This window comes from Lynx rufus, unplaced genomic scaffold (genome assembly GCF_022079265.1).
Source record: "Lynx rufus isolate CCGP_SWC_20201006 ecotype Redwood Valley unplaced genomic scaffold, mLynRuf1.p SCAF_4, whole genome shotgun sequence".
Classification (NCBI taxonomy): Eukaryota; Metazoa; Chordata; class Mammalia; order Carnivora; family Felidae; genus Lynx; species Lynx rufus.
In genome coordinates, this window is record NW_025814856.1 from 162,641,740 (window position 1) to 162,782,353 (window position 140,614).

General features: G+C 48.6%; 4 protein-coding genes across 10 annotated transcripts; all 4 read left to right on the top strand.

Moving 5' to 3' along the window:
• The first annotated feature begins 22,299 nt into the window (after positions 1-22,299).
• Positions 22,300-52,261, top strand: ZNF398 (zinc finger protein 398). Of its 2 annotated transcripts, XM_047096288.1 has the most exons (6): positions 22,300-22,557; positions 27,768-28,163; positions 36,049-36,175; positions 36,724-36,837; positions 46,878-46,991; positions 48,068-52,261. In XM_047096288.1, exons 1-6 carry the CDS (start codon positions 22,534-22,536, stop codon positions 49,219-49,221), a joined length of 1,929 nt encoding a protein of 642 aa, XP_046952244.1. In that variant the 5' UTR covers positions 22,300-22,533; the 3' UTR covers positions 49,222-52,261. The 2 variants fall into 2 exon arrangements, with proteins under 2 accessions (XP_046952244.1, XP_046952243.1); XM_047096287.1 differs by lacking the exon at positions 22,300-22,557 and having other exon boundaries at positions 27,254-28,163.
• Positions 52,262-58,784: 6,523 nt separating this feature from the next.
• On the top strand, positions 58,785-86,239 carry ZNF282 (zinc finger protein 282). Of its 3 annotated transcripts, XM_047096562.1 has the most exons (10): positions 58,785-58,878; positions 59,071-59,201; positions 59,611-59,866; positions 62,191-62,610; positions 71,421-71,547; positions 72,087-72,206; positions 74,032-74,151; positions 75,408-75,521; positions 76,985-77,098; positions 83,507-86,239. In XM_047096562.1, the coding sequence occupies exons 3-10, from the start codon at positions 59,702-59,704 to the stop codon at positions 84,271-84,273; spliced, it is 1,947 nt and encodes a 648-aa protein (XP_046952518.1). In that variant the 5' UTR covers positions 58,785-58,878; positions 59,071-59,201; positions 59,611-59,701; the 3' UTR covers positions 84,274-86,239. The 3 variants fall into 3 exon arrangements, with proteins under 3 accessions (XP_046952518.1, XP_046952516.1, XP_046952517.1); XM_047096560.1 differs by having other exon boundaries at positions 59,071-59,866; XM_047096561.1 differs by having other exon boundaries at positions 58,801-59,866.
• Positions 86,240-92,630: 6,391 nt separating this feature from the next.
• ZNF212 (zinc finger protein 212) lies at positions 92,631-108,795 on the top strand. Of its 3 annotated transcripts, none has more exons than XM_047096168.1 (6): positions 92,631-92,756; positions 93,056-93,165; positions 103,653-104,037; positions 104,170-104,296; positions 105,882-105,971; positions 106,735-108,795. In XM_047096168.1, exons 1-6 carry the CDS (start codon positions 92,733-92,735, stop codon positions 107,589-107,591), a joined length of 1,593 nt encoding a protein of 530 aa, XP_046952124.1. In that variant the 5' UTR covers positions 92,631-92,732; the 3' UTR covers positions 107,592-108,795. The 3 variants fall into 3 exon arrangements, with proteins under 3 accessions (XP_046952124.1, XP_046952125.1, XP_046952126.1); XM_047096169.1 differs by having other exon boundaries at positions 106,738-108,795; XM_047096170.1 differs by lacking the exon at positions 93,056-93,165 and having other exon boundaries at positions 103,648-104,037.
• Positions 108,796-116,066: 7,271 nt separating this feature from the next.
• Positions 116,067-134,051, top strand: ZNF783 (zinc finger protein 783). Of its 2 annotated transcripts, XR_006965265.1 has the most exons (8): positions 116,067-116,189; positions 119,461-119,862; positions 119,950-120,076; positions 120,241-120,369; positions 127,804-127,932; positions 128,979-129,071; positions 130,875-132,025; positions 133,046-134,051. XR_006965265.1 is itself a non-coding variant. In XM_047096828.1 (7 exons), exons 1-7 carry the CDS (start codon positions 116,166-116,168, stop codon positions 131,711-131,713), a joined length of 1,743 nt encoding a protein of 580 aa, XP_046952784.1. In that variant the 5' UTR covers positions 116,067-116,165; the 3' UTR covers positions 131,714-134,051. The 2 variants fall into 2 exon arrangements, 1 of the variants encoding a protein (XP_046952784.1); XM_047096828.1 differs by having other exon boundaries at positions 130,875-134,051.
• The last annotated feature ends 6,563 nt before the right edge of the window (positions 134,052-140,614 follow it).

The following is a 140,614-nucleotide window of genomic DNA, read 5'->3' on the forward strand; positions in this document are numbered from 1 at the left end:
TTAGATAGATTGATTTCTGAACGTTGAACCAGCCTTGCATTCCTGCCATAAACCTTACGGGGAAGACCTGTGGAGGGTTGAAATGCTACTCATCTTACAAGCCGACAAATCAGCCTGCCATAGTTTCATAGGCGTTGACAATAGACAAAATTCATGGGTCATAGGCAGCTTGAGATTTATGTTCACATCGTTCATGACCTTGTCCTCAAGTCCCATGGGAATGATATGGGGTGGCCCAGGTGGATCCTGCACACATGATGGCTTTGTGTTGCAGGTGAGGAACCCAAACCATGGCGTTCCCACTCTTACAGTGGAGCTGTTAGCAATTTGCTCGACTACTCTGATCATCTCTCTTTTATTGTTAATAACTACACTAAATGTAGTTATTAAAGTACTTGGATTTAGATCTTTTTTATTATTAGTCTTCTGCTTTTCCTCTCTGCCTTTCGTTTCTCTGTTTTCTCTTCTGGATTATTTGACTTTGTTTTAGTATTGCATTTTAATTTACTTATAATTTTCACTGTGTCTTTTTATTGTTTTTAATTAATTTATTTATTTTGAGAGAGAGAGAGAGAGAGAGAATCCCAAGCATGCTTCACACTATCAGCGCAGAGCCCCGTGTGGGGCTTAAACTCACAAACCGTGACATCATGACCTGATCCGAATTCCAGAGTCTGGGGTTTAACTGACTGAACCACCCAGGTGCTCCTCACTGTATCTTTTTATATTCTATTTCGTAGTTGCTTTAGGAACTCTAAAATACGCATTTAATTTTCTTTCACCGTTTTTAAAAGTTTGTGCATTTATTTTAAGAGAGACAAAGAGAGCACAAGCAGGAGAGGGGCAGAGAGAGAATCCACACGCCGTCAGAAGCAGTGTCCACACGCCGTCAATGTGCAGAGCCCAATGTGGGGCTCAGACCCATGAAACTGTGAGATCATGACCTGAGCTGAAACCACATCAGTCCCTTAACCGACTGAGTCACCCAGGCACCCCTAATTTTCTTTTACTTTGTTAAAAGAGCAGCTTTATTCAGATATAATTAGTATACCATACAATTTTCCCATTTAAAGAGTACAGTTCAATGACTTTTAGTCTATTCACAGCTTCTTCCTTTATTCTTTCTTTTTTAAATAATAGACTTTTTAAAAGTCAGTTTTAAACTCACAGAAAAATGAGTGTTAAATACAGAGTTCTCATTAGTCCCCCACCTTCCCTCAATTTCCCGTATTAAAACAAGCATGCAGGATTTTCAAGATTAAGAAAATCCAAGGAAACAGAACTGCACAATGACCTATATAAAATTCTAACTGTAGAAAATTTAAAAGTCTGATTGTCTCAGAGCTGATTGGACTGACTTGCAATGTTATTATCAATATAAGAATATTACATGTCTCCCATCCTTTTGCCAACATTGTTTTCAAGATTTTATTTTTAAGTAATCTCTGCACCCAACATGGGGCTGGAACCCACAAACCGGAAATGAAGAGTCACATGCTCTACCAACGGAGCCAGCCAGGCACCCCTGCCAACATTTTTCATTTGCTCTGACATCCATTTCATGTAATCATATTTTAATTTTGTTTTGATTTGCATTCATTTCACAAAAATTGATTGACACTGTGTTGTTTTCTAAATAGAAAAATTTATCCACATAATTGTAGATTCACGTGGGAGTATAAGAAATAATACAGAAACATCCCATGTTTTACTTGTACGCATTTGTATGTGTGCGTTTGTTTAATTTCATGAGGCTGTAGGCTTTTCTATGCACTAATTTCTTTTTCCTGCTCTGTAAACTCTTCATTTCCTATTTGGCAATTCACTGGTGGATCCTAGAAAACGATTTTACCTATTTAAATAAATTTCATATCACATCACAGTCACATCACAAAATCCAGTGATTTTTCTCATATTTTTTTTATTCAGTAGCTTGACTTATTAGGTTTTATAAAATGTATATATTGAGATGTATTCATTTTTGTCTTTGAATTTCTTAGAATTTCTCTCTATACAAGAATTTGTCTTTGAATTGTCTTAGACACTCTCTACATATAAGGTAGGGTAACAAATTACGAAAAGGAATTTTTTTTTCTTTGAGTAAACTCATTGGCCATGTGGAATTATTGCAGGATATGGTGTTAGATGTGGATATGGAATAGTTTTTATTTGTTCTATTATCCACTTTTACCACGTGGAAAGCCTTTGTCCTGTTTTAGTGAAATTCACTTTATGCCGGTAACTAGAAGTGCTCATGAGCCTTTAAAGCCAATGGAGGGGTACCTGGGTGGCTCAGTCGGTTAAGCAGCCAACTTTGACTCAGGTCAGGTTCGTGAGTTCGATCCCTGCGTGGGGCTCTGTGCCGACAGCTTGGGCCTGGAGTCTGCTTTGGATTCTGTGTCTGTCTCTGTGCCCCTTCCCTACTCGCACTCTTCTCTCTCCCTCTCTCTCAAAAATAAATAAACAGTAAAAACAAAATTTTAAGCCAGTGGAGCCCCTTCTTCTTTATGAATGTCAAGGACACTCACTGACTTCCTTAGTGGTTCCTCTATTTCTCCAGCCTTCTGCCTTCTCCTGCTGCCGGTGAGCTTGGCCGGGTCAGCTCCACATCTTTACTGTTGTCATTATAGCCAAGGACTATTTCTCCTAAAGCTGCTACCAGGTCCTCAAAGTTAGGGGCATATATATTTTTTCCTGGAACGATTACAGTTTTCAGTCTAAGTAAGGTCTGTCCTCTGAGTTTACCGTGTCTTTTACTGGATACTCAAATGATATTCCCAGGGGACCGGAGAAGCGAGCACCTGAGGAACACCACCATGTGTTACACACTTGCTGTGTACATGACAGCCCAGTATCTTGATGTCTCTTCCACGTGTTCAGAAGGAAAGAAATCACGAAGAGGCACGGATGCAGCTATTTTTGTCAAATTCTGCTTACTTTCCTAAACTATCCATTCCAGGTCAGCCTCTCTGCTCTCCACGAGGAATGAAGGTTTTCCACTACATGGCCTGACAAGAATCTCGCCCCAAGCTTTAGGCCATCCCAAGACAACACATCTCCGTTCCCCAGAGTTCTTTCTGGCTGACTTCAGGACGTCCTAACCCACAAAGAAGCCAGCTATGGTGGAAAGACCTTGAATTTTAGAGTGAGACCTGGGTTTGGGTGTTGGCTTTACCATTTGCCATCTTTGTGACATCAGGCAAGTCATTTGAATACCTGTAACTTTGGTTTCCGTATCTGAAGGGTTGCTGTAATAATTAAGTAAGGGGGGCGCCTGAGTGGCTCAGTTGGTTGAGCATCCGACTTTCGGCTCAGGTCATGGTCTCGCAGTTTGTGGGTTCGAGCCCCGCGTCGGGCTCTGTGCTGACAGCTCAGAGCCTGGAGCCTGCTTCGGATTCTGTGTGTGTCTCTCTCTCCCCCTCCCCTGCTCAAGCTCTGTCTCTCTCTGTCTCAAAAATAAATATAAACATTAAAAAAATTTTTTTTTATTTTATTTATTTTTTTTTAATTTTTTTCAACGTTTATTTATTTTTGGGACAGAGAGAGACAGAGCATGAACAGGGGAGGGGCAGAGAGAGAGGGAGACACAGAATCGGAAACAGGCTCCAGGCTCTGAGCCATCAGCCCGGAGCCTGACACGGGGCTCGAACTCACGGACCGTGAGATCGTGACCTGGCTGAAGTCGGACGCTTAACCGACTGCGCCACCCAGGCGCCCCCCAAAAAATTTTTTTTTAAATAATTAAGTGAGATAACATAGATAAAGCACTTTCACCACAGTATCTAGCATTCATTCCTCCTGGCCTTGCCTCCTTCCCATCTCCCTCAGCTTTAGATTGTCTAGTATGCTGATAGGCACCTCTTTCACCCTACGTGGAAGTCTCCTCAGTTCCCTTTTCTCAAGTCTTCTTTTCTCCCCTAACCTGAATCTCTTGATCCTGTGTTATTTCCCCACGAATGATTCAGCATAAAGCCAACCTAACAGGCAAAAAATCTTACAGAGTCAAGTCGCCTTTGACATTTCTTAAGTTGCTCCTAAAGTACGGTATAAATGGCTTTATGCAGTTCTGCACAGCATTTCTTACATACACCGATGTTTCAGAACCACTGACTTAGATCAAGGGAAGGAAAGAAAGGAAAGCCCGTTTATAGATGTGTATGCATTCAAACCATTCTGCCTCTAAGATAATCATCAAATCTCTGGAGGTAGCAAAGCAACAAATGGAGAAAATGAAAGTGTTGCTGCTTGCCTATTGGGCCTACTCCATTCCACATTAATATTAAATTTCTATAACCTTAACAGAGTCATTAGACTTGTTTAGTTAGAGGATTACCCCACCTTATAAGCACACGGGATGTGACTTAAGAAGTATCTATCACGGGGCGACTGGGTGGCTCAGTCGGTTGGGCGACAGACTTCGGCCCAGGTCATGATCTCATGGTCTGTGAGTTCCAGCCCCACATCGGGCTCTGTGCTGACAGCTCGGAGCCTGGAGCCCGCTTCGGATTCTGTGTCTCCACCTCTCTCTGCCCCTTCCATGCTCATGCTCTGTCTCTGTCTCTCAATAATAAATAAAATGTTAAAAAAAAAATAAAAAAAAAAGAAGTATCTATCACATGGGGGCATTATGAGGGCGAAAAGCTACAAAGTATGTGCTTATTCACACAGTGCTTGGCATATAGTAAGCATTTAATATAAGTTAGCAATTGTTTTTATCATCTTCTTGAAAAGCTTCAGATAAAGAACCTAAAATCCCAGAACCAGATGGAAAACTGTCTTTCTCATTTCACTGAGAAGCATCATATGCACTTAAATGAAAATACATGATGAGTCCCTTTTAAATATGTGGTTAGGAGAAACCAGAGACTCCAAAAAATCATACATATACTCACAAGAGGAGGAAGAATCTTACCTAGAATTACCTATACTATTCTAATGTTTTATTTCTACTTTTTCTTTTGAAGGCCTTACTAAGCCAGGATCTGTTTAAGTTACTAGAATTCACTGTTCACTGGGTTTTGTTTTGTTTTGTTTTGTTTTTTTAGTGTTTATTTTTGAGAGAGAGAGAGAGAGACAGAGCATGAACAGGGGAGGGGCAGAGAGAGAGGGAGACACAGAATTGGAAGCAGGCTCCAGGCTCCGAGCCATCAGCCCAGAGCCCGACGCGGGGCTCGAACTCACAGACCGTGAGATCGTGACCTGAGCTGAAGTCGGACGCTTAACTGACTGAGCCACCCAGGCGCCCCTCACTGTTTTTTTTTTTTTTTTAATTTCTTTAATGGTTATTTATTTTTGAGAGAGAGAGAGACAGAGAGACAGAGCATGAGTATGAGCAGGGGAGGGGTAAAGAAGGAGGGAGACACAGAATCCGAAGTAGGCTCCAGGCTCCGAGCTGTCATCACAGAGCCCGATGCGGGGCTTGAACCCACAAACCATGAGATCATGACCTGAGCCGAAGTCGGATGCTTAACTGACTGAGCCACCCAGGCACCCCTATTCACTGTTCTTGTTTCCAGTAGGTGCTAGAAATGAGGTGGCCCGGGTACATTAACCCCCAAGGAGAAAACACACTCTAAACTGCAGCTAAGATTGTAATGTTATATTTGTCAAGTTTGAAGTCTGAGTTGAATCGCCACTTATAGGCAAACAAGGTTGTTTTCTCCTTAATAAGCAGGAGGCAAAATCCTGTTTTCCAAACAGGAATGAATGGAGGAATCTGTGTTGAATCTAGAAATTCAGGGCGAATGTGACAGTCTGATCCTCAGTCACACATTAACAGACCCCTGTCATAGTGTTTTGTTTGGAGACCATATTAGCCATGCCTTATTTGCCATAAGGGGCAAAAATGCATCACCTGGTAGTCAAATTACCCTTTCCTTTCTTTAAAAATTTTTTTATTACATTTCTTTATTTTTGAGAGGCAGAGAGAGAGCACAAGCAGGGGAGAGGCAGAGAGAAAGGGAGACACAGAATCCAAAGCAGGCTCCAGGTTCCGAGCCGTCAGCACAGAGACCGATGCGGGGCTCAAACCCACGAACCGTGAGATCGTGACCTGAGCTAAAGGCACACACTCAACCGACTGAGCCACTCAGGCGGCCCCCTTTCCTTTCTAAAGATCTGACACTGCTAATCTTACATTGAGGAAGCTCTTCTGGGAGTTGTGGTGAACATAAAAAAAAATATGTGAGTTCAAGACTCTCTACCTGTTATAGTCGAAGAAAACGTAACAATAATACAGATAGGGAGTTCCCGAAATAACTCCCTCAGATCCATATATGAATTTACAAAATGTGGATTTGGAGAAAGAGGTCATGTGGAAGCACTGGGACCCTGTGGTTGCCTCATCATCTTGTTGAATTAAATGACTTTTGTTGTTCTGGCTGTGTTTTGCTCTGGTGATGTGAAAATTTCTGTTTCCTGAATAATGAAACTTGGACAGAGAGAGGTCCCTTGGGACTTGCAGCACCCCAGATATGATCAAAAGTTTCCTCTGATAAATCTCGTGGTAGCCTGTGCTGTACCAATGCTGAGAATCCCACAAGTGTGCCAATTGAGTAAATACTTTGTGCTGTGAAAATGCCAGTGATCCACAAGGATCCCAGAGATGATACAAAATGCTTCCAAAGGGAGGCTGAAGTATTGAGTCATTGTTTCTTTCACAAGTCTTCTTCAAAAAATGTGAAGGATTTGGGCACCTGGGTGGCTCAGTCGATTGGACCTCTGACTCTTGATTTTGGCTCAGGTCGTGATCTCACAGTCGGTGAGTTTGAGCCCCGCATTGGGCTTCACGTTGACAGTGTGGAGCCTGCTTGGGATTCTGTTTCCCTCTCCCTGCCCCTCTCCTGCTCACTCTCTCTCTCTTTCAAAATAAACAAACATTAAAAAGATATATATATTTTTTAAATGTGAAGGATTGGAGAAACAAAACCAAAAAACTGAGAGAGGGGAGGGCCTTTTTAAAAATTTTCTTCTAATGTTTTTATTTATTTTTGAGACAGAGAGAGACAGAGCATGAGCATGGGAGGGGCAGAGAGAGGGAGACACAGAATTCGAAGCAGCCTCCAGGTTCTGAGCTGTCAGCACAGAGCCCAACACAGGGCTTGAACTCACAGAGTGTGAGATCGTGACCTAAGCTGAAGTCGGACACTTAACCAACTGAGCCACCCGGGCGCCCCGAGGGGAGGGCCTTTTTAAGCAAGGCATCAAAACCAAACCAAAGTGTTCACCAAAACACTGAAAACCTTTACACAAAAATTTTAAATTTTTATTTGGCAAGATGCAAAATGGCAGACGTCTTTACTAGGTAAAGTATATATAACAAGAAAAACAAGTGTTTAATTTATATAAAGAATTTGTGCAACCCAATAAGAAAATATCAACAACTCATAGTGAGGGGAAGACGATGGTGGAGTAGGAGGAGCCTAGGCTCATCTCGTCCCACGAATACAACTAAATAACTATCAAATCATCCTGAATACCCCAGAAATTGATCTGAGGTCTGACAGAAGAATCTCCACAGATAAAGGTAGAGACGAGGCCACATAGAAGTGTGGAGACATGGCTTGGGAGAGAGACAGATCCTGACCACTGTGGTGGGGAAAGAGCCACAGTCATGGAAAAGAGTGAGAGACGCATAAGCGCTCAACGGAACACATGAATCCCCATAGCAATTGGCTTGGAAAGCGAGAGGGCCTGAGTTTTGTGAGTTCTTGCAACTCAGTGGGGCTTAAAGCTTGGAGTTTTAAAGGTTAGCGTGATTGGCTCCGTGAGCTTGGAGGACACGGGGCTGCTCTTGGAGAGAAGGCAGGGCAAACAGCCCATAGACCTACAACATGGAAGCAGTCAGTGAGCACCTGGGGCACACAGTGGGGAGGTTAGTTGCTTATCTTGAAGTGCGTCCCAGAGAGGCAGCGTTCATGGAGAAAGCGCTCTGGAAACAAAGAAACTAGGCCTGCACAGTTTACGTCTTCTGCTCCTCGTCATAAGCACAGAGCACAGTGGCTGACACTCACTACTTAACTTGCTTACACCAAGCCCCGCCCCCTCATGCTGTGGTGGAACTGCCCTTCCCATTTACACTTGCCTCGTTACCAGCACAGTGGGTCCCAACCCCAGAAGACAGGCCTAAACCCCTGCCAACACTGCACTTACTGACCCAGGAGTTTTGCAAGGCTTGGTTCCAGCGGTGGTGATCACAAGTCTCATTTCAGAAGAGCACACCTAGTTAAAATGCGCCACATTCAGGCCACAGACTAAACACTGCCCACAAGAGGCAAAGAGAGCCTCTGCAGACTGGCCTGAAGAACCAAGCAGCCAGGACACAACAGCAGAGCACATGTAGCACATAGCGAAGACACTCCCAGCCCTACACGACACTGCAGGGCACTACAGGACCTCTCCTAATAAAGGCATTACCCTCAAGAACGGGGGACATAGCTGACTTTCCTAACACAGAGAAACACACACAGAGACTTAGACAAAATGAGAAGACAGAGGAATTCGTCCCAAATAAAGAATATGACAAGGCCATGACAGAGATCTAAGGGAAACCGACATAAGTAACATGCCTAATGGAGAATTTAAAGCAATGATCATAAGGATGCTCACTGGACTTGAGAAAACAGTGGAGAAATCAGTGAGACCGTTAACACAGAGATAAGGAATAACATAGCAGAGATAAAGGGCTCAATAAATGCAAGGAGAAACATGCTTGATGGAACGAACACTAGGCTGGAAGAAGGAGAGGAACAAATCAGTGATCTAGAAGACAGAGTAATGGAAAGTAATCAAGCTGACAAAAGAGAGAAAAAATAATTATGCAAAATGAGAATAGACAGGGAAACTCAGTAACGTATCATGGAAGTCCCAGAAGAAGAGAGAGAGAAAGGGGGCAGAGAATTTATTTCAAGAAATAATAGTTGAAAACTTCCCTAATCTGGGGAAGGAAACAGATATCCAGATTCAGGAGGCACAGAGAACCCCCAACAAAATCAACAGAAGCAGATCCACACCAAGATATATTGTAATTACAGTGGCAAAATGTAGTGATAAATAAAAAATTATTAAAAGCAGCAAGACAGAGAGGACAGTTACATACAAAGGAAACCCGGGGCGCCTGGGTGGCGCAGTCGGTTAAGCGTCCGACTTCGGCCAGGTCACGATCTCGCGGTCCGTGAGTTCGAGCCCCGCGTCAGGCTCTGGGCTGATGGCTCGGAGCCTGGAGCCTGTTTCCGATTCTGTGTCTCCCTCTCTCTCTGCCCCTCCCCCGTTCATGCTCTGTCTCTCTCTGTCCCAAAAATAAATAAACGTTGAAAAAAAAAATTAAAAAAAAAAAAAAAAAAGGAAACCCAAAGGCTATCAGTGGATTTTTCAGCAGAATCTTTCCAATCGAGAAAGGACTGGCATGATATATTAAAAGTGCTGAGTAAAAAAAAAAAAAAAAAAAAAAAGAGAGGTTAGAGTGGGAGAGAGCCAAAGCATAAGAGACTGTTAAAAACTGAGAACAAACTGAGGGTTGATGGGGGGTGGGAGGGAGGGGAGGGTGGGTGATGGGTATTGAGGAGGGCACCTTTTGGGATGAGCACTGGGTGTTGTATGGAAACCAATTTGTCAATAAATTTCATATATAAAAAAAAATAAAAATAAACCACAATTTCTTTATCCATTCAAAAAAAAAAAAAAAAAGTGCTGAGTGGGAAAAACCTGCAGCCAGGAATACTTACCTCAGCAAGGCTATCATTGAGAACAGAAGGAGAGATAAAGAGTTTCCCAGATAAACAAAAACTAAAGGAGTTAATGAGCACTAAACCACTCTACAAAAAATATTAAAGGGGACTCTTTGAGTGGAAAGGAGGGACCAAAAATGACAGTATGAAGGTAGGAAACACAAAAGCAGTAAAATAAAATATTTCTGTAAAAAAATCAGTCAAGGAACTCACAAAATAAAAGGATGTAAAATATGATACCATATTCCCAAAAAATGAGGAGGAAAGGAGGAAAGAATGGGTTCAAACTTAAATGGCCATTAACTTAATATAGACTGCTATATGTAGAAGATGTTGTATACAAACCTAATGGTAACCACAAATCAAAAACCACTAATACATATACAAGAATAAAGAGAAAGAAATACATATAACTAAAGAAAACCAGCAAACCTTGAAAGACAAGAAACATTCACAGAAAATCTTCAGAAACAACCACAGAACAAGTAATAAAATGGCAGTAAATACATATCTATTAATAATCACTTTGAATGTAAAGGAATAAACATTCCAGTCAAAAGACATAGGGTGACAATGGATTAAAAAACAAGATCGATCTATATGCTGCCCACAGAAGAATCATTTTAGACCCAAAGATACCTGCAAGTTGAAAGTGAGAAATGTTTATCATGCAAATAGATGTCAAAAGAAAGGTGGAGTAGCAGCAGTACTTGTGTTGGACAAAATGCACTTTAAAACAAAGACTAGTGGGGCACCTAGGTGTTGAGCGTCCAACTTCGGCTCAGGTCATGATCTCCTAGTTTGTGGGTTAAGGCCCCACATCAGGCTCTGTGCTGACAGCTCAGAGTCAGGAGCCTGCTTCGGATTCTGTGTCTCCCTCTCTCTGTGCCCCTTCCCCACTCACGTTCTGTCTCTGTCTCTCTCTCAAAAATAAATAAACAAAAAATTTTTTTTAAAGTAAACACTATAACGACTCAACTTGGAGGCACTCAAATATGTATGTTAGTAACAAAACTAAAAGAACTGATTGATAATAATACAGTAATAGTAGGGAACTTTAACACCTCACTTACATTAATGGACAAATCATCTCTTTCCTTCTTTTGAAAAAAAATTTTTATGTTTGTTTATTTATTTATTTATTTATTTATTTATTTATTTATTTATTTTGAAAGAGAGACAGAGCATGAGTAGAAGAAGGGCAGAGAGAGAAAGAGAGGGAGACACAGAATCCAAAGCAGGCTTCAGGCTCTAAGCTGTCAGCACAGAGCCTGATATGGGGCTCGAACTCATTGACTGCGAGATAATGGCCTGAGCCGAAGTCAGATACTTAACCAACTGAGCCACCCAGGCACTCCATTTTTTTTTTTTTTTAATTTTTTGGGAACAGAGAGGGCACAAGTGAGCAAGGGGCAGAGAGAGAGAGAGGGAGAAAGAGAGAATCCCATGAAGGGCAGACAGAGAGAGGGAGAGAGAGAGAGAAAAGTGGGGCTCACCCAATGCGGGACTTGAGCTGACCCAAAATGAGGCTTGAGCTCACCTGATGTGGGTCTTGAACTCATAAAACAGGAGATCATGACCTGAGCCAAAGTCAGATGCTTTACCAGCTGAGCCACTCAGGAATCCTAATGGGAAGAGCATCTGAACAGAAAATCAACAAGGAAACAACGTGTTTTTTTAAAATGTTTATTTATTTATTTTTGAGAGAGAGAGTAAGAGAGAGAGCAGGGGAGGGGCATAGAGAGAGGGAGACAGAGAATACCAAGCAGGCTCTGCACAGTCAGCGTAGAACCCAATGAGGGGTTGGGGGCAAGCTCACAAGCCATGAGACCATGACTGGAGCCGAAATCAAGCCAGATGCTCAACTGACTGAGACACCCAGGCATTCCAAGGAAACAATGGCTTTGAATGACACACTGGACCAGATGGGTTTAACAGATATATTCAGAACATTCCGTCCTAAAGTAGCAGAATACACATTGTTTTCTGGTGCACATGGAACATTCTCCGGAATAGATCACATACTACACCACAAAACAAGTCCCAACAAATTCAAAAAGATTGAAGTGACACCATGCATCTTTTCGGACCACAATGCCATGAAACTAGAAGTCAACCACAAGAAAAAATCTGGAAAGACCACAAATACATGGAAATTAAACAACATGCTACTAAGTGAATGGGTCAACCAGGAAATAAAGAAGAAATAAAAAAAATACATGGAAACAAATGAAAATGGAATCACAATGGCTGAAAACCTCTGGGACGTAGCAAAAGTAGTCCTAAGAGGGAGGTTTATAACAATACAGTTTTATGTCAAGAAGCAGGAAAAATCTCAAATAAACAACCTAGCCTTATACTTAAAGAAGCTAGAAAAAGAACAACAAACCTAAAAAACCAGAAGGAAGGAGATAATAAAGATTAGGGCAGAAATAAATGATATAGAAACTAAAAACAAAACCAGTAAAACAGATGAATGAAACCGGGAGCCGATTCATTGGAAAAATCAATAATATTTAGACAGACTTACCAAGAAAAAAAAAGAGAAAGGACTCAAATAAATAAAATCACAAATGAGAGAGGAGAAATAACAATCAACACCACAGAAATACAATCACAAAAGAGTATTATGAAAAGCTATATGCTAATGAATTGGACAACCTAGAAGAAATGGATAACTTGTTAGAAACATAAAAACTACCAAAATGGAAACAGGAAGAAATAAAAAATTTGAATGGACTAATAACCAAGAAATAAATTGAATTAGTCCTCAAAACACTCCAAACAAGGGGCGCCTGGGTGGCGCAGTCAGTTAAGCGTCCGACTTCAGCCAGGTCACGATCTCGCGGTCCGTGAGTTCGAGCCCCGCGTCAGGCTCTGGGCTGATGGCTCAGAGCCTGGAGCCTGTTTCCGATTCTGTGTCTCCCTCTCTCTCTGCCCCTCCCCCGTTCATGCTCTGTCTCTCTCTGTCCCAAAAATAAATAAAAAACATTGAAAAAAAAAATTAAAAAAAAAAACAACACTCCAAACAAACAAAAGTCCAGGACGAGATGGCTTCACAGGCGAATTCTACCAAGCATTTAAAGAAGAGTCACTGGGGTGCCTGGGTGGCTCAGTCGGTTAAGCATCCGACTTCGGCTCAGGTCATGATCTCACAGTTCATGGGTTCGAGCCCTGTGTCCGGCTCTGTGCTGACAGCTCAGAGCCTGCAGCCTGCTTATGATTCTGTGTCTCCCTCTCTCTCTGCCCCTCCCCTGCTCACACTGTCTCTCTCTGTCTCTCAAAAATAAATAAATGCAAAAAAAAAAAAAAAGAAAAGAAAGAAGAGTTACTACCTATGCTTCTCAAACTATTCCAAAAAATAGAAAAGGAAGGAAAACTTCCTGATTCATTCCATGAGGCCAGCATTACCCTAATACCAAAAGCAGATAAAGACAGCACACACAAAAAAGAAAAGTGCAGGCCAATATCTCTGATGAACATAGAAGTAAAAATCCTCAACAAAATATTGACAAACCAAATAAAAAAATACATTTAAAAAATCATTCACCATAATCAAGTGGGATTTATTCTAGGGTTGCAGGGGTGGTTCAGTATTCACAAATCAATCATGATATATCACATCAATAAGAGAAAGGATAAGAACCATATGATCATTTCAATAGACACAAAAAGCATCTGACAGAGTATAGCATCCATTCATGGTCAAAACCCTCAGCAAAGTAGGTTTAGAGGAAACCTGCCTCAACATAATAAAGGCCATCTATGAAAAACCCACAGCTAACATCATTCTCAATGGGGAAAAACAGAGCCTTTCCTCTAAGGTCAGGAATAGCACAAGGATGTCCACTCTCAACACTTTCATTCAACATAGTACTGAAAGTCCCAGGCACAGAAATCAGACAACAAAAAGAAATAAAAGGCATCCAAATTGATAAGGAAAAAGTAAAACTCTCACTAGATGCAGATGACACGATACGATACTATATATAGACACAAAAGGCTCCACCAAAATACTACTAGAACTGAGAAACAATTCAGTAAAGTTGCAGGATACAAAATATACAGAAATCTGTTGCATTTCTATACACTAATAATGAAGGAGCAGAAAGTAAAATTAAGAAAACAACCCCATTTACAACTGCACCAAAAATAGTAAAAAACCTAGGAATAAACCTAGTCAGGGAGGTGAAAGATCTGTACCCTGAAAACTATAAAACACTGTTGAAGGAGATTGAAGTATCCACAAAGAAATGGAAAGATATTCTATGCTCGTGGACTGGAAGAACAATATTGTTAAAATGTCTCTATTACCCAAAGCAACCCACAGATTTAATGCAATGCCCATCAAAATACCAACAGATTTTTCACAGAACTGTAACAGAGAGTCCTGAAATTTGTTTGGAAACACATAAGACCCCAAATAGCCAAAGCAATCTTGAAAAAGAAAAGTAAAGCTGGAAGCATCACAATTCCGGTCTTCAAATCATTAACAGAGGTGTAGTAATCAAAACATTATGGTGCTCGCATAAAAATAGACACATAGATCAACAGAACAGAATAGAAAACCCAGAAATAAACCCTCAACTATATGGTGAATTAATTGAGAAATTAGTTGGGAAAATTGGACAGCAACGTGCAAAAAAATGAAACTGGAACACTTTCTTATGCCATACACAAAAAGAAATTCAGAATGGATGAAAGACCTAAATGTGTGACCTGAAACCATAAAAATTGGAGAAGAGAGCAGGCAGTAACTTCTCTGACATCAGTCCTAGCAACTTTTTTCCTAGATAGGTCCCCTGAGGCAAGGGAAACAAAAGCAAAAATAAACTATTGGGACGACATCAAAATAAAAAGCTTCCACACAGCAAAGGAAACAATCAATAAAACTACAAAACAACCTATGGAATAGGAGAAGATACTGCAAATGACATATTTGATAACGGGTTAGTATCCAAAATATATAAAGAACTTATAAAACCCAACAGCCAAAAAACAAACAATCCAGTTTAAAAATAGGCAGAAGACATGAACGGAGATTTCCTTAAAGAAGGAGTACAGATCGGGGTGCCTGGGTGGCTCAGTTCGTTAAGCGTCCCACTTCAGCTCAGGTCATGATCTTGCAGTTTGTGAGTTTGAGCCCCACATTGGGCTCTGTGCTGACAACTCAGAGCCTGGAGCCTGTTTCAGATTCTGTGTCTCCCTGGCTCTCTGCCCCTTCCCCTCCCCCCCTTCTCAAAAATAAACATTAAAAAAAGAAGAAGAAATACAGATGGCCAACAGACACATGAAAAGATATTCATCATTGCTTATCGTCAGGGAAATGCCAATCAAAACTAGAAGGAGATATCACCTCACACCCATCAGAATGACTAAAATAACACAGGAAACGTCAGATGTTGGCAAAGATGTGGGGAAAAAAAAGAACCCTCTTTCATGCTTGTTGGGAATGCAAACTGTTGCAGCCTCTCTGGAAAACATTATGGAGATTCCTCAAAAAGTTAAAACTAGAACTATCCTAACGATCCAGTAATCACAGTATTGGGTATTTACTCAAAGAATACAAAAACAGTACCTCAAAGAGATACATGCACCCCTATGTTGATAGCTGTATTGTTTATAATAGACAAGATATGGAAGCAGCCCAAGTGTTCATTGGTTGATGTGAGCTAGGTTTGTGTGTGTGTGTGTGTGTGTGTGTGTGTGTGTGCGTGTGTGTGTGCACAATGGAATATTATTCAGCCTTTAAAAAGAATGAAGTCTTGTCATTTGCAATGACAGAGCTAGAGAGTATAATGCTATAATGCTAAGTAAAATAAGTAAGACAGAGAAATACAAGTACCAAATGATTTCATTCATATGTGAAATTTAAGAAACAAAACAAATGAGCACAGGGGGAAAAAGAGAGAGAGAAGCCAAGAAACAGACTGTTAACTATATAGAGAATAACAACAAAAAAAAACATATAGAGAACAAACATGCTTACCAGAGGGTAGGTGGGTGGGAGGATATGTGAAATAGGTGATGAGGATTAAGGAGGGCGCTTGTCATGATGAGCACTGAGTGATTAAAATAAAAACTTGAAAAAAGAGAAAATACCAACAAGCCAGAAAAATGCTTAAAATGTGAACAGTTCAGAGAAAAGGAAATTCACAAGGCTTTTAAGCTGATGATGTTCAGCTTTACTCATAATAAGAGAAATAAATACAAGTAATACTAAATGAGATCTCACTTTTTACTCATCAGGTTGGCAGAGATCAAAAAAGTTCAGGATACAGTGGATTCACGTGGGGAGTGAAACAGATACTCTTATACCTCATGGATATTTACCTTTATGGATATGACCTCTACAAGTTGTTGATATACTTCAACATTTTATGTATACATACCTTTTGACCTAACAAACATTTCCACTTCTAGCAAAGTTTCCAACAGACATTATTATACCTATGCACAGAGAAGTATGTTCCAGGATATTTGGGACAGTATTGCTTACATTAGTAATATTGTCTAATTAGATTAGAAATAACCTCAGTGTTTCTCCATAGGGGATTGTTGTCAAGTAAGGAACTGTTGGTTCTGGGGTTTATCCGATTTGTAAATTCACAAGTTAGCCTGCTATAGTTTCCAGAGACAGTGGAGAAGACAGGAGACTCCTGGGTCAGAGACGAGGGACTTCATTACTCACAGAGCAGCAGAGAGCATAAGCTTCACGTTCCCATCAGTTCGCCCATACGGACAACTCAGGTGGCTCAGGTGGCTGCTGTACACAGTGTGGTTCTGTGTCACAGCAGGGGGACAGCAAGCTTAGGAAATTCTCAACGTAGAGTTGCCAGAGTTAGCAAGTAAAAATACAGATGTCCATTAAATTTGAATTTCAGGTAAACAACAAATAATTTTTAGTGTAAGTATCGCACAGTCCACACTTGTTGTTTATCTGAAATTCAAATTTAACTGGGCATCCTATATTTCACCTGGCAGTCCTATCCTAATCTTATGAGGGTGATACTAGCATACATGTGCAACTTCTTTATTTTTATTTTAATTTTTAAATTTTTAAGTGTTTATTTAGTTTTGAGAGAGAGAGAGAGCACACCAGCAGGGGAGGGGAGAGAGGAAAACAGAGAATCTGATCAGCATAAAGCCCAACGTGAGGCTCAAACCCACGAACCGTGAGATCATGACATGAGTTGAAGTTGGATGCCCAACTGCCTGAGCCACCCAGCTTCTCCTACATGTGCAAATTCTGACCTGGGGGAAGACAGTATCTTTATTATCCTAATGAAGAAATAAATATGCCTTCTCCCCCAGAGGGAGACACTACCCCTGTTTCACAGATTATTTGCCAGACAAATATCCTGGAAAAACTTGTCCGGGATAAAAGGTGTCACAACACATGTAGAGACACGTAAAATTTCACATAAACTGAGGTGTAAAAACGGCAACATCTACCTCATGTGGTTGATGTAAGGATTCAATTAGATGATTGTCTAAAGTGCTCAATAAATACGAATCACCAGTTCAATGTTAGTTTTTTGTTTTTACAGATAGGTTTTTTAAAAATATCCCTTTTTGAAAAGTTTATTTTGAGAGAGAGAGCGAGCGAGAGAGATAGGAGCAGAGAGAGAGAGAGAGAGGGAGAGGGAGAATGCCAAGCAGGCTCCATGCTGTCAGTGCAGAGCCCAACGCAGGACTCGAATTCACAAACCGTGAGATCATGACCTGAGCCAAAATCAAGAGTCTGGCTCTTAACCGACTGAGCCACCCAGGCGCCCCTCAATGTTAGTTTACTGCCTGTTTGGTAATTGCTGTTTTTAATTCTTTCCATCCTCTTTTGTCGCTTCTGTGAGTTCACAGCTTGCAAGCCTCTCTCATCACGTGCGTCTGCGCTCTCCTCCCCACGATCCCACATTTTCACATCTAGCAGCACTGCCCCATTTGGAGTTCTCTGGACGTCCCTTGCCGAGCACACCTCCAGGACTTTGCATTGCTGGAATGACTGTGTTCCCTTCTCAGGACATCTGGTAACTTCTGTTTTTCCTTCAAGACTCAGCTGTCAGGTCACCTGCTCCAGGAAGCCTTCCCGGAAACTCCCTGAAACACAGAAATACTACAGCTACTGCAGTACAAGCATTTCGTGTTTGTATCTCTTGTGGGTGGAATTACGGAAATTTTCATCTACAACTCCAGGAATCTGATCACTGCACAGTTGCCTGGTCTTTCACGTATGCCTAGACGAGAGCTACATGCACTTGTACCAGGGGTGTGCTGACCTTTGGTTTTGGACTCAGAGCTTGACCAAATTCTGCCATCCGGGCTTGGCCATTGCAAGGTGGAATAGCTGAATACTTGCTCGGTGTCATTGCTGGTGTTCTTAGACCTGTACTTGAGTCATGACCGTACAATTGGGTAGATTTCTATCATGTCCCATTGGCGCTTCGATCTTCAGTAGCATGAATATGGCATGTCACTTGTATTTATTGTTAATATATCTGAATATCTACTTTCAAGTTAAGGTATTCTAAATTCTTGGTAACTTAGAAAGCTAAATTTGGTGATGTCCTTTATATGTTGTACTGCTAACGGTCAGTTGAAGTACATATGATTGGATTTTTAAAAAATGTTTATTTTGGGGTGCCTGGGTGGTTCAGTTGGTTAAACCTCCGACTTCGGCTCAGGTCATGATCTCGCGGTTTGTGAGTTCCAGCCCCGCGTCGGGCTCTGCGCTGACAGCTGGGAGCCTGAAGCCTGCTGCAGATTCTGTGTCTCCCTCTCTTTCTACTCCTCCTCTGCTCACGCTGTGCGTGTCTCTCTCTCAAAAATAAACATTAAAAAGATTTTTAAAAAATGTTTATTTTGAGAGGAGGGGGAGGGACAGAGAGAGAGGTAGACAGAGAATCCCAAGCAGGCTCTGCACTGTCAACGCAGAGCCCAATGAGGGGCTCGAGCCCACGAACTGTGAGATCATGACCTGAGCTGAAGTTGGACATTTAACTGACTGAGCTACCCAGGCCCAGGCGTTCCTGCCCCGATAACTTTAGAAAGAACACTGTTTTCTTTTTTGAGCCTACAGATGTTTATAAAAATATAAATATGAACACAGGGCAAAATAATACATTAGATTATATCATAATTCTAATTGCTGTGGAATTCTTTGGTGCAGTGGCATTCATAACACTAAATAAAATCTGTAGAAGGGCTCCTGGCTGGCTTGGTAGGTAGAGCATGCAACGCTTGATATCTGGGTCATGAGTTCAAGCCCTATGATAGGCATACAGCTTACTTAAAAAGAGATAATAAAATAAAATAAAATAAAATAAAATAAAATAAAATAAAATAAAATAAAATAAAATAAAAATACTTTATAAAAAATACGTAGAAACTAATGTCTGCTTACTTAATTCCATTTAGTCTGTGAATCTCAAAAAGCCCTATTTGGTAATTTTTCACATATTAGGAGGATAAATTAAAAACAGAATGTCGGTGGGGGGCGGTGCCTGGGTGGCTCAGTTGTTAAGTGTCTAACTCTTGATTTTGGCTCAGGTCAGGATCTCACTGCTCCTGAAATGGAGCCCTGAGGCGGGCTCTGCCTGCTTGGAATTCTCTCTCTCTCCCTGTCTCTCTTTGACCCTCCCCAACTGTGTTCTCTCTCTCTCAAAAATAAATAAATAAACGCTAAAAAAAATAATAAAAAGCAGAATGTCAATATGGCTACCTCAAAATTTCACGAAGACAAAAACTCACATACAACAGATGTATGGTAAATCACCTTTTTTTTTTTTTTTTTTTAAGTTTATTTATTTTGTGTGAGAGAGAGAGCACCGCTCAGGAGGGGCAGGGGTTGGGGGAGAGACAAAGTCCCAAGCAGGCTCCATGCTGACAGCCCGGGGCCCAACATGGAGCTCAAACTCACTAACCATGAGATCATGACCTGAGCTGAAATCAAGAGTTGGATGCTTAACCAACTGAGCCACCCAGGTGCCCATGATAAATCATCTTTGCGTCATGATTAAAAGTATAAAGACAGAATGAAAAAAAAGAATTTTTAGATAAAATGAGACACCCAGAATACATTCGTTCTCCCTAAATAACGAACTATTCAAGAATGGTTTTAATAAGATAATACCTCATGGTTTGGGATCTGTGAAGGCTAATGCTTTTTAAAGCTTGTAGAAACAATTGCAATAGAGTAATAACCGTTTCTGCATTTGAAGAGAAAGGATTTTTGAGATTTGCTGAAGCTATGGATTGTAAATATTGATTTATTTTAGAAAACATTCCTAAAAACTGTTGCTGGATTTACATTTTGTTATACACAAAAAGGTTAATGAGAATGTTAAATATGCTCCCAAAGTATATGGTGTGACCTTTGGACACAAGGTTGGAAGAATCAACCTTAATTTTTAGTTTGACAACCAAGAGGATTAAAGATTAATTCAACCATGTTTCCACTTTCCTTACTTGGTGAAAGATTCTTGTGTCTCACACAGTGGATCTGACTTTGAGAAATATTTATGAAATATAAAATCATACAGACCAATGCATGAAATTATCATTGACTACAGGACACATACGGTAAAAGGCTATGAACACAAACACACTGTAATTTGTTTACACCTTTCAGTTTTATATTCATAAAATGGTCATAGCTTAAAAAGATGTAACAAAAAATGACTGGCTGCAAGCAGAAAGACTGTAGACCACTTCCATAATTTTTCTTCAGCCAGTAACAAATTATATGATATACAAGAGATTGTGAGATTGTCAGTTCATATACGAGATATTTAAACAAGGTGGAATAACAGCTATTATGCTTTTCAAAGGTAATGAATAAGGCCTTAATTCTGTATTTCCCAAAGAACATTACCAACATAGCAAGACTTACTAATAACCAATGGTTAATTACATAGAAAGCAGTTTGCTTGTTGGAACTTGATGCATAAATTGATGTGCCTTAAGAGTGTAAGTATTTCCTGCATGATTCCTGCTGAAAAGATCTTCCTTTGATTCTACTCCAGGGAAGATGCTGAAATTGGTATGCATACAAGATAAGCTACAGATGGAACTTTGATTATTTTCTTAACTTGAAAGGTAATTAAATCGCTCCATTGTCACATTTCTAGATCCAAACTTTAAGGACAAATTCATTTCTGGTCACTGTGTATAGTGGCAAGAACAGACAAAAATATTACAACTTAGAATCTAAATAAATGAGTACAAGCATCTTAAAACCTGCTTCTGAAAGTATCATGCCTTTTCTTGAAAGTGCACAAAACTTTAGTCAGTGAAATTGCTTCAATGGAATGCTGTCATTGCCCAAGAAATTATCAAGGCCAACAATTAAAAAGGAACAAAGTCTTTACCATAATCAGTTCCTCTTAGAGGAAGAAACACATAATTGGTGGCAATATTACCATATTATACTGGCAGATGTAGCCTTGCTACTCCTTGAAGCCCAGTTGAAAGTATCTTATTTGGTGATGTAAATGAACCTGTTTATTGGCCATAAGCATCCAGCAGTCGCCAGGGCTGAGAAGTTACTGTTCTTGCCTTACAAAGCCAAACTTTAACATTTTAACTGCTACGCTTTTAATAATAAAACCATAAAAACTGAGTTTCCAGGGAAGTTCGTATTTTTTTTCTTTTTTAAAAGCTCACTCTGTTATGGCGACATTCTCATTTAGGGAATAGCAATTTTTAATTTTTAACTATCAAACATTCACCACTTGACCAAAATAGATTTTCAGGTGTAGCTCCAGTCTAAAGATAGTTTGTATGCTCAAGAGCAGGTGCCCCAACGGGATGGTTCTCATACTTTTGTGATTTAGTGTTATTTAACCGTTAGGGGCATTGACTTGATTCATTTGTTGAAATACAGGCTCGGGAGGATTTTCATTCACGTCGAGCATGTTCGAACTGAGGGCTGTGCTAGAAACTCAGGATTGTGTGGTTGTCTTAACTGTAACACCCACGACCTCCATAATAACACTCGGCTCTCTCCTGTTCATCAGCACAGACGCAGCAAATCGCAACCTCAATAATCCGAGACTGCAGACTTCACTTTTGGTCCTAACACAGGCCACATGAGACGTAAGCCGCTTCACCTTGTTAGCCACAAGTGCTATGTCTGCAAATGACGGACGTCTCTTCGTCGCAGATTTGTGCCTCTCGGTCACTCGTCGTAACGCACCGGCTCGCTCCGGCCGGTCTGGCTCTCGCACTCCGCCGATCGCCACCTTTCCAAACTGGGCTGTCTTCCCGCCGGTGCGCCTCCCGTCGTGCGGTGCCCGCTAACCGGGCCCTCAGGAAGAAAGGCGCTCCCGGGAACGAGCCCTGGGTTGGGGCTGGGTCCTAAACTCCTCTCTGATAGATACAGCCTCTGGGGGTAAGCGAGAAACCAGAAGCCTCGGGCGCCGCACCGCCACCGCCGGGGCGGAAGTGGCCGCCGGGGCCGGCAGGGGGCGCGCTGCGGCGGCGGGCGGGCGGCGCGGGCCTGCGGCGCGTCTAGGCCGGAGCCGTTTCCAGGGTGCGCTCGGTGGCCACAAAGCGCCAGCTGAGGGGCCGCTGCGGGCCGAGCGCCGCTGAGCCTGCCCGCCTCCTGAGCTTCACCGGCCGGCCGCCGTGCCTCCGCTGCGTCCCGGCGCCCCGAGCAGCCGCGCGAGTCCGGGCAGGGAAGGCAGAGCCGGGCGGGCGCCGCCTGCGGAGAGACCCGGGGCCGGCCTGCGTGGGGCCGCGCGCGGCGGCGGCGGCGGCAGCAGCGGCGACGACGACGACGACTCCGGCCCGGGCCGGACAGCGCAGGGCCATGGCCGAGGCGGCCCCGGCTCCGGTAAGAGCGGCCCGCGCGCCGAGCGCTGCGAGCCCGGGACGGTCTGGGCGCCTAGGGCTCGGCGCCGCGGACCCGCGGGAGGGGAGGAGGTCGGGTCGCCCGGCCTGTCAGGCGCGGGGCCCCGGCGCAAGGGCGCTCCCGGGGTCCCGCCGGCGGGGAAGGGCCTGAGGCGCCGAGTGGGGACACCGACGCCGAACTCCGGCCCGGGACGGCGGCGCCCCCTTCCCCATCGTGCGGTCCCGGCGCCTCGGGTGCGAGGCCCGGGGCTCCTCCTTCCCATTCGGACGTTTAGAGCCGAGAGCGCGTCTTCCGCTAATGAAAGAGGAATGAGTGAAGAGGGGCTCCTCCCGCTCGGTGTCAGCCCCGCCAGACGCGCGGCGGGCAGGAAGCTTGGTTGGGTGTTTCCATCGGCGTTCTCCGGCTCCGGCAGCCGTCCGCACGGAATCACGTTCGGGGCCGTCCGCCGGAGCCCCGCGCGGCCGCGGATGCGGCGGGGACGGTAGCCCCCGGGCGGGACGAAGGACTGCGTGAGCGCCGGGGTCCCCAACGCCCGGTAGATGACAACGCGCGCCACTCTAGGCCCTCCGTCTGTGCTGCTGAACGACTGGTGCGGTTCCGAGGACCAGATAGCCTTATACGTGTTTATTCGTCCCGCGGCTATTTCCCGCAGGCCGGCAGCGAGCCAGGCCCTCTCCCAGTTGCTAGGGCCGCGGAGGTGACCAACGTAGTCCCTGCGCACAAGAGCCACGTAGAAGGAGCAGGGACCGGCCCAGTAGCATAGGACTGAAACGGACGCCGTGCATTTTGTCAGCCAGGAAGCCTTTGGTCGCCCCAAGGAGAGCCGTTTTAGTGAGTCAGGAAACAGAATGGGCAATGGAGTGCCTGGAAAGTGAGGAGGAAAAGAGGGAGCAGGTAGCAATGGGGTGGGGAGTAGGGTAGAGAGGAACGCAGTGTCTGCCCTTGGATCTGTTTTCCTTTTTCCTTTTTTTTTTTTTTTTTTTTTTACCAGGGTAAAGATGACCAAGCCTCAATGCCAACCCTATTTAATAGAAATAAAGTGGAAACTACATATGTACCTTTAAATTTTCTGGTACTGGCATTTAAAAAGTGCAAATAGATGAATTTAATTTTAATATATTTTATTTAATCCAAAGCATACGGAATATTTCAGTGTGTAACCAATATTGAGAATGTTTTTTGTGGGGGGCAGGGGACGCCCGGGTGGCTCAGTCGATTAAGGATCTGACTGCTGGTTTTGGCTCAGGTCATGATCGCCTGGTTTTGTGAGTTCAAACCCTCCCCCCCCCCCCCCCATCTGACTCAGGCTCTGCCCTGGCTGCATGGAGCCTGCTTAAGATATTCTCTCTCCCTCTGCCCCTCCCCCACGTGCACTGTCTCTCAAATAAACTTAAAAAAAAAAAAGAATTTTAGAATTTTAGAGCACACACTAGTCGGGGGAGGGGGAGAGAGGTAGAGGGAGAATCCCAAGCAGGCTCCATGCTCAGTGCACAGCCTGAGCCAGAGGCAGACCTGAATCTCAGGACCCTGAGATCGTCACCTGAGCCAAAACCAGGAGTCAGATGCTCAACCCACTGAGCCACCCCAGGTGCTCCCAATATTAAGAACTTACTAATGAAGTTTTCCATTTTCCCCCCTCATACTAAGTCTGCAGAATCTGGTGTGTATTTTAAACTTCCAGCACGTCCCAGTCACAATACCCACATTTCAAGTGCTAATAGCCACATGCGGTTCCCATTTTGAATGGTGCGGGTCTGCCTTTACTGAGAAGAATTAGGAGACGTTGAACTACTGACCATAAAAAAGAGAAAAGAACAATGTCCCTAAAAGTGTGGAAAGCGTTGGCATTCAGAGCATAAGTGGAGAGATTAGTTTTAAATAGGATGCGTGCAACCTTTTCCTGTGGTAAGGAAGGAAGAAAGCATGGATTAAGCTACTGATGAGTTTGAAGTGAGAAGCCAGTGTAATAGGAGAAAGTTGAGAGAGTTGCAGGCTAATTACTCTTTCTTCTCAAAGTAGGAGGCCATGTTGTCCCCTGAGGTTGAGGGGGCCTGCAGTGGACAAGGGTCTCACTGCCCCACGTGTGCCCTCTGCACCACCAGCATCAGCATCACCCGGCAGCTTGGTAAAAATGCAGAATCTCAATTTGCCTCCCAGGCCTGCTGAATCAAAGTCTGCATTTTTATTTCTTAGTTTATTTATTGTAGAGAGAGAACGCGTGCGCGTGCAAGCGAGCAAGCACGAGTGGGGGAGGGGCGGAGAGATGGAGAGAGCGAATCCTAAGCAGGCTCCACACTGTCAGCACTGAGCCAGATGCGGGGCCGATCTCATGACCTGAGCTGAAATCAAGAGTTGGACGCTCAACCGTCAAAGTCTGCCTTTTAACAAGATCTGCAGATGATTCTCGGGCACGTTAGTTTGAGAAGCGCTGTACTAAAAGTTTAAGGGGTGTGCGGGGGGGTTGCAGTGGCTACTATATGGAATGGGAAGAAAAGCGTAGGGGGCACCAGACAATGTTGAGTTCCTGCTGAGCTTAGAGACCACTGGTGTGGGGTGACACCAGTTTTCCCTGTCGTGTGACTTCCTTTAGTAGGGTTTACCAGCTTGCTTACAGGAACAGAGAAGGAACAGTTAGACTGATTCAGAGCTGGAGCAGGTGAGGCAGGACAGAAAGGGGTTGAAGGTGGTTGAAATGATGCACCAAGGAAGGAAACAAAGCCTGTAACGGGCTGGGAAGCCAGGAGCAAATGGCTTGGGCAGGGGTTTAGTGGGATTGCAGAGCAGGTGGTGGGTGAGCTGGAGAGATGGGAGGTTGTGGCCAGGGAGCGGGTTGTCAAATTCATAGAGTCGCAAGGCTTTGTGGAGGTCATTCTGGTCCAATCTCCCCTATGTTGTAGGACCTTCCTTCCTTCCTTCCTTCCTTCCTTCCTTCCTTCCTTCCTTCCTTCCTTTAATTTTGGAGAGAGAGAGAGAGACCATGAGCTGGGGAGAGGGGCAGAGAGAGAGAAAATATTTTAATGTTTTATTTATTTTTGATAGAGCGCAAGTGGGGGAGGGGCAGAGAGAGGAGAACAGAGGATCTGAAGCAGGATCTGCACTGACAGCAGTGAGCCCGGTGTAGGGATCGAACCCAAGAACCGCAAGATCATGACCTGAGCTGAAATCGGATGATGAGAGAGAAAATCTTAAGCAGGCTCCATGCTCAGCGGGGGCTGTGTCTCATGACCCTGGGATCATGACCTGAGACAAAAGTGAGAGCTGGACACTCAACAGACTGACCCACCCAGGTTCCCTGGAATTTCTTTTTTTTTAATATACATTGTATTTCACAGCATTTTCAGTGATGGGGCAGCCTGGTATTTTCTTGGAAAGATCTAGTTTCAAAAATTATTTATGTAGGACAGAGTTTGCCTGCCTGAAAATTCCATGTTGGTTCTAGTTCTGCCCTCTGGAATAAATGCAATATAATATTTAAAATATTAAACATTAAAAAATGGGGGCGCCTGGGTGGCGCAGTCGGTTAAGCGTCCGACTTCAGCCAGGTCACGATCTCACGGTCCGTGAGTTTGAGCCCCGCGTCGGGCTCTGGGCTGATGGCTCAGAGCCTGGAGCCTGTTTCCGGTTCTGTGTCTCCCTCTCTCTCTGCCCCTCCCCCATTCATGCTCTGTCTCTCTCTGTCCCAAAAATAAATAAAAAAACGTTGAAAAAAAAAATTAAACATTAAAAAATGATAATGTTCTGGGGGCACCTGGGTGGCTTAGTCAGTTAAGTGTCCGACTTCAGCTCAGGTCATGATCTCATGGTTCGTGAGTTCAAGCCCTACATTGGGCTCTCTGCTGCTCTGCTCTCAGCGAAGATTCAGATCCTCTGACCCCCTCTCTCTTTGCCCCCCCTCCCTGCTCTCTCGTACATGCACCTTCTCTCTCAAAAATAAATAAACACTGGGGCGCCTGGGTGGCTCAGTCGGTTAAGCATCCGACTTCGGCTCAGGTCATGATCTCGCGGTCCGTGAGTTCAAGCCCCGCATCGGGCTCTGTGCTGACAGGTCAGAGCCTGGAGCCTGTTTTGGATTCTGTGTCTCCCTCTCTCTCTGACCCTCCCCCGTTCATGCTCTGTCTTTCCCTGTCTCAAAAATAAATAAACGTTAAAAAAAATTTTTTTAATAAAAAAATAAATAAACGTTAAAAAAAATTTTAATTAAGGGGGCTCCCGGGTGGCTCAGTCGGTTAAGCATCCGACTTTGGCTCAGGTCATGATCTTGCGGGTCTGGGGGTTCGAGCCCTGCGTCGGACTCTGTGCTGACAGCTCAGAGCTTGGAACTGCTTCAGATTCTGTGTCTCCTTCTCTCTCTGCCCCTGCCCCTCCTGCACCCTGTCTCTCTCTCTCTCTCTCTCAAAAATGAATAAACATTTAAAACATTAAAAAAAATTTTAATTGAAAAAAGTCTGTTCTGGGTGGCGCAGTCGGTTAAGCGTCCGACTTCAGCCAGGTCACGATCTCGCGGTCCATGAGTTCGAGCCCCGCGTCAGGCTCTGGGCTGATGGCTCGGAGCCTGGAGCCTGTTTCCGATTCTGTGTCTCCCTCTCTCTCTGCCCCTCCCCCGTTCATGCTCTGTCTCTCTCTGTCCCAAAAATAAATTAAAACATGGAGAAAAAAAAAGTCTGTTCTGTCTAACGTTTTAGAACCATCAAATATTTGAAAATATGTTTTCTCCATACTCAATACTCTCAGCTTTTTAAAGTACAGAATGGTACGGTTGAGGTTCGTAAGCAGCGTGGTGGACAGGGCTGGAGCATAAATCAATAACGGATTTATCAGAGGGCAGTGAGTTCAGAGGAACCTAGAAAGATCTGGTGCACGTAGGCCTTTTCCAGAAATAGAGGATGCAGCAGCAACCCGAGCCTCTGGACAATTGGCTCTACAGCGTAACACCCCAGGGGATAGGCCAGGCTGGTTCTGAATCCAGTGTCCCTCACTGTCTGACTTCATTCATCCCTGAACCGCCAAAGCAGTCCTCTTGGCTTTTGCTGCTGACGAGCACCATAAAGATGAAGCTTTTGCAGGCAGTGCTAAAACTGTATTTAGATGAATCACAGCTGGTTAACCAGCTAACCAGTCCTTCTCTGATTTTAGTTTGGCTTAGGGTTCCTTCCAACACTCAGTGTCTTGTCTCCTCTCTCCACCGCGTACAGACTTCTGAATGGGACTCTGAATGCCTTACCTCCCTGCAGCCCCTTCCTCTTCCCACGCCCCCGGCAGCAAACGAGGCCCACCTGCAGACGGCAGCCATCTCCCTGTGGACCGTGGTGGCAGCCGTGCAGGCCATTGAGAGAAAGGTGGAGGTCCACAGCCGGCGCCTCCTGCACCTGGAAGGACGGACGGGGACGGCGGAGAAGAAGCTGGCCAGCTGTGAAAAGACAGTGGCTGATCTCGGGAACCAGCTGGAGGGCAAGTGGGCCGTGCTGGGGACCCTGCTGCAGGAGTACGGGCTGCTGCAGAGGCGGCTGGAGAACTTGGAGAACCTGCTGAGAAACCGAAACTTCTGGATCCTGCGACTGCCGCCGGGGATCAAAGGGGATATCCCAAAGGTAATTCCCTCGCCCCTTCTGGGTGGAAAGTGGTACCACTAGTCCGTAGACTAGGAGTAAGGGATCCTGTTGGCCAGTCAGGCTAAAGGAGCGATTAAGTTGGGTTTTGTTCATCTATTTGGGAAACATTTCACATTCCATTTAGCTGTCATTTGAATTGAAGTGTCCGACTGAAGATTAGAAACCTCTTTCCAATTCAGAGTTGGCTACCTGGCAGATAGATTTTGTTTTTCTCTTCAGCTTTCTCCTGCCCTTTATCTCCGAGTCCCTTTTGTCTTTGTTAACCTGTCTGCTTCATTGTTGGTACGGAAGCTAAATTAAATATCATTTCAATCAGCCCTTATGAATTTGTTGGTAATTCTGGTGAAGAGAGGAGTATGGGGAAGAGCTGGTGAGTAGATGGTTTGGGGCTCTCCGTAGGCCTAGGATTGGCGAGATCCTGCCCTTTAGTACCCTTTACGGAAGTATGTTGTGGGGCTAGGGCCCGGCCCTTCTGGAGGGAGTGGCCCATACACCAGAAGAAAATAAATTTCATTCTTAATCTATGGAACACAGCCTCAAGGCATCTGGTTTTCCTGAGCACATACTGTCTACTGAATATCTATATCCTGGAGGCACAGCACTGAACAATTCATGTAAGCTTCCCTGGAGCTTAAATTTTAGTAGAGAAAGACAGAAAATATAAACAGACAAGAAAATAAATCCATTTAGGTGCGAGTAGATTAAAAAAGTGCTATTCAGTGATTTAGTTTTTGGTGGGTTTTCAGAGCAGCTCTCATAAAGGTGCTAATATTTAGGCTGAGACTGAATGACAGGAAGGATGCAGCTGTGAGAAGATCTGAGGAAGAACTTTCTAGGCGATGACGATGCCCCGTGCAAAGTCCTGAAGACAAACAAACGTGGAACACTGAAGGCAAGGGGAAACCCATTAGCTGGTATGCGGTGAAAACAGGCCTGTGCCTAGAGAAATGGATGAGGTCACGTTATTTAGGGCAGTGTTTTTCAGCACTGACTGTACATAGGAATCACCCGAGGGCTTTTTCCATTTTGGTGGGCATCACACCTAGAGATTCTGATTTAGTGGGTCCTGGATGAGGCTAAAACACAAATCTTAACATCTCCGTGGTGGGGTCTAATGTGCAACCGGGGCTCTGAATCACTGATGTAGGGGTCTGAGACCAAGGTAAGGAATTGGTTTTATCTTGGGTATAATGGAAAGAAATTGAGGGTATTAAACAGAGGAGTCCTATCTGGTTGATATTTTGAACAAATCACTTTGGCTGCTCCGTAGGAGACGGATCACGTTGGTAGGAATAGAAGCAGGGAGAAAACAAGAGGCAGCTGCAGTGGTGGGAGAGACGAGAGTGGCTTGGGTGAGGGTAGCCGTGGTGGAGACGGATAGTGGGCAGATTCCGGACTTTTGGCGGAGATGCTGGGTAGAAGTCACGGATGGGAATTTGGTAATGAAGAATGAAGAACAACGATAATTTTAAATTTAGTGTGTGATAATTTACGTAGAACTTGTTCTAAGTGCTTTGGTTATTTTCATAGGAACCCTAACTTGCCCAAGATCATTTAGTTACTAAATATAAGTAATAGAGTAGTATTGCAACCCAGCTGGCTCCAGAGCGTATGCTCTTAACCACCTTAGGTTTACTGACTGTTAGGCTTTTGGCTCCAAGAACCCGATGGATGGTGGTGACATTTACTGAGATGGGGATTATCTTGAGGAGTGGGAAGGAATTAGGAGCTCTCTTTTGGCAGCATTAGGTTTGAGGTGCCCGTGATACAGTCAGGAGAGATGTTAAGTGGTCCCCGCGGCTCAGAGAGGAGTAATATTTGGCAGTCATGGGTGCACAGACCCTGTTGAAAGTCCTGAGACTGGAGGTGATTGCCTCAGGAGAAAGCATGGCGAAGCAGGGAGAAGAGTCCAAGGACCATGCTCCAGGGGCAGACAGAGCTGGCAAAGGAGACCAAAAGGAGTGGCCAGCGAGATGGAAACAAGATAGGAGTGTATGTGGCATCACAGGACGAGGAGGGAAAGCATTCAAGGAGAAAGCTGTCATTTGGATTGCATGTCACTGAGAGGTCTAGAAAGATGCAGACAGAGTATGATTTGGCAACACAGACCTTGCCGGAGACCTTGCTAAGACGCGGGGCCTAGAAGTCTGGGAAGGGCAGGTTGAAGAGCGAGTGGGAAGGGAGAAAAGGGAGAGAATGATGACCGATGCCTCTTTCCAGGTTTGCAGGGAGGGATATCAGAGTCAGCATCTGGTAGAGAACCTTCCCCAGTGTGTTTTACTTGTGTGTCTGGAGGGGAGGGAGGGGAGTTCTTTGGGATAATTTATACTTAGTATTGCCATAAGATTAGTAGAAAAGGTAAGTTAAAGTGTGTACCCATTGTCTTACCTAGATAAATGGATAACGTTTAAACTCTCCATCTTAAACTCCAAAATCGTATAGAAGACAATGTGATATTTCTTTAAGATATCTTCATGAAGTTAGGACATATTAGAGATTTATTAGCTTTAAATATGGAAGTAAAATTTGCGTCTTTGCTTTGTTGAAAATACTCTTCTTATTCTGTCTTTACTTTATTTTTATGTTTGTTTATTTCTTTTTGAGAGAGACAGAGAGAGCTGGGGAAGGGCAGAAGGAGAGAGAATCCCAAGCAGTCTTCTCGCTATCAGCACAGAGCCTGACTCAGGGCTCAAACTCATGAACCATGAGATCATGACCAGAGCCAAAATCAAGAGTCGGACACTTACTGACTGAACCCCTCCCCCCCGCCCCCGCCGCCAGGTGACCCTGTCCTTACTTCTGAGTGCCAAGTTCAGAATAATCTTCCCTCAGTTTTCTTCTTATTTTCAATTTTAAACTGTGGTAAAATGTGCACAACCTAAAATGTACCATTTTCGCCACGTTTAAATGCCCAGTTTAGTGGTACTCAGTACATTCACATCACTGTGCAACTACCAACACCATCCATCTCCACAACTTCCCAAACTGAAACTCTGTCTCCATTAAACGCTAATCCCCCAGCCCCTCTGCCCCGGCCCCTGGCGCCCACCATTCTGCTTTCTGTCTCTGTGAATTTGACTCTTCTGAGTCCCTCATATAAATGAGATCATACACTATTTGTCCTTCCGTGACTGGCTTATTTCACTCAGCACAATATCTTCCAGGTTCACCCATGTTGTATCAGCATTTCCTTTTTAAGGCTGAATACTCCACTTCTCTCAGAATTTTAAAGGCATCGGTCCTTTGTCTCATAACATCGAATGCCATTGATGATAAACCTTAATACCAAATCAATTCCAAATTAATATTTCAGCATTAATTCCAAATGAACACCAAATCCGTTTACAAGAAATCTGTTCTCTAGAATCTTCCCATTTGTACTTGGTTTTTTTTTTTGTACTTGTTTTTCTTTTTTTTTTTCTTTTTTCTTTTTTTTTTTTTTTTTAATTTTTTTTTCAACGTTTATTTATTTTTGGGACAGAGAGAGACAGAGCATGAACGGGGGAGGGGCAGAGAGAGAGGGAGACACAGAATCGGAAACAGGCTCCAGGCTCCGAGCCATCAGCCCAGAGCCTGATGCGGGGCTCGAACTCACGGACCGTGAGATCGTGACCTGGCTGAAGTCGGACGCTTAACCGACTGCGCCACCCAGGCGCCCCTGTACTTGTTTTTCTAAAACGTGTTGAGGGTGTGTCTTCGTGTAGGTCTTTTAACATTTGTGTCACACACTTGGTGTTATCTTTCATTCGGAAGATGGGTGTCTTGTTCGGCTCTGGAAACTTTTCTTCCATAATCCTATTTTTAGAATATTTCATCCCCATTTCTCCTGTTTTTTCTGGAACTACCATCTGACTCATGGTGGGTTGTGATCTTTGTCTCTAACTTTCCCTTCCTATTATTCACCTTTTTCTTTTTTTTATTTCAAAAGAATTTTTTTATGTTTATTTTTGAGAGAGAGAAAGGGCGTGAGCGGGGAAGGGGCAGGGAAAGAGGGAGACACAGAATCTGAAGCAGTCTCCAGGTTCTGCGCTGTCAGCACAGAGCCCGACAGGGCTCAAACTCATGAACTGTCAGATCATGACCCGAGCTGAAATCAGACACTTAAGCGACTGAGCCACCCAAGCACCCCCTATTCACCTATGTTTATTTACCTTTGAGACAGAGAGAGAGCGTGAGTGGGGGAGAGGCAGGGAGAGAGTGAGACACAGAATCTGAAGCAAGCTCCAGGCTCTGAGCTGTCAGCACAGAACCCGATGCGGGGCTTGAAGGCACGAGTCATGAGATTGTGACCTGTGCTGAAGCCGGTCGCCCAACCGACTGAGTCACCCAGGTGCCCCTCACCTTTAAAATTTTTTTGTAAAGTTTGTTTATTTATTAAAAAAAAAATGTTTAACGTTTATTTGTTATTGAGAGACAGAGACAGAGCACAAGCATGGGAGGGGCAGAGAGAAGAGGAGACACAGAATCTGAAACAGGCTCCAGGCTCTGAGCTGTCAGCACAGAGCCTGACGCGGGGCTCGAACTCACAAACTGCAAGATCATGACCTGAGCTGAAATCGGACGCCCAACTGACTGAGCCACCCAGGCGCCCCATATTTATTTATTTATTTAGAGAGCACATGCATGTGCAAGTGGGGGGAGGGGGAGAGAGAGAATCCCAAGCAGGCTCCGCACTGTCAGTGCAGAACCTGATACTGGGATCAAACCCACGATCCGTGAGATCCTGACCTGAGCTGAAATCAAGAGTCAGATGCTTAACTGACTGAGCCACCCAGGAGCCCCTTGTTCACCTTTTTAGAGTTTCATCACCTTCCTTTCCAGACTTTCTCATTTTTATTTTAAAAATTACATATTTAGGGGCGCCTGGGTGTGGCTCAGTTGGTTGAGTGACCGGCTTCAGCACAGGTCATGATTTCATGGTTCGTGGGTTCGAGCCCCGCGTCGGGCTCTGTGCTGACAGCTTGGAGCCTGGACCCTGCTTTGGATTCTGTGTCTCCCTCTCTCTCTCTGCTCCTCCCCCACTTATGCTCTGTCTCTCTCAAAAATAAATAAACATTAAAAAAAATTACATATTTAATTTTCAAGAATAGTTATTTCTATCTCCTTTTTTTGAAGCAACCTGAATTTATTTAAATGGATGTGATATTCAAATGTCTCTGGGAATATGTATTAGAGGCTTGTTTGATTTGTTCATTGTTTTTTTGTTTTTTGTTTTTTTTTTTCATGTTTGTTTATTTTTGAGACAGAGAAACACAGAGAATGAATGGGAGAGGGTCAGAGAGAGGGGGACACAGTCTGAAGCAGGCTCCAGGCTCTGAGCTGTCAGCACAGAGCCCGACGCGGGGCTCAAACTCACGGACTGTGAGATCATGACGTTAGCCGAAGTCGGATGCTTAACCGACTGAGCCACCCAGATGCCCCTGTTCATTGTTTTCTCTTCTAAGATCGTTTGTAGTGTTTGTGTATCCTCACAGCATTATTTTTTTTAATATTGAGTAAACCTAAGTTGTGTATCCATAAGTGACAGGCTCAATTGATTAATAGGTTAATGACAGGAAGCTGGCATGTCTCCTCGGCCACCGTGTGAGTCTGTTTAACCAAAAGATCTTTCCTTTACAGCAGAGAGCTGCCTCCATTGATGCTAGACATAGTTGGGCTTTGCTTTGAGGTGCCCTGGTGAGGAGCAAGTACGGGGTGCAGGGACCACCCAGAGACCAGGAGGGAAGTGGTACTCTGTGTCGTCACATGCCCTCTGGAAGTGCATGCTGTCTCCAGGTGGGCTGGGCTGTTAGATGTCCTTAGAGGTGATGTCTGCCGTTTCAGCTCTGGGGTAAACGCTGCCGCTTCCTCCCTCTGCCAGGGCAGTGGAGGGGTCCCTGCTAGTCCCAAGATAGACCTTCAAACTGCAACCCATAATCACTTTTCTTCCCACTCATTCATTGTCTCTGCCGGCTTTGAGCTTGGAATTCTCTGGATTCTTCAACTGCAGTCTGTCCTTCGCGGAGTAGCGGAGCTGTGGCTTCCTCCCACACCCTGGACCCCAGCGCATGCCCATCGTTTGGGTCTCGGTGCGAAACTCATCAAAAACTCTGGTCTAGTGATGGCTTCTCCTTATTCTTGGCACTGCTTTAGATTTATGGGGCGTCTAGATGGCTCAGTTAAGTGTCTGACTTCGGCTTAGGTCATGATCTCGTGGTTCATGAGATCAAGCCCTGCATTGGGCTCTGCGCTCCCAGTGAGGAGCCTGCTTTGGATTCTCTGTCTCCCTCTCTCTCTGCCCCTCCCCTCCTCTCCTCAAAAATAAAAAAACATTAAAAGAAAAAAAGATTTAGTCCCTGCTGATCTTATTTACTGTCATTTCAGGAGAACTCAGGGAGGGAAGGAAGATACATATGTGTTTAGTTCATAGCCTTGAACCAGAATCCCACCCTGATCCTTTTTTTTTAATCACTTTTTTGTCATGTGTTTTTGTTGTAAGGTATCACAAATCTTTTGTGTAGTGACATTAGATACAATTATGTCATCTACACTTGCCCTCACCCTGGCTTTAGGTGCTGAGCAAGTGTAAAGAAAGTAATTTAAAGTTCTAGCCCCTAAAGAACAAAATTTCTAGTTGGAAAATGAAGCAATTAGAAAATAAACCCAGTTGCCTCATAGTATTGCATAGACCTTTGACTCTTAATGAGTATGTTAAGTTTATGAAAATAAATACGTATGGTTTTCATTGAATTTTTTAATTTTGGGAAAAAAATGTGTGTGTGTGTGTGTGTGTGTGTGTGTGTGTGTGTGTGTGTGTGTATAGTAGATACCAGAAATGTTTCTTCTTCTCTGATATTCCTTTTTCCATAGTATCCTGTTTTTATTTTATGGGTGGTGTAATATCTCTCAAATCTTTGTGGGAATACTAGTTAGGAGGTGGTGGTGGTTTGTTTTTGTTTTTTAAATTCTGTTGCCTGGGTATTTGTTTCCTTCCACATTTTCCTCCCTTATTTTAGTCTTTCTTGTTCAAGTGGCCGACTTTGCTAAATGGGCATTGACACTTAGTGCTTAGCTTGTATTTCAGAATTTAACTACAGGAAGCTGTCCGGTGACAGGAGGGTGAGCTAGCCTTATGATCAGCTAGATGCCAGAATGAGGCGATAGTGCCCGTACTAGGTACCTTAAATTCCCCAGGCAACTCTTATACTTCATTACAGAAGAACCTTCCAGTCTTTACCTAGGGAAAAGTGCCTAGCTTTGGACGAAACGTTGCCAGAGGGTGGGGGGATTCTGTTCTGCGTATGACCATTCCCTACATGAAGCCCGAGCTCCCAACTCGGTAGGCTTCATCATTGTCGTCTGAAAGTAATCTCCAGTTTTCCATGCTTACATGTTTTTCCTGTTCCCATTAGGCCTGTTAATAACCCACCAGAGCCCCATCTCTTCTGGACTCATCCCAGCCCTATTATAGCTCGATATCCAAAATTTCTGGCCCATGTCTTCAATTTGAATGTGACCATATGCTTATTTTGGGCAGAAACCGTATTTTTGTAATCTTGGCACTTAGGATAAAGCTTGTACGTAGTGGGTATTCAGAACATGTTGTATTGTGTGAATTATATACTGCTTTGCATCTGTGCCTCTCTCCGTGAGGGACTGTTTACAAGTCATGTGCTCCAACCTCCCAAAACTCGTCGCTCTAAAGTTTATTGCCTTTCTCCTTGAAAACATCTTCAACTCCTAGAGGTCGGGTCTGTGCCCTGTTTTTCCTGTATCCCTCCTGCATCCCACACAGTCTTTGTGTGACAAGTAGGCACTTAGTAAGATTGGCTAAATGACTGAATTGCAGTGGGAGGGACTAACTCCAATATGATTATAATTTCAGGTGCCTGTGACATTTGATGATATCTCCATCTACTTTTCCACTCCAGAGTGGGAAAAATTAGAAGAATGGCAAAAAGAGCTTTACAAGAATATCATGAAGGGCAACTACGAGTCTCTCATCTCCATGGGTGAGGCTAAGTTGGCGCCTTTTGAATGAGGGGACCCCAGCTCCACGGGGGCTTAGAGCAGTCCCTTTCCCTCCAGCGGTCCTCATTTTCCCTCTGTCCCCACACACTTCAGATTCTAGGTGCAAGTGAGAGATTTCCAGTTCACCCTTCCCAAGTAGGAAATCATAATCTCTCCTGCCAGTTCATCAGATGGAGAATGAAGCTCAGGGTTAGGGGTCTCCCAGTTGCAGTGGTTTCCATAGGTGTTCTTCACTTTGAAAGGGCCTTGTTCTCCCCCTTGAGGCAACTGTCCCTCTTCCTCAGTGAAAGTAGCAGGTGGGCAGTGCTAAAGCGGCACACATGCCTTTCCCATCACCTCTCCTCTCGTGTGCGTTCCCAAGAGATGTCATCCGTACAGGAGGGGAATGGAAGGGGAGGAGCGCTCTAGAATCTGAAACAAGTTCCCTGGGACTGTGGACCTCAGAGCCTACAATTCAGCCTTAATGGCAATTAGTTGTCATCCTCATTGAGCTCTTTGTCATACCTCCTTTCCCTTCTTCCTCTCCTAGATTATGCCATGAATCAACCTGATGTCTTATCTCAGATTCAGCCAGAAGGAGAGCATAACACAGAGGAGCAGGCAGGACCAGAGGAGAGTGAGATTCCCACAGACCCCAGTGAAGGTAAGTAGGAGAGGAGATGATCCCCTCCTTGTCTCCCCTTCCTGGTCAGAGACGATGGCTCAGAACTAAGTAAGCAGGGCTTGGGGCTTCTAGAGCCTCTCCAGTCTCAATCAGCTAGACTGTGAGTAATGCCTGACCCTCAGACACTTAAATAGGAGGGAGTATTAGAGATTGCCGGTCCATGGCCTGTCCCCACGACTACCGCACCTCTGAGGGCTATTCATGGTGTTCCGTGACTGGTTCCCACACCTAATTATCTGGTAAAATTAACATCCTTAGATGGCAGGGGAAGCGCTAATGCTTTCCTGGAGGGAAGTGGCTTCAGTGAATATACACTGGGCGGGTCAGAAATGATGGGGGGCGGTGGGCGTCCGCAGGGTCCCTCGGAGATGCACTTAATGGGCGGAGCCCAATGATGGCCATCTGGGCAAACTTCACCTGGTTTGGGAGCCAGCTGTCATTAATGAGCCCTCCCTACTTTATTTGGTTGGCAGCTGCCTGCTGTTGTGTGCGAAGACTGCTCAGCCACGTACAGTTGTAGTGTTTGTCTCAAGTCCCACCTCTGCGGTCAGAAAAAGCTCACCATTTTGTTCTTTGTTGGACAGAAAGCTCACAGACAGTTCATCCTTCAGACCACTCTATTAGATGAACTTTTCTTGGAACCCACCCCCTCTCCCGGGCACTATTTTTTTTTCTAACGTTTCATTATGAAAATTTCTAAATAGAAAAGTTGAAATAATTTTACAGTGAACACCTAGATACCTACCACCTAAATTCTGTCACTGACAGTTTACACGTATTTATCCATCTCTGCATCCCTATCAATCCATCCTATTTTCAGTGTATTTCCAGTTCAATACACACATCAGTACATTTCCCCATAGGGGCGCCTGGGTCATCTCAGTTGGCTTGGTGCCCAACACTTGATTGCGGCTCAGATCATGATCCCAGGGTTGTGGGATTGACCCCGCACTCAGTGTGGAGCCTGCTTAAGATTCATTCCTTCTCTCCCTCTCTCCCCCCTCCCTCCCTCCCTGTCCTCCTTTTCTTCCTTCCTCCCTCTGCCCCTCTCCCCTGCTTGAGTTCTCTCTCTCTCCTTCTTAAAAAAAAAAAAATTCCCCATATGTAGTTCAGTATGAATATCATTAGCCTAGAGTTCAATATATTTTTTTAAGTTTATTTATTTATTTTGAGAGAGAGTACGAAGAAGAGCAGGGGAGGGGCAGAGAAAGAGAAAGATAGAATCTTAAGCAGGCTCCGCACTGACAGTTCAGAGCCCAACACGGTGCTCGAACTCACGAACCATGAGATCATGACCTCAGCCGAAACCAAGAGTTGGACACTTAACCGACTGAGCCACCCAGGAGCCCTGAGTTTTTTATTTTTAAATGTCTGTTTCTTTATTTTGAGAGAGTATGTGAACAGGCCAAGGGGCAGAGAGGGAGAGAGAATCCCAAGCAGGCTCCACGCTGTCAGCACTGAGCCCAGCTTGGGGCTTTATCTCCCAAACTGAGATCATGACCTGATCTGAAATCAAGAGTTGGACATTTAACTGACTGAGCCACCCATGCACCCCAATAGTCTCTGAATTTTGAAGAATGTATATATCTGCCACACATTATGTTATTCTACAGTCTCTGTGGGTGGTGGTATTAAGCAATCAAACAGGTTGAATTTGATGAACCTTCATATCATGGCTCTAAGTAATGAATCTAAAATCGTATCACAAAGATGGGTGACTCGATTACAGAAATTATTGGAAATTATGCCGTAGTTGATGTTATTGGCTATCTAACATAGTTTTCAACCAGTATAAATCAGGGTGTCATCTTATTTTTGAGGATGAATGGAAAAGGTGTAAATAATTTGGTTTTATAATAATATATGAAAATTTCATTTAGTTGCCATTTTGTCTATTTTTACCATGGCTTTTTTTTTTTTTTAATGTTTGTTTATTTTTGAGAGAGAGAGAGAGAGCGCAAGTAGGGAAGGATCAGAAAGAGGGTACGCAGAATCCGAAACGGGCTCCAGGCTCCGAGCTGTCAGTACAGAGCCCAACGCGAGGCTCAAACTCACGAACCATGAGATCATGACCTGAGCTGAAGTCGGATGCTTAACCGACTGAGCCACCCAGGCGCCCCTTATCATGGTTTTTAAGGCATGGTTTTTTGTGGGTGGTCAACCAAATGTATTAATACGCGTTTACGGAAAATTAACAAACAGTGTAAGCATTGAATTTCTTTAATGCTCTGGTTTGATTCCGTACAGTTTTAGCTTACATTGGTGATTATCAACCTAGGTACTTACTAGAACTTGAGGACAGGCTTCATATTATTTGGGCAGATCAATATATAGCATTTTTAAAACCCCCTCAGATGTGTCTCTACTTTAGAATCCTTTATATTTCCCCCCTTATAGATTTAATCATATATTCATGCCTTTTCATTCATTTAAGCCTATTTTCTTTTGGTTGCTGAAATTGTCAACTTGGCAAGTGAGATGATTTTTAAATGGTTTCCTGTGTCTTTCCAGTACTGCCTCAGTACTTGTTTTCTTAAAACAAAAATATGCTCCAGTCTATTCTGGGGGGTCCCCAAGGCCACCCCCAGGTTCGGTCCTTCACTAGGAGGACATGCAGGATTCAGCATAATGTCATGCTTAGGGCTGAGGTTTATTACAGCAAAAGGATACAGAGCAAAGCCAGCAAAGATAAAGGGTGCCCAGGGCAAAGTCTGGAGGGAACCAGGGGAACCTTCCAGAGTCCTCTCTCAGTAGAGTCTCACAGGACACATGCGGTTCCTCCAGCAGGGAGTTGTGACAACATGCACAGCATGTTGTCTCCCAAAGAAACTTAGAGACTTAGCATCCAAGGGTTTCACTACGAGCTGGTCACATAGGCATCCTCTGCCTAGCATATTCCAAAGTTCTGGACTCCCAGAAGGAAAAGAAACGTTCAGCATAACCTCCACTGCACAAACAACTAGGCCAGGCGAAGCCCTCCTAACATTTGGGGGAAGTTTCCAATTGGTGTAGGGACGTAAACCTTGCAACAGGCGTTTCTGACGACAGGCAGGCTCAGGCTGTTGCCTTAACACAGGCCCAGCAGAGTTTTCTGCTCCTAACACACACACAAAATCCCGATTCCTTTCAGTGGAGAATAAACTGGTTATTAGGGTGCATACAAATACTAGGCAGAGGTACTCATTCTAGGCCACTTTAGTGACATAACTAATAAAATATCTTTTTGATAGATTATTCTCCATTTAGGTTTTGTTGTTGTTGTTGTTTTAAAGTAATCTCTACACCCAGCATGGGGCTTGAACTCACAATCCTTTGGTCTCATGACCCTGAGATCAAGAGTTGCATACTCTAGACTAAGCCAGCCAGGCACCCCTCTTCCCTTAGAGTTCTAACCATTTAAATCCTATTTTCATCTTGTTCTAATGGAAACACTAATCATTTTTGTTTTGTTTGTTTGCTTTTTTACTTTTGTGCAAGCAGCTTTTCTTCCATAAAGCAACATATTTTTAAAAATCAATTTTAGGTGTGCCTGGGTGGCTCAGTTGGTTAAGCATCCAACTTTGCCACAGTTTGATCTCAAAGTTTGTGAGTTCGAGCCCTGCATCGGGTTCTGTCTCCCTCTTTCTCTCTCACTCTCTTTCTCTCTCTGCCCCTCCCCCCTCCCCCTGCTTGCACTCTGTCTCTCTCTTTCTTAAAAATAAACTTTTTAAAACTTTTACTTATTTTTTGAGAGACAGAGAGAGAGCATGAATGAGGGAGGAGCAGAGAGAGAGGGAGACACAGAATCCAAAGCAGGCTACAGGCTCCGAGCTGTCAGCACAGAACCCAACGCAGGGCTCTAACTCATGAACTGTGAGATCATGACCTGAGCCGAAGTCAGATGCTTAACCATCTGAGCCACCCAGGCACCCCTAAACAAATTTTTTTAATCAATTTTAACACATTGTATAATTTATTATTGTCAGTGTATTTATATTGGAATAATTGATGGACTTCTAGAAACCTTAATCTTCTGAAATAATTTGGATTTTATCCATATTTCTCATAAAATAAAGCCCATAATGTATTATTGTATTACATTTTAGAGCTTTAGAAAGAACTGTGCGTTATAATAAAAATATGTAGCTAGAATGGATTTGAGGATAGTAATGGTACCATGCGAGTCCCCTTCCTTTTTATGGCCAAATATCTTGGAATTAATGTTACATTCTGTCCCTACACCATCATCTGAATCCGATGAAGGGAAAGAGAAATTGTTATACCTCCCTAGGGAATGGTCATGGATACCTATTGATATGTTGGATAAAATTCCATACACTCAGTAGAGAAGAGTGGTGAATGGGAGAATACAGAAAAATATAATCTTGAGATTTTCTGAAGTTCTTCTTTAACTCTATTATTAGGGCCAAATGCAGATCAGCTGTGTGTGTGGGGGGGTGCATGGCCATTATTTGGTCACTAACGGTTTGAATATTGAACTCCCAAGTTTTTGCAATTCTTTGGAGAAAAACTACCCAAGAAGTTCCAATGGAATAATTACTGAAAGTCCATTATCTTTGTCCTTCTAGTTCAGAAGCCATGAACTCAAGCAATGATTCTAAAATGACCCAAAAGTAAAACAAATTCGTTTCTAAGTCTTACACTTCTGGGGAGATCTCCTTGGTCATGGTTTCAGGTGCATTGCCATTAGCCTCTGTTGATGCCTGTTGACCCTAGTCCAGTGAGGCCATCGTTTCCTATACAAACTCAGTGATTAAGGCACATCCCAGTATGATACCCCTTAGATTTAGCTTTATCCTGCTTGAAAACAAGAATCATCCTGGGAATGATAAAACTCTGAGGTTTTAACTCACACAAATACTTAACACATTCACCTGGCAACGTTTCCGTTCCATACCTGTTTCACAAAAAGTTTAAAACAATTTTTAATGTTTATTTATTTTTGAGAGAGAGATGATGGAGTGCAAAAGGGGAAGGGGCAGAGAGAGAAGGAGACACAGAATCCGAAGCAGGCTCCAGGCTCCCAGCTCCCAGCTGTCAGCACAGAGCCTGACGCAGGGCGCGAACTCACAAGCTGCGAGATGGTGACCTGAGCCGAAGTTGGACGCTTAACCAACTGAGCCATCCAGGCGCCCCTCACAAAAAGTTTTAAAAGAAAATTTTTATATTTTTACCAATGGTTGTTTCACGTATCAAGTATTGTTTATTGTCTCCTTAAAAAGTCAGATCTGTGTACCATTTTTAACTCAGTTTATAACACCTTTGTATATATCCCAAAACCTCAAGGTTCCAGCTCCTTTTCAGACAGCATGGGCCCTTACCTGTTTCACACACACACACACACACACACACACACACTCACTCACTCCCACACACACTCCAATTTCCTCATAGTTAAAATAATATTTAACTGGTGTAGACATTAAATTTTTATATTTTCTTGTGATCAGCTTTTCTATTTTTAACTACCTCTCAGACCTAGAACCTCAGCATTTTTTGACTTCCTCCTCATTGCTATTCAGGTTTTCTCTATTCTCTGGCTTTTCCAAAGCCTGCTGCTTGCATGAACCCACGATTTGACTTTCATTTTATGTTTCTGTAAGTATCCACTGTTGGGGCTCTGCAGGCCTGTGAGGAATTTGCTCTGAAAGTTGTGGTGGCCCGGCCGGCAGCTGCCACACTGTGACCATGCAGGTTTCTGTCTCAGGCCATCACAGTATTCATGTTCTGCTCCTTTCATTTCGGGTCCAAAAGGTTCTCCGGCTACACTCCCACCACTCCCACTCCAGCATAGGACGTACCACAGTATTCTTTGCATTCTGTGACTGGAGTGCCGAGACCGAATTATTTAACAAAATCAGTATGTCCTTAGTTGTACTGATCTAGCTAAATGACCACAGGAACTTTTAGCATCATTATTCCACAGGAAAGGTTGGCTTCCTACGATTTCCCAAGTTCAGTGAAGATATACTTAGCCAGTGGGTTTTTTTTTTTAATTTTTTTTAATGTTTTTATTTATTTTTGAGACAGAGAGAGACAGAGCATGAGCAGGGGAGGGGCAGAGAGAGAGGGAGACACAGAATCCGAAGCAGGCTCCAGGCTCTGAGCTGTCAGCACAGAGCCTGACACGGGGCTCAAACTCATGGACTGTGAGATCATGTCCTGAGCCGAAGTCGGACGCTTAACCGACTGAGCCACCCAGGCGCCAGTGGGTTTTAATAAAGTGGAGAACTGGGTTGTTTTTTTACCCTTCCATAACTTTTATGGTTAGCTGCTAACAAAAGATTGGACAGAATCCAAATACCCATCAGTAGGGGACTCTTGAATAAACAATGGTATAGCTACCTAGTACAGCTCTAGAAAGGAATGAGAAAGATCTCTGTACATTATGTTTTATCTTTATTTTTGAGAGAGAGAGCGTGAGCAGGGGAGGGGCAGAGAGAGGGAGAGAGAGAGAGAGATACCGAATTAAAAGCAGGCTCCAGGCTCTGAGCTGTCAGCACAGAGCCTGACACGGGGCTCAAACTCATACACTGTGAGATCATGACCGGAGCCGAAGTCGGACGCTTAACTGACTGAGCCACCCAAGCGCACTACCTTGTAATTATTTTATATAATTAAAAAAAACAATTAGAATTTAAAAAGCATAGGCTGACATAATTAAACTATATAATTCATGTGTGACATAAATACATAAAATAGATTTCTTTCAAATGGCTTTAAAACATAATATTTGAGGTGCCTGGGTGGCTCAATTGGTTAAGCATACGACTTCGGCTCAGGTCATGATCTGGTGTTTCATGGGTTTGAGCCCTGCATTGGGCTCTGTGCTGACAGCTCAGAGCCCGGAGCCTGCTTCGGATTCTGTTTCCCTCTCTCTCTGCCCCTCCTCACTCATGTGCTGTCTCTATCTCTCAAAAACAAATAAACATTAAAAAAAAGTTTTTTAATAAATAAAACATAATATTTTAACTATATATCCCTAGAGGATATATAAAAGAGTCACAAAATAATCTCAAATCGAGTTCATTATTTTTGTTTATAACATTGCTATTATTTTGACACACGTCTTCAGATAAAGCAAAGATTATATTAATGTCATTAGGAACCAAAATTTTCAAGGTAAGGGAGAAAAGATACAAGTATAAAATGAAAGGATTTAATGAAAGCCGTGTAATCTTACATGAATCATGAATATGAATGTAAACTCATGACATTTTTTCTAAAAGGTATGTATTTCAATAGCTGTGTCCATTGAAAAGAGAAGTAACAACAACCTGTTAACTGTTGGCATCCTCATCATCCAGATTGCGGTCTCTAAATTCTGTTTCTCGGATCAGTGATTGTGTGCGTGGAACAGGAAATGTCCAGGATGAACCTGGGATAGTCTGTCATGCCAGAAATGGAAGAAACTAGATGTCTCATGATATGAAAAGACATGGAGCCGCTCTGAAGAGGCTCCCATTGGCCAAAGAAGGCACAATTTGAGCAATGGATTGAAACTCATCAAATATATTACACACACACCCCCCCCCGCAAAAAAAAAAAAGTCAAAACCACTTGAATCACATTTAGAGGTTTCTAAAGCACTGTTTTAAAAGTCTCGTAGTTTTGTTTTTTTTAATTTTTTTTTTCAACATTTATTTATTTTTTGGGACAGAGAGAGACAGAGCATGAACGGGGGAGGGGCAGAGAGAGAGGGAGACACAGAATCGGAAACAGGCTCCAGGCTCTGAGCCATCAGCCCAGAGCCCGACGCGGGGCTCGAACTCACGGACCGCGAGATCGTGACCTGGCTGAAGTCGGACGCTTAACCGACTGCGCCACCCAGGCGCCCCAAAAGTCTCGTAGTTTTGATGAATAGTTCATCCTCTGGATGTCTGTAAAAAGACCCTCTTTGTTACACCTAGTCTGTCCCCTCCTGCTCTTTTCCATATATGTGTGTGGGTATAAAATCTGGAAGAAAAAAAGATATGGTTGGACTATGTTTAGTACATTTCAGCCTGTAGTTTAAAGCAGGAAGTTGGAAAGGCAACCTGCTGTGCGCACTAGAACCTGTATTTTCCTGGTCTTGCTGCATAACCTGAGAGTCTTTGGGGCCTTAGTCTTGTCCACCTCATATTTCTGCTTTAGGCACACCAAATTTCAGTGGACTCTAACTGATTTTAAAGGCACTGGGCAGAACAGTGAGTTCTGCTCATTTGCTACAAATAAAACCAGAACCTACCTACAGGGCTTTTTTGAGAAATAGTATAGTTTGAATTTGCTCTCTGTACCTTCTCAGCTTGCCAGCTTGTCCTTTTAGGCCAAAAAAGGCCATATAGGTCTTGGCTCAAATAGCAAGCACAGCTGTTTCTGTACTGACCAAATGAGGCATGTTATGTGCAAAGCGTTTGGAGGCTGTTCTTTTTTTCTTTCCAGAAGAATCCACTAGGCCTGAGGGACTTGGAAATACTATTCTTCCCTCTCCTGGGGGTTCAGGGAACAATGAGCTGTATCATTTAATAGGCAAAAGTAATATGATCTTGGGGCACCTGGGTAGCTCAGGTGGTTAGGTATCCAACTTCGGCTCAGGTCATGATCTCGCGTTCCGTGAGTTCAAGCCCTGCATCGGGCTCCACTGACAGCTCAGAGCCTGAAGCCTGCTTCAAATTTTGTGTCTCCCTCTCTCTGCCCTTCCCCCGCTCACACTCTGTCTCTTTCTCAAAAATAAACATTAAAAAAATATTTTTAGGGGCGCTTGGGTGGCTCAGTCGATTAAGCATCTGACTTTGGCTCAGGTCATGATCTCATGGTTCGTGGGTTCAAGCCCTGCATCGGGCTCTGTGCTGACAGTTCAGAGCTCAGATCCTGGAGCCTGCTTCAGAGTCTGTGTCTCCTTCTCTCTGTCCTTCCCCTGCTTGCTCTCTCTCTCTCAAAAATAAATAGACATTAAAAAAAATTTTTTTTTAATTTTTTAAAGTACTATGATCTTTTAGAGCCTAGAACTGAGAATCTGAAAAGTATGTTTCTGAGGAGTCAGATCTGTGTTTAAATAGGCCTAAGTTTGTAATTCTGGGAATGTATTTGTTTTTTAATTAACATCTAAGAAAAACTTGTTGGTCAATCTTGTTTCTTCTGCCTTTTTCCTGCTACATTTTAAAGCAGACCTTTGATAATATGGCATTTCACCATACATACTTCCTTACTGGCAATTTATTTAACCTCTGGGGGCCCTCTCTATCGAAATGGAGGAAATATTCCCTACTTTATTATTTCATTACAAAGCTGTGAGAGAAGGTGAAAACATTTTGGAAGTTAGCGTGCTAACAAAATGAAAGCACTACTGATTCTAGATTATGTCAGGGTGTCCTCTCCAAGGCAAAAACTGATTTGTTTTAAAATGAAAGTAGTGAGGGACACCTGGGTAGCTCAGTCGGTTAAGCGGGCAACCTTGGTTTTGGCTCAGGTCATGACTATCTCACAGTGTGTGGGTTTGAGCCCTGTGTCGGGCTCCCTGCTGGCAGTGTGGAGCATGCTTGGGATTCTCTGTCTCTCTCTCTCTCCCTCCCTCCCTCCCTCCCTCCCTCCCTCCCTCCCTCCCTCCCTCCCTCTCTCTCTCCCCCCCCTTCCTCCCTCCCTCCCTCCTCACTTGCCCTCTCTCTCAAAATAAATAAACTTAAAAAGTATTCTAGAAATGTGGGTGTGCCTAGGGCACTCATACTGTATTGAAAAAAAATGAAAATAGTGAATCAAGGGATGCTTGGCTGGGTCAGTCGACAGAGCATTTGACTCTTGATCTTGGGGCCACGAGTGAAAGTTTACTAAATAAATAAAAAAAAATAGGTTTCAGTATACCATGTAAAAATACATAAATCAGGTTCTCTAGATGTATGCCTTTTTTTTCAAAGGCTGGTTTAGTTTTGGTTTTCCAGTTGGAGATAAATATTTGGGCAAAACATAGTGTTCAACAAGCCAACCCGATCATTTTCACTTTTGGAGTCAAGCTCTGAAGGCCATTCTCTTTTCCCCACAAATAGAGCCTGGCATTTCAACATCAGATATTCTGTCTTGGATCAAACAAGAGGAAGAACCCCAGGTTGGGGCCCCACAGGAGGCTAAGGAGAGCGACCCGCACAAGGGTGCCTATGCCGGTGAGTGAGGACTCGGGAGATGCCCCCGTCCAGATTCTGCTCAGGCCAGGACTGACTGAGGAAGCAGCAGGTGGGGGGCGGGGGGGGGGTGTTGTGGAGGCAAGGACGGGGAAGAAGACTGGGGAAAGGGGGAAAAGGACACACTCAAGTAGGTGAGAAATAATGAAATCAAAGTAAGATGAATTTTACGTGTGAAAACACACCCTTTTAAGTGTAAAGACAAAGTCGATTTGTTAGAGGGAGAAAGATAAGTGCCCACAGGATGGACCAAAAGTAGGAGGATGAGGAAAGACCGAAGACCATCTGAGGATTGTGTAGAAAGGATAGAACAAAAACGGGGGGAGGAGATGAGCCATAGAGACAAGAATGTCCTTGGAGAGGCGCAAGTGTTGACAAAGCTCTCCCGTGGGACAAAGTGATGGCAGAAGCAGCAAATAGCTTCCTTCCCAGAGATTTAGCACCATCTGTATTTTGCCATCTGAATTGTAGAAGAGAATCCCAAGGTCAGAAGGAACCCATTCATATATATGACTTGATGCAGCCTGTTTTAAATATCTTTATGCCCTGTGTTCCATTAGACTCTAGGAAACAAATAAAAAATACCAGTTGGTGCTCTTCCAGATATTTATATCGGACACCCCCCCCCCCCACGCCCCAGGACTGGGCATGCCCACTGTTAAGTCTCCAGGGTGAGTGGGGTGGATGACTTCTATAAGAGAAATCAGGAGTTTGGAGAAGATCCATTAGTTTCGTTTAGGTGTTTAGTTGCGGCCTCTAGCCAGTTGTGAAGCCGGAATTGGGCCTTGCGAGATTGGCGTGACATGGTCGGGTGTGATTTGGGAAGATGGGAAGAGATGGATGGAGGCTACAAAAGGGAGGGCAGAATGAGCAAAGATTCAGAGCCAGAAATGTGGACTGGATTTTCAGGCAAAGTAAAGAGAGCTAATAGTCATGAAGCATTTATCTGGCCGACCGAAGAGAAGTAAGAGTAGATGAATGTGTCATTTTTAGGCCTTGTACCGGGAGTTGCCATCAGACGGCTGTTGACAGGGGTGACCCTGAGTCCTTTCTTTCAGATGAGGAGCTTGTCATCAAAGCTGAAGGCCTTGCCCGAGCCTCCCTGTGCCCCGAGGTTCCCGTCACCTTCTCTTCTCCACCACCGGCAGCGAAGGACGCTTTTTCCGATGTGGCTTTCAAAAGCCAGCCGTCTGCGTCCATGGCACCTTTTGGACGTCCAGCCGCCGACCTGGCCGAAGCCTCTGAGGGACAAGTGACTTTCACGCAGTTGGGCAGCTACCCCCTGCCGCCTCCGGCCGGGGAACAGGTATTTTCATGCCACCACTGTGGCAAGAGCCTCAGCCAAGACATGTTGCTGACCCACCAGTGTAGCCACACAGGTGAGCACCCCTTGGCCTGTGCCCAGTGCCCTAAGCACTTTCCCCAGCAGGCCGACCTCAGCAGCAGCTCCCAGCCCCACGCCAGTGACACGCCCCCCACCTGCCCGCACTGCGCCAGAACTTTCACTCACCCGTCAAGACTCACCTACCACCTCCGGGTCCATAACAGCACCGAGCGCCCCTTCCCCTGTCCCGACTGCCCCAAGCGCTTCGCGGACCAGGCCCGGCTCACCAGCCACCGGCGAGCGCACGCGAGCGAGAGGCCCTTCCGCTGCGCGCAGTGCGGCCGGAGCTTCAGCCTGAAAATCAGCCTCCTGCTGCACCAGCGGGGGCACGCGCAGGAGCGGCCTTTCTCCTGCCCCCAGTGCGGCATTGACTTCAATGGCCACTCGGCCCTGATTCGCCACCAGATGATCCACACGGGCGAGCGCCCTTACCCGTGCACTGACTGCAGTAAGAGCTTCATGCGCAAGGAGCACCTGCTGAACCACCGGCGGCTGCACACGGGCGAGCGGCCCTTCAGCTGCGCGCACTGCGGCAAGAGCTTCATCCGCAAGCACCACCTCATGAAGCACCAGCGCATCCACACGGGCGAGCGGCCCTACCCCTGCGCCTACTGCGGCAGGAGCTTCCGCTACAAGCAGACGCTCAAGGACCACCTGCGCTCGGGCCACAGCGGGGGCTGTGCGGGCGACAGCGACCCCTCTGGACAGCCGCCCGACCCCCCGGGGCCGCTCCTAACTGGGCTGGAGACTTCTGGCCTGGGCGTTAACACCGAAGGTCTAGAGACCAGTCAGTGGTACGGGGAAGGGAGCGGAGGGGGAGTTTTGTAAATCTCGCTCCTTTCGCGGTTCTCCGTGCCCGCTGGCCCCTGGGCCCTCCGCGGTGATCGCCGTGTGGCACGTCCGTGAGTTTGGGATCTTACACACTTGACTACAGACACGCCGGAATTTGGAACTTGACAACATTACAAGAACACCACACTTTGAAACCCAGAAAGACCTGGAAAGGGACCCAGCATCCCGATCGTTTCAAAAGTATTACCTAAGCAGAAGTTGTATAAGAATGTTAGGTACGAATGTTGCAGAGAGGTTAGGAAGCAAGATTTGTCCTCTGGTAATCCATCACAGGGTCGTAAGGTAATAATGATTGTGGCTCTAGGTAGGAAGAGCCTCCAAAGTTCGAAGCCCATCCTGAGGCATGAGAATGTCTCACCGAACCTCTGGTTAATTCCTTGATGGTGAGATGGTTGTTAGGAGGGAGTGCTGGAGCCTGGGTCGCGTGCGCCCCTTCCTGATACCAGCTAAAACCTGCTCCTGTGCTGATGTACTGCCTCTCCCGAGATGAGAATTCAAGACTGCCTTCCTAGGTTTCCTAGATTAATTCTTCTAATACGTTTTGTTTAATATCGGGGAAGCAAGAAGCCTGACTTTAAAAGCTTCTTAAGGAGAACAGTTCCTAACTTTGAATAGTTTGATTTGAAGAGTTCAGGCTCTTATTGGCATTTAAACTGCTAGGAGCCTTTGTGGAGGTCCTGGTTAAAAAAGCGGGAGCAGTGTCCTTAGCCCCAGCTTTAAAATCTAGAGAGCCCAGAGAAATGACAGAACAGCCTGAAATTTGTGCCTGAACCATGACATAAAAAGTTATGTCAGATTTTCCTTATTTCCAAGCTAATAAGCTGGTTTTTCCGTTCCTGCTGTCTCATCTTCTTGACAGTCATCAGCAGAAAAGATCACGGCGCTTTCCAGAAGCGTTACGGAGTTTCAGAAAGTGCCCGTGGCTCTCAGCTTTCCTTTCCTCAGTAGTGAGATGATGGTGCTCTCCTGCAGCTTTCTTGAGTTACCCGTGTCTGCGCGCCCCTTCCGGCTCTCCCCATTGGCAGTGGGCAGACTGAAGGGCTTTGTGGGTCCCTGAGCACCAAGCACCAGTACAGACAAGGACAGCCCCTTCTTGCCTGTTCTGCTTTTAGGGACCTTGGCTCCCATGTGCTCAAGATCATTCAGTCAGAGGAGGGCATCGGAGTGTGGTCCTGCTACTAAGTGGCTTTGCAGTGGGACATAAGTCCCTTTCCCTGTACAGACTGCAAATTTTCATCTGCAAAATGATGAGGCTGGTGGAAGGAAAAAAAGTGAAATTAACAAAGAAACTAACAAAACTCGTGGTTCATTTCTTCTGCCAAAATTCTATCTCTAACTCTGGCTTCTCTCCAGGTGAAGCCAAATAAGATCCCCCCAAATCCAAGCAGAGACGTTCTTGTTGAAACTTGACCAAACTCGATTTATTTTATTCCGGCTGGGAGCCTGAGGTGGGAGAGACTGCCCTAAGTCTTGGGCTGTAACGCTGTTGATTCCTACCCTCTCTTGTTTCCCCTGAATCTTTCTCAGATGCCTGGAAACAAGGTCTGCAAGTACTTAGGACAGTTTCTTGATGAAATGATAAGGGAGGCACCCATTTTTCCCTTATCACCTAGCCCAGCCTTCACCCAGCCTAGCTATGCATAAACACACTAGGAAAAAGGTTTTGCCCTGGCTAGCTTTGCTCCTGGGAAGGCTCTGTCTGAACATGCTGCCCTTAGAGGACAATTGCATTTATGAAACATCTGCTCTGTGGCATTCACAATACCAGGGATCGCGGGAGACCTAAGAATGAGTGTGAGACCCGATTCCCTGCCATAACTTATAGTCTGAAGGCAATGAGAAAATCCAGTGTAGAACAAACCAGGACAACTGATGAAAAGAACCCCAGCATATTGGGATTAGTGCTTTCTAGTTAGAATCTAGACCAATACTATAGGTAAATGTAGGGGCTCTGGGGCTCCCAAAGCCAGGGTTCCAGCTTCACTGGTGACCTACTAGGAACTTGGTGTGAGATCCAGCTCTGGTTTGAACCTTGTCTCCTCATTAAAGGGGACAAGAATCAAAGCACTACCTTTAGGTGGTGAGTTCCCTTTTCTGGAAGGATTTGAATATTTGCCTGGGTGTGCTAGAAAGGGATCCCTACATTAGGTGTGGTGCTGGTCTAGATAACGTCAGAAACTCTCTACTCAAAGATTTAACGAGGGTACAGAGCTTGTTAATGAGAGAGACCTGTGGGTTGAAATGCTACATATACATCCCACAGTCTTTTCTGCAAGGAACTGTAGTCAGCAGGGACCCACACTCTGGCAAGAAGTTGAACACGGTTCAGATATCAATGAGGTGGTTCAAATGCCATGGCAATAGCCATGAAGCTGAATGACAGGGAATGGGCAGGGCCATGCCAGAAAGATGGAAGTCCGTGTTCTAATCCTCAGCCCCATACACACCAGGGGTTTTCAATTGTGCGTTCTGGTCTCCTTTCCCTGCACCGATCCTCTAACAGGTAGAACTCCGGGCCAGCTCTAGAGTTTGTTTGCTTAAGATTCCTGAGCGGATGCATAAATGTATCGGTGGAAAACTTAAGTCCAACAGAAAGGTTTCAGAGTGTGGAGAAACTTGGTCCATCGAGGGCTCTTGAGAGAGACCATTTAACTGCAGTTGAAGTAGCTGAGGATTGGTTGTCATGACCAGGCAAGATAGGAAAGACGAGAACCCAGAAATGTGCTCTCCGTCAGTCTGCCCCTGGGCTAAGAGGTCTGTCACGTACAAATAGGCATATCCACTTGGAGTAGATCCAGATACTGACTCTAACCAGATTCACTCTTTGCTTGCCAAGTTTTTCATCGTCACCATTAGATGAGCCTCTGTTTCAGCCACAGGTGTGAAAATAAATGGAAGTTGATTGCTTGTCTAGAAAGTGAAAGAAGACTCTGGTCCTTTCTGCTGGATATTTTTTTTTTAATTTTTTTTTTCCAACGTTTATTTATTTTTAAGACAGAGAGAGACAGAGCATGAACGGGGGAGGGGCAGAGAGAGAGGGAGACACAGAATCAGAAACAGGCTCCAGGCTCTGAGCCATCAGCCCAGAGCCTGACGCGGGGCTCGAACTCCCGGACCGCGAGATCGTGACCTGGCTGAAGTCGGACGCTTAACCGACTGCGCCACCCAGGCGCCCCTCTGCTGGATATTTAATATTGGAAACACGGTAGCTGGGCTCTGGCTAGAGCAGTGCTTTACGTAAATAAGACTGCAAGGTTCCAGTGGGAGACTGCTGGGCTGCTTTTTGGAGCGTTTTGGAAAGACTTGGGTGACCATGCCCATCTCAACCAGGATGAGATCGGATGGCTGCTTACTGGGGAATAACAAACGTCCACTGTCTCAGTCCGCAAAAACTTTGTTGATAATAAAGGACCCGGGTTCCTTTATTCATAACAAATGGGATGGAGAACCCAGTTTCTGCTCAGGTTTTCTCCGAGGAGAGTCAGAACGCCCTGGTCCTTCCCCCCCACCTTCCACCCCATATTGAAGCTTCTTAGACAACAAAAAGCTGTCTGAGGGCTGCTCAATAGCAATGAGTCAAAGCAAGTCTTTTCCCAAATGGCTCTTATAGATGAGGAACTCTGTTATCATCAGATAGGTTTCTTCTGTGTGTTTGGTGGATGCTTTGACCCTGTTCCGTTAACTCTACAAACTCACAGGGTCTATACATAGGACATCCTTTGAGTAGGGAAGTACCAGGTTCTTTAAGCAAAAGAACCTCAAGTTAGGTCAAACTGGCAGGGAGGGGAGGAGGGGGAGGGGGAAGTGCACAGCGCCTTAACTGAAGGACACACGTGGGTTAGTAGAGCTTAATAGGCACAGACTCTGAGTCAGACCTGTATTCAAGTCCTAGCATCATCAGAAATATCATAACATATGCTATGTAACCATCATGAGCCTAGTTTCCTTATCTGTAAAATGGAATGACATCTAGGTCTCAAGAGGGTTTGGGGCTTAGAGGAAAAGGAAGCCTGTGTGAAGTGCTTAGCTCAGAGCCTGCCAACACAGGGGTCAGTATGGAAACTATCCAGAAAGGTTACGGGACCGACTGGAGAGACGATCCTAAGTCTGGGCTGCTCTACGGAAGCATTTAATTGCGTGATGTCTCAGCTTTTTGACTGCTGTCTTTTGCTTCTGTTTAACCTGTTCTTGTATTCTGTCTTTCCTGTACCTCCTGGTTCCCACAGGTTTCTGTGTACCTTGACCCCACGTGGCTCTGATTCTTTTGTTTTTCCTTCAGATTCTAAAGCCTGCGATGTGGCCCAGCTCCCTTTTCTATACCAGGTCACACAGGTTTCCAGCCAACCCTTGGATTGGCTGCCCTTGGGCTGCACGCTCATCTTGGTTCAGTCAGCTGTGGTCAGGAGGAAATGTCCTGTGCTTCCTGCACCAGGGTCTGTGGGCCTGGGAATGGGCAAACGGTGGCACAGGGTTGTATTTCTGGCACCACCAGGACAGGGGACAGTCTCTGTTTCAAAGATGTCTACTTCATTAGGACTTTAAGAGACCAGAGCTTATTGTCCCTACCATAAGGGAACTAGAAGGTACTATTTATGTATCTTGCAACATGAGCAATCTCTTACCTTCTAAGGTGTTAACTCCTCCCTTTCTGGCCCCGCTCTAGTTTCTTTTCAAATGTGTAACTCTGGCCATGATCCTATATATACGCATACACAATGACTTCTGTCAGCTAGGTCATGTTGTCTCTTCAAAACAAAAAAGTATTTCACCCCTAGGGCCAATCAACCACTAAAGGAGGCAGAGAGATACGGCCCAATCAGAGAAGCCTCAGAAGCAGTGTGCTGCAATGCTCTCAAAAACTGCCAGGTACATTTGAAATATTTGATAAAGTCTCATTGAGCTATGTGGCTTTAATGGCAAAGCCATTATTTACTGTAAAATCTTGAAACTGGTCTAAAAAGTGAGCTAATAACCAAGAACACAGGCCATATCCTGTTTCGTATCCCTCACGGGCCACGTGCTGATAGGGACATGGGTGTTCAGTGCATAATCATCCAGTGGAAAGACCACCTGAGCAGGAGTTAAAAACGGGATTCTGGCCTAGCTGAACACTGTTTACTTGATAGGGAGCAAGCCACTTAATTTGTAGGTCTCATCTTCCTAATTCTAATATGCAGACAGAACACGATGGTTCTTCCAACTCCAAAATCGTGGAATTTAAACATTTTACATCTGGGTCCTGTTTTCCTTGTCTGGTTTCTCCCCAGATTCTGCCCTGTTGAGAGATTGCATCTGACACAGTAGAATAAAACACCTTGGAGAGGTATGCATTCGTAGACTCCTATTCTAACCGTATTATAATTACTCCAAAGCCATACAAACTGACAAAATTCCAGCAAAACTATAACATTTTGTTTTAAATACACAGTACACATTTGACTGCATTTTACTTAAAGCACAGGAAGACAAAAAGAAGGCATACCGAAATAACAATGATGGATCTAGGGTGCTGGGGCCATTCAGTGGTTCTTTTTGGAAAGTGGGTTCTTCCTCCCCGTGTTTGTAATGTAAAATACTTCATGTCCAGCATCTATAATGCTTTTATAAGAATAAGGCTTATCGTAATGAAAAAGTTCTTGGAAAGGAAGTCAGGAGGCCAGAGTTTGAATCTCATTTTGCTTTTCTCATTCCTAGTATGAGGATAATGCCCACTTTACTAACTTTACATAGGTCACTCAAATGAGGAAAGGTCTTTGAAAGCACTTTGAAACATACCGCAGGCCTAAGAAAGTGTTGACATCGATGCAGAATTACTTGTTGACCAGTTAAACAATTTCCTGGATGTTGTTGGTGCATCTTTTCGTTCAAGGCCAGGCAGCGGTTGTTTCTTCGCTTCCAGTCTGCCTGCCTGCGCTGGGGAGAAGCTGGCCCGAGACGGCAATTTGGGAAGCAGTGGGAAGAACGGTATGTGTGAGCAGAGACTGAAAACAAAGCTTGGTGCAGAAAGTGTCAGACCTATCTGTATAATGCGTTCACTTCTACCAGCAACTGATGCCAGATAACCAGCTTTATGTATATGAGGAATTGTAACAAATTAGAAAGGCGGGCACATTACTGGAGAGACCGGGCTACACAGGCTGAATTCAAAATCCAGGAAGTACAGAAAGCAGTCTACACACGGCAGTTCTTGGCGTTGAATTGTAGTTGTAAAAAAATTGTGTAAGGAAAACAATATCTACAAGCCAAGCTCACTGAGTAAACAGCAGGATAAAAACAATGGACAAGAACAGTTCAATCAGTCCCATGTTTATTAGCCAATAAGTACTAATTCGGGATGCTCATTGCCACAGGGTGATCCTGTAAGGCGGAGACAGGCACACTGTTTTGATCTCGGCTGAACGTGAGACGAAGCCGGGGACCTTAAAAAATAAATTTGTGCCAGGGCCCACCCTGGCATGGTCTAATTTGCCTGGGGTGGAGCCTGGGTGTTTTGTTTTTTTTTAAGTCCCCCCCCCCCCACGCGATTCTAATGTGCCTGCAAGTTTAGAAGATCCTAGAACAAGAAAGTGAATTCTTGGACTGGAAATGAGCAGTTAGCCTGCTTTACTGGAGCAGGGAGCTGTGGATCGGAGATTCATAAAGGGTCACTGAATCCACAACGGGCCGTCCTAATTTCGTAGGAAGTAAGGCTATGGGCACGGTGGTTGAAAAAGTTCTGACTGATCGCAGTCGGTAGGACCTCTAGAGGCCGCGGGAAAAGCCGCATTCTCTCTGCTGCGCCCACTGCGGGCTCTGGCCAGAGAGACCGGGTGTGTGACACACTGTCAGCATACCGGACGAGCCCAGATGGGATCCGTTCTGGTGCCTGCAGTGTACCCTGACTCGTATCGTGACACTAGCAGTTTGATGAAGAACGAAAAGTGATCTTGGTGATGTCCTTACCGGCTCGGCTTTAACAATAATACGGGGTTTCACACCTTATTTGTCGCATTTAGGAAAACCAGTATTAACTCTGTAGGAGCACCGGACTTCATTTGGAATGAATTTTGACCATTTTTAGTAATCAAATCCACACTTAAAAGTTGAAGTGACGCCCGTCGGGAGGATTCAAGAGAACACACTGCGATTGTTAATTTACCAACACAAAACCTGTCTTCTGCATGCACAGAGTTTCTAAGCCCTGGACACCTGTCGCAGTAGAACTGTTGAGTAGCTAACTCAGGCACCCAAGCGATCACATATTTATTGACACTGAGCAAAGTACCGTAGTCATTAAGAACTGAAGAAGAGCCAGGGAACTTCACTCATCTGCTGTGCCAAGACTTGTAAAGAAGGTGACGAAATGCCTACTTGAAGTAGGCTAAGAATAAACTCAGGAGGGAAAAAGTAGTATTTTCTCTAAACTTTCTGCAAAGCAGGAATTCTCAGAAGTTAGTGAGAAAGAGGGAATGTGTGTGTGCATGCACGCACACACTGAAGTTTGAATAAAAACGTTGGCAGAGGTGGGTCTGAAAGGGCAAGTATGTTGGAAACTCATTAGCGAGAGCAAACTGACCTTAAAACTCTAGAATACAAAACATTTTGCTGTGACCCTCCCATCAGCACTCTGCCTCTTTAAGTAGCCGGAGCTTTATCACCTCGCCCCGCAGTGCCCGCCCCTCCAAAAGCCCTGCCTGATTTTTAGTCACACTTAGGATATCAGCGACTTTGACACCCACAGGTTACCCTTCCTTGGAGGTTGGCAGCACTAGAGCCTAACGTGAAGACAGGAAGTTGTCACCACAGACACGCCAGCGGGTGAGGGGACCTGCCGCTGCTCTGTTCTCCTTCCCGTGGGTTACACTGTAGGCCCTAAGCCTGCTTGGTAAATTAGGCGTGGGGAGACAACCGAGATAGGAGTGCAAATCCGGTTACCGTGTTGGCTTCGCCGAGTGAATCTGGAGGTTCCCTTCCTCAAATAAAGCTTGTGGTTGTTGAAGGGGCGTGGAGTGCATGGGGGCAGCAGGAATACCTAGGAAGTGATAGGCACACGTGATGGGATTCTCCGGAGAAAAAGAACTAAAAGGGTATATGGAGATACATTCTAGGAATTAGCTCATGCATTTACTGAGGTCCCGAAGTCCTATGATCTGCCACTTGCAAGCTGGAATACCAGGAAGGCCAGTTGTGCAATTCATTCTGAGTCCAGAGGCCTAAGAACCCGGAGAGGTGATGTCCAAGGGCGGGAGGAGATAGATGTCGCAGCTCAAGGAAGGAGTTAATGTGCCCTTCCCCTGCCTCTTTGTTTTATTCAGGCCCTCAATGACTTGGATGAGGGCATCTTCTCCATAATCAGTCTACCAATTCAAATGCTAATTTTTTTCTGGTAACACCCTCCTAGGCACACCCAGAAGTAATGTTTTACCAACCATGCGGCCATTCTTGGGCCCGACCAAGTTGGTGTGTAAAGTGACCCATCACAACACATAAATGTTCTGGCATTTATGAATGCCCTCTCCTTTGGCCTCTCCCACATCCTCTGGTTCAGCATCTATCACTTCAAACACCCTGGCCAGAGCAGTAGTTATGGAACTTCTAGTGAGGAGATGAAAAGCAGTTCCCACCAGAGAGACAGAGGGTCCACAGCCTGGGTCTCTTTCCCTCACAAGAGCTGTTTATTAACAACGATACTTGACATTTTATAATCCACATTGTCCAGCTGCTTACTCTGCCCCTCAATAATTTAAACTGCCTCTTGGTTACCCAGTGACTCAGAGAAACAGGTCTAATGACCAGACAGCCCTCCCAGTATGAGATCTCCTCGCCTTCCTAGCACAGCCCTCAGCCCCGTCAGGCCATCGGTCACTGGAGTACCCATCAGAGGGTCTGTGGGCAGTGCGGCTCCAGCAGCCCCTTCCTCGGGCCCTTCTTGTTTTCCTTTTGGGAGGTGTCCCTGATCCATTCTCCCCCGCCCCGCCCTGCCTCCCCTTCCCTCCCTCCCACCCAGCTGTAGCTACCACTGGTTTTTGTGGCCTGCGGTCACCAAGCATGGTGGTTCTAGAATAATGCTGGTACAGTGAAAGCTGTACATTTAAATTCTGTTTGAGTTCAGTAGCTTTGAGCTTATCATGCAGGGAATAGAACCTTCACTAGCCTGTAAGCTCCTTGAGGATACGACTGTCCACAGGAGACTCATTCTGTATCTGGAAAGGGTGTCTAACAGAGAAACCACTTGATAATTATTCATTGGAATATGATGCTGTAAGCACAGGTCTCACCTGGGCCGACAATGCCTTTTATTTTACTAAGTGCAATGGGACCAAAGGGTACCAGTCTGGGGTGATTCTGTGGTAGGCCCGCTTCTACACAGGGCAGTAAGTAGCTTCGGAGATCTTGGTCTTTAGAAGAGAAGAACCAGTCCTTTAAAAAGACAAAGTAGATACAATTTTAAGGATAATTGTAAGACATCTTTGGGGGGTAACTACCTTAGTTGGGTGCCTATTATGTGCTAAGCACTGTTCTCGTCTCATTTGATTTTACAGCTGTGGAGTAGACATTTGCTTCATTTCTATAGGAAGAGACCGAGGGGAAGGTCAGAAGTTAAACTGCTCACGGTCACAGCTAGCGAGTGGTGATTTTGGAACTTAAACTCAGGTATATCCAACTGCAAAGCCCACCCTCTGCCTAAGCAGTACCGGGCACATAGTAGCTGCTCAGTAAATATTTGTGGCATGAATGAGTGAATTTCCCCCTCACCCTAATCTCCATCAGCCTACCAGGGCCTCCCCCTGGTTCCGCCTCTGATTTAGCTTGACGTTTCAAAGTGATGTTGACCTATATTTAAAGGTTTTGGAAGAGGCTGCTATTAAAATACGGTGCACCTTACCTGGGAGGAAGAGTTCGGCCCTCTTCTGACACGTTGGCCCAGATCACTTCTCTGTCATCCAGACCAATGCAAAGGCCTGGAATTGGTCGCGGTAAATTTGGATTGGGAAGAGGGAGAGTGGGAGGTAAAGCCCGTGAAGGAACGAGGGAAGGGGAAAGGCCAGAAGATACAGTCCGCAGGCACAGTTACTCTTGCAAATTTTTCAGTAGGGTCAGACACCATTTCCCTTGGGGATGCCCAATACATATTTGCAGCATTAACAGAAATCGGGACCCGGCATTGTTTGGGACTCTGGGGCCAGGCATCCCACACGCAGGGATCCAACGAGCAGATCCACCCAGGGCCACCTGGGGGGCGGCGGTGGGCGTGGCCCAGGCCCCGAGGTGGCCCCCGCCGGTCCCCGCGGGCGGGCAGGAGCTCGGAGGCCATTGGCTGGCGAGCTGGCGGCGCAGGGGCGGGGAGCGCCGCCGAAGGGGACTGTTTGCTCCTACGGGCTGTAGATGGAGCTGTCCGGCCCCGGCGAGGGGGAAGGCGCCTGGAAAACGTTCTTCTTCTCCCTGGCCGGCCCGAGCGGGGAACAGCACTCCCAGGATGCAGTTTGTGTCAACACGGCCGCAGCCTCAGCAGCTGGGCATCCAGGGCCTGGGGCTGGACAGCGGGAGCTGGAGCTGGGCCCAGGCTCTGCCCCCGGAGGAGGTCTGCCACCAGGAGCCGGCGCTGCGCGGGGAAATGGCCGAGGGAATGCCGCCCATGCAGGTGGGTGCAGCCCCCGCCCAGCGCCATGGCCGCGCCGCCTGGCCGTGGGGGCGGGGCGCGGGGCTGCGGGCGCCCGGGGGCCCTCGGCGTGCGGGCGCGGAATCGGAGGCCCCGGTGGGCCCGGGGCCCGGGCGGACTCGCGCGGCAGGCGGGGCGCGGCGGCTCCGAGCAGGCCCGGCCCCGAGTCCCGCGGCCGGCCCCGGCGCCCGAGCAGGCCCGGCCCGCGCGCGCCGCCGAGCAGCAGGCCCCGAGGCCGCGTGCACGGGGTGCGGGCGCCCGGAGGAGGCCCCGCGGGGAAGGGGGCCGAGACCTGGCGGAGCCGTGACCGCGGCTCACCTTCGCGCCTGGCGGCCGAGCGCTCGGCCCGCCGCACTCGTGCCCCGGCCCCGGGCGTGTGCGCACCTGCGTACCCCAACAGGTTTACACCGTAGCCACTTTGACAAAAAGATATTTTTGGATGTTGTATTGCCATCTTGCACCAAGTCTAACGAGTCATTCGCTTTTCCCTTGCACCGGGTGTGACGGAGGAGAGGGGCCGTCGAGAGGTGACTTTGCCTTCTTTTCAGCCGTTGGCAAACTTGGCTGCACGTTAGAGTCACCGGAGCGTTAAGACTCCTGACGCCCAACTTGGCCCCAACCCAGTGAAATCAGCGTCTCTAAGGTTGAGAGGAGACACCAGTCAGTTCTTTAAAGCTCCGTGAGGATCTCGGTGTGCAGAGGAGTTTGATAGCCAGTGCTTGGGAGCTGTGTACTGTGTAAAAGGCGAGGAGGTGGTGCCCATGGAGACCTGGACGGGTCTCCCCGCCCCCTCCCCCCCCCCCCCCCCCCCCGCCGCCGGAGAGTGTGGGAACCGACCCTGGGCGGATCCCCCAGAAGCCCCCTCTGTTCCTGGCCTGCTTCTCGACCGGGTTCTGACAAGTTAGCCGGGAGCTGCTCCGTTGTGTTGGATCATTTTTCAGCCTTAGGTCTTCAAACCTTCCAAAAGCAAATTGGGCCTGGGGACGCTCTGAGCTTCCGCTGTCGGCCCTTGTCTCCTCCTATGGGCCCGGAGGAGTCAAGCCTAAATCTGCTCAGATGGATGGCTTTGATGGAAACATCGCCTCTTTCTTCTGCAGGGCCTGGCATTCAGGGCCCTGTTCCCCTTTATCCCAGGTCACCGAGCGATTCCCTGGAAGCTGTGGGGTGTTCCTCTGTGACGGTCACAGCTGCTTAGAGTTAGGGCAGTTGGCATGCCTGTCCCTAGCCTGCCCGGGTCATCCCTAAGCAGCAGGCCACCACGTTGCCCAGCCTGAGGGCCTCTTCAGCAGCAACAGGGAGAAAGGAAAACGATACCTCCTCCCATCGCACATGTAAGGAGAATTGGCTTATCATCCCCGCTGTTGTCCATTATTAAGCCCTGGTTGCTGCTATGGTATGGGGCTGGTTCCCAGGTCACCAATGAACTGTGACCACCCCCTCTTGGTCACAGGGTTTAGTTCCCAACTTGTACCCAGGGGGCCTCACCTTCTGGGGGCAGAGCTGCACCCTGGGGTGCCCCTCCTCCAGGAAGCAAGGACGGGACTGGGAAGTCTCCTCTTCCTCTTAGACACGTCCTCTTCTCCCCTCGTCAGTGAATGTTTTCTGGCGAGCCTATTTTCGTTTTAGAAAATATGAATAAGTAGTTGTGTATGGAAAAAAGGCTGACCTTCAGCTCACTCACTGGGGCTCTCTGGTGGCTCCTTGGGTCACAGCCCTGCTGGGTATGGTGGCACTTTCCTCAACTGTGTTTTTGTTCCCTGCGGCACCTAGAGCTGCCCCATTTGGCGGTGAAACCAGGTGCCGTAGAATGACCACCACTTCTCCGTGCCTCAGTTCCATCATCTCGAAGGCGGAGATAATCATTCTTGCCCCAACCTGCTTAGAGATGGCTGGGAAGATTAGGGTCAGATGACTTACAAGAAAATTCTTACTCTGAAACAGAAAGCACTAGGCAACTCCAGAGAGAGAGAGTTCATCACTAAGTCTAGCCCCTGAGGAAAGCGGCTGTTCTGTGAAAGCGATATGTGACATTGTAGGCGAGGCGGGGGGGGGGGGGGTTGTCCACAGCCTTGACCTGCCAAGGGTCAAGGTACGTGAACCAGTGACCATGGCAGGAAATGGGAAGGTTGGCTGGGCTGTTTGAGCTTTCACTGGGGACATTAACGAACACTGTGGCCTGGAGGGTGGGGGCATGGCGGAAGGGCGAGAATCTGAGGCATTTGATTCGTTGTTTCCTGTTGTCAGGCCCCACTCCCCACTCACATAGGGTCTCATCCCAGGCTGTCACTTTCTCGCTCCGCACACAGGCTCAAGAGTGGGACATGGATGCCCGGCGACCGATGCCTTTTCAGTTCCCGCCCTTCCCAGATAGGGCACCCGTCTTCCCTGACCGCATGATGAGAGAGCCCCAGCTGCCCACAGCAGAGATCTCGCTCTGGACCGTGGTGGCCGCCATTCAGGCCGTGGAGAGGAAGGTGGATGCCCAGGCCAGCCAGCTGCTAAATCTGGAGGGGCGGACGGGCACCGCCGAGAAGAAGCTGGCGGACTGCGAGAAGACGGCCGTGGAGTTCGGGAACCACATGGAGAGCAAGTGGGCCGTGCTGGGGACCCTGCTGCAGGAGTACGGGCTGCTGCAGAGGCGGCTGGAGAACATGGAGAACCTGCTGAGAAACAGGAACTTCTGGGTGCTGAGGCTGCCGCCAGGCAGCAAGGGGGAAGTCCCCAAGGTACGTAGCGGTCCGCGCGGGCAGAGATGGAAGCGAGGACCCGCACGTGTGAACAACTCTTGATTTCAAATTGCCAGTCCTGCCCATGAAACTCTCTGGCTCCCCCATGTGGGATTTCAGTTTCTCTTAAAGCCTGCCTCCGCTTAAACAACCTAGTCTTGAATTTTCTAGCTCCGTGAGGCTGCCCTCTACCCATTGCCCGCGGAATCCGTGTGCTGCTTCTCTCTGTTGGCCTTTCCCGTCACCTTTCCCAATACCCCCAAGGTGCCTGGGTGTCTGCAGACTCCTGCAGCTCTTCACTGCTTGGGGTTTCCCCTTGGCACCTACAGAGGACCATGAGTCATTGGTTCTCTTTGGATGAACTTACCCGAGCGTGGCTGAGACACACCCCAAACCATGCTAACTGGAATTGCTAGGAAGTTGTGACCGTCCCCTCTGTGGGCCCCTCTTGCGGCTCAGAATTCATGCTCCATCTCCCCCTTCCATTCGCTCTCCCACTGTCCCTCTGGATCCTCAACATAGCACGGTCGATCGATGACCCCGCCTTCTGGTCCACTGAGAAAATGGGAGTCCCCAAAAGAGATGCACGTGAAGCCACCACATTCATCCGATGCTGCCTCGGGCCTGCTGCCTTCCCTGTTCCTGCGGCCTTACTGGCCCACCCTTCACCGACCCCGGGGCTCACTCTGGCCTTCTCCCCCTTTCTCCTCTGGGTCGTCCACTCCCCCCTCTACTGGTTGCTCTAGACATCTTCGAACATTGCCTGTCTCTGTCATGAAACCGTCCCTAGACCCTGCCTCTCCCTCCAGCCCGTGCCTCATTTCTCTGCTCCTCATTAGAGCAGAATTCCTTAACCGAGTCATCAGTATTTGCTGTCTCCAGTTCCTTCTCTCCCTCCCCTTTTTCATCTTTTTATTATAGAAAATTCAAATATACACACAAGTAGATAGAATAGTGTGATGAACTGTCCTGTGCCCGTCATCCAGTTTTGTTTTTTTTTTTTATCTTTTTTTTTAATGTTTATCCTTGAAAGAGGCCGGGGTGGGGGGGGGAACAGAGCGTGAGTGGGGGAGGGGCAGAGAGAGAGGGAGACACAGAATCCAAAACAGGCTCCAGGCTCTGAGCTGTCAGCACAGAGCCCAGTGCGGGGCTCAAACTCACGAGCCATGAGATCATGACCTGACCTGCGGTTGGACCCTTAACCAACTGAGCCACCCAGGTGCCCGTCCTTTGTCCAGTTTCAATGGCTGTCAGCCCTTGGCCTGTTTCCTCTAAATCCCTACCCACATCCCCTCCCACTTTATTTTGAAGCCAGTCTCAGATATCAGTCTTTTTTTTTTTTTTTTTTTTGTAAATATTTCAGTGTATAGCTCTAAAAAGTAGAGTCTTTTTCTGAAATAATGTCTCAATATTGCTACCACCACAAAAGCCTCAGCCCACTCAGACATCCAGTCAGTGTTCACATTTTCTGGTCTTCCAAACATGTTATAATTTGTTTTCTATTAATTTGTTTGGATCAGAACTTAAGAAGGTGCTATTTTTTTTTAAGTCTTTTAAAATCTGTCAGTTCCTCCTTCGTCTCTTTCATTTTTCCATGAAAAGTGTCTGTAGAGGGGCACCTGGGTGGCTCAGTTGGTTAAGCATCTGACTTCGGCTCAGGTCATGATCTTGTGGTTCGTGAGTTTGAGCCCCATGATCCCCTGTGCGCTGATAGCACAGAGCCTGCTTTGGATCTTCTGCCTCCCTCTCTCTTTGTACCTCCCCAGCTCTCTCTCTCTCTTTCTCTCTCAAAATAAATAAACATTAAAAAAAAAAAAAAGAAAAGTGTCTGTAGAAGAAAGGCCGTGTGTCCTCCCAAGTTTCTGACTGTCTAGATTCTGCCTCTGCGTCCTCCATGGTCTCGTTGAACGTGTTCCTCTATTCTCAGTATCCCAGTACCTTGGTAATTGGATCATTCTCCCTGGAACCTCTGCCCACCAGGCTTTTGCTCTCACCTCTCCATCCTGTTCGTCTTGCCAGAGCCTTCATGATGTCCACAGTCAGTTCTGTCTTCGTCCTCTCTGCCCCGAAGGTGGCAATGCATACAGGAAGCCACCCCCTCCTTGAAACACCTTTTCACATGGCTCCCAAGTCACCTCTCTTGATTCTGCTCCTTTCTACTCGTGGCTCCTGCTCAGTCTTCCGCACTGGTTCACCTCCACTTCCCGACCTCTTCTGTTTGGAGAGGTCCGGAGCTGGGTGTTGACCTTTGACTCATTATCTATGCTCCCTCCCTCATGATTTCATTTCATCTCGGAGTTCTGAATGCAGTCTGTGTGCTGTCAGCTCCCGAATGCAGTCTCCCCCTCCCACACTCTCTCTCTGTCTCTTGCCCAGACTTTCTTCTTAAATGCTAGATTCACATGTCTACCTGCTAATCCAGTGGTATTCAATTAGTATCTTAGATTTAACACGACCAAACTGAACTCCCATCTTCCGCCTGAAACCTGTTCTAACCGAATCATCCTCTTCTCCATGGAAGACGACTCTACCCTTGCAGGTGTTCAAGCCAAAAACCTTGGGGTCACGTTTGCTTCCTTTCTTTCTCAACCCTCCTTCCAATAGATTGGTAAATGCTGTCTGCCTGACTCTTCTTCAAAATACTATCCATGGTCTAATCTCTGCTTTCCAGCTCCACTGCTCCCACCATCATCTGGTGGGAACCTCCGTCGCCATGGTCTCCTGCCTGGTCTCCATCCTCGTCCCTCACCCTGTACAGTCTGTTCTCAGCAGAGCAGCCAGAGCGATCCTTCAAAAATATAAACCAGTCAGTGGCACCTGGGTGGCTGATTTAAGCCTCTGACTTTGGCTCAGGTCATGATCTCGAGGTCCGTGAGTTCGAGCCATGAGTAGGGCTCTGTGCTGACAGCTCAGAGCCTGGAGCCTGCTTCAGATTTTGTGTTTCTCTCTCTCTCTCTCTCTCTCTGCCCCTCCCTCAATTGCGCATGTTCTCTCTCTCTCTCTCAAAAATAGACATTTAAAAAAATTAAAAAAAAAAATCAGTTACTTCTGCTTAAAACCCCCAAACGGCTTCCCTCTCATGCAACATAAAAGCCCCTGTTCCATCAGGAGCCCTCTCTCCAGCTGCACCTTTCTGACCTCCTCTCCCCTCCGCCCTTCCTGTCCACTCCTTCCCAGCCACGCAGTCTCACCTCAGGGACTTTCGTCCACTAGCAAGCTCCCTCCCTGAGTACCTACCTGGCCCCCTCCCGTTGCTTCCATCCGTCCGAGGGTCTGCCCTTCCATGCCCCTCCCCCCAAACAAGAAAACCACGCCCCCGTCCCTACATGCTCTTTTCCCTGTCCCTGCTCTGTGCCATTGGTCACCTTAAGTATGTACTTCCTTTTTTTTTTTTGTCCCCTTGGATGGTTTTCTCTGACCGGAATGTCATTTCTGCATGGTTCACTGCTGTGTCTCCTTGCCTATAGCTCTACCTGACTTTAGTCAGTCTTCTAAAAGTATTTGCCGAGTGACTCTGTCCAGCTGGAGAGCTCCCACCTCCAAATAAGGGATTGGGTCTCCTCTGTCTCCATATCTGCTGAGGCAACCAAGGCAGTGACTTTGCCAGCAGAGTGGTGTGACGGCAATTTATTGCGGGCTCCTAGAACTGAGTTGTAAGAGTGGTTTGGTTCCTCCCGCGAATACCCCCTCCCGCTGCAGCCACAGACGCTCCTTCTCAGTGTGGTTTGGCACACTGCTTATCTGGCCCAACCGGCATCTCTTCACACACTGCCCTTTCCCCTTCTCCGTGCCGCATGCTTTAACCCGGCTCTATGGCCTCCGGTGGCACCTTTGTGTGTTCTGTGCATCGGATCGGGCGTTGGGCATTCCAAGTTGACATATGCCCTCGCAGAACGATGGGATGGGTATGGGGTCTGGGATCAGAGGACAAGGGTGTGAATCTCGGCTTTTGCCACGTACTGTCTTCCTACACCTGCTGAAGTCTGTTTTGGTCGTCGCGGAGCCTCCTCAGTCCCTCTTTTGAAAGAAGTGAAGGAGAAGTAAATGATTCTGTAGGTAAATGCCCAGCTGGTCCTTCTGAGTTTCAGTATTCTCATGGGAAATGAAAATGATGATACATGTGTCGCATGAATTGTGAGGATTCATTGATTTTGTTGATGGGACAACACTGTGTAGCTCGCTGTGTGTTAGTTATCTGTGGCTGTGTAACAGATTACTCCAAAACTTAGCGTATTTACCATCTTGTGCTTTCTGTGGGTTAGGAATTTAGGGAGTTTTGGCTGAGTGGTTCTGGCTCAGAGTCTCATGAAGTTATAATCCAGTTTATGGTCACCTGAAGGCTCGGCCGAGGCTGGAGACCCTGTCTCCAGTATGGCCCACTCACTTGGCTGATGGCAGGAGGCCTCAGTTCCCCACCATGTGGACCTCCCAACACGCCTGTTGTGTCCTCACGACATGGCAGCTGTCCCCCAAGACTGAGTGACCCCAGAGAGAGACCGGCGCGGAGCCGTAATGTCTTTTATGACCTGGTCTCAGAAATCGTACACATCGCTGCTTAATTTGTTTGTTGGAAGTGGGTCGCTGCATCTTCTGCCCACACTCAGGGGGAGGAGAATTGGGCTGTACTTTTGGAAGGGACGGTCAAAGAATTCGTGGGCCTATTGTAAAACCCACGCCCGTAAAGCACCATGAGAAAGTTAATTAATGTTGCTAGTAATAGTTAGAATTCATCGTGTACTCTTGGCCATGCTAAATGCATCCGCTTTGTCAGAGCCAAGGAAGGCTGTTGTCTCTCAGATCCTCTGTGCCTTTTGGGTTCTATTGTGTCTGTTAATTGGCCGGCCGACAGATAATTCACGGATAGTCTTTTCTGTCTAGCCAGACTGTAGGCTCCCTGTAGTCTCCGGCCATGTCTCAGACTGTATCCTGGCCCAGGGAAGTTTTTATGAAGGGATGTCTATTTCCGACCGCGAGAATATGATTCCAGAATTGTGACTCTTCATAGAAATGATGAAGTGAGGCCGAGGAGTCGGCCTGTTGGAAAAGAGAATGAACTTGGTTTTGGATACGTGTAGTTTGAGGTACCTAAAAGGCGACTGAATGGAGCCACTCAGAGGGCTGTGGAAATCTGAACTCTGAGGGCAACAAGGAAAGCCGAAGGGTGTCATGTGCAAAGAGGTAACCACTGAGGTGGTGCAGGGGATGAATTTGCCGAAGAAAAAGCGAAGGAACAGGGAAGGGGAAGGGCAGAGCCTTGGGGTTGGGGGAGGAAGAGGAAGCAGTAAGCTGTGGTGGGCCGGAGGAAGCAGAGTTGTGGAAACCAACAAGGAGAACATTCCAGAAAGGCGATCTGCCCTTTCAAAGAGGTCTGAAAGGGTGAGGGTTAACAAGAGGCCACTGATGACCATCTAGGGTGTGGTTTCGGAGTGTGAGGGGTTCATAGCCGGATTGTAAAGGGTTAAAGGAGGCATGGGTTGTGGAGAAGAAAGTGCCAAGTGTGTTTCAAGCGAAGAGGGAGGGTAGGGTCTCTTGACGCGGCAGAGTTGGGTTCATCTTAGGTTGGGTGACCCACACGGGAGAGCCTGGGATGTCAGAGAGAAAAGATTGTTTGGGTTGAGTTTCCCGGGCAGGAGATGGAGGAGAAATGAGGGGCACGTTAGCAGGAGGGTTGACTTGGTGAGACCAGCAGCTACCTGTGATCAGAATCTGGGACCGATGGGGGGAGGGGAGGGTTGGGAGGAGGGAAGAGTTTGAAAGATGCCTCTCAGGGAGCGCAGCAGATGTCAACAAGATCAACGAGAGGCTTCCAAAGCAGCCTTGGGACAAGTGGCACGAATGTATGGTGGGTGTCACCTGCAGAATTTTGTGACTTTTGTCTAGCAGCAGGAAATTCAAATGCGGAAAGTGGTCTGTGTCGGTTTTCCCAGGTTGGGGATTTGCCGAAGTCTGGTGGAAGATCCAGGAAATTAGGAGTTCTGTTCTGTCTCTAAAGATGGGTGATGCGTGAGCTATCAGTCAGCGGGTGGCATATAGGTGTGCAGGATGCCCATGAGGTTATGAGCACCTGATGTGAGAGCAGACAATTCTGTCCTTTTTTTTTGTTTTAACTTTTTTTTTTTAACGTGTATTTATTTTTGAGACAGAGAGAGACAGAGCATGAACGGGGGAGGGTCAGAGAGAGGGAGACACAGAATCTGAAACAGGCTCCAGGCTCTGAACTGTCAGCACAGAGCCTGATGTGGGGCTCGAACTCACGGACCGTGAGATCATGACCTGAGCCGAAGCTGGCCGCTCAACCGACTGAGCCACCCAGGCACCCCTCTGTCGTTTGTTTGTTTTTTTTTAACGTTTATTTATTTATTTCGAGAGAGAGAGAGAGGGCATCATGTGTGAGAGTGGGAGAGGGGCAGAGAGAAAGAGGGAAAGAGAAAGAGAATCCCAAGCAGGCTCTGCACTGTCAGCATGGAGCCCGACAAGGGGCGTTAACCCACGAACCGTGAGATTATGAGTGGAGCAGAAGACAGACACTTCACCAACTGAGGCACCCAGGTACCCCCAAGACATTTTTAATTTATATAAAGCCTCTGCCCACTCACTGAGCTGGGCACCAGCGGGTCTGGTGTTTTTGTTTTTGTTTTTTTGAGAGAGAGAGAGAGAGAGAGAGAGAGCGAGCATGAGCGGGAAAGGGGCACAGAGAGAGGGAGACACAGAATCTGAAGCAGGCTCCAGGATCTGAGCTGTCAGCACAGAACCCGACAGGAGGCTTGAACTCGTGAACTGCAAGATCATGACCGGAGCCAAAGTTGGACGCTTAACCGACTGAGCCACCCAGGTCCTCTCTTTTTTTCTTTTTTTTTTAATGAAAGTTTTTTTTTTTTTTTTAAGTTTATTTATTTGAGAGAGAGAGAGAGAGAGAGACAGCACCAACGGGGGAGAGGCAGAGAGAGAGAATCCTGAGCAGGCTCTGTACTGTCGCTGCAGAGCATTATGTGGGGACTTCATCCCACGAACTGTGAAATTGTGACCTGAGCCAAAACCAAGAGTCAGATGCTTAACTGACTGAGCCACCCAGGGGCCCCTAGACATTTCTTCTTCTTCTTTTTTTTTATTTTTTTTATTTTTTTAGTGTTTATTTATTTTTGAGAGAGAGAGAGAGAGAGAGACAGAGCATGAGCAGGGAAGGGGCAGAGAGAGAGGGAGACACAGAATCTGAAGCAGGTTCTGGGCTCTGAGCTGTCAGCACAGAACCTGACTGAAGGCTTGAACTTGTGAACCATGAGATTATGACCTGAACCAAAGTTGGACGCTTAACCGACTGAGCCACCTAGGTACCCTGTTTTTTCTTTTTTTTTTTAATGAAAGTTTTTTTTTTTTAAGTTTATTTATTTGAGACAGAGAGAGAGAGCGTGCGCGCACCAGCAGGGGAGAGGCAGAGAGAGAGAATCCCAAGCAGGCTCTGTACTGTCGCTGCAGAGCCTGATGTGAGGGTTGATCCCACGAACCGTGAAATTGTGACCTGAGCTGAAACCAAGAGTCAGATGCTTAACTAACTGAGCCACCCAGGGGCCCCTAGATATTTCTTCTTCTTCCTCTTCTTTTTTAAAATTTTTTTTCTGTTTATTTATTTTTGAGAGAGAGAGAGAGAGACAGAGCATGAGCAGGGACAGAGCAGAGAGAGAGGGAGACACAGAATCCGAAGCAGGCTCTGGGCTCTGAGCTGTCAGCACAGAGCCCGATGCAGGGCTTGAACTCACGAGCTGTGAGATCATGACCTGAGCCAAAGACTGAGCCACCCAGGTGCCCCTAGACATTTCTCATTCATGTAAAGGCACTGCCCACTCACCGAGCTGGACGCCAGTGGGCCAGGCGCCCCGAGGGCTGTCCTTACCTAATGTGTCCAGAGGTGCCGCAGGGGCTTGCCTTGGCCGGGTGTGCAGGTTCGAAGCCTGACCCGCTCCAGTTAGGGCCGGGGAGAATGGAGGGTGGGAGGCCAGGGTGCGAGCGATGGCGACAAGGCCGTGTGTCCCGGAGGGGAAGCTCAGATGATAAAGTCAGGAAGCGAAACCATTTTGAAAGATTCGGTGCGAGGCTGGGCCATGCCGGTGAGCGTCCGAGGGGAGTAGAGACAAGGACCCTTGTCATACCGAAATAGGAGTCCTGGAGAACAGACTAGACTGGGTGGAATCACCAGGGAGCCGCACCGGCGATGGGTGAGCCAGGCTGCAGTGGACTTAGCTGCCCAGTACTGGCAACAGCCGTTCGACATATTCAACACACAGTTACTGGCTCCAAAGCAGGTGCCTCCAGATGCTTGGGATCTAGCGTTGAACCATCGAGGTCAAGGTCCTGCAGCTTTAGCACACGCCCTTAGATTTACGTGTTTTGGTGACAAAAACGTAAGTGTGTACCTCGAGCTAACCTGACTGGAAATACAGGTTTGGGGACAGGGACCCCCCCCTCTGAGAACCTTCCACACCTCTGACACCTGGAGTGCCAAAAGCAGCATGTGGATTTCAGCTCTGCCTTCGGGTACCCAGTTTACCTGAAAGCGAACTTACAAAGGATATGGTTAAGTGCGTTAAAAAAAGGGGGTGGGGCAATGGCATGTTGACCATCCTGTTTTGGAAGCATAAGAAGATCGGGAGTAGAGTGGACTGTCCCCACTGAGGTGGACTGGGCTGGGATCTGGGGGACGAGGAGCCGTGGAGATCGAAGGCCAGGCTCTGGGGTGAAAGGGTCCCCGTGGCCCCTGGAGGGGAGGCTCTGGGGACAAGCAAGCAGGTGCCGGACTGTGACTCTTGTCGGCCCAGGTTCCGGTGACATTTGTCGACATCGCCGTCTACTTCTCTGAGGATGAGTGGAAGAACTTGGACGAGTGGCAGAAGGAGCTTTACAACAACCTTGTCAAGGAGAACTACAAAACCCTGGTGTCCCTGGGTAAGAGCGCCCTCCCTCCTCTGGGGCAGGCAGCGTGTGCAGAGGGCAGTGAAACGCTTCCCAACCCACGTTCACACCACCCAGGCAAGGTGTTCGTGTTTATCCCTCAGGGAAATGCAAGAAACTCTGTGCTTATAATGCCCTAAAGATAGAATGATTCTAACAACACGATGGTTGAAAGCCCAGTTACGGGAACTGCCACTATAGCACTCAGCTCGGGGCTGCTTTGTTCTGGAATGTAGCCAAACCGCATCACTGGCACCTGACTACACGCCTCATCCCAATAGCCTTGGACGAGCCACGGTCTGTCTGCTGCTGGCTTTCAGAGTCCAGCTGTTTCTACACCAGAACCTGGGAATCCGTTCGCTGGTTCTCAAGGTTCCTCGTAAGAGATTAGCTCGTATACGTGATGGCCACCGCCTCGAGGGGCCCTCTGGTGGGGAGGGCATCTGGGGTGAGGGAGACTTCTGCCGGCGCCCTTGATCGGGATCCATTGGTCAACTTCGCTGTGTCCTTCCTTCCCCTCCAACTCATTCTAGACGCGGAGGGCGCAGTGCCCAAGCCGGATGCGCCATCCCAGGCGGAGCCCAGGGAAGAGCCTTGCGTGTGGGAGCAGCGAGACCCAGAAGAGCGAGAAATCCTAATGGATCCAGACACAGGTGATGGCAGCTGAAAAAAAGAGCCCCGGGCCAAGGTCAGGGCAGGAGAGAAGCCTCACCATCCTTGCTTGAGTTCAAGACGGGCTTCCCTTGAGTCGTTCTCGGGGCCGGTTCTGCCACCACCGAAATAATGGCAGTCACTTACAGGAAGAGGCTTCTGGGCCCAAGGAGCACCGAGCTTGTCTGTTGGGTCAGAGCCAGGCAGCTGTGGAGGCCCAGGTGAGCTGGGCAGAGAGAAGAGAGGAGCAGGCTCGCAGCCTCCCAGGCCTGACCTCCGCCTGCAGGGAGAGGCCGGAGACCTGGGAGCAGCCGGGCCCAGCCCCGGGGCAGATGGGGAGCCCGCGTGGATACGGGGTTTTGCTGGGGCCTCATCACAGGCAGATTCACACTTCACGCCTTCCTCACTGCCTTCCTTACTCAAGAGGGGATGTGTGGTCCCCAGGAGATCTAGTTCCTGACATTACGAGGAGGGGAGGGGGCGCGGGGACAGAGGATCTGAAGCAGGCTCGACACTGATAGCACAGAGCCCAACTCGGGACTCGAACTCAGCCATGAGACCGTGATCTGAGCCGAAGTCAGGTGCTTAACCGACCGAGCCGCCCAGGCGCCCCTGAACTCTGTCCTTTTTAAGGAAGCTCCCTTAGAAGGTAGCGACCCCTCCTTGCCAGTCTGTTCTCTTCGTTGAGATGTAATTCATGTGCCATAAAGTCACTCTTTTCTTTATGTATTTATTTATTTTAATTTTTTTTAAGTTTATTTATTTTTGAGAGAGAGAGACAGAGACAGAGGGTGAGCAGGGGAGGGACAGAGAGAGACAGAGACACAGAATCCAAAGGAGGCTCCAGGCTCTGAGCTGGCAGCACAGAGCCCGACGCAAGGCTCAAACTCACTAACTGCGAGATCATGACCTGAGCTGAAGTCGGACGCTCAACCGACTGAGCCGCCCAGGCGCCCCTAAAGTCACTCTTATAAAGTGTGTAATTCAGTGGTTCACACAGCTGTGTGACCGTCACCACTGTCGAGTTCCAGAACATTTTCCTCACGGGAGACCCCGGACCCATGAGCAGTCACTCCTACTTCCCCCGCCAAGCCCCCGGCCCCCAGCCACCGGCCACCACTGATCAAGTCTCTGTCTCTGGACAATTCATCCGAGCGGCCCCTTCCCTGCCTTCCAGCGCTGCAGGCGTTCACGTTTCAGTCCGGTACATCAGCAGTCTCCCCGAGTTCTCATCCATCCCTGGGCGGGAGCTAGAGCCGTGATCGCTATGCCCACATTGTGGGGGGAACGAGCAGGCCGACAGAGAGGTTGGGTGACTCGCCTGCTGGGCTGCGGGCAGTGTTGAACCCAGTCCCTCATCTAATCTGTCCCCCTCCACCCAAGCCGCCCGCTGCCGGGGCTGGTACATCACGCCATGGAACATCAGAAGGACCTGGCTGTGTGTGTGTGTGTGTGTGTGTGTGTGTGTATCTGGCCACCTCTTTCTGACTGGGGTGAAAAGTGAAAATCAGTGACTCCTACACGGAGGTCAAACTTCTGACCTGGTCCTGATTAGCACCGAACCCAGCCTGGGCTGTTTCTGGAACTCTCTCCCGGCCTTATTACACCTCATCTTGTGGCCAGGCCTACCCCTTTGTCCTGAATACTGATTGTTTCTCTGCTCCCAGGACCTTCTGCTTCTCGGGGTCCCCTGCAGTTGCCCACCAGGAACCCGAAGCCCCCATGTCCTTCCCTCACAAGTGCCATCAGCCGTGCTCCTGACCCCAAGAACATCCGGGTGATGTTGTTCAGAAAGGACACCAAAATGACATGATTCCCTCTCCCCAGGAGCGGAGCCCCTGGTGCCTGCACAGGATTCGTCCTCTCAGGTAAAGCGGGAGGAAGCCCTATGTGTCCGGGGCCAGCGGGGCCTGGAGGAAAGAGCCATCCCCACGGAGTCCATTACTGGTGAGTGAGTCCAGGAGCTGCCCGAGCCAGGGAGGGAGAGGAAGGGCCCGGCATGGTCTGACGGCCCCCAGCATCGTCCATTGTGTGTGCCAGGCCAGAGGCCAGAGCTGGAAATGGAGAAGTTGGACCTCGGGCGGGCAGAGAGACAGGGTTTCCTGAAGGGGCACGAACATGGCTCCGGCAATCTGCCGCCCATCCGGGCTTAGCTTGTCCTGTTTTTTGTCTTTTTTGTATCAGTTTTCAACTATTTTAACTATTCCCGAGAACCCACAAGGTGAGTGTGGGTGTGTGTCCGGGTGTGGAGAGAGAGAGACAGACTGATTGATTTTAAGGACTTGGCTTCAATGATTGTGGAGGCTGCCGTGTCCAGTCTGCTGGCCGGATCCCCTCTTCCTTTGGGGGTGCTTGGTCTTTTTCTATGAAAGACTTCAGCTGTTGGCATGAGGCCCACCCACGTTGTGGAAGGCAGTCCATTTGACTCAAGGGTTCCTGATTTAAATACCAATCTCTGAAGAAGAAAAAAAAATACATTTACAGAAATATCTAGAATGACGTCTGGCCAACTATGTGGGTTCCATGGCCTAGCTGTCACAAAATTACCCATCACAGGATCTCGTAACATACTATAGCTCATTACTTATCCAGAGGTTAGAGTTCCACAAACCTCAGCCCCCACTTAGTCAGAGCCTCACGCCCACAGGTAAGGGATCACATCATCTGAGTGGGGGAAAGCCTGTTCCCTTTCCATCAGGCATGCTCCCAGACGGCATCACAGTATTAGTATCTTCAAAGAGAGCTTTGAGAGATAAGAAGGCAAGAAAGAGTAAATGAGGTTGAGCAGACTGCAGAAGAGAGAGCATACATCTTAGAAAAATCCCAATAAAATGGTGAATCTAAAAGGCTCATGGAAGGCCTCATTTTCCTGGAAAATCCCCTCGCGAGGAATACCTCTGGCCACGGTGGAGCTTTGGGCTCAAATGTGACTCTTACTCTAACGACTGAAGTTCCCGAAGCACAGAAAGACTCTCTCTCGAAGTCACCGGTAATGATGCTCGCCCCACAGTATCCACTCACCTGCCACAAAAGCTCCATTACATGGGGACAAGCTGACTTAAACCTTTAATTAATTCGTGTGATTCGATTATGCCTGAATTTTAGGGAAAAGAGATCGTTGCAGGAAATGAGAGATTTACTCAGAGCACAGACTTGCAGGCCCCCTCGTGTCCCCTGAGGCCTTTGTTGCTGTATTCCCACAGACTCACCAGCCTCCGCCCAGGACCTCTTGTCCCGGATTAAACAGGAGGAGCACCCGTGCGTATGGGATCAGCAGGATCTGGCAGAGAGAGATATTCCAACGGACCCCAATTCAGGTGAGCAAGATACCAGGATGAATGTCAAGGACACGGAGACTCTCTCTGAGTTTTGTAACTGCTGGGAAGTCAGTCTGATCACTTTTAGTTAAAGGCCAGTGAAAGGCTCAGGGGATAGAATACAGCGTGTCCCTCAGTGAGCAACTTCGTACAGATTTTGGACTCTAACCATTCGTAAAGTACCGAGGGCTTTTCTAAAAGAATCATTCCATTGACAGTTTATTGCGTCAACGTAACTGACGCGACAGTTATTTCAGCAATGACAATTTTTGAGCAATAAATATAACCAGAAAGACTTTCAGAACTGGTGTATATTTCTGTGACAGAATGAAAGTAATTTACGTTTTTTGGAATTTTTCATGAGTGGACGCTAGTTAAACCTCTTCTGAGAAACTTCTGGGTACGGTCCACGCATACAGAACAGTGAAGTTGCACCTGTCTGGGACCTGCGTGTGTGTGTGTGTGTGTGTGCGCGCGTGCGCGCGTGCGTGTATGTGTTTTCGCGTGTGCTTGTAGAGCTGGAGAAGTCCCGTGTCCTCATATTTGGTAGCGATGACCCCAGGGTCTCAACTGACCCCACACCAGGAAGACAAGATCAGACATAAAAGCTAGCATTCCTGGGGCGCCTGGGGGGCTCAGTTGAGCATCTGACTTCGGCTCAGGTCATGATCTTACGGTTCGTGAGTTCAAGCCCCACATCAGGCTCTGTGCTGATAGCTCGGAGCCTAGAGCCTGCTTTGGATTCTGTGTCTCCTTCTGTCTGCCCCTCCCCTGCTTGTTCCCTCTCTCTCCCTCTCTCTCAAAAATAAAATAAACATTAGAAGAATTAAAAAAAAAAAAAGCTAGCGTTCCTTGTTTCAACTTTAGAACTTAAAAAATTTTTTTTGTTTAATGTTTATTTATTTTTGAGAGAGAGAGACAGAGACAGAGACAGAGAGAGGGAGCACAAAGAAGGGAACAGAGGATCCAAAGCAGGCTCCATGCTGATAGCAGAGAGCCCAATGCGGGTCTCAAAGCCGGGAACCGAGAGATCATGACCTGAGCTGAAGTCAGACGCTTAACCAACTGAGCCACCCACGCGCCCCTGCCATTGCTGGTTCTTACGTCCTATTACTCATACCCCGGTCCCATGGGCCGTCAGACACCAGACCTCCCCCTGGCCTCTTGTGGACCCGCAGGCTGCTCTGGGGCTCGGTGGACAGATTGGAAGATGCAGGTTCTCATCTGGGTCCTGCAGCTGCACAGACTTTGGGCGAAGCCTCCTGCTCTGTGGCCAGCTCGATGTCTCGAGCACAAGCGAGATCCCGTCCGTGAGGGCGCTTGGGAGGGTGAGGAGGCCAGGAAATGAGACAAAGTGTGAGCCGGGGCGGCGGGCCTTGCGTGTGAGGGTTTTCTAACCCCTGATGGACTGGCTGCTCGGTGGGAATGAACAGAATCTCAGGCTGCCTTCTTTCCACGAACAGAGTCTCTGATCTCAGCACATGACATTCTGTCGTGGATCAAACAGGAGGAGCAGCCATACCCGTGGGGCCCACGTGACTCCATGGAAGGAGAGCTCGGATTAGACTCTGGCCCCAGTGAGTAACGCGTCCCCTGGGGCCCCTGGGTATGTCGTCCACAGGGCTGGTTGCTTGCCTCGGCCTCCCCCCTGACAGGGTGATGTTCTGTATCAAAGCACTGTCTCCTTTCCTCTTGGAAGATGGCAGGCATGTTTGTGTCCTTGTGCTGTCTTCTTTTTTTTTAATGTTTCTTTATTTTTGAGAGAGAGAGAGACACACACCGAGCACGAGTGGGGGAGGAGCAGAGAGAGGGAGACAGAATCCACAGCAGGCTGCAGGCTCTGAAGTGTCAGCACAGAGCCCAACGTGGGGCTCGGACCCACAAACTGTGAGATCATGACCTGAGCCGAAGCCGGCCGCTCAACCCACTGAGCGCCCCTCCTAGCGCTGTCTTAACAAGGCACCACAAACGGGGTGGCTTAGAACAACAGAAAGGTATTGTCTCTCCGTTCCGGAGGCCAGAAGTCTGAAATCAAGGGGTCGGCAGGGTCATGCCCTTTCTGAAAACCTCCTAGCTTCTGGTGTTTGTGGCAGCGTTTAGCATTCCTTGGGCTGGCAGATGCATGGCTCCACCTCTGCCTTTACCCTCGCGTGGTGTTCTCCCTGCGTGTCGGTGTCCTCTCCTAGCCGTCTTCCTTTAAAGACGTAAGTCAGACGGCGTCAGGGCCCACGCTACCCCAGTATGACCTCATCTTAACTAATTACGTCTGGAAAGAGCCTGTTTCCAAATAAGGTCACTTTCTGCAGTACCTGGGGTTTGGATTTCCACCTCTGTTTGGGGGGCTGTAGTTCAGCTCGTAACAGCAGGGAAAGGAGAGGGGGCTGGGAGAGAGCCGAGCCACTGGCGCCTGAGCAGGAGTTGATGACACCAGGTGGCTCACGTAATTAGAAGACGCTGGCCGTAGTCCCAAGGCAGCCCTGAGCTGACCTCCCAGAGTAGCTGATAAAGATACTAAAGCTCCAACAGGCAGAGGGGATTTTTTTTCCCCCCAGTAGGTAAGGGACCAAACGTCTCACATGACTTGGGTCTCCTGGGTCTTTTTTGAAGTTTCACTTATTGGCCAGTGAGTGACCTTAGGCATATGTTCGCGGATCATTTAACACACCCTTAGCGTCTGGCTGGTGTTCCTTGCCAGACTTAGCACCATGTCCTTGCCCTCGAGATGGCTGACTTAGTGTCTTCTGGTCAGTATGCTCCCTGTCCATACTCCTGAAACCCTCCAAGAGCCTAGAATCCAGGGAAGAGCTGAGCACATAGATTATTTCTGATCGGGAAGGCCCTTTAAAACCCAGGCAAGTGGATCCCCCTCTCCGTGAGACCAGTTGAGTCCAGTCTGGAAGAGTTGGCTGGGGCTGGAGGACTGGTCAGGGAGCCGCGTGTGCCCTTGTTGAAAATAGAATTTAAAGTGGTCCTCTTCCGACCTGCTGCTGGGCTGGGGTGAGACCGGGCAAGCCAGGGGACTGACTGAGGCCAGGAAGAAGTGACCGCAGTTTTCCACTCCCTTCTTGATGGTGCTGAGGCCGTTTCTGGCCTCGAAGACGTAGGTGCTAGTTCATCAAACCCCGTGCCAGGAATTCTGCCCAAACCTTCGTCCCTCAGCACGACCACTTGATTTCTCCAAGTTGCCTGGGGGTGCATGGGCCTGGAGGAGCCTTTTCCTGGAGACCTTATGTGGCCGTGGGAATGATCGAGGGGAGTCTATACAGAGACTGCAAAGCTTTGCAAGTGAGCAGACCGTTTTACCTACTCGGTTTGGATATTCTGAGTCACAGAACGATTTTTGCCTCGTGCTGTTTTCTCTCTGGGAGGCCTTCGAACCTTGGCATTTGGGAGGCAATGCCCGGCGTTTGGGAGACGGGAGTGTCGGGAAATCTCCCGCCAGCCCAGTCACCAGAGCCTCTTATCAGAGCTTCCTGACTTTCTCCCAAAGGGGGGCCCCCGCCTTCCGCTTGTTCGTCTTGAAATTAGTATCACCTGTGGTACCTCTGAGGTTTAAAGATTACACGTCCTTTCTCAAGGACAACAGGATGGACTTTTGGTGAGACGTGGGATCACGTCTTCTGGAGAGGGTTTGGGACTGGAGAGGGTAGTGGAATTAGAGTAAAACACAGAACCCTAGGATGCCCGTCTCTGCCAGCCTCCTTCCCCCTGCCCCAGGGTGTGCAAGAAAGACCTGGTGTCCTATTTGACCCAAAGTCAGACTTTGGCCTGATTGGACACTACATTGTAGTAAAAGGGATTCCTCAATTATATATGATAGCTAGTGTAAGACAGGAAGAAAAATCTAATTCAGCCAAAGGGAAGGGAGTGTGTGTGAGGCTCCATCGAAGCAGGAAGTCTGAGGAGGACTTTGGAGTCCCGTGGCTACCAGATGCTTCTGGAGCGAGTGGGGTCAGGAGCCTAGAGCCAGACTCCCCTACGCAGATGCCAACACCTACAAAATGCAATTTGAAGGCCCGCTCCTGAAATTCCCACGTTGTTCGCTGCCTTGGGTTGAAGCACTCGTCCCCGCCTTTTTCAGTTTCTGTTATTTGAGAAAGATTTCCTCAGTGCCTACTCTGTGCTATGCAGTATTACAAGTACTTAGGAACAGCAGGGAAAAAGAGCCTGGGTCGCTCCTTATGTGGGAAGGTGATGGGGGACAAGCAAGTTCGCGAGCATACCAGATAAAGTCAGGGGCGGTCCGGGCTCTGAGGTGATGACTCGGCGGGGGGGGGGGGGGGGGGGGGGGGTGGGAAGCAGGCAGGTGGGGATGGGGGCCGGGGGGTTAAGTCAGGAAAGGCCTCCCTGGGGAAGAAACAGGTTAGTGACATGATCTGGTTTCCTTTTTTTTTTTTTTTTAATGTTCATTTATTTTTATTTATTTTTGAGAGCGAGAGAAAGGGAGGGACAGAGAGGGAGTTGGGGGACAGAGAGAATCCCAGGCAGGCTCCATGGGGTCAGCATAGAACCCGATGCGGGGCTCGAACTCACAAACCATGAAATCAGGACCTGAACCAAAATTCCATTTCCTGGAATGGTGAGTCCTGGGACAGAGCCGGTTCACTGTGTAAATCAAGTGCTCTACTTTGGGCCTGTAAGATCTGAGATGGCATCCAAGTAGGCAGATGAACACAGGAGTCTGAAGTTCAAGAGAGAACTCGGGGTTAGATTCACCTGGGGTTGTAGGTGGCAATGACTTCTGACAGCAGCTCCCTGGAATTAGACCAGACTTCCCAGGTGAAGTGCCCTCCTCCACGAGACTGCTCTGACTTCAGACACCAGCTGCAAATTTGAGGGTTCCCAACCCACTCACTTGTGACCATCTGGGTACAAATCCAGGGGTTCCCATTAGCCCCTGGGGTTCAGTTCACTAGAACAACTCACAGAACTCAGGAAGGCATCTATACTAATAGTTTTATTAGAGCAAAAGGATTCAAATCAGAACTAGCAAAAGGAGAGATCCACGGGACCAGTTCTGTCTGGAAGGGTCCTAAACATTGAAGCTTATGGAAGCTTATGTTGTCTGCTCCCTGTGGGATCAGGAGTGTCACCGTCCCAGCACAGTGATGTGTGACAATACACAGTATGTATTGCCTATTAGAGAAGCTCACTGAAGCTTCTGTGTCTAGAATTTTTACTGGAGTTTCTTTGCATACTTCTGATTGACTGAACCACTGGAGGTGAGGTTGAGGTCGTTCTCCAGCCTGTCCCCCCTCTCCAGTCGTGGGGACGGTCTTACTGGCATAGGCAGCCCAGATCCTGAGTCATCATTTTTTGGCTTCCACTATCTAGGCACTCACCACGAATTGCCTCATTAGCATAACACCAGAGCCTACCTTGAATGAGAAAGACACTCCTTTCACCCTGGAAATTCCAAGGATTTAGAGGCTACCTCCTAGGGACCAGGGACAAAAGCCTGCTAAATTATTATACATAGGTTATTTTAAGGCTGGGGACTCTAAGAGATCTAGGGAGAGCGTAGACAAAGAATTAAAGAGGCACGAGGTGTGAGCCTGGAGGAAATCCAGAGGCTAAGAGAAGAGACTCTCGAGGGAGGGTTAACTACAAACACAACGAGGGCCTGAATATGCAGGACTGCGAAGAGGCCATTGGATTGGGCAACTTGGAGGTTGTTGATGACCTTGAAAAAGTTGTTTCAGCGGGGAGAGTTTGAAAGAGATCAGTAAAAGCAAGGGTAGATAACTCTTCAAGAACATTGGTATGAAAAGGACCAAAGATGAGGTGAGATGGGGTAGCGGAGCCTGGGAGCACATGGGGTCCGGGGAGAATGTTCTCTTAAATTGGGAGATACTGGACCACCGTGCCTGGTAGGCTGTTCTCCACTGCTTTAGACCCCTGATTGAAACTGCCCTCAACAATGAAGACATTTATTTGGGGCGCCTGGGTGGCGCAGTCGGTTAAGCGTCCGACTTCAGCCAGGTCACGATCTCGCGGTCCGGGAGTTCGAGCCCCGCGTCGGGCTCTGGGCTGATGGCTCAGAGCCTGGAGCCTGTTTCCGATTCTGTGTCTCCCTCTCTCTCTGCCCCTCCCCCGTTCATGCTGTCTCTCTCTGTCCCAAAAATAAATAAACATTGAAAAAAAAAAAAAAAAACAATGAAGACATTTATTCCACTACGTAACTAAGAGGCAGTTGAGGTTCAGCCTCAGGTTGATTCAAGGATGAAGCTACGTTATCCGGGACCTGGGTTCTTTCCAGCTCTTTGTTCAGCCTCCTTGGAATGGCTAGAGCAAGATGGGCACAGCTCTTCCAAAGCAGTCACATCCAGACCAGAGGGAAAGGAAAGGCCATCTCTTTTCCTACACTCGAAGGAGTGAGGAAGCACCCAGAAGCCTCCTCCTCACGTGTCATCGGCCAGAACGAGGTCACGTGCCTAAGTCTGAATTCATTACTGGCCAGTGAGGGCGGGAACAACAGTTCTCAGGCTGGCGGCTGGAAGAGGTGGGATGTATGCCCCATAAATCAGGGCACGCTGAGAAGTAGAGTAGGGTGACAGGCTGGGTGGGGGCCCCTTTTGAGATCTGTGCAATTTTTGCCAGCCATCTTCAGCTGCTCAAGCATGGTTGCTGTGTTGGGGTTCCCCAGGCAAGCAGAGCAGAGGCATAAAGGGTGTTTCGTGGCCCAGTGACCCCGGTGCTGACCACGGGAACTAAGCTGGGTCAGCAAGGGAGGGCAGAGGGGAGCGGGTGCATGATGGGAAGGTGAGAGCAGTGGATTGATGCGCACACCGAGTTGGAAGAATTATCAGAGTAGAAATCAGGACTGTTTCAAGTTGGGTTTCCTGGGAAACAGGCCCTGAAATGGAGGCTTATGTGGGTGTGGTTCCTTGGGGTCCCCTTGGGAATGAAGGGGTGAGAGAAGGAGGTTGGGTGGAGGGAGAAACAAGGCCCGTGGTGCAGCTGCGATGGAGGCCACAGCCCACGATCAGTCCTACAGGATTGAAGGCCTGGCACCCTGGATCGAGGCCGGGAGAGTTACTGAGGCTTTGGCCCCTGGCCAGTGTCCTATGGAGTTGGCTCTCTACCTCGTCAGTTTTTTGGTTTTTTTTTTAAGTTTATTTATTTATTTTTGAGAGAGAGAGAGAATGCTTGGAGGAGGGGCAGAGAGAGAGGGAGACAGAGAATCCCAAGCAGGCTCCACACTATCAGCGTAGAGCCGGGTGCGGGGCTTGAACTCACGAACCACGAGATCATGACCTGAGCCAAAATCGAGAGTTGGAGGCTTAACTGACTGAACCCCCTCCCTACCGCCCCCCCCCCCCCCCCCCCCCGTTGTCTGGTCAGTTTTGATGGGGATAGAGACGGCAGGCTGGGCCCAGTGGTCCGGGCACTGTGCTGCTGTTCAAGTCTGAAGGCCAGTGGCTTGAAAGAAACACGACTGAAAATGGCCGTGTGGTTCTGGTCCCCGCTCCCTGCATTCCATTTCTGTAGGCCCCCAGACAGGCTTTCGCCTTGGATAAGTTCTGGTAAATTCTTTCCCTCTGGTCCAGAGATTCTCCTTAGATAAATTAGCATCAAACATCAGAATGCGGTTGTTTTCTTATTTCCTGGCAATTCGGCCTTCCAACGTGACTTCCGCATAGCCCAGCCCCCACCCCCACCCCACCCCACCCCCATCCTTGCCCCTGCTTTCTGCAGGTGTTTCCTCTCCTAACTGAGTGCCACCTGCTGGACCTGCTTCTGGTGCTCTCCAGCCAGCGGGTGGCTTTGGGCATGTCAGAGGGTCAAGGAGCCCCGCAACCATAGGGAACATGCCCCCTGCCCTTGCTCAGTCCCCTCATTTTTTCGGAGAAGCTGAGGCCCAGATAGCCTCAGAGGAAATCCGTTAAGGGCCTGGGCCCCTCTCAGGGAGGGTGTGCGGGGGGGGGGGGACCCCGGACAGAGCGCCATCAGCATGTCACTTCTCCGTGTGTCCTCCTCTGCAGGTGACAGCCTGCTGCTGGTGAAGAACCCGCCCCCCGCCCCGCAGCAGCCGCAGCAGCCGCAGCCGCAGCCGGCTCCGCCGAGCCTGGCGGTGCTCCCGGCGGCCGAGACGGCGGCGGGCGGCGGGCCCCCGGACGACGGCTTCCCCGCGCTGGCCGGGGAGCGGGGCGCGGGCGGGGCGCAGGGGGGCGGCGGGGGCGCGGGCGGGGGGCCCGGGGGCGGCGGCGGCGGCGGCGGCTGCGGCAGCTGCTGCCCGGGCGGGCTGCGGCGGAGCCTGCTCCTGCACGGCGCGCGCAGCAAGCCCTACTCGTGCCCCGAGTGCGGCAAGAGTTTCGGGGTGCGCAAGAGCCTCATCATCCACCACCGCAGCCACACCAAGGAGCGGCCGTACGAGTGCGCCGAGTGCGAGAAGAGCTTCAACTGCCACTCGGGCCTCATCCGCCACCAGATGACGCACCGCGGCGAGCGGCCCTACAAGTGCTCCGAGTGCGAGAAGACCTACAGCCGCAAGGAGCACCTGCAGAACCACCAGCGGCTGCACACGGGCGAGCGGCCGTTCCAGTGCGCGCTCTGCGGCAAGAGCTTCATCCGCAAGCAGAACCTGCTCAAGCACCAGCGCATCCACACGGGCGAGCGGCCCTACACGTGCGGCGAGTGCGGCAAGAGCTTCCGCTACAAGGAGTCGCTCAAGGACCACCTGCGCGTGCACAGTGGCGGCCCGGGGCTCGGCGCCCCTCGGCCTCTCCAGGCGCCACCAGAGCACGACTAGGGCTGGGCTGGGGGAGGGGAGGGGAGGGCCCGGCGGCAGGAGCAGGGGGTGGGGAGCGGCCCCGGGCTGGGGGCGCGTCCGGAACACCCCCCCCCCCCAACCCGATCCTGCCCGTGGTTCGTGGTTCTCGGCGCGCCTTCCCTCCCTCCACCTGCCGCCCGCTGGAAATTGGGAAGAGGAATTGCACTCCAGACAGGGTCCTCCGGGGGGGGGAGGGGGGGGGGTTGGGCAGGGAGCCCCTAGACCTGTCCGGCCTGAACGGACGGCCAGCTCATCTCATAGGGTGGACCAAGGGGCCAGCTGAGCGTCTTCCCCAAGGGAAGGTGCCAGAGGGACAGTGAGGAGGCGACGGTCTTCGGGCACCCCCCTCAGACACCTGGCGCGCCCCATTGGCCGCGGGGGTCACAGACTGTGATCAGGGGAAGCAACTAGGGAGTCCCAGAAGCCTTCCGAGCGAAAGAAATGAGGTCCTAAGGTTAAGAGATGCCGAGTAGGTTAGCCAAAGTGTGTCGGTGAAATGAGGGATGGGCTAAGGGGTAACGTGTCTTATGACAGCACTGCCTCGCGTTCCAATAGCGCTTTGTACTTTTTTAAACGTGTTTTCTATCCGTCAGCCGTTTTTACCCTTAGCCTGTCCCTCTGAGGTGGATGGGGTAGGATCGTCCCCACTTGGCAACTGAGAGAAGAGAGACCCCAGATGGATGGCTTACCCAGGATCCCGCAAGAAGAGTGGCAGGGCTCCTGGGCCCCAGAGCAGTGTCCCCCACCACACACACTGCCTACCTCCCGTGTCTGAGAGACTATTCTGGCCTGGCCTCTCTCAGTCTCTCTCCTGCCTCCTTCCCCTGACCCACCAGAAATCAGAAGCAGCGGGGGGCCAACTCCCCCGGTTCCCCCGAGGCGGGGGACCAAGCAGCTCCGCGATGCCCTGGCTGGTGCCTCCCAGAAAGGCTCTTCCTGTGTAGGCGCTCCCGGGCAGTAGGTCCCCTGCCCCCAGCCTGTTCTTCCCACCTCCGGTCCTTCAATCCGGTGCGTCTTTTTACTGCACAGTAGTGACCCGGCCCTCCAGAGGCAGCCGGTGCCCCGGGTCAGACCTCACTTTGTTGATTTATTCCAGTTGATTTATTCCCAGGGCGAAGGGGTGAGGGAGAGGCTGTGGCCGCAGGAGCAGCGATCAAGGAAGTGAGTCTCTTCCCGGGAGGGCCGGGCAAGCGGGTGCTAGAGTCTGAGAGCCTCGGTCTCCTGCCCTGAGCCTCCCAACCGGTGCTATCTGTTATCTGACCATGCTCGTGGACAGCATACCCTACTCTGCCCCAGACCCTGCAGGCGCCTCGGGAGGCGCCCAAAGGACTCCCTTCGGTTGGTGCATCTGCTCCGTGGTCCTGAGGGGCCACGGTCTCCATTTCTGCATCTTGCATGACCAGGCACTGGGATGGGGTGGCGCGCCCCAAGACCCTTGTTTGCGTCAAGAATGACTTGTTCTGCCCCTCCCGTCGCTCCTGCTTCTGCCCCAGTCGGGGCAGCCCAGCCGGCACCAGTTTGCGAGTGTCCCGCTTCCACCCTCCCCTCATCTGCGCTGCGCTGCTTTGCTCAGACCCCTTTCCGCCAGGCAAGGGGAGTTCTTGAAATTCAATAAAAGGTGTCCAGATTGCAGACTGCGTTTTCACAAGGCCAGAGGGCTCTGCAGCATGGCTTCCTACGGTAAAGCCTCGAAGAACCGGAGCCCGACTGCGATTTTCTTTTTTTCCTTCCTTCTGCTTTCTGAAGAAGGCAAATCTTAAGAAGAGGAGTTGAAATGAGAAGTTGTAAACAGATTCCGTGGAGTTTTGGTAGAGCAGAAGGGAACCTTCTAGTCCAGTGTTTTCCTTTTGGGAGGAGGCAGTATTCTGCTTGTAAGAGTATATGCAGGAAATCAATATTTTCAGAATCTAAATCATGGAGAATAAGACCAACTTTTTCTTTTTTCTTTTCTTTTTTTTTTTTTTTTTTTTTTTTTTTGGCTGTTGAGAGTGTGAAGAAGGGGGAGAAGTCACTGTTGAGACATGGGTTTGAAACACCTGAACGCATAGCCGGAGTCCCTCCCTTTATTTTAACCTCAAGGAGCTGATTCCCAAAGAGGTTTAGTGACTGAGCCAGTGAGGGGGGGGCCAGGGCTGTCTGGTTCCTGCGTCCTGGTCTGGTGGACGCCACTGCATCGAGTGCCCCTCGGCTACACCACGAGACACCCCAGCATCTGGCACCGGCCTCGGGCATGTCCTAGAGTGAGCTCCACCCCAGGAGCTGATCAAAGGTGGTGACACTCAGTGTGGACCTCTCCCAGGCAGCAGGGGACCTCAGTGTGGACCCTGGAGTCCACTTACTGAAGCAGGACAAAGGTCAGGGGTCCTGCTTTGAAGGTGGATTTTTATTTTCCTTCTGACGATGTGTTAATTAAAATTAACTATTTTAATTTAAAAATTAATGCATGCAGTAAAACTTTAAATGGTTAAAAAAAAGAAAAAAGACACAAGAGTAAAACTCTTTCCTACCAGACTCCCTGTTAAGAGATAATCCACGGCTAAGAGCTTCTGTCTCCTTCCAGAACTGGAGAAGTCACGGCTTGCAGGATGAGTTGGATGGGGCAGGGGGAGGCGAGGTGGGAGGCCATGTGGGGGAAGGATGAAAGGCGGCAGGGAGGCATGAACTGGGATCACAAAACAGCAGTCTGGCCTGGCCATACCTGGGAGATGAAGAGCTGGTCAGTGATGCAGTTTCAAGGTGAGTCAAGGCCAGGCCATGGGAGGACCTTGAATGCCAAGACTATTCCATAGACGGGCTGTCAATTAGCCTGGGGTCTACTGGGCCACAGATTCTTCATAGGACCGTTAGAATTCTTGGGAAGCCCAGGGGTGCCGGGCTGGTTCAGTCAGCAGAGCACGTGACTCTTGACCTCCGAGTCATGAGTTTGAGCCCCACGTTGGGTGTAGGGATTACTTTGAAAAAAATGCCTATTTTTTTAATGTTTATTTTTGAGAGACAGAAACAGCATGAGCGGGAGAGGGCAGAGAGAGAGGGAGGGAGACACAGAAAGCAGAAGCAGGCTCCAGGCTCTGTGCTGACGCGGGGCTCGAACCCACGAGCTGTGAGATCGTGACCTGTGCCGAAGCCAGACGCTCAACCAACTGAGCCAGTCAGGCGCCCCAAAAATCTTTAGAACTCTTTAGAAGCCAAGAGTGTATAGCTCTGAGAGGTCAGAGAGGGTGAAAATGGGACTCTTGAGATAGCAAGTTTAAGCTAGACCCCACTGAAAATGAGAAAACACACAAGGGGACGGTTCTCTTACCAGCAAGGATCTGGGCACCATAACCGACTCTGATATTCCAGGATATTGGGTGTTGTTGGAAAGTAAGGTGAAAGAAGAAACTTCACCCCAGGGTCAAGATGAACCAGCCTATGCTTGTATTTTAGGGTATTGATCTCTGGTGGTTATCGTCAGGAAAACGTGTGATAAAAGCATGTTATCAGCCTGGGGCCCTGACAGCACCATTTGGGGGAGGCCATGACTGGCTCTCCATCTGCCACCAACTCAGGGAGCCACTGTGGAGGGATATCTCTAAAAGTAAAAAAAAAAAAAATTATGTATTTTTGAGAGCGAGCAGGGGGGGAGACACAGAATCTGAAGAAGCTCCGGGCTCAGCTGTCAGCACAAGCCCAACACGGGGCTCAAGCTCATGAGATCATGACCTGAGCGGAAGTCCTGAAGTCTAACACCTAACCGGCTGAGCTAGCCAGGTGCCCCTCTAAAAGTAATTCTTGAGAAGAGGGATCTTGGGTGTGAGGATCTCCGTCTCCCTGCCCACTCCACCCTGTGAGGCTTCCATAAGCCGCCTTCTATAAGAATCTTCTAGTGTGATGACTGTGTCCTAAAGGTCAAGAACCTCTACTCAAACTTCTTTAGGTGTATTTTATTATTTTCATATTTACTTTTGAGAGAGAATGTGAGAGAGGGGGACAAAGGATCCAAAGCAGGCTCTGTGCTGAGGGCACCAAGCCCAATGTGGGGCTCGAACTCAGAAACCATGAGATCATGACCTAAGCCAAAGGCGGATGCTCAACCAACCGAACCACCCCGCTACCCCTGGGTGTGTTTTAAACCCACCTCATCCCTGACTGTAGTAATTTGTCTAGGTTTATTCTCTCCTGTTGTAAAAGAAAACTATCTTTGATTAGTATCCCATTCAAGATTCAAGGGAGCTCCCATATCCATTCTTGGAAGTGGGAGCCAGTGTTGGTTACCCGAGCGTCCCCCCAACTTCCATCCCTAGGGGGTCAATATCCTCTAACCATAAAATGGCTTAAGTCCCCATCCTACAAACAATGTCAAAACCAGCAGCCCCTGCCCCACATCTCAAGGATGTGGGACTGAGGAAAATTTCCTTTTTCTTCATTAGCCCACGCTTCCTGAATTCTCAAGTTCAAGTATGTCTGCCTTCATGCTGCTGTCTCCTCTCAGTTCTGCATTATTAGCCCAGGCAGCTCCTTCCCCAGATAAGATCTTATGTTTAGTAGGCTTTTATACTTTGGTGGTTACAGAGAGGGTCTCATCTCAGCCTAGCACAGCATATGGCCCAAAATTTAGACCTAAAATATCCACTATCTCTGTTCTTAAAAGACCTTGAACAATTTTCATCATCGGCAATTTCTCGGAATTCAATATCTCCCACTCTTGGCCTTGTGTCACCTGCCTCTCGGAAAAGTAGCTCTCCTCCTCCTTTGTGAGGCCCCTCACCCCCTCCCGGAGTATCCAAGGAATTCCCCAAATCCTAATTGATTAAGGAGAGCAATTCAGGTGTTGTTTTTTTTTTTAATTTTATGTATTTATTTTGAGAGAGAGAGACAGAAAGAATCCTAAGCAGGCTCCGCGTTGACAGCGTGGAGCCCGACACGGGGCTCGATCATGACCTGAGCCAAAATCAAGAGTCAGATGCTTAGCCGACAGAGCCACCTGGGCACCGCACCCCCTCCCCGCTTTGAGAGCAATTTAGTTTTTTGGTTTTTTAATGTTTACTTATTTTGAGAGAGCGTGTGAGCGAGTGGGGGAGGGACAGAGACAGAGGAGAGAGAGAATCCCAAGTAGGCTCTACACCATCAGCACAGAGCCCCACTCGGACCTCAATCCCATGAACCGCGAGAGCATGACCTGAGCCGAAATCAAGAGTCGGTGGCCCAACCGACTGAGCCTCTTAGGCACCCCAAGAGATAGCAGTTTAGTTCTATCTTTCCTTACCTTCTGCCTTCCAAGCCATTCCCTGAGGCCTATTTTCCCACAATTAAAATGACCAGTAAAACTCTTTTGCAAAACAAAATGCTGTTTGCTCCCTAAGAGGGATTCTTCGGCACCAGGTTTTAATCCATTTATGGGGTTTTGAATAGATTTTACATTAATAAATTCAAAATGGGTAAAAGGATATGCTTTAAAAAAAAAAAAAAAACAGACAAAACACAACTCCTTGTCACCCAGTCATTCAGTTCCTCTACCTGAAGCAAACTAGTCGACTGTGGAGAAAGGGGACATTTCTGGAAGGAAGCTGGAATCATTCACACACACAAAGGTACAGTTGAACAACGAATCCTGGACATAGACAAAAATGTATCTCTCGTCTCTAATCTTTTCTATGTGTTGGGATCATTCTTTCAAACCACTTACCCCCCAAAATGGGGGACAAGGCTGTTCCTGACTCATATATGTATAACTTCACCAGAGAGGAAAATAACCTGTCCTCTCAGCTCCAGTTAGAAAGACCCCAGGGAAGAACCCTGACTGCTCCAGCTTAGGTCATACGGCCACCCTTGGCTCAATCACTGTGGCCAGGAGGCTAGGGTGCTATGATTGGACTTGAGTCAGGTGCTTCAGCAATCACTGTCAGCAGCCTGGAATTGTCATGCGACAGGATGGCACTACCATTTCCAAGTACACATGGCTGGGGCCTAGGGAGGAGCCGTCCCCAAAGAGAAGAAGGTGCATCTATGCCCAGAAGAAGAAGGGAAAAGTCCTAGACTGACAAAGTTAACAGATGTCCACTACATGTGGACACACTGTGTGTGTGTGTGCACATGTGTGTGTGTTAACTGTCCACTGTGTCCGTACACACATATATGGGGGCCAGAGGGTGGCATGCAGTTTGAACCAAGAAGTATTCATTCGAGAATTCTCCCTGACCTGGAAGCCTAGCGTGCTCCCCAGTAGGGTGTTTATGAGCGAGAAGGGGCACACAAGACATTGTCTCTGCCATCTAGAGACTTGCAGGATAGTAAGGGGAGCAGAATAGAAAGGGTCTCAACTAAGTGGAATAAAGCCACAGTCTATAACCTTTCTTGAGTAAAAAAAAAGTGTTTGGGCATATACGCACATATATATGTTAATATGTAGGCTATAAATCATAAGCATGATAGAAAATTTAAAGGACAAGACATTTCTGAAACATTATCTCAATTTGTATTATAGGTGGTTCAAAGGATACTTTTTTCTGTCACTAGAAATGAGGGGGTGGGTGAGATAATGTCTAAGGTCACCTTCAGTTCTGCATATTACATTCATATTTTACAGACGTAGAGATGAGTATACTAAGAGAGATGAATATACTAAGTATATTTTCAGACATAGAGGTGAATATACTAAGTATATTTTCTTGGTTCCTTTGGTACCACTGCCACCAATGAGAACAATTATGAGCCTTATTTAAACGTTTATTTAAAGGCCTGTGTCAAGATGTGAGTGTCATTGGGAAAGGACAAATAGGAAGCTTCTAGGAGACCAGAGAAGGTACCGTTAACCTTGGTGAATTCATTGCAGCTCTAAGCTTGGACCCCGCCAAAGCACAAATGTACCAAACAGGTGAGAAATCACCTGTTACTGAATGCTTGCTATAGACCAGGCATTCAGCTATATCAACGCTTTACTTACACACGTTATTCCTTTTAATGCCGTGAACAACCCTCCGGTGTGGTGTTTGTATTCCCAGTGGAAAGATACTAATTTGTGTCAGCCTTCCCTGCATGTGGTTGCCCAGTGGCTACATGGGAACCTGCCTCATCAGACTGCCCGGTGAACACAGCAGCAAAATAGAGAGTTCTAGAACTGAACCGCTTGGTGACCCCAGTATCCTATGTCCTGACATGTCTGTCTCCACAACCATGATCATTTTTTTTCTGGGTCTAAGTTTTTGTTGGTCTGAGAAAGGAGGTCAGACCCTAGACATATGTCAACGGCTGACTAGTTTCCTCGGCTTGACCACCCTGTTGATCTGGTTAGCATGGATATCCTACCTTGTCTTGGAGGTGAGTTTATTTATTTCTATTCTCTGATTCACCATTCAGTAACCCAGAGATCTTTCTGAGCACATCAGTGTGCAAGAAATGGCATGTACTGTGGAGGGACATTTTAGTGAGAGACGTAATTACCATGTAAACCAATGACAAGATGAAGTTACTTCAGGTAGTGATCATGCTGTGAAAAAATTTGATCAGAGTATCAAGATTGTGTGTTGGGATGGGCTATGGGCAGGGTGGACCGAGAATGTCTCTCTAAGGAGGTAAAGTCTGAGCTGAGCCCTGCATGCTAAGAAGGAGTCAGTTACGTGTGAACATAATTTTCTGTTGATCTTAAGAGTTTAGTTTTCTGGGGAAGAGCCCCAGGCCTATAATTCAAAGTGGAAGTCCATTGCCTGTCTCTATAGGGACAATGTGGTACAAATTAGGCAAGTATGGTTGCACTAGTGTTTTGTATTGGGTGATCAAATGGAAATGCAGTCGTGCTTTCCAAATCAAAATTCCAAAGACCTCAACTAACAGTAACATGTGGACTGGATTAAACGCTTGAAATCAGGGCCATCTTGGATTTTCCATGGCATGCGATTACCATAGTTAATAGGATACAGTGAGTTGGCCTGGGCACCTTGACCCCACACTGTTGATGTGGAAAGTGTATTTCTAGTTTCTAGAAAATCACATGACAGATGAACTAATGGAATAAAACCACTTGCCATTTGGGACCGTATCTCTTTTCCCCGACGAAATGACATACTCTTCCCTCAGAGCAAAGTCTGACTTGTATACATTTTTATATCCCTCAAAGCACCTGGCCCAGCGCTCGGCACGTAGAAGAGGCCCGCGTTCGCCTTAAATTCTGAACCTACCCTTGACTTGGAGGGACAGAGCCCTTCCAAGGTCGCACAGTCTGGGCCCAAGGGCCGAGCTGCTGTTCACCCTCCGGCCGCACGGAGGCGCCCTAGAAACCCCGCGCGGTGAGGACGAGCGGTGGGAGCAGCTCTTGGCGCCGGAGGGCCGAACTCCCACAATGCACCTTGTATCAACACGGCACTGGTGGCGGCTTCGAGGAGGGGCAGGGAGCGCCCAGGGGACCGGCACGCAGCCCGAGGGTTATCAGGCGGGGCCCGGGTGTTGAGGGGCGACTGGCAGCCATGGCGGAGTCGGAGCCTACTCGGGTAAGGGTCCTCCTGGCACCGACTGGCGGGCGCGTTCGGGATGGCGGAGCTCCTGGCCGGGGCGGGGCTTCGAGGTCCGGACTCCGGTGGGGCTGGGGGTCCGGGGGGCTCCCGGGCTGCTGCTGGCGAACGCCGACCTCCTCCCGCGACCCCCGGGCTCTGCCCTCCCCCTCTCCGGCTCCTTCCGCGTCGGGCCGGAGCCCCAGCGCCACGCACCGTCGCCGAGAAACTTCTCCGAGGCTTGTTTCGTGTTCTTGGATTTGCGACCGTCCCCACACTTTTTCGTCATGTGCTTCCAGGCTGGAGAGGTGGCGCGCTTTGGAAACCCCGGGTCGCCATCTCTGCGAGCGAGCGCGCGTGGTGCCCCGGGACCCCAGGACTCACGGCCTCGCCGCATGTTCTCAGCTTGGTGTGTTTTGCTCGTTCTTTCTGTCACTCTCTCCTGCTGCAGACTTCTGTAGTTGGGTCGCGGCCACAGGGTGAAATCAGGCCGGGCTTCCTCCCTTTGGGGACAGGTATTACCCCACAGTGTAGTTGCTGCTTTTGCCTGTGAAGCTCTCGGATCTCTCTCCCTTTCCCCGGTCCCCATTCGCCCTCATTCGTCCCCATTCAGGGGATGTCAAGACACGGATGTCAAGAGCTTGGGGGTGAAGAAAATCCCGGTTACGGAGTCAGGAAACTGGGGAACTCAGCTCTCAAATACCCATTTGACTGATTTTAGGCAACTGTGTTTACACCCTGGGCCTCCCTTTCTTTGGCTAGAGATGGAGAGTTTAGGACTGGTTTACTAGATGATCTCAGAGGATCCTTCTAGCCCTGACATTTTCTTACTAGCGGTTAATTTGGTAACACAAGGAGGTTTGCTCTGGAAAGGACAGAGGGAATTAAACTAGTTTTTGACGAAGCATTTCTGGGTCTAGAAACACTTTCGGAATGATGTGAGATCTTTGTGAGAATTGGGAGCTAAGGAGAGCCTGTGGTGAAAAGTTTACCATGAGCAGGTTAAACTTGCTCCTTTTTGATTCTTGTAGAAGGTGGGTAAGAACTAGGAGGGAAAGGATTGGAAGAGGGAAAGGACTGGAAGACTCGGAGAAGGCAGTGTTTGCTTTCAAGAAGTTACAGTTGAATTGCAGAGACACAAATGTTTATAATATTTGCCTCCTCTGACCCTTTTCATCTCAGCTGTTGTAGTCAAAGACTTGGCTTTTCCTCAAGACCAAATTGGTACTAAAGTGGGGCAGGACGACAAGTTACTAACCTCCAGAGTACTTCTTTCTGACTCGTCAGTGTCAGGGCACCGTTCCGTGCGTGTCACCAACAGACCTTGTCAAAAGAGCCTTAAAAGATCCACCAAAATCCCATACTGCCCTTTAAATAACTTAAAGATCTGTCATTGTAGAATGTATTTAAATCGTTTCGTCTGTTCTCAGATATTACCGCTTCAGATGAGGATTCCGTACCTTTCCTTTGACACTGACCAAGTAGGCACCCTGATGAAGACAGCTAGAAACAATGGGGGGGTGGTGTGGGGGGGGGGGGACACCACTTAAATATATCTGAAATGTAAGTTAATAAAGAATACTTGGAGCCCAAAGATGAGTTCTGAGGCCAACTTGGAGGGCATTTGCTGAACATTCATCTTTAGTGTTTATGGTCCCAAAGGACCTGAAAACCAGGAGACAAAACTTAAGGGGCGGGTGTGTGTGTGTGTCTAAGAAGCTTCCTGCCCCAAATCCTTAAAGTGGAGACTTCAAAGGGCAGCATTCAGCATGAACTGAACGTAAGCTCTTAACTCCCAGTATTACACAGAAAATTGTGTGAAACCTTGGTGCTGGGAGATAGATGCAAGATGTCCCTTGAGAATTTATGGTGACTCTGATATGGGTTTATTGCCTGAATTCATGCTACCTGGATGGTCTAAGAAACCTCAAGCCAAGAATGTAGTTTATATTTACTTAGTTATTATTTTAAGTAGACTCCATGCCCAGTGTGGGGCTTGAACTCAACTACCCTGAGATCAGGAGTTGCATGCTCTACTGACTGAGCCAACCAGGCATTCCACCCCACCCCACCTCCCAAGAATGTAGTTTAAAGTACTGCTGTGTATCAGAAATAAACACAGATCTTCTCTGGAGGAATCTGCATTTGACTCAGACTTCAAATAATTCCCCTATATAAAATTACAGGAAAATTGAGTTAAAAAAAATAAAAACAACCCATTACCAAACAAGCAATGGAAACTACAAGGAAAAGGCAGTAAAAATAATGGACAAAAGTAGACCTTCAAAGATTCTGGATATTGAAATTACATAAGAAAAACATATTAAGGGGTGCCTGGATGGCTTAGTCAGTTAAGCGTCTGACTTCAGTTCAGGTCATGACCTCAGGGTTTGTGAGTTCTAGCCCCACATCAGGCTCTCTGCCATCAGCTCAGAGCCAGCTTAGGATTCTATGTCCCTCCCCTCTCTCTGCCCCTCCTCCACTCTCTTGCACATCTTTTATATCTTTTGCGGTTTCTCTCTCAAAGTACGTTAAAAAAACAGAAAAAGAAAGAAAAACACTGAAATTCCAGAAGGAAGGTGCATGCACACTTAACACTTTGCACTGAAGGCTATATTTGATAAATAGCTAATGACTGAGGCTATTTAGGACCGATGCAAACATTAATACATTAGAAACCCAGGGGATCCCAATCCGGATAAACGGAAAAAAATCTCTACCTAGACACATAATAGTGAAAATAGAGAATACTAGACAGAATTCTTTTTTTTTTTTTTTAGACAGAATTCTTTTTTTTTTTTTTTTAATTTTTTTTTAACGCTTTTATTTATTTTTGAGACAGGGAGAGACAGAGCATGAACAGGGGAGGGTCAGAGAGAGGGAGACACAGAATCTGAAACAGGCTCCAGGCTCTGAGCTGTCAGCACAGAGCCCGACACGGGGCTCAAACTCATGGACCACGAGATCATGACCTGAGCCGAAGTCAGCCGCTCAACCGACTGAGCCACCCAGGCGCCCCTAGACAGAATTCTTAAAAGCAGCTGGAGAAAAGAGATTACCTTCAAATGAAGTGTCACTAGATTAATGTGGTCCAGCTTCTCAACAGCAACAATGGAAGCCAGACAAACTAGAATGATGTTAGTAAACTGGAAGAGAATAGCTGTGATCCCAGATTTTTATACTCAGTAAAAGATCTTTTAAAGACAAGGGTAAAAAAAAATATTTTCAGATGGGGGAGCCTGGGTGGCTCAGTCAGTTGAACGTCCAACTCTTGATTTTGCCTCAGGTCATGATCTCAAGGTGGGATTGAGCCATGCATTGGCCTTCACACTGAGCATGAAGCCTGCTTGGAATTCTCTCTCTCTCTCTCTCTCTCTCTCTCTCTCTCTCTCTCTCTCTGCCCCCCCTTCCCTACTTGTGTGCCGTCTCTCTCTCTCTCTCTTAAAATTAAAATTAAAAAGTATTTTCAGACAAAACTGCCATGTTACTACCAATACATTCTCAGTAAAGGAAATTATAAAGGGTATACTTCAGGTAAAAGGAAAATCTTCCCAAATGGAAAGTCTGAAAATGTAAGAAAGTATGATGATCCATGTAAATGGGTAAATCTGAACAAATATTGACTAAATAGAACAATATTTTGTGCGGTTAAAAACAAAGGCAAATTAAAATACATGGAAGCATTGATGTAAACTTAGAGATCAGAATTCAGTTATTCAAAAGCCTTTATAAGTATGCTTACTGTAATATCTAAGATATTTGCTAAAAGACTAGAACTTGCCTGTAAAACCTGCAAGTTAGAAGGGAGAATAATAGAATAAGGAAAAAAAATCATCTACAAGAAAACAAAGACAATGAAAAGAGAAGAGAAACAGTAGAAGGTAAAAATCAATAAAAATAGATCAACAGTTACAATAAATGTAAGTGGACAAAATGTTCTAGTTAAAAGGCAATATTTGTCAAGATGAGAAAAAAATCCAACTATCTAGTTTATAAGAGATACAACTAAAAGATAAAATTACAGGAATGGTTGAACATAAAAGAATTTGAGGGACGCCTGGGTGGCTTAGTCAGTTAAGCATCTGACTTTGGCTCAGGTCATGATCTCACGGATCTTCAGCTCAGAGCCTGGAGCCTGCTTCAGATTCTGTGTCTCCCTCTCCCTCTGTCCCTACCTCACTCATGGTCTGTCTCTCTCTCTCTCTCTCAAGAGTAAATAAACATTAAAAAAAAAAAAATTTGAAAACATACCAGGCTAATATTAATCAAAAGAAAATTAGCTCAACTATATTAATATTCCTAGAGCTAGAGGGGTACTACTACTTTTATAATGGTTAAGATTCAATTTACCAGCTTGATATGACATTTCTAATATTTTGCATCTAATTACATAGCCTCAAAATATATAAAACAAAAGCTGACAACTACAAGGAAAATTCACTAGCATAGTAGAAGACTAACAAAACTTTAGTTTTTATCAAGCAGAGAAAAAATTAGTAAGGTGTGGCACATCCAATAGAACTTTCTGAGATTATGGAAATACTCTGTTTTGCACTGTTAAATATAGTTACTGTTCATATAGTCATATATATATATATATATATATATATATATATATATGGCTATTAAGTACTTGAAATGTAACTAGTATGGCTGAGAAACTGAATTTTTAATTGAGTTTCTGTTAATTTAGATTTAGATAGCTATGTGCTTCTAGTGGCTGTCGGACAGCACAGATATTTTTTTAGCCATATATCTGTCAATATGTAATATCAACATACAGGCATACCTCAATTAATTGAGCTTTGCTTTGTTGCACTTTGCAGATACTTTGTTTTTTTTACAAATTGAAGGTTTGTGGCAACCCTATGTCAAGTCTCTCAGTGCCATTTTTCCAATACCATTTCCTGACTTCGTGTCTCTGGGTCACAATTTGGTAATTCTCACAATATTTTGAAGTTTTTCATTATTATTATGTTTGTTGTGAAGTTCTGTGACTGGTAATTATGACTTGCTAAAAGTTCAGGTGATGGTTAGCATTGTTTTTTGCAATACAGTATTTTCTTTTTAATATTATTTTTGAGAGAGCGCAAGCAAGAGAGGGGCAGAGAGAGATGAGGACAGAGGATTCGAAGCAGGCTCTGTGCCGACAGCAGTGAGCCTGATGTGGGGCTCAAACTCATGAACCGTGAGATCACGACCTGAGCCAAAGTTGGACGCTTAACCAACTGAGCCACCCAGGCGCCCCAGTAAAGGAAACTTTTTAAATGCACAAATAAGGAGACAATATTTGCAACACATATAGCATGGATAAAGATTAGTTTCCAGAATTTTCAGAGAAATTCTGAGATGGTAAGGAAGTCAGATAACCCAAAAGATAAATGGATAAAAGACTGAGCAAGTAGTTCACTGAAGAAATTTGAATGGCCAATAAACATTTAAAATATGCTTACCCTTAGTAATCAAGGAAAATGGAGATGGAAACCATGAGGACATGTCAATTCAGACCTATTAGGACAAAATACTAGTCTGACAGGAACACATAATTGGGGAACATCTAGAATATGCACATACTATTGATAGGAGTGCAATTGATACAACCACTTTAGAAAACATCTGGCATATTTACTGAACTTCAAGATGTTTACCCTATTAGCCGACAATTCCCTCTCTAGGACTATACCCTCAGGAAACTGGGCTGTGTCTGTTAGGAGCCATGCACAGTCTGGTTCATTGCAGCACTGTTTGTGATGACAGAGGTGGAGGACACGTCAGTAATGGGACGGAAAAGTAAATCGCGGTATCGGCACATTGTTATTTAGAAGTGAAAATGAATTAATTACAGCCATCTGCAACAACAGGATATTCTTAGGAGTTGTGAAATAAGGATTCTATTTGTGTAAAGTCCTAAAATATGTAAAACTAAAGAGCATACATTGTTTTGGAAACAAACATTTGGTGAAAACATGAAACAGAAAATAGTGAAAAATCAAATTCAGGATAGTACTTCAGAGGCTGTATATCTGTAACTGAGTGGTAGTTACGTGATTTGTTGCCACTACATAAGATGTATAAGATCTTATGCATTAAGTAGTTTATTTAAACTATTCAGTATTTAAAAATCATGGTATCTCAGAGTTGGAAGTGACCTTAAATATTATTTAGTCCACCTTAATCAAATACCACTTTAGGATGTTATTTCATTTTTTTGTACTTCAGTCAAGCAGATTGCAGGTTCCTTAGCAAGGACTGTGTCTTATGCTTAATGGTGACGGGTTTCAGACCATAGCTGCAGTCCCATTGTATGAGACTTGATCTCAGTATAATAGAACACTCGAGCAGGACTGCCCTGGAATATCCAGAAGTATGGGCAACATACGAGTACTGGTTGGTTGGTTGGTTGGTTGGTTTTTAATGCATTTTTTTTTTAAATTTTTTTTTTCAACGTTTTTATTTATTTTTGGGACAGAGAGAGACAGAGCATGAACGGGGGAGGGGCAGAGAGAGAGGGAGACACAGAATCAGAAACAGGCTCCAGGCTCCGAGCCATCAGCCCAGAGCCTGACGCGGGGCTCGAACTCACGGACCGCGAGATCGTGACCTGGCTGAAGTCGGACGCTTAACCGACTGCGCCACCCAGGCGCCCCTGGTTTTTAATGCATATTTTTGAGAGAGAGAGAGAGTGCGAGAGGGGGAAGAGACGGACAGAGAGGGAGACACAGAATCCGAAGTGGTTCCAGGGTCTGAGCTGTCAGCACAGCCTGACATGGGGCTGGAACTCATGAACCACAAGATCATGACCTGAGCCGAAGTCAGATGCCTAACTGACAGCCACCCGGTCGCCCCAATAAGTGTACTTACTGTATTTTTCACTGCCATCAGGAATACTCTTAAATATGGAAGTTCTGTAAAAAATAAATTACAAAAAAATACATGTTTATTGTCGAAGTCAAACGATAGTTGACAAGGAAAGGTTAAAATCCCTCCCACTCATCTCCTTGAAGGTAAGTGGTGTTAACAGTTTATTGAGTATCTTTCAGACCTCCCTGTGTGCTGAAACAAACATATGCTTGTATATCTTCTCTTCTTTAGGAAAGTGGGATCATAATAAATATATTTCCCGGGGAGCCTGTGTGGCTCAGTGGGTTGAGCTTCTGACTCAGGTTCAGGTCATGATCTTGTGGTTCCTGGGTTTGAACCCTGCATTGAACTCTCAGCTCTCAGCACAGAGCCCACTTCAGATCCTCTGTCCCTCCTCTCTCTGCCCCTCCCCTGCTTGCACTCTCTTTCAAAAATAAACATTAAAATAAGTCTCTTTCCCTAAAAGTTGGATTTTTAAATTTTTTTTTTTTCAACGTTTATTTATTTTTGGGACAGAGAGAGACAGAGCATGAACAGGGGAGGGGCAGAGAGAGAGGGAGACACAGAATCGGAAACAGGCTCCAGGCTCTGAGCCATCAGCCCAGAGCCTGACGCGGGGCTCGAACTCACGGACCGCGAGATCGTGACCTGGCTGAAGTCGGATGCTTAACCGACTGCGCCACCCAGGCGCCCCTTAAAAGTTGGATTTTTAACCAGCAGTGTATGGTGAAAACTCTACTGAATCATACACATAGATCCAACTCATTATTTAAAAAAATTTTTTTTCAGTGTTTATTTTTGGTACAGAGCATGAGTGGGGGAGGGGCAGAGAGAGAGGGAGACAGAATCTGAAGCAGGCTTCAGGCTCCGAGCTGTCGAACAGAGCCTGACTTGGGGCTTGAACCCGTCAACTGCGAGATTATGACCTGAGCCGAAGTCGGAAGCTCAACCGACTCAGCCACCCAGGCGCCCCTAACTCATTATTTTTAAAGGTCCTGTTTGGTTGTGCCATAATTTATTTAACCATGAACAGACATCTGGATTATTTCCAGGCTTTGACTATTCCAAAGGATGTTACCGGTAATCTCTGTGTGGATGTCAGTAAATAATGCCATTTATTTTTGTAAGGTGGATTCTGGTAAATGGGACTGCTAGGTGAGAGGGTTTTTAATGACTTTTATGAGATATTCTTCCCTGAAGTTTGTAGTAGTTTTCATTCCTTCTGGGAGTGTTATGAAAGTGCCAGTTTTATATCCTAGTCAGCTCTGAATGTAGCTCCTTATCCCTCTTTTTCAAGTTTGTCAGCCTGGTGGGTGAAAAGCAGTTTTACTTGGTTATATTTGCACTCCTGACTGCTTCTTGACCACTTGCGTTTCTGCGCTCACAATTGCTTACTTTGCAGTTTTATTTTGGGGTTGTTATCTTTTCCTTCCAGTTCATACCCTGTTTACATATATTCTCTCCCTGTCTGTTTTTTTAGACTTTGTTTATGGCGTCTTTCATGGCAGCTAACATTTTCTTCTCTCTTGGCGTTCTAAGTCGTGCTTACTGAGATACAATTTACATCTGGTAAAATTCGCTCTTCAGGCATACACTTCAGTGAGTTTTGACAAATGTGTAGCTATCATCATGTTACCAAAATATAGAATATTTCCATCATCCCAGAAAGTGTTCCTTTGCATTCACTCTCCTTCTCCCCTCCAACCCCCTTACCCCCCACCCCCGCCCCAGCCCCTGGCTACCACTCATCTGTTTTCTGTCTCTGTCATTTTGCCTTTCCTGAATGTCATGTAAATGGAATAGAGTGGGTGGCATTTTGTGTCTGGCCTTTTTCACTTAGCATAATGATTTTGAGATCCATCCATGTTGTTACATATGTCAATAGTTTGTTCCTTTTTATTGCTAATGCGTGATTAATACGTTAATTATTAATATAGTAATAATGTATTAGTATTCTATCGTATGGTATATTAGTTCCCTCGGGCTGCTGTAACAAAGTACTGCAAGTTGGGGGGCTTGCAGAGGTGTATCGTCTTCACGGTTCTGGAGGCTGGAAGTCTGAAATCAGGGTGTCCACCGAATTGGAGAATCGGATATTCCAGGCTTCTCTCATTGCTTCTGGTGCCCCAGGCGTTTTCTTGGCTTGTGGCAATAGAACTCTGACCTCTGCCTCCACCGTCTTGTGGTTGTCTTCTCCCTGTGTGTGTCTTCACATCGTCTCCCCTAAGTGCACATCTGTCTCTGCCCAAGTTTCCCCTTTCATAAGGACGCCAAATCATATTTGATTAGAGCCCACCTAATGACCTCATGTAACTTGATTATCTCTGTAAATATTCTTATCTCAAGATAAGATCACATTCCGGGGCACCTGGATGACTCGGTTGATGGAGATGAGACTCCTGATCTCGCTGTTTGAGTTCGAGCCCCATGTTAGGTATAGAGATTACTTAAAAATAATAAAATCTTAAAAAAAAAAATAGTTACACAGATAAGATCATATTCTGAGATACGGGTGGTTGGGACTTCAACATATCTGTTTGGGGAAACAAAATTCAACCCGTAACATAAGAATGGACCCTAGTTTGTTTATCGATTCACCTGGTCCGTAGACATTTGAATTGTTTCCATCTCAATAGATCGTTCCTGACAGAAGTAGCAGCTTGATTTAACCACTCTTTTCAGCCTTTTGTTATGTACAAGAGGAGAGGAATTACTCCTTTGCTCAGATCCTGACCCACCTGCCCGTCTGCCTGAAGTGCTCAGCAAGCTGCACAAAGCTGGCGGCCGAAGGGCAAGAGGGGCTCCACGAAGCTGGAGAGGAGCGAGTGAAAGTGAAAAGCAGAACATGTGATGAAATGAGTCTGTCCAAAAGCCTAGGATTTTGTTTTGTTTCATTTGTATCGATCTTTTAGGTTAAACTTTCATTTAAATCTTTTTTAGGGGCGATAGTTCAGCTTTTAACCCACATGTTCCATAATGAACTGAGTTGAGTAACTGGAGTAGGTCACGGCCAAGCGTATGTTTTGAGTTTGGGGCCCGTCGGTTGCATTTTGGCCCCTGTTTCTCCAGACCCTAAGTCCTGGCCCCAGCTGTTCTTCCAAAGATACTTCCTCTCAGTGTCTTGGTCTCAGTGGATGGAGAAGCAGCCTTGAACAAAGTGTATGCCATATAAAAGAACATGAGCCTCTGGGGGTTTCGGACTGAGATCAACTTGCAGTGGTCCAACGGGGGGGGGGGGGGGGCGGGGGATAAGAGGGAGTGGTGGGAAGACTTCCCAGATGTTGGTTTCAGTCATGTCGAGCTTCAGCTGTAGTGATTTTCCTGCTGTTGGGGACAGATCATAAAAACGAGAAGCGTAAGGCAAACGTCAGTAGACTTCATCACGTCATGTCAGTGAACATATATGAAGGATTTAGGAGGTGTTACTGTGCTAACCGCTTGGGCACAAAGATAAAGGAGTTGAGTCCTGTAGGTCCTACTGGGGATTTGTGTCTTTGTTGGTCTTAGAGAATATGCTAAGAGTGAAAAACAGGTAACAAAATATTATGTACAATATAATTTCAACTTTGTGGAAAAATAGATAAGTTAAAAGATTAACAAAAACCTTACAGGGGCACCTGGGTGGCTCAGTCGGTTGAGCATCTGACTTTGGCTCAGGTCATGATCTAACCCCCTGCTTTGGATTCTGCGTCTTCCTCTCTACCCTCCCCTGCTCATGCTCGCTCTCTCTCTCTCTCTCTCTCTCTCAAAAATAAATAAACATTAAAAAAAAACCTTACAGAAATACACCAAAATTCTAACAGCTTACTTCTGGATGGTGGTATTTTACCTAATTTTTTTCCTTCTACTTTTCAGTATTTCCTCATTACAACGTACATGTATCATTTGCAGTATCAGAATGTAAAAGAGCATGCTTTAAAAAAACAAAAGTAGAAACTAGGTAGCTCTAAACACTCTTGGACCCACTGGACCCATTGTTTCCTTTACGTGATGTTTGGAAACGACACTGACCCTGTGTCTGATTCTTCAGCACAGGAGGAAACGCCGCTCCACACCTTTGACTCCTTCCATGTTGCCCCCACAAGAGACAGAGAAAAGCTCCTATTTGCAAACCACAGAGATCTCACTGTGGACCGTGGTGGCCGCCCTTCAGGCCGTGGAGAAGAAGGTGGATGCCCAGGCCGCCCGGATACAGAGCCTGGAGGGGCGGACGGGCACCGCCGAGAAGAAGCTGGCGGACTGCGAGAAGACGGCCGTGGAGTTCGGGAACCAGCTGGAGGGCAAGTGGGCCGTGCTGGGGACCCTGCTGCAGGAGTACGGGCTGCTGCAGAGGCGGCTGGAGAACATGGAGAACCTGCTGAGAAACAGGAACTTCTGGGTGCTGAGGCTGCCTCCAGACAGCAAGGGGGAGGCCCCCAAGGTAGTCCCCTTGGGGATTAAGAATTAGGCTAGATGGGGAGTCCTGCCTTTTATTCTTTAAGATTCTGACTTGCTGGCTTTTCCTTCGTAGCCGTGGCTGGAGGCGCTCACTGCGCAGTGTTTGTGATTTCAGGTGCCCAGGTCACTTGAAAACGATGGAGGGTGCTTTTCGGAGCAGGAGTGGGAGAATCTGGAGGACTGGCAGAAGGAGCTTTACAGAAATGTGATGAAGAGCAACTACGAGGCCCTGGTCTCTCTGAGTAAGTAGCAGTTTCTCCCTGGAATTCTCTTTCAGCATCTTCCATCCCTGGCCAAGTAGCTTGTGACTCAGACCACACCTGTGATTCTAGTCGGCTTTGGCTCCTCTGTCGATCTGGGCCAGGTCGAGAAATGGGAATCTCCAGGTCCTCAGTTCTCGAAGACTTTTAGAAAGGTCTTGGTGTTGCGTATTGTGTGTTTCTTCTCTGCGGTCACATAGTCCGTTCCTGACAATATTTACTAGTAGATAAGATGTCATATGCATTATAGTGTAGTGTGGCCAGGGCTCCTCATGCTGTTTTTAAAACTTAAAACTGTTTGACAAGAAATCCTTTGTTACCTAAGATGAGGCAGGCAGCACAGGCTAACCAAAACATTTTCTTGGCATTTGGCTGGACTTACATCCAATCACTGTGAGCTCAATGTCTATTTTGTGTTAATTACAAGTGCTGCTTAATAGATGTATATCTTTATATATAAAAGACTAGCTTTTACTTAGTAAGTAGATTTTGGTAAACAAAATCTTTTAAAACTGAAGTCCATGGGGGCCCCTGGGTGGCTCAGTCTGTTAAGCGTCCAACTTCGCCTCAGGTCATGATCTCACAGCTGGGGAGTTGGAACCCCACATCCGGCTCTCTGCTGTCAGCCCAGAGCCCGCTTTGGATCCTCTGTCTTCCTCCCTCTCTCTGCTCTACCCGCCCCCACCCCCAGCTCTCTCTCTCAAAAATAAACATTTAAAAAAAAAAAAGGAAAAGAATGTTGTATGAGTGTCTCCCTCTTTCTCTGCCCCTCCCCCACTAGGGCTCTTTCTCTCTCTCTCTCTCTCTCAAAAATAAATAAACATTAAAAAAAAAAAACTGAGTTCCATGGAGGAATGTCCGAAAGACCAGTGTGTGGGGCGCCTTGGTGGCTTAGTCTGTAAGTATCCAGCTTCGGCTCGAGTCATGATCTCATGCTTCGTGAGTTTTAGCCTCGCGTCGGACTCTCTGCTTTCCTCCCAGGGCCCGCTTCAGATCCTGTCTTTCTCCCTCTCTATCCCTCCCCCACTTGCACTCTCTCTCTCTCTCAAAAATAAACATTAAAAAAAAAAGCCAGCACGACTGGAGCAGAGAGGGAAGTAGCAAATGGGCCAGAGAAGGGACTGCTTGACCTCGGCTGTTATGTGTTCTAGTGGCAGGTTCCTCGGCTGTCCTAGCTGGGGATAATGGTGCCTGCCTTCCCTTGCAGTATGTCAGCATGGTTGAAATTAGATACCCTGAAAGGAGGCAGCACTTGAAACCCTGTACAAGTGAGGGCAGGGTGGTGCTGGGGGAAGGGGAGCGGGCTCCAGAGGCTGAATACTTGAGCCATGGTAACGCATGAAGGAGCGTGGAAGGCAGCAGCAAACTGAATAGATCTTTCTAATCGTCTCTAATTTTCCAGTTGTCCCAAACTGCCAGGGGAAAGTGGCAAGAACGGTAGCCCTTTAATCTTTTCAGCTTTTAATATCAACCCTGTGGCAGTGGTCACCTTGTTCGTTGGCGACTGACCAGTGCCCAGTGAGCTTTTACTCTCTCCTGGGCTCATACTGTGCCTATTCCAACCCAGAGGTTCTTGGCCCGCCAGAAGAAGAAGCGGAGTTGGGTACGGGGATGCTGGGTGACTTGGAGGAGGAAGGCCCTGGTGATGTCCACCCAGGTGAGTGGAACCAGAATATTCCATCCCTCTCCCTACTCCCTGCAGCCTGTAATGAGCTTTCCTACTGCTAAACTGCCAAACATTGTCAGCAACCTCATCTGGTATTACTTCTTTTAGATTCCTTGATGATTTTCATTAGTTCACCTGCTAAGGAGTCTTAACTCCTTACCGCTGTGAAGGTCTTGAGTTTCGTGACCATATCCTACCTCATGCCTGCTCTACTGTAAGAGTAGTGTACGTAATAGTTCTAGTTAAAACCCACTGAAGATTGAAGATAGGGTTGGTCAGATCTTAGGGGTTGGTCAGATCTGGGTGAGAGGCAGGCAGAGCATTTATAAGCCAGGTAATTTGGGGGGAATGTGCAGGAAGGTTGGTGCTGGATACGTGAATATTGAAGCTTTAGGTTTAAGGGTTGTTTTTTTAATCATTCACATTATTTTAACACTCTTGAATTAGTACAGTTTTTATAGTGTATTTTGCCATTTTTCATAGAAATTGAATACAAATTTGTGGACAACCTGAGAGAACTATCATTTATAACATTGTTCTAGAAAAATAGCATTCAGATTTTTCTTCATGAATATAGGTTTAGTTTTGCAGGTCTTAGAACCCAGTCTCCTTCTCCTCCAAATTATCCTAATTCCCTTGATCCTGGGATGCTTTGATTTGAGCCCTTTTGAAATTCACGGATGTTTGTTTAGTTCTGAAGAAACCGAACGTGCTAGAATGTGATCTTTTTTGTTGATCTTCTTTCTCTTGGCAGCAGAAGGGGTTATGATCAAGCAGGAGATACAGTATACTCAGGAAGGCTCTGCGGATCTTCCTGGAGAATTCTCAGGCATTGCAGAAGAGCACGCTTTCCTGAGCCCAGAACATACTGAACTCTGGGGTGGTCAGGGTAGTTCCGTCTTCTTGGATCCAGGCCCTGGAGACACTAATCTGGAGGATCCCATCGAGGGCAGTAGAGACTCTGGCAGTGGCGGCACTCTGGGCTGCCCCCCGAAGCAGGAGCCTAGTAGGCAGGTGCAGCTGGAACAGCAGTGTGGCCAGGGCGTAAAGCTGAAAAGGGATGCTTCTGGCCCTTACGAATGCTCCGAGTGCGAGGTTAGCTTCCGCTATAAGCAGCAGCTAGCCGCGCATCTGCACACCCACTCGGAGCCGGGCATGGCCTCGGAGCCAGAGGAGAGCCTTCGACCCAGGCCACGACTTAAGCCCCAGTCCAAGAGGGCAAAGCTGCATCAGTGTGACGTGTGCATGCGGAGCTTCAGCTGCAGGGTGAGCCTGGTGATCCACCAGCGCTGCCACCTGCAGGACGGGCCCAGTGCTGGCCACTCTGTCCAGGAGAGGTTCTCGCCCAACAGCCTGGTTGCCCTGCCCGGCCACATCCCTTGGAGGAAAAGCCGGAGTTCCCTCCTCTGTGGTTACTGTGGCAAGAGCTTCAGCCACCCATCTGATCTGGTGCGGCACCAGCGCATCCACACGGGCGAGCGGCCCTACAGCTGCCCCGAGTGTGAGAAGAGCTTTGTCCAGAAGCAGCACCTTCTGCAGCACCAGAAGATCCACCAGCGGGAGCGGGGCGGGCTGACCCTGCAGCCGGGAAGGCCCAACGGCCTGCTTTAAGGGTGCCGGCCCCTCGTCTGTCTGGGGGGCGAAGGGGCTGGCATCGGTCCCCCTGAAGAGACACTGTGCAGAGTCAGGGACTGACTTCTTCCTGAGGGCAGTCGCGTTCATTTGCCTTCCCTTGGCCAAGCACCAGGCCGAGCCCAGACACTGTGCTGAAAACTGTGGAGGAGGAGGAGTCGGGGGCCGCGCCTCTCCCTGCCGTCTCTACCCTGCTGTGGAGCTTGCTGTCTCGGGCACCTTCACGTCTCTGGTTTTCTCATCCGGGCTGATACTCGTGGGCTGGGGTTGGCCCTCTGACCCTGCAGGGACCGGTGGCTGCTTCTAGGGCCTGTCCCAGCATCTCAGGTCTTCCCGGGAGGTTGGGTCAGGTCAGTGGAGCGAGCAGGTGGGCGAAAGTGTTCTGGGAAGCATATAACCCTCTCTTTCCTCTTCTTTTGTAGTCTCTTTGTTAATAACAAGTAGAGGACATAATTTAAATGACTGCTTACCCTGTTTTGAAGAAACTTTTTTGGAATTAGATTTTAGTTGATTTAAAAAAAAACACAGTCTGACCTTGTTTTCTAAATTTCCCGCATTGTAGAGGTTGTTCCTAACATGGGGACTGGGCCTACCCTCTAGGAGGGATTTGTTTATGGGGCTCTTCTAGCCCACCCACACGTAGGCCAGAGATCAGGGGGCAGAGTGCTGGGCTCCCTGTCGTGGGGGTCCTTGGCAGTCTCACAAGGGGCTACCTGGAGCCACAGGAGGAGAGCGGTAGGAGTAGACCCCCAAAGCCCCTGCTGAGAACAGAGTCGCTCATGGAGCCAGGAGCTCACTGCTCGGGAATCCCGGTCTCTCACCGTAATCTTCCTCTTCCCACCTGGTCCTCGCTGGGTTCTGCAGCCGCCCAGGGTAGCAGACTACTTCGTTCCTTACGGTTGTCTGACTCGTTGCGGTGGGTGTTGGAGTTTGTTCTTACTACACCAGTTGTTGAGATTGTGCAGATTACACATGTTCCAAATTAGTTCTGGGATTGACTGTTCCAGAGACGGTGGAGAAAAAGCGCAGAAATGCTTATTTCTCAGGAGTGTTGAATGCTTGCCTCACTGTTGTCTGGGGAGATGGGAGTGGGCTTCTGGGTCCTATGTGAGTGTCCCCTTTGATGATTTGCAGTTGCCTAGAATAAAACTTGCTACTAGCAAAAAAAAAAAAAAAAAAAAAATGCTCACGTTGGATATTTTTCTCCCTTTGTCAAGAATACCGAGATGGAGGGGCGCCTGGGTGGCTCAGCCAAGCGTCCGACTCTTCATCTCAGGTCGTGGTCTCATGGATCGTGAGTTCAAGCCTCGCTTGAGATTCTGCCTCCCTCTCTCTTCTCTCTGCCCTTCCCCTGCTCTCTTTGTGTCTCTGTCTCTGTCTCTCTCTCTCTCTCCCTCTCTCTCTCTCTCCAGACAAACAAATAATATGGAAGAGGTGGCTGACCTGGAGCAGTGACAGAGGCATAAAGTCACAGCCTGACCTGCATTTTTACTTCAGTTTAGGACAGACGAGAAGAGGGCATGTACGAGGATGTTCGTGGGAACTTGTTTGTGATCGAGGGCCGCACACAGTCTGGGTGTTGGTTGTTGGGAGATGGAAGGAAGAGAGGGCAGGTAGGGTGTGATCTCAGGGGGTACTGGGTAGCAGGAATGTCGGCTTGGATATGCATGTGGCCACATTGGTGGTTGATCTTAAACATGCAGTGCCGAGTGGGAAAATGTAAGGAACTGGACGAGATCTATGACAATACCATTTATGTGAAATGCACGTACACAAAACATTTTGTAAGAACACCTGGAAACCAAAAGAGACACCTTAAAGGCATTACAGTTGCCTATGGGAGCGGTGAGAGGGACGTGGGGATAAAAAGGAATAAATAAATAGATAAAAATAAACGCAGGTCGCTGTAAGGTATGGGACTGGCTTGGTGTAGAAACTGAACATGAAGGGAACGCAGGCGCCGTGTTCAGCTGAGGTGTCGGGCTTCGTTATATGTAGGAAAACCTCTGGAGCTACTCCAGTTTCCTTGTATAGGCTCCTGCCCCCAAGCTTTTTTGCATCCTGGATTCCCCTAAATCCCATCCTTGAATATCCTTACCTGCCAGTTGAGTGTCTTAATGTGACCAGTCTTTGGCATTGTGGGGAGAAAAACAAAGGACAGGATAGGATTCTGGTTCTCTGGCAGCGTTTAAGTTTTCCCTGAGGCAGGAGAACAATTTATCAGGCCTTTGGACTACTGTAATAATGGCTGATAATTGCTGAGCCCTCATGTGTGAGGCACTCTTTTAAAAGTGAACTCAGCCCTCACACCAGCCTCTTGGGGGGTACGATTATACCCCGTTTCACATCTCGCATTCTGCGAGATGAAGTGACCGGCGGAGGTTGCTGGCAACCCAGGCCATCTTGCCTCAGAGCCCATACACTTGACCATGGGTGCTTCTGGTTGACCGTAACCAAGCACCTCGGGTCCAGGCTGGGTTCTGAGTCTTTGTTACCCAAAGCGTGGGTTCTGCACCAGCGGCATCGGCATGGCCGGGGAGCTTTGTAGAAATGCAGACTCAGACCCACCGAAGCCGAGTCTGCAGGTTTTAACAAGATCTCCGGGTCTGTGTCTGCGTCTGTGTCTGCGGTGCCTTCTTGAGTGTGATACAAAATACCAACCTTTTGCCGGCTCTGCTAGGTGCTGGGAGGGAAACAGGAAATGGAGCTGTCGGAAGGACAAGGATGATCAAGTTAGAAAATTTTAAATCGACAATAAGGAAGAATTAAATGCCGAACATTAGTGACTCTCATCTGTCCTGTCTTCTCTCCTTCCTTTCCTACAGATTAGGGTCCCGATTGTTGCCCACCTAAACTGTCCAGTAGCCTAACTGCTCTCCTGCCCTTCACCACATCCTTTATGCTACCAGAGTCATTGTCCTGGCACACGAATTGGAGAAGGGCTTTCCTCCAAGACAAAGAGCTGGCTTTTTAGTATAGAACTTACACTTTGACCGCCTAAAACCTAACCTGCTCCGAGTTTCTTCCCCTCTCACTCTCTAAAGTATCCTTGCTGCTGCCACATTGGGCTGCCTGCCACTTAGTGAATAAGCTGTGCCTTCCATTTTCCAGGAATTCCCTTCTTTGTGAACCAAATACTATTTATTTTTCGCTGCTCAGTTTAAATTTTTTTTTTTAATGTTTATTTTTGAGAAAGAGTGAGACAGCGCGACCAGGGGAGGGCCAGGGAGAGGGAGACACAGAATCCAAAGCAGGCTCCAGGCCCCGAGCTGTCAGCACAGAGCCCGATGTGGGGCTGGAACCACGAACTGGGAGAACATGACCTGAGCCGAAGTCGGACGCTCAACCGACTGAGCCACCCAGGCGTCCCTCGCTGCTCAGTTTATAAGCCCCCTTGTGTGAACGCTTCCCTCATGTGTTTCTTTTATTCAACAAATCTATATCACACCTGTCATCTAGGCACTTTTATTTTTATTTATTTTTTAAAATTTATTATTTTTTTTTTGATGTTTATCTTTGAGACAGAGAGAGAGAGATGATGTGAGCGGACAAGAGGCAGAGAGAGAGGGAGGCAGAGAATCCGAAGTAGGCTCCAGGCTCCGAGCTGTCAGCACAGAGCCCGACGAACAGCTGGAAGTCAGACGCTCAACCCACGGAGCCACCCAGGCACCCCGAGGCACTTTTAAATACTTGGGATATTTAAGTGTACAAAACAGATCTTTGCCCTAGTCGAGTTTATATTCTATCAAAATCTGTCTCCTCCTTGTGCTGCGTGTTTGCATAACCCTTTCCCAGACTGGTGCAAGATTCCATTCCACCTGAGAGTGTGTCCACTCACAAGTATCTGAGTAGCCTCCGGGTGCAAGGTCTGCAGAGGATGTGGACGGTTAAATCAGACAGAGATCTTGCTCTTGGGGTTTACAGGCTGTTAAGGGAATCTAATACAAGGTAAAATTATATGTCCCAAGTGAGGCTGAAGGTCTGTTAGAATTCAGAGAATTCTTAAGTCGGTTAAGCATCCAATTCTTGGTCTTGGCTCAGGGCTTGATCTCCGGGTTGTGAGTTCAGGTCCCGAATTGGGCCCTGCACTGGGTGCGAAGCCTACTTAAAAAAGAATTCAGAGAACAATTACATTTAGTTGTGGGGGTTGGGGAAGGCTTTATGAGAGGTGAATTTTTTTTTTTTAATGTGTGTTTATTTTTGAGAGAGAGAGAGACAAGAGTGCAAGCGGAGAAGGGGCAGAGAGAGAGGGAGACAATATGAAGGAGGCTCCAGGCTCCACACTGTCAGCACAGAACCCAGCGTGGGACTCGAACTCACGAACCACAAGATCATGACCTGAGCCAAAGTCAGACACTTAGCCGACTGAGCCACCCAGGCGCCATAAGACAGGACTTTTGGACTGGACCTTTAAGGATGGGAAGAAGGATGGGGTGCCTGGGTGGCTTAGTTGGTTGAGCATCCAACTCGGTTTCAGCTCAGGTCATGATCTCTCACAGTTCATGAGTTCAAGCCCCGTGTCCAGCTCCACGCTGACAGTGTGGAGCCTGCTTGGAATTCTCTCTCTCTCTCTCTCTCTCTCTCTCTGTGCCCTTCCCCGCTCGCTCTATCAAAATAAGTAAGTAAACTTAAAAAAAAAGGATGGGAAGAAGGACATTCTCGGTGAAGCAACATAAGCAAAAGAGACATTATAGGGCATGTACAAAGAAACACCAATTCATAAGATTTGGCTGGAGGGTGGGATGTGAGAAGAGGGATAGTCGGGGATGTGGTTGGAAAGATAGGTTGCAGTCAGCCTCAGGAGTTTGGATTTTATTGAGTTAGTAATGGAGAGCTCAGAGTTTGAGCAAAATGGTGAACTGATTCTAGCTGTGATTTGGGAATATTAATGTAATGAGAGTTACATCATGTGGGGTGGGGTGGGTTTTTTTGTATTCTTTCTTTTTTTGGTTGGGGTAAGGGGATATGTTAGAAGGTTCCTGAGGCCAACAAGAGCCAATGAAGACCTGACGGTACAGCTGCGATGGGAAGAGAGTGACGGACAAGGATATTGGACGAGATCGCTAAGGTAGAGTCAACAGGATGTGATGCGTTTTGAAGACAGGGACCAGACTCTACAGCTCTGAGTACCAGGGCTTTGTACTTACATGCTCACCACGGTTGTTGAACGATTCTGTATAATGGGTATTCCCGGGATAGGGAGCTCAGTATTGTCTACACTAGGCTCCCGGGAGAAGGGGGGGGGGGGGGTGGGGCGTGGTTATACTTCTGGTCTCCCTCTGCTAATACTTCCCTTCCTAATGCTTTATAATTCTGCATGGGCCCATTTCCTAATCTAAGTTACAAGCTTGGAAATAGGGTGTATGTGGAGGGGGGCACAGGAATTCTTTTTCTGAGCTGTGCCTATCCCTTGGCTCATAATGTGCCGATAGGGCACTTGCACTTGAGTATCTTGACCCCAAGCTGAGTGACCCTAGGTGGTGGTGTGGTGGGCCTCAACCTCTGACGATACCACCTTCTGCAGGAGAGGTCTGAGGATACACTGTTTCAGAGTGACCTACACCTTGGCAGAGTCACCCCTGTTCCTCCAGGGTCTGCACCGCCATTTTGGAAATCTGGTGTTGTCAGCTCACCGAGAGGTATTCAGGCCCAGGAGATCTGATCCAAAAAAGAGCAAACTCACCAGAAACATTAATAATTAAGGATGCAGGTAATTGTAACTTCTATTAGAGCTGCACAAGGGGGTTCCTGGTGGCTCAGTTGGTTAATCAAGAGTCAGACTCTTGATTTCAGCTCAGGTCATGATCTCCTGGTTCATGGGTTTGAGCCCCACATTGGGCTCTATGCTGACAGCACGGAGCCTGCTTGGGATTCTCTCTTCCTTTCTCTAAATAAATAAGTAAATACATACATATATACATACATACATACATACATACATACATACATACATACATACATACAAAAAAGCTACACCAGGCTGGTCTGCCCAATAAACCACATCGTGGTGTAAAGTTTTTGTGTTTTTTGTTTAATGTATTTATAAAATCCGAGCATGGGAATGGGAGGCAGCTGTGGGCACCTGAAAAACAGGGCAGTGGTTCTCACAGTATGATCACCACATCAGTAGAATCAGCATCACCGGGGAGCTAGTTAGAAAAACAGATTCTGGGGGCGCGTGGGTGGCTCAGTGGGTTGAGCGGCCGACTTCGGCTCAGGTCATGATCTCGCGGTCCATGAGTTTGAGCCCCGCATCGGGCTCTGTGCAGACCGCTCAGAGCCTGGAGCCTGTTTCAGATTCTGTGTCTCCCTCTCTCACCCTCCCCCATTCATGCTCTGTCTCTCTCTGTCTCAAAAATAAATAAATGCTAAAAAAAAAAAAAAAACAGATTCTGGTCACCCCCACCAGCCTCAGACTTCGACACTCCGAGACAGGTGCCCAGCAGTCTGTGTCTTAACAAGTGCACCAGGGGAACATGATGCACACTGAAGGCTGGCTACCACGGACTTCCAGAAACTTTCTAAGAATCTAAGACGGCTGTCAAAAATTAGAGCATTCTTCCCTGAACAGAGCTTGTTAAATACTAATGTTTTCTTCTTCTCCAACTCATCTTCCAGACTCTTTCTGTTTGCATTGGACATTAATTCTTATTTTATAAGACCACAGCTTACCAGGATTTTATAATCCTTAATACATTTGTCTGACCAACCCCTGATGAGATGCTAAGGATGCTCTTAATGTTTTTCAACACACATTTGCAAATTCTTAGGCTGGGTTATCTCAACAAGGATCTCCACAATGAATGAGGCCATATATTGACTTGATTTTTTTTATTAAAATGACACTTCCTGTAGCACCTGCGTTGCTCAGTCGGTTAAGCGTCTGACTCTTGATTTCGGCTCAGGTCAGGATCTCACAGTTTACGGGTTTTAGCCCCCCATTGGGTTCTGTACTGACAGATGGGAGCCTGGAGCCTGCTTCAGATTCTCTCTCTCTCTCTCTCTCTCTCTCTCTCTCTCTCTCCCTCCCCCTCCCTCCCTCCGCTGCTTGTGCTCTCTCAAAATAAACATTAAAAAAAAAAAACACTTCCTAAAAAAATAAAAATAAAATAATGCTTCCTAACCTTGCCCCAAATTCTAGGGGTGCACCTTACTTGGAGAAAGTCAGTTTCTTTATTGTAGGTCAGTTGACCACACTTTTGCTTGGATCAAATATATGGGCAAATAATTTTCTTTCCTCCCTCCAAAAACAGGAAATACTAAAAAAAGAAAGAAAACTGCAGAGTAATTTCTAGTGGGAACTGTTTTCCGACTTGAACAAAAACTAGGATGAATGGGAAATGCAGAAAAGATAGAAAATAAAACTTTAACTGCATAAGCACATTTTACTTTATATTCAGTGGTTAACTCGATGAGGAAAATGGGTCCCAGATTGAGTGGTTTACTCAAGATGTGTCAGGGCCTGAATTAGCGTTCGATTTACTCTTGCTGCACACCCAGTCGGGAGCCAAAGCTACAGAAGATCCCCAGTTGGTGGCTGATGGGCAAGTGAAGACTGGGTGTGGCACAGAAGGCTCCAGAGAGCTCTGCAAAGCGTGCCTGAACTGACGGAGTGTCTGCTGGGGAAGCAGGCCCCAGGGAAGGAGGAGGAGACTCAGGATTCCCGGGGGAGGGGGGGAGGGTGTTGGGGAAGGGAGGGAGAGCTTTTTGCCTTTCTTTTCTTTCCTTTTCTTTTTTCTTTTCTTTTCTTTTCTTTTCTTTTCTTTTCTTTTCTTTTCTTTTCTTTTCTTTTCTTTTCTTTTCTTTTCTTTTCTTTTCTCTTTCTTTCTTTAAATGAAATAATTTTTTCCTGAGGGCCTTCTATTTGCTCTGGAAAACTAAACAAGTAGTTATCTGTCCACCCTACCCCACCGCTGGGCAAAACGTATATACCCAAACTAATAGTCACTTTGGGTCCATTAGAAGTGTTAAAATGGTAAATCTGCATACACTTCAGATTCCCCGCTGAGGACGGCCCTTCCTCCCCCACACAAAGGGAAACTCCCACATTTTCTTAGTGTCCTGAAAGCTTGTTTCGTTAGTAACCTGATCCGATTCTCCCAAGAGGGACGCTGGGGCCCCAGCGTCCTAGAGGGGTTAGGGGCCAGGGCTGGGTCCACCAAGCTGCTCCTGCACGGGGTCCGCGGGTCGCTCCCCCTCCCGCCGAAGCCGGGCTGGAGGGGCCCGCGGCAGGTCCGCCGCCCGCGTCCACTCCCGCGGCCCAGGCCAGGGCGGGCGGCCGCCCTCCCCCGGGTGGGCGCGCGGAAGGCCGCGGGCCGCGGGCGTGCGGTCCTTCGGGCTGCAGGGGGCGCTGTGCGCACCCTCGGGCCCGGCCGCGAGCACAGCTCTTGTTTAAAGGGCCGGCGGGGCACGTGGCTCGGACGCAGCTCGCGGCCGCCCGGCAGGAGCTCCGAGGCTGGGCGGCTCCGCTCCGCCTCCGCCGCCGCCTGCGCGCTGCGCCAGGCCCGACAGGCCAGGCCGAGGAGAGCCGCCGAGAGAGGGACGCGAGCAGCCATGGCCGAAGCGGCGCCCGCCCGGGTAAGCGCCCAAGCGCGCAGACGCCCAGACGGGCCGGGGCCGCCGCCGCCGCGAGGGCCCGCGAGGGTCTCGGCCCGGCCGGCGTGGGGCGGCCCCGCGGCGCGGCCTCCTGGCCCGCCGCCTCCGCCCGGGCCTGCGCCCGCGCCCGCTCGGTCCGCCCCGCCGACCCCGTCTGGCGTCCGGGCCGGGCTTTCGGGCCGACCGGCAGGGCGGCCCAAACGGGCAGGCGGGGCGGCGGGCGCCGGCCGGGAGGCCCGACGGCGGGGGACAGTCCGGGCTACCCAGTAACACCTCAGATGACAGGCCTCACATTAGAACCGAGTGGCTGTCCCCCCCCCCCCATTGTCTTCCCGGAGGCGCACACAGAGGACAGGGTCGCCAGCCCCCAGCACCATGTGGTTCTGACAGCCGCAGAGTTTGAGGGAAGGGACCCGCCCAAGGTCACTCACCTAGTCGAGGCCGCGGCCAGGACTTTGGAATTACGCCCCCTCGAAGGTACCCACTGTTCTACTTTTACCTGAGAGACAGGTATTGAATGCTGCTCAGGAGAGGAATTGTAGATAGATTTTTTTTTTTTTCTACGATTAGCCTGTTGGATTAGATTACTTGTATTCTTTTAGAATATTGGCCGATAACGTGCAGTATGCCCAATTCGGAGAAAAGAATCCTTTGGCTATTTTTGACGCACCAGAAAACCAGTTGCAAACAGAGCTCAATAAATAGCTTCTATTAACGCATCTCAGTGAACTTTTTGAAACTTTGATTTTTGTGGATCCTTTTACAGGAGAAACTTCCTCTCCCTCTTCTTTAATGAGTTTGGTGTGTGCTTCCCTTAGGGTTCCCCGAGTGCAGGGGAGAGAGAATGAGGGTGCCAGTACTGTGGTTACCAACCCCCCCCACCCGCGCCCCCCCCCCCCAAAGCATTTTTGTGACTACACTGGTGACAGCGCCAGCTCCCACCCAGCCCAGGGCCACTGCCTCAGAACTTTTTCTGGCCATTCCTACCCACTCCCTCCTTTCCCTCTGCCATCATACAGTACCTGAGATTCCCCAGAAACTGCCCAAACAGGACAGAGTTGCCCCCAACTCTTGTTAGCCCATCATATACTGTTGTTTATCATGACGGTTTCTGTACGGAATTTTTCTCCCGGCGAAGGAAGAGCCACATCATTTTTTCTGCATTCCCACCTTGCACCTTTGCAACGACCGGTGTTCAGTAACTGTTAATTAATGTTGTTTCATTGTGTAGTCCTTCATTCATTCACTAGGTATTAATTGAGCACCCGAGGTGATAGAGGCGCTCTTTTAGAAGCCGGAAATACAACTGGGAATCACAAACACACTCTCGGGAACTCGTGTTCTGGGGGAAACAAACCATAACACAGATACATGGGTAGAATCATCACGGGTTATTAGTGCTGTGAAAGAAGGAACCCACCGCGGCGTATTTTAGATGTGTTAGTCGGCGAAGGTCTCCATGGGGCTTTGAGCTGGAGCCTTAAAGATGAGAGGAAGCCAGACGCGGAGAGGTGCAGGGAGAGCCAAAGCCGACATGGAGGAGGGTTATGTGTCCCAGGAATCCAAGGGGGCCGGGGTGGCCGGAGTGTAGTAAATAAGTGAGGTCGGGGAGGCAGGCTGAGGTCTGAGAAGCTTAGATTCTGTCCTAAGTACGCGGAGAAGCTGTTGGAGAGTTTTGAGCAGGGGGCTAAAATGGTCTAGCCTGTTTTTTAATGCTTACTGACTACTCTGTGGAAAGTGTATGGAGGAGAAGGGGAAATTAGCATTGCAGCAGCTGTCTGGGTGGACCGGGTGACGGCAGGGGAGAGAGAGGGAGCAAAGAGGATGGGTTTAAGTTTGGAAGTCACACGGATAGGACTTGATGGTGGTTTGGCCGTGAAGGAGGAGTGAACTGGAGGAGTAAGAGGTCAGTTCATCCTTCCAACAAGGCTTTTAGCACCATGTACCGGGACCAGGCCATTGCACGTGCTCCAGAAAGGCTTGTGCACCAGGCGCTGAGCTAAGGCGCCACAGGCTTTCAGGACAAGGCTCCTGTCCCCTCTCCATCTGGGTTAGGATGTCCGGTTTAGAGATAACCTAATCTGCGCACGGAACGGAAGCGGATTCCACACCGGGGCGCCTGGGTGGCTCAGTCGGCCGAGCATCCAGCTTCGGCGCGGGTCATGATCTCGCGGTCCGTGAGTTCGAGCCCCGCGTCGGGCTCTGTGCTGACAGTTCGGAGCCTGGAGCCTGCTTCGGATTCTGCGTCTCCCTCTCTCTGCCCCTCCCCCACTCGTGCCCTGTCTGTCTCTCAAGAATAAAGAAACATTAAAAACAAATTTCTAAATAAACAAATAAAAAAGAAGCTCTTTCCCAGGGTGTCGAAGGATGATGAAATGAAAGAGGGGGAGAAAAAAGCCCGTGAGAACTGTTTCATGCTGTGTCCCTGAGCCCAGAACCATTATCATTGTCAGCATCCTAATCGTTATCATCTTAGCTGAATCAGCATAGGGCGCAGGCATGCATGCACGTATTGCCTATTGCGTATATGATGCGCTGCTAAGTGCTTCCAACAAAGATTGTGTCATTAATTCTCAGCACCCTACCACCTGAGCACTATTATTGTTCCATTGTCTAGATGCGGAAGTGAAGTTGAAAGATGTGTCAAAACCTTGCCCAAAGTCAGTGGGCGGAGTTGCCGGTTGCACCCAGGCGCTCTCACTGCAAACCTCATGTCCTCTGTGCTTTAAAGCCTGTGCCTTCATTTGCAGAGGGGACTAAGACCCAAGGTGGAAGTCACCTGAGACCCATGCCTTTGGCCATGTTTTTTCTCCTGTTTCCCACTTGCTAACACCTTGGTCCAGCTGGTGTTTCCTGTCCCTGAGGCTACACTAACTGATGTCCTAACTGATGTCCCTGCCTCCCATCCCACACTGCTGCCTGGCTGGCCCTCAGGATCCCAGACGGGGCTTTATCAGGGCAAGTGTTATTGTGAGGCATTGGATTGTATATATTTTTTTAATGTTTATATATTTTGCGGGAGAAAATGTGTGCACCTGTAGGTGCAGAGCGAAGGGCAGAGGGAGAGGGAGGGAGAGAGAATCCTAAGCAGGGGCCTCACTGTCAGTGCAGAGCCCTATGTGGGGCTGGATCCCCTGAACTGTGAGATCATGACCTGAGCTGAAATCAAGAGTTAGACACTCAACCAACTGAGCCACCCAGGCGCCCCTGGTCGTGTCGTTGTGATACCATCTCCCCTTTCTTGTGTGGACAGGCTCCAGAGAGGGACAAGCAAACAGGGGATGAAAGCCCTTCGACACCTTCTCTGTCACCCCAGCCAGCTGCTGAGAAGAACTCGTACCTGTACTCCACGGAGATCACACTGTGGACGGTGGTGGCCGCCATCCAGGCCTTGGAGAAGAAAGTGGATTCCTGCTTGGCCCGCTTGCTGACCTTGGAGGGGCGGGCGGGGACGGCCGAGAAGAAGCTGGCGGACTGCGAGAGGACGGCCGTGGAGTTCGGGAACCAGCTGGAGGGCAAGTGGGCCGTGCTGGGGACCCTGCTGCAGGAGTACGGGCTGCTGCAGAGGCGGCTGGAGAACATGGAGAACCTGCTGAGAAACAGAAACTTCTGGATCCTGCGGCTGCCCCCGGGCAGCAAGGGGGAGGTCCCCAAGGTATCCCTCGGGCACTGGGGGTGGGACAGCGCGCGGGGCCGTGCCCGTAAGCGTGTGGGTGAGCGCACGTGGTGCTTGTGGTTCCAGGTGCCCGTGACCTTTGATGACGTGGCCGTGTATTTTTCCGAGCCGGAGTGGGGCAAGCTGGACGAGTGGCAGAAGGAGCTCTACAAGCACGTGATGCGGGGCAACTACGAGATGCTGGTGTCCCTGGGTAAGGCTGCGTAGGTAGGGATCTGTGTTCACAGATTGGCCTCCGGCAGGGCAGTCTCTGTCTTCGCTTTGACTTCTGTTCTGCTCCGTGTCTCTCCATCTCTGTGGGCAGCCGGGTGGCGGGTGTCCAGTCTTGACCCAGCTCTCCTTCCATTCTGTGCGCAGATTATGCTATCTCCAAACCGGACATCCTAACCCAGATGGAGAGGGGAGAGGAGCCTTGTCCTGAAAGCCTGTGTGGTCATGAGGAGGGGAGTAAGAGAGAGGCAGCACATCCCAGGAGGCCAAGCCCTGGTGAGTGGGGGTGGGGTGGGGGGTGGGCACACCGAATTGGAGCCCTGCTCTCCGGACGGGCTTTCCAGATGTGCTGTGAGGCCAGGAAGGGAGCACAGGCCCCTTTACCCAAAGCGGGGGCCACTCTGTCCTAGGCTGGCCTGGTCACAGGCTGTTGGGGGGGAGGGGAGGGCTTTCGCCTTAGAGCCACAGGGGCCGGCAGTGGTTGGTTATTGTGAGGACTGCGTGGCAGACGTAAAGTAAAGCGCACGTGTGCTGCGCATCGTGTCAGTGGGGCCTTATTCCTGACAGTGACCCTCCTGGCACCGGTGCATCACGGGCCTCCCACCTCTGCTCCCCGACCTAAGTGGTGGGAGGCCTGTGGTGCACCGGCTTCCCTTTGTGGCGACGGCCGTCTCGGAGGGGCGGCCAGGGCGGGACCCTAGCTGGCCAGCTGGTGCGCTGTAGGACCGTGGTTCTAGCAGGTCAGAATCTTCTGGGAGGGTTGTTTTTGTTTTTAATAAAATGAAGAAAGTAAAGTCGAGAGAAGGGCAAGCGCACCCCCCAAATGACGGTCACGCACATTCAGCAACGATCGGGAGTTTGCCACCTTGGCTCCATCCGTCTCTTTCTTTCCTTTCTCTGAACATAAACACCAAAATACCACTGTCTCACGCCCAGCAGATTAGGATCTCCTCCCAAGTCCGTGTTCTGATTTCCCCGATTGTCTCCAAAATATTTCCTATAGGTATCGGGTTCTATTTCTAGTCCACCAAAGTCCACGTGTTGTATTCGGTTTATAAAAAAATCCGTAAAACAGCCTGGGAACACCTCCTCCTCCGCCATTTAGCAGCTTTACTGAGATATAGCTAACTTGCCAAACCATTCGTAGACGACGCAGTCCGTGTTTCTACTGCATTCACGGTTGTGACCGTCACCGCCGTCTGTTTTTAGAACTTTCTTGTCCGCCAAAGCCGAACCTGTAGTTGTTAGCGGTTCCCTCTGCTTGCTCCCCAGCCCGAGGCCAGGCTGCTGACCTGCTTTCCATCTCTGTAGATTTGCCTCTTCTAGACGTTTCTTGTCAATGGAATCCTGCTGGGTGTGACCTTCTGTGTCCGCCTGCTTACACTGAGCTTGTTTTCCAGGCTCACCCACCTCTGCACTGTCCCCGGGCCCAGCTGGGCGGGTGTATATTACACATTCTGTTCCTTCCCGCTCTTCAGTTGATGGACCGGCCCCACCTCTCCCTCTTTAACGTCATTTATTTGTTTGACCTTCTAACGTCATTTATCTTTTGAATAGTTTTGTGTTTTTTGTTTTTTTTTATTTTTTTTTTTAAACGTTTATTTATTTTTGAGACAGAGAGAGACAGAGCATGAATGGGGGAGGGTCACAGAGAGAGGGAGACACAGAATCTGAAACAGGCTCCAGGCTCTGAGCTGTCAGCACAGAGCCCGACGCGGGGCTTGAACCCACGGACCGTGAGATCATGACCTGAGCCGAAGTCGGACGCTTAACCGACCGAGCCACCCAGGCGCCCCAAGTTTTGTGTTTTTTTTAAAGTTATTTATTTCAAGAGTGAGAGCGCGCATGCACGAGAGCCTGGAAGGGGCAGAGAGAGGAGAGAGAATCCCAAGCAGGCTCTGTCAGCACAGTGCCCGACGCGGGGCTCGACCTCCCGAACCGTGAAATCATGACCTGAGCCGAAATCAAGAGTCGGGGGCGCTTCACTGGGCCACCTGGGTGGCACAGTCGGTTAAGCTTCCACCTTCGGCTCAGGTCATGATCTTGCAGTTTGTGAGTTCGAGCCTCCCCCCTGCTCCTGCGCTCTCTTCTCATAAAGAAATAAACATTAAAAAAAAAAAAAAAGAGTCGCGCACTTAACACATAACCGACTGAGCCACCCAGGTGCGCCACGTCATTTACCTTTTTAAATGCCACTATTTCCCATATTCTGGATTTGGTGTCATTTATTGTTCTTCCGTTTTTTTGCATTTCCTATAAACTGGTAGATCGGGAGGCCTGTTTGGATTCCGGCAGACTCTTACACGGGCAGGATTACTTCAGAGGTGGTGCTGTGTGCTCCACGCTGCCCGTCAGGAGGCACAGAGGCTCCGCTCGCCTGGCTTTCCAGTGCTTTCCTTCCCCTGCTCTTCCAAAGCTCCCCGTCACCAGCTCACCTGATGACATCAGTAGTCACTGAACATGATTGCCCGGATTTGTTATTCCATTAGGGGTTGCAAAATGGTGAAATCCTGTCCTCCTTATGCACCGAATAGCTGAAATTCTTTTGTAAAGAGTAATTTCCTGAATCAACTCTTTTAGTTCCCCGGAAATGCAGTCTGTACAGAACAGGCAGGAGAGAGGCTGAATTCTTTTCCTTCGTCATTTTTCAGAATGAAGGGCTATTGCCTTAGAAACCTGCAAAGGTGACCAATACTTGAACTTTTTACGTTATTATCATCATTGTCGTTGTTGCTGTTGTTACTGTGACTTCATAGACTGTTGAATATGTTATATGTGCCAATCCTTCGCAGTCATTATTTTTTGTGCTTAAATTGTCCCATCTTCAGCTCACGGCAGCCCCCTTTCGTTGGCCTGTAGGTGTGACTTCAGTGGCTTTTCAGATTCAAGATGTTCTAGAATCATTTCCTACCCCAGACCTGGAATACAAATTTCTCCATGGAGTTTTAATTCCTTTCAGTGATGAATGATATTTGGAGACCACAGTATCAGTGCTGGTAGTGGCTAATTTTTGGTATTACTTCTAAACCTTTTCAGAAAATATGTGGGGTTTTTTTTTTTGAGAAAATGGCTATTTTTGTAAAGAAAAAAAATCATGAGTTCATAGTGATATTTCTAACTCAAATTTAATGTTCTTTGATCTTATACTTGTGTGTCACTTTTCTTTTACATGGGAATGTTAAACAATTACACTTTTGATTAAAGCCTGAGATTTTTTTTTTTTTTTGTATAGCTCTTTTGGTCTTCTGAATGCATTCCATTCGGGACCTACAGACAAAATAATGCCTTTTAAGGTCCCTTGAAATAATTATTTTCTCTATGTGGTTATGTCATCAACTTGATATACAGTTAAGTTCATTTGCTTCTATTTATTTTTAGATTTTTAGAAATGGCTCTTTTTACTTTTTGATTTAGCCATTTGAGTGTGTAAGGCATGTTATGTTTGCAAAGTCAAATTGGTTTAACAGGATACATTCAGGGAAGTCTTATTTCCATCGTTGTCCCCTCCTTGTCCCTACAGATAACGATTTGTATTAGTTTCTTGTTGGTACTTCTGGTGTTTCCTTTTGAAAAGATCAGTAACACAGAGATACATCCCTGTCTTACACAGTCTGCCCTGGGCATCGCTTCACACGTGTAGGTAGAGATCTTTCTCCTTTCTTTTGTGGATGTGGAATGTTCTGTGGCGTGATATACCATAGTCCGTCTATCCAGTCCCCATTGGCGGACCTCTGGGTATTTTCAGTGTTTTACTGATAGAGATCGTGCCGAAGGGACTATGTTGTGCCTAAGGCAGTTCGTATTTTTGCCAATGTATCTTTGGGATAGATTCCTAGGAACTGCGCTGCAGGGGAAGTAAAGGCATATGTAAATTTGCCAGAAGTTACCACCAAATACCCCTCCGTGGGGCTTTACCATTTGCATCTCCCTCAGTGTTGTGAAAGAGAGCCTCCTTCCCCACTGGCCCGCTAGCAGAGAATGTGGTCAACCTTGTAGAATTTTTGTCTACCTAATAGGTAAGAAGTATGTCAGTATAGTTTTTTTTTGTTTTGTTTTTTTAAATAACAGCTTTATTAGATATAATGAACTCCCCATGCAACTCACTCATTTAAAGTGTCCAGTCCATTGGTTTCTAGAATGTTCATAGAGACGCGCAACCAGCAAACACGGCAGTCAATTTTATAAAACTTTCATCACCTCAGACACAAACCCTGTACCCTGCAGCTATCACCCCCAATGCTTTCCCGGCTCCCCCAGCTCTGAGCAACGACACATGTTTCTGACGATACACTTGCCCTGCCTGGACGTTTCATATAAAAGGAATCTTAGAATCTGCGGTCTTTTGACTCTGGCTTATTCCCCTTAGCATAATGTTTTCAAGGTTCATCCGTGTTGTACTGTGTATCAGTATTTCATTTCTGTTTTCTTTTCTCTTTTTCTTATTGTGGTCAAATACATATAACATAAAATTTACCATCTTTGCCTCTTTTGGGTGTGCTGTTCGATGGTATTAAATACATTCATAATGGCACGCAGTCGTCACCTCCACCCATCTCCAGAACTCTCTTCACCTTATAAAACTATACTGTAAAACTGAAACACTATACCCGTTAAATAGTACTCCCTCCTTCTGTCCCCCTCCCCTAGCCCCTGGCAGCCACCGTTCTACTTTCTGTCTCTATGATTTTGTCTACTCCGAGTCGCTAGTATCAGTGGAATCATACCGCATCTGTCTTCTTGTGACTGGCTTATTTCACTTAGCATGATGTCCTTAAGGTTCACCCATGTTTTAGCCTGTGTCAGAATTTCTTGCCTTTATAAGTCTAAATAATATTCTGTTGTATGTGTGTACCACATTTTGCTTAGCCATTCATCCCATCCCATTCATGGACACTTGGGTTGTTTCCATGTTCTAGCTATTGCGAATAACACTGCTACGATCGTGCACGTACAAATACCTCTTAGAGACTCTGCCTTCAGTTCTTTTCGGTGTATACTTCTAAAAGAAATTTTTTTTAATGTTTATTTTTGAGAGAGACACACAAAATGTGAGCGGGAAAGGGTCAGAGAGAGAGGGAGACACGGAATCCGAAGCAGGCTCCAGGCTCTGAGCTGTCCGCACAGAGCGCGACGTGGGTCTCGAACCCACAAACCGTGAGATCAGACCTGAGCCGAAGCTGGACACTTAACCGACGGAGCCACCCAGGCGCCCCTCGGTGTATACTTCTAAATGGAATTGCTGGATCATATGGTAATCCTATTTGTAATTTTTTGAGGACTCTCACACTGTTTTCCATAGTGACTGTACCATACACTCACCTACAGTGTGCCAAGGTTCCAGTTTTTCCATGTTCCTACCAAGTGACTATTTTCTGTTGTTTCTTTTTGATAGTGGCCATCATTTCCCTGATGATGGGTGATTCCAGGCATCTTTTCATGTGCCTGTTGGCCATTAGTATATCTTCTTTGGGGAAACGCCTATTCAAGTCCTTTGCCCATTTTTGAGTCAGGTTGTTTGTTTTTCTGTTACTGAGATTTTTTTACAGTTTTTTTTTTAAGTTTATTCATTTATTTTGAGAGAGAGAGAGAGAGAACACCCGTTGGTGAGGGGTATAGAGAGAGGGGACAGAGGATCCCAAGCGGGCTCTATGCTGACGGCAGAGAGCCTGATGTGGGGCTTGAACTCATGAGCTGTGAGATCATGACCTGAGCCGAAGTCGGATGCCCAGCCAACTGAGCCACCCAGGTGCCCCATCTGTTTTGAGTTTTAGGACCTCTCTACGTATTCTGGATATTAATATCTTGTCAGATATGTGATTTGCAAATACTTTCTCCTGTTCTGGGGATTGCCTCTTAACTCGATAGTATGTTTTGATGCACATATTTAAAAAGTTTTCAGGAAGTCTTGTTTGTCTCTTTTTTTCTTTTGTTACCTGTGCGTTTGGTGTCCTGTCCAAGAAATCATTGCCAAATCCAATGTCCTGAAGCTTTTATCCTATGTTTTCTTCTAAGACTTTTGTGTTTTAGGTCTTATGTTTAGGTCTTTGATCCATTTTGAGTTAATTTTTGTATATAGAGTTAGGTAAGGATCCAACTTTATTCTTTTGCGTGTGGATGTGCGATTTTCCCAGCACTATTTGTTGAAAAGTCCTTTCCCCGTTGAGTGGTCTTGGGACCCTTCTCAAATATCTTTTGACCAGATATGTGAAGGTTTATGTCTTGGTTCTCTGTTTCTTTTTTTTTTTTTTTTTTAAATTTTTTTTTCAACGTTTATTTTATTTTTGGGACAGAGAGAGACAGAGCATGAACGGGGGAGGGGCAGAGAGAGAGGGAGACACAGAATCGGAAACAGGCTCCAGGCTCTGAGCCATCAGCCCAGAGCCTGACGCGGGGCTCGAACTCACGGACCGCGAGGTCGTGACCTGGCTGAAGTCGGACGCTTAACCGACTGCGCCACCCAGGCGCCCCGGTTCTCTGTTTCTTTAGGCTGCATAGTAAGTTTTGAAATCAAGAAGTCTTTCAGCTTTGTTCTTCCTTCTCAATATTATTGTTGCTATTTGGGGTCCCTTGAGACTTCATATGAATTTTAGGGTGGGTTTTTCTCTTTCTACACTTGATCTTAGCCAAAAGGCTGAGAAGTGATGGGGTTTTCTATTTCTGTAAAAAATATCATGGAGGCTTTAATAGAGATTGTGCTGAATCTATAGATCGGTTTGGTAGTATTGACGCCATAATATTAAGTCTTCCCGTCCAGGAACATGAAATGTTTACATTTATGTATGCCTTTAATTTCTTAACACAGTGTTTTTTTTAATGTTTATTGTATGTGTGTATGTATGTATGTATTTTGAGAGAGCACAAGTGAGCCTGGGAGAGGCAGAGAGAGGGACAGAGAGAATCCCAAGCAGGCTCCATGGTGTCAGTGCAGATCCCCACATGGAGCCTGAACTCACGAATGGTGAGATCATGACTTGAGCCGAATTCCAGAGTCATGTGCTCACCTGACTGAGCCACCCAAGTGCCTCTCTTTCTGCAGCGTGAGTGGGGGGAGAGGGAGACACAGAATCTGAAGCAGCCTCCAGGCTCTGAGCTGTCAGCACAGTTCCAGCGGGGCTGGAACTCACAAACCATGAGATCGTGACTTGAGCCAAGGTTGGACGCTCAACCGACTGAGCCACCCAGGCGCCCCATACGACAGTGTGTTTTTAATGGTACCTCTCTCATTATGAGTGTGGTCGAATATCTTTTTATGTTTTCATGGGCCATTTAAATTTCTTATTCCATAAACTCTTTGTTCATCTCTTTTGCCCTCGGAAGCTTTTTTTAAAAATGCATACTTTCTAGGCCTACCCAGAAGTCACGGTGATGAGAATCTTGGGGTGCTTCCAAGGGGATCCTTATACATCAGCCTGGTGTAGGACTTGTGATTGGGAGCCACTGTAGTACCGTTCTGAGCTGGGAGTCTCCAAAAGCCAGATCGTTGGCCCTGCTGTGTCGTGACCTGTCTGGGACTATTGCACGAGTTACTGTGCTGTCCCTTTTCCTTCTCTTTTAGCCACTAATGGTCAGTGGAGCCCACTGCATGATCATAACCTGGGTTTGACCCGACGCCCCCCGGTCCCAGTGACTGCGGGTAGCCGTTCCTCAGAGGCTCCTGCCACGTGGGGGATCCCTGTGTTGTCCTTAGCATCCCTGATTTGCATTCTCCAGGCCTCCCTCCACATCCAGAGCACATCCTCAGCCCCGTCAGCCCTGCCCAGGATGAGCCAACAGAAGGGCGGGCCCCCAGGCACCAGCAAGACCCAGAAGCAAGGGGAAGCCTGGACGGAACCATCGCTGGTGAGAGAGGGCCGCCGGGCGGGGGTGCGGACGCCACCTCAACGGCGGCCCCAGACAGGCGGTGCTGAGAACGGGGGCTAAAGCTGGCGGCTGGGAGGGGTGGCGGGGACCGGGCTGCCTGGAAAGGGGACCCCTGAGGCAGGCCTTAGAGGAAGAGTAGATTTTGGCTGGGAACCGAGGGCATTTTCAGCAGAAGATGGTCTGAGCAAAGGCGTGGGTCCCTAAGGCCTGGCTGGGCTGAGGGGAAGGGCACACGAGGGCAGGCGCTGGGCCTCTTCAGGCTTCGCACACGGGGCACACGAACTGGGCAACCTGTGTCATATGCCTGGAACAGCCCTGGCATGGGCATTCCTCCGTAGATGTCCTCTTTCTGGAGCCCGTGAGGGGCTCTGTGCCTTCTGTCCCCCCTTCCAGTGATCTCTGCCTGCTTATGTTTGAAGGACATTTCTGTCCATCCATTCCCAGAAATGGAGTATCACGCGGAAGGCATGTAGCATAACGTGTGGCATACCAGAGCCTTGTTCTCTGCCTCCAGACTGTGCTTCGCCAGCTCCCGCCCCCATTCCTCCTCCTCCTCCAGGGGCCTGACTCTTCGGGCTGGGTCACCTTCTCTCCAGTCATTTCTGTGACCCTCCCCCAGTGAATATGAGCTCGCCGAGGTTGGAGGTGACCCTCCCTCCCTCTCCCGAGTCCCTCCTTCCCGGCCAGTGTGTAAGGAGAGGGGGGACCTTCTCACTGTCCTTGTTCCCCTGCAGACCTGGCACTGTGCTCCAGGGGCCTCCCCACACCCTCTGGGTGACAGGGAGTTGTCAGCATTGACCCAGACGGGAACCGGGGCCATGGCCTTCTCGGCCCTGCTCTCACCTCTGACGCAGAGGCCGTGCCGTGGGCAGTCCTCCGGTGGATCGGGCAGTCCTCCGGACAGAGCCCTGGAGCCCCCTCTTCCTGGCAGGCGTTCGAACATGTCTGGGGGCTGCTTAGAGATACCTGTGCTGTCCATCAAGGGCCCGCTGTTGGGAAAGGCCCTCACAGAGTCTCTCTCACAGGTCCACCAGCCTCGGTTAAACAGGAGGAAGAATCTTCAGGTGGGGAATCTCCAGCCTCCCCTCCCAGGGACAGCCTGCCCAGCAGGGGGCCAGGTGAGTGAAGGGAGAGGCCCCGTGGCCACAGCAGAGCCTCGGAGGATCTTGGGGGCCCTTGGGAGTGGGGTGGGAGGTGGCGAAGTGGGACCTGGTGAGGGGCTTCCTCCTGAGGGGTCCCTTCCTCATCCCCGGGTACTGGTGCCCTGGGGCTCTGGCGACCCAGACCACGTAGGTCCTGGTTTCCCCCCATCCCATGTGACCTGGTGGAAAGGTGCTGCTTGAAAACAAGCTGTGTGCACCCGGTCTGCGGTCTGGCGACAGAAAGGCCTCCCAGCAGCCCTGGGAAGTGGTCCAGGCTCACAGCTTCCAATGTCTCCCAGTTTGTATGTGGTGGCCTGTGACTTCAGTTTCGTTCCCTGGCCTCGAGTCCGTAAAACCAGGCTTACAACCTGATGAGCAGGAAAAAAGAGAGCAATTGTTGCCCATTCTGGCTCTGGGGTGGTTTTCTGCCCTAATAGAAAGGGATCCGGTTCTCACCTGGTTCCACCCTGGTACCTGCTTTGGTGGGAGCAGAGGTGAGATTTGGGCCCACCTCGGGGTGGTGGCATGGTGGGAGTCCAAGCTGGGGATGGGCTTCAAACCAAGAGATCTGGGACCCTTGGCCTTCACAGGGAATAGGGCCTGAGACCCCCAGTTGGGCCATTTCTGGTACAGAAATAAAGTTCTGTCAGGAATTATCTGTGCGGGTCACCAGGAAGCTGCATCAGGCAGGGAGCTGCAAGGTCCTGACATCAGGAGGTTCTGCAGTTAAGGGTTCACTGCATTCTGCCGGGGTGTGGTTTCAGTTCATGCTTCAGCAAGAATAGAAGTCCCTCTTGTCCTAGACCTTGGACGTTTCTCGGAAAGGGCCAAAGTTTTCGTCTTAAAGGGCCCAGGGTAAGGTTCGCTGTCAGCTTTTGAGCCTCAGCTGAGCTCCTGGGCGCTGGGGGAGGTCAGAGAAGCCAGTAGTTGGGGCTGATTCCAGAGAAGCTCAGAAGGGAGCGGCAGGTAAAGGATTTGGAAGAATGCAGCGTTCCAGCAGGGCTTGTGGCCGGAACCTTCCTTCCCAGCACCAGGGAGCCCCGAGGGCTGTTGCTGCGACCGCTGTGCTGCTTCAGGTCTCCCTTCTCTCCTCTGTTCCGGCAGTTCCTATGCCTCAGTCCCGCCTCCAGAGTCCAGGGTGACCCACACTGAGGCCCAGCCAGGAAGCCCAGGTCCTCGCGCCTCCTGCCTGTCACTAGAGAGCAGGGCGGCAGGCAGGTGGCGGTTGCTCAGTGTAGATTTGTTATGTCGATGAGTCGCTCAGGGTGTGCCTACGACATCCACCACTTTCAGGCCTCAGGCTTCTTACTTAGTCTGGCTGCCCCAGGGTTCACTGTCCTTCGTAGACGGGAACTAAAGTTGTCAGAACTCTTGGGGACCCTGCATGGCCAATGTATCTCAGGGTCCACAGTCTCCCCTGCCCCCACCTACCTATTGTCTTTCATTCCCCCTGACCTCCCGGGTCCTGGTTTTGCGGCTCTGTCTCCTCTCTCCTGATGTCCTTAGCTTGGCCTCCCAGGATGGGCCATCGGAGCCTCTGGGCTACGTGACGGTAAACAGACTGGACGATGTTAGGAGGCAATGCCTGCTTGCTAGGGCCAAGCGAACAGAGTCCCTGATCTGTGCTGTGAGCTCGTGGAGGAGAAAGGACTCTGTGCAAGTAGGTGCAGGATGGGTGCAGATGTGGCCAGAGATGTGCCTGGAGGCAGCACCGGGTCGAGTGGCCTGGGTGGGGGCCAGTGTGGCCCACTGGAAATCAGTGGAGATTCCTCTGTCCAGGTGGTGGTGGCGTGGTCATCAAGACAGAAGCACGGTCTGAGGACGAGATGACGCCTGAGCGGCTCTTCCTGGGGGAGTCCCGGAGCCAGACCGCGTGTCGAATGCCCAAAAGGCCCAGGAGCAGGACTGGGGGCCCTGGGCGGCTTCATGCCTCCGGGGTGCCGCGGGTGCGGGCGGGGGACCCGCGGCCCGGAGGGGCCGCCGGGGAGCCACCCCGCATCCTCCCTCGACGCCGCGAGCGGACCTTCCCCTGCCCCGACTGCGGGCAGAGTTTCCGCCTGAAGATCAACCTGACCATTCACCAGCGGAGCCACGTGGAGGAGGAGCACCGGGAGGCCCCGGGGAGCTCGCCCACCGGCTGGGGGCAGGACCACTCCACCCTGGAGCCGGGGGAGGTGGTGGTGCCGGGCCCCGTCATCCGCTGGCTCCCCGACGATCCCGGAGCGCGCCGCTCGCTGGCAGCCCGTCCGTTCATGGGCCGGAGGCCGGAGGCCACCAAGGTATATCACTGCAGCGAGTGCCTGCGCTTCTTCCAGCAGCGGAAGACCCTGCTGCTGCACCAGCGCCTGCACACGGGCGACAGTCAGGGCTGGCCCGCCTGTCCCTACTGCGGCAAGGCCTTCCGCCGGCCGTCCGACCTCTTCCGCCACCAGCGCATCCACACCGGCGAGCGGCCCTACCAGTGCCCTCAGTGTGGCCGGGCCTTCAACCGCAACCACCACCTGTCTGTCCACATGCAGACTCACGCCCGGGGCCAGGCGGGCCTGCACTTTCCCGCTCCCTCTGCCGTCGCGGGGAGTCCACCCCGGCCCAGGCCCAGCCACACTGAGGAGGGTTGACCCGGCAGGAGCCTGGCGGGGCGGGGCGGGGCGGGGGGGGGGCCTCTGCTCTCCTGGGCACCCCCAGCGGGACTGCTGTCCGCCTTCAGGCCTTTCCCCTGGTGCCTGACGCCCGGTTCCTCATTCTGGGAAGCTTTGGAGAGGTTTTTTGTTTGTTTTCGTTTTTCATTCAGATGGGAAGCGGTGGCCTTTTTGGTGACTGTCTGTGTGTGGCCAGATGCCTGAATTTCCTAAGTTTGTCATTCTTTGCTGCCTTTTCTACATTCCTGACTTAGAAAGGATCCTCGAAGGTTTAGAGGATGCCCAGTTTCGGTGAGAGCCTTTGGCAGGTACGGGAGGCGGGCGGGGGGACTGGAGACAGTAGCCCTTGTAGGTAGGGAGCGACGGAGACACCGAGGGCCTGCAGTTTTGTTATTGTACACAGAGGTCACAGCAGAGTGGACAGTTTGAAGGGTGGGCACTGGAAATTTGAATTTCCTACTTTTGTTATTTGAAACCTTCCCCAACCCCCCTCCTTATGGAGCTTTTCTGATGCTTTTGTAAGTATTGTGTGTGGTTGCAAAGGGGACCAGGAGCCCCCAGGGGCAGGAATTCTCCTGCCACCTTGCGTGTGGGGACAGCAGGGGGGCTCTCCACATCAGCCAGGGTGTTGACAGGGATTCCTTGGCTGCTGCCCTGGAGACCAGGTGCCTTCCCAGGTATGTGAGTCCCCGTATTCCAACATCCATGATTGATTTTGGTTATTAGTTGAGAGCGGGAAACAAGTCGAGAGTGGATGACGCCTCCTCCAAGGTCTCAGTGTTAATGGGTATGCACGCTCCTTGCTGGTAGGGGGGTGGCTGCTTTGAGGGGAGGGATGCAGACCCAGCCACAGGAGGCTCTTCCCGGCCAGGAAGATCCTGGTGTGGGTGAGGCTGGCCAGTCAGCCTGGACTTCTGGGCTGCCGGGCCTGACTTGCCACCTTAAAAGAGGGGTCTGTTTCCAAGAACTTGGGGCCGGTAGCAGAGAAAGGCCAGATCCGGGTGAATTTTTCTTAACCACTTCCATTTCAGGTTCCTCACTTGTCAAAGGGGGTAATGACCCCAGCGCATCCTACCTCACCTTAGGGTTTTCAGGGTCATAAGAGATTTAGAGGCAGTGGGGCAAACGGGAAGCGTGGTTTGATCCTGCAAGTTCAGGGCCCCCTCTCTGTCCCATTCCAGCCCTTCCCCCCCAGCCAGAATCCCTCAGAAAGGACCTTTATTTTCTGCAGTGAGTGGAAGGTCCTCTGGGTGCAGAGTGAGGTGAGACATTCCCATCGGCTACATCCCTTAGGAGCCCTTTGTATTTCAGCGGAACAAATTCTTACGACAGCAAGGAGGTTCAAGCAAGGAGGTTCAAGCCGTGGAAGTTGGAACAGCGTCAGGCCTCCTGGAAACATCGAGGGCAGCTAGCATCTTGTGCCTCTTAAGTAACACCACCGTGGGTGCTACCTAGAGACTAGCTCTTGGTTTGGGTGATTTTCAAACTGGAGTAATGGGTCCTTAGCTGTTTTGACTGCTGTCTTATTTTTCTGGTACTGTGTGAAAGGGCCGGCATTCAGGCCTGCTTCCCGGTGCCTGGGTCCCTGGCTGGGCCACTTCTTGTGGCCCCCTCTGCCCTCACGCCTCTCCCCAAATCATGAACGGAGCTGGGGGCAGATGGGAACATTGCCATAACCTTTGGGGCAAGAACGAGTAAACAAGTCTGTGCGAGCTCAGCCACACTCCCCTGGGTTTTGGAAGAAGGGGTGCCACCCTTCCCTACTGTGCATTCTTGCTTCTCTGCTCTGACACTCCCAACCCTCTCCGGGGGCCTCACCAGTCAGGACTGGGCTCTGACAGGGTATGGTGTAAAGGTAGCTGCTCTGAGCCTGCCCCTTAGCGCTCAGAGCTGGTCTCCGGTGTTTCCTGGGGATGCCTCAGGGCTCCGAGTTCCTAGGCCTTTCTAATGCTAAATGCCCTGTGTAAATACTGGGACTCCAGTGGTCGCTCGAACCCGGGGTGATCGCAGGGCACAGGCTCCCCCTTCTTCCAAAGCTAAGGCCTTGGGAGTTTGCCTGGCACTCAATCGGTGTTCAAGGAGCATTCTTTACACCAAATGAATCAACGGATGCTGCGTGGTGCAGAAGCAGAGGGGTGCTCCAGAGTCCTGGAGACTAGCACTTGGTTTGGCTCTTAGACTCACTCCTAGCTCTGGGTCTCGGCTTCCTCCTTTGTAAACAAGGAAGGGTGGGGTCCTGGCGCTCAAAGGCCCTTCAGAACTGTGACGGTAGCGGCCCTTTGCCTTCATGGGTGCTCAATAAATATGTTGGACTCAATGAGTGCGTGCGCATGACCTGCTTCCTGCTTTCCGGGAGTCGGCCCTACGGCGCAGTCTGTCCGCCCGGCTGGCGAGCAGCTCCCGAAGGGCCGGGCCTGGGCCTGCATTCGCGCACGAGACCCCGGTACCCGCGTAGATGGGGCTTCCGCCGCGGGGGGCGGGGCCTCCCGGGCCAGCCAGTGGGGGACGGGCTCCCAGCCCGCGGGGACTAGCCGCCCGCGCGGGCCGGGGGCGGAGCTTCCTGGGCTGGCCAATGAAGAGCGGGCTCTGGGCCGCGGGGCGGGTCCCGTACGGGGCTAGTGGCGCCGCCTGCCAGGGCCGCCGCGACGCCGTCGCCCTGGGCCGCAAGGTCTCCGCGCGTGCCCGTGGCAGGGGGGCCGGGGCCGGTAAGGACGGCCCTCTCGGAGGATGTCCTGGAACTGGGGAGACTCAGCCTGAGGGGAGGGATGACGACCGGGACGCTTGAGGCCGCAGCGGCCAAGGGGAGCTGTCTGAGGTCTAGGATGAAGTACCCTCTCCTTTCTTGGCCCCAGTTTACTAGTCTACGGACGTAGCCACAAGATTTCCGAGGTTCCAGCCAGCCCTGGTGTTTGGTGGACCAGCTCTGTGGGTCAGGGTGTTGGGCGGTTGGACCGTGAACGTCCTCACAGGAGACACCCTCCAGGGCTTTCCTTTTGGACCTGTCCTTCAGCCCACCCACCCCGTCCCCAACACTGACACCTTAGAGAGACCATCACCCCATCGTCACCCCCTTTTCCATGCTGAGACCAGTTGCTGTTGTCTTGGGAGGTTATTTTCACGCCAGTCTAGGCCCTCGCTGTTTTCCTGTGGCACAGTCTTGATTCTCGGGATCCCATAAAACGCTAGGCCTGAACTCTGACTTCAGTGAGGATGCATTTGAGTGCCTCCTCCCTCTTTTCCAAAATGCTGCGAGAAGTCCTTCCTACTGCTACTGGGGGGGGGGGGGTCTGCATTATAGAGGAATTTTGGTTCTGTGTGTTTCAGCTCGGATTCCTCTTAGTCTGTCCCTGGCCTGTGTGACAAGAGGTGTCAAGATGAGATTTTTCTCTGTCTCTGACGGTAGGGTGTCCTCCCCTGGTAGAAATAGCTTGGAAATGATTTTAGATACATTCCTGGGTGTCACGTTTGTGACAGGGCATTACAGGAATATAAAATGTGCATCCTTAGTGTGCGAAGGCCGGATCTTCCTCCACCAGGCTACACCTTGTACTGATCAGAGGCCAGACTCAGAGACAGAACAATTACGCTGTGAAAGAGAGAAGGAAGTACTGATGTCTGATGACCAGTACCTAGTATGTGTTGGACATTTTGCTAAGTGCTTTTTGGAGGAGGTCGTGAGGGAACCTCAGTCACATAGAATTGGACTAATCAGTCTTTGGTTCCTAACACATTCTGATTGTTGGCCCACAGCCTTTTATGTCTATTTCAGTAATAGAACATGGGCCAAGGCAAGTAACGCACGCTGAGTGATTTTCTACACCTTTAGTGCACTGAATCCTCACAACTACCCCAAAACTTGCAGGATTCAAATGGCAGGAGAGGTACTGAGTCGAGTTTGTAGAGTTCCGTTAAAAAAAATTTTTTTTTTAATTTTTTAGATGTTTATTCATTTTTGAAAGAGAGAGAGAGGGAGACAGAGCATGAGTCGGGAAGGGGCAGAGAGAGAGGGAGACACAGAAACTGAAGCGGGCTCCAGGCTCTGAGCGGTCAGCACACAGCTGGACGTGGGGCTCCAACCCACGAACCGTGAGATCATGACCCGAACCGATGTTGGATGCTTAACCGACTGAGCCACCAGGAGCCCCAAGAATGTTTGTTATACCTTGGCCATCTCTACTGAGCCATTCCTGAACTTCTTATTTTATTACTTCTAGTAATGCATGATAAATATTCCATGCCCATGCAGGATATGTTTTTGAAATATGTCTTTGTTCTAACTACTCTTAAGGGCTGGCTTTCAACATTTTCTAGCTCTATTTCCTGGCAGCCAGGACCTGGTCTCCTAGTGCGGAGGGTGCTCTGGGGCTGGTCAACAAGGCACCTGGGTCACAGGGACCTAATGTCCCAGACAGGTCAGTAGGTCACAAGCCACTGAATGTCAGAGTGGGAGGGCCTTAAAGATACCAAAGCCAGGACAACAGAACCTTTCCTCTGAGTCCTGAGTATGGGGTGGTGTGCTCTAGAACACTCGATGGCTGAAATAGCATTCTGAGTGTGCATTGGTCCCCTGGGAAGTTTTCTGGATCTGACTGTCTCACTCACTTCCTGGCTTCTGCTGGGCTGTGTTCCCAGATGAAAAAAAAAAGTTTGGTTAAGTCATTACCTAAGCTAACGTCACTGTTAATGTGGCAGAGCCGTGATTCGAATCCATTACACTCTGTCCATTTATGATGGTAGTGCTTTGTTATTTCATTTTCCATTGCCCCTGGGTCTTGGTTCAAGATTCTTCCCATGAGGGCTCTGTAGTGCCCGGTGTCTGCTGTCTCTGAAAGTCGGCCAGCTCGGGTCTGTTTGGGGGTCTGACCGGTGAGGTCTTCTGGTGCCCAGAACAAGTTAACCCCATTCCAAAGGACCTGGCATTCCTGTAGCTGGGAATGGCTCCGGTACCTCTCTCGTGGTGGCTGACCCACCTCCTTGTGTCTAGTTGCCGGAATGGCGTATGGGGACTGGCCTCCAACCAGAGGCCCAGATCCAGTCTGCAGAGATCTTCCTTCTGGCCATCTTGACTGCCGTTCAGATCGTGGAGAGGATGGAGTCCCACGGCTGCCAGCTTCAAAGCTTGGAGAGGCAGACAGAGACGGCGGGGAAGAAGCTGGCGGACTGCGAGAGGACGGCCGTGGAGTTCGGGAACCAGCTGGAGGGCAAGTGGGCCGTGCTGGGGACCCTGCCGCAGGAGTACGGGCTGCTGCAGAGGCGGCTGGAGAACACGGAGAACCTGCTGAGAAATGGGAACTTCTGGGTGCCGAGGCTGCCCCCCTGGGCGACAAGGAACTTGGTGCCGGTGGAGAGGGCTTGCTTGCCTTCAGCAGGGTCCTCGGACTCCTAGTGGGGGGAACCCCATGTCTGCCAATGCTTGACCTCCTGGCTCTTAGTGCCAGCCACGAATTGACTTGAAAGGGCTCGAGAAACCTCAGAAGATAAGTGACACAGCTGAGACGTCTCTGCCGTGGCAGACGGCGCAGGGTTTGTTGGGAGGGGTACGGTTGTGCTTGCTGCTCCAGAAGGGTCTCTGAGGGCGAGGGCTGGCTCGGGTAGGGGAATCACAGAAGATCCGTGTGGCCCTAGGAGAGGGGACGAGCACCCAGGAGCCCGGGTCCCGGATCCTTTCAGCCGCTGGGCCCTGCTCTTACCTGAAGCAGATGCGATGGAGATGAGACGGTATTTGCCCAGTGGTTTGGCCAGCGATGCCCTGTGGCCTGGGGGTAGGGAGAGGAGCTGGAGCTGGTTTGAACCGTTCTCCAAAATGGCACTAACCCATGTTGGCGTGGGCGACCTGTACTTCAGGTGTCCCTGACTACTGAAGATGTGGCCGCGTGTCTCTTAGGGCGGGAGTGAGGCAGCCTGGAACACAGCAGAAGGGGCCCTGCGAGCACACGAAAAGGAGCCAGGAGACACTGGTCTCCCTGGGGAAGAGGCTGGCGCCTGGGCGTTTCCAAGCCCAAAGTCCTTGGCTTTATTCCTTTATTGAATCCAATGGGCCCCTTGGATTTGAGAACCCAGAGCACTTTGAGATCATCTGATCAGCTGTCTTCAGGCAGGAAGCAGGTATTCTTAATTCCCATTTTTTTCGGTTTAATAGAATGCAGTGCGATGCAGGGAGGTTCAAAGACTTGCCCAAGGTCTCACGGAGACTAAATGTGAGTTGGCAACTGCTCTTGGCCACACCGCCCTTCCCGTGGCCCCAGGAGCAGCTCGTACCCACACACTTACTTGCCAGCCTGTTCGTTCCTGGTGGGCGGAGGCCACCCCTGATTGGTACTTGCACCTCTGGGACTCGCTGCACACTGTGAGTTCTCAGGAAGCTGCTGCACGAAGGGTTTATTGTGGGCCTGCTCTCCAGGGGTGCCCCAAGTCCAGAAAATGAGGTTCAGTCCTGGAACACGAAGTTCTTCGGGCTGTGGGCGAAGAGCCAGTGCGCGGGCGCTCGCGCGTCGGTGTGACACACGGCTGGGCCGGTTTTGTCTCTTCCACACTCCCCTTCCGTCTCAGCTTGCACACCTGAATCCTCCCACTGCTTTGAGCGGCTCAGCAGTTAGCTTTCTGTCCTCTCTCCTCCTTGGGAGGCTGGGGCCCAGAGCCTTCCTTCCCTTTGCCTGGCCACAGGTTTTCCTCTTCCAAAAGGTGGACCCGGGGTGCTGCGAGGCCTCCGGCTGAGGGGAGCGCGTGGAAGGGAGGGCCTCAGTAGGCCTGTGCCGCAGGGTACACGCACCGAGGGCTGACCTCCACGTGGGACTCGCTCCCCGTCCCGGGCCTCTGTCTCCCCATCTGGCAAGTTGGGTGGCTGGACCAGGTGACTTTGGGTTCTCCCTGCCTTTCTTGGATTCCACTTTGTCCCCTGTGGGGGCAGCAGGACCAGAGCCTTCTTCCCGGCCTGGTCAGGAGCACTGCCTGCCTGGGGAGCACCGGCGCTCTGCTGCGCCCCAAGCTCAGTGCTGTCCTCCACACATCTTGACGGGGGTGGACCCTACTCCGAACCTCCGGCGGGCACCCTTTCCCTGCAGGGCCTGCAGAGGCGAGCCCCATCACCGCCTTCATGCGGCCTGGGCCCCCTTTCCTCCCTCCTAGACTGTGCCACCACCAAGCCTCTGGACCCCAGGGGAGGGGGAGGCAGAGCAGCGTGAGAGCCCCCACAGCCTGTCCCCTCAAGACGAGTGCAGGCCCAGCCCCCACCCTCACCTGTACGGGCATTCTGGTATCGGGAGGCCCCTCCCCACCCCCCACCCCCCCCCGTGTGGAGAAACAGAGACAGAGGAGGGTGCAGTGAGCTGCCGACTGGTGGGGCCACATCCGGGTGTCCTGGCCCCCCTCCCCGGGACCCTGCACGGCCCTTTGGGCAGTTAAATGAATGATGAGCCAATAGTAGCTCGGTTTTCTTTCTCTCTCAGATGACCACAGTTCATCTGATCAATATGCAGTTTTCAAAGCCTTTTTTGGGAGGGGTGGGGTGAGGAACCCTTGATTTGAATGACAGCTGGGAACATATAACCCAGGGCAAGGCGGGACCGCTCTGGTTGAAGCAGGGCACAGTACCCTGGAGGCCCCTTCTCTCCGAACCCCAAGGTCATGCATGCCAAGACACCTGTTCCCTGCTTTCTAGACTCACATATTTTACTGGGGAGAAGGGCTGACTTTGGAAGCAGGTTCTTTTGAGGAGGCGAATGAAGTCACGTGGACCTCAGAGCTGGAAGAAGGCGGAGACTGAGCAGGATACTGAGTCTCCTGTAGGATGAGAAAGGGGAGCCTCGAACCTGGGCCCTCTGCAGCGGGACGAAGCAGGGAGCGGGAGAGCGGGTAGGCCGTGCTTTCCGTTGGCCTCTGTGAGCGCTCCCACCCCAGGAGCCTGGGGAGGTGGTGTGGGGCTCCCGCGGCCGCCAGGCTGGGCCCGTGCCGTTGCGGGAGGACTGGGCTGTTCCTAGGCCGCGGCAGCCACGGTTCCAGGCGGCGGCAGCTCGCAGGGAGGTACCCCTGTGCCAGAGGCGCCGGTCCCAGCGCTGCCAGGGCGCTGGGGTTTGCTCCCGAGGTGGGCTCAAGTGAGCACTGGGGAGGTGGGGGAATGAGGTCCTCGGGGGCACTCGGGTCTGTCCTGCGGCCTGAGAAGTCCCTGCCGTTTTGACAGTTACTTTCTTGCATTCCACCCTCTCTGTAAGCTTTTCCAGCCTCCACAGGAGAGAGCTCTGTTTCCTCCCTGGCCCCCAGGACAGGCTTTGCCCTCTGGGGCTGTTTTTGTACCCTCTGCTGTGAACACGGGGGGCGCCGGAGACCTCTTTATTTACTGGACGCTTCCACAGGCAGGTTCTTCCTCTGGAGTCCTAGGAAAAGCGCAGATGGGGTTCTCGTTCAGTACGTCTGGGTGGGGTCGGGGTTCCCACAGGTTCCTCAGGGAACCCCGGGCAGGTCCACATTTGAGAGCCAGGGTCGGCCACCTCGAACAGAGACTACCAGCCTCTACCCTTTGCACGCGTTTGCATTTTGACTCGGCAGATGTTTTCTCACAAGAGAACATTCTCACGGAGAAATGCAAAGGGTGCAGGTGAAGCTGACGGGCTCTCTGTGGTGGCCGCCCTCCCCACCGCACCCCTCCCGAGGGCCCCCACACCGTCACTCTGCTGTGTGGCATTTCGGGCTCCTCTCTCACGCAGTTTCACACACGTGGGAATGGGGGAAAGACGCAGAGTTGAAACGACAGGGAGGCCGTGCCGTGGGTACCGACCTGCAGCTTTTCACTTAACAAAATGTCCTAAGAACCTTCAGGAAAAGGTGGGGTGCGTTTTGATCCGCGTCACTCTCTGGGAGCCTGGGCTGGCCACACGGTGGGAACTT

Coding starts and splice junctions, on each gene's coding strand:
- ZNF398 (XM_047096287.1), top strand. CDS start 27,459: ATGCAGCAGCAACCCGAGCCTCTGGACAATTGGCTCTACAGCGTAACA. Junction 36,176..36,723: donor CGAGTCTCTCATCTCCATGG/GTGAGGCTAAGT, acceptor TTCCTCTCCTAG/ATTATGCCATGAATCAACCT. Junction 36,838..46,877: donor TCCCACAGACCCCAGTGAAG/GTAAGTAGGAGA, acceptor CCCCACAAATAG/AGCCTGGCATTTCAACATCA.
- ZNF282 (XM_047096560.1), top strand. CDS start 59,177: ATGCAAAGGCCTGGAATTGGTCGCGGTAAATTTGGATTGGGAAGAGGG. Junction 59,867..62,190: donor AGGGAATGCCGCCCATGCAG/GTGGGTGCAGCC, acceptor CTCCGCACACAG/GCTCAAGAGTGGGACATGGA. Junction 74,152..75,407: donor CCCCACGGAGTCCATTACTG/GTGAGTGAGTCC, acceptor GTATTCCCACAG/ACTCACCAGCCTCCGCCCAG.
- ZNF212 (XM_047096168.1), top strand. CDS start 92,733: ATGGCGGAGTCGGAGCCTACTCGG. Junction 93,166..103,652: donor CGCCGCATGTTCTCAGCTTG/GTGTGTTTTGCT, acceptor TCTTCAGCACAG/GAGGAAACGCCGCTCCACAC. Junction 104,038..104,169: donor GCAAGGGGGAGGCCCCCAAG/GTAGTCCCCTTG, acceptor TTGTGATTTCAG/GTGCCCAGGTCACTTGAAAA.
- ZNF783 (XM_047096828.1), top strand. CDS start 116,166: ATGGCCGAAGCGGCGCCCGCCCGG. Junction 116,190..119,460: donor CCGAAGCGGCGCCCGCCCGG/GTAAGCGCCCAA, acceptor TTGTGTGGACAG/GCTCCAGAGAGGGACAAGCA. Junction 120,077..120,240: donor CGAGATGCTGGTGTCCCTGG/GTAAGGCTGCGT, acceptor TTCTGTGCGCAG/ATTATGCTATCTCCAAACCG.